The sequence below is a fragment of the Callithrix jacchus genome, chromosome 15 (genome assembly GCF_049354715.1).
Source record: "Callithrix jacchus isolate 240 chromosome 15, calJac240_pri, whole genome shotgun sequence".
NCBI classification, from domain to species: Eukaryota; Metazoa; Chordata; class Mammalia; order Primates; family Cebidae; genus Callithrix; species Callithrix jacchus.
In genome coordinates, this window is record NC_133516.1 from 20,214,824 (window position 1) to 20,359,002 (window position 144,179).

Here is a 144,179-nt window from a genome sequence, read left to right on the forward strand (position 1 = left end):
TTTTCTCTTGTTAATATATCTACTGTCAATTTATTCCAGAGACTCCGATTGTCAAACTTTTAGCAGGTGGAGGGAAAGTTCCCCTCACTGCTATAAAACTACCAATTTTGTTGTCTACTGAGGTTCAGTTGCAATCATAGCTTTAGTATAAGATATCTCTATCAGACATGTGCCTTGAACAAACATTTTGCTCAGAAAAAAAGAATCCAAGATAAAAATTTCGGAAGTAGTAAGTGTTACGAGGCTTAAAATCATTCAAGAAGCTCTATTTATTGGAAAGAGCCTATCCTGTGTAGTAAATAAGAATAAATAAAAGGTTCCTCTTCAAAGCTTTCCTCTTAGTTCATTACAAATGAATAAGTTTCTTCAAAGGTTAATTTACTTTAAAGGTTTTGCTAATAGTCTTAAAGCAGCTAGATCTCAACTCACTGCAACCTTCGCCTACTGGGTTCAAGCAATTCTCTGCCTCAGCCTCTAGAGCAGAAGGGATTACAGGCACCTACCACCATGTCCAGCTAATTTTTGCATTTTTAGTAGAGACGGGGTTTCACCGTCTTGGCCAGATGTGGCCAGACATAGAACAGGATGAGGCACACTTAGTTAGGTCTAGCTTGGTCCCAGACTTTCCACTGGGGAAGGACATATTGCAGAATAAAGAATTGGCTGGTGGCTTTTTTTTTTTGAGATAAAGTTGCACTCTGTTTCGCTGGCTGGAGTGCAGCAGAGCAATCTTGGCACACTGCAACCTCTACCTTCTGGGCTCAGGCAATCGTCCTGCTGTAGCCTCCTGAGTAGCTGGGATTAGAGGCATGTGCCACCATACCCGGCTAATTTTTGCATTTTTAGTAGAGACGGAGTTTCACCCTGTTGCCCAGGCTGGTCAAGAACTCCTGACCTCAAGTGATCCACCCATCTCGGCCTCCCAAAGTTCTGGGATTATAGACATGAACCACCACGCCCAGCTTGGCTGGTGGCTTTTAAAAGAAATCTGAAGCAGACATCATCTAGTGAAAGACAGTAATTTGAAAAATAAATATGCTGGTTTCCTTGATCTTCACTGGGGCAACTCTGAAATACGTTGTTCACTATCATTCCAGTTCCCCAGTGAGATCACATTTCAGTTGCCCACATTGGTAACTAGCAAGTTTACATATTCTATTGCCATTTTTCCTTTCCCAGGTACACTTCTCCTCTACTCATCATTCTCTCCTCATATTTCCTCCCAAATAAATGATTTCTATTTGAATCCTTCTGCTTCTGAAGAAAGCAAATTTATACAATGTGAATATAATGCTCCTCTTTTCTTTAACCTCAAACTTTACTGTACAGAAACTCACCAAACACTAGCTATTTTCATATTGATTTCCTTTTTTTTTAATTTTAAGTTCCTTGGTAAATGTGCAGGATGCGCAGGTTTGTTACACAGGTAAAAGTGTGCCATGGGTGTTTGTTATACAGATTATTTCATCACCTAGGTATTAAGCATAGTATCTACTACTTATTTTTCCTAATCCTCTCCCTCCTCCCAACCTCCACCTTTCACCCTCCAATGGGCCCCAGTGTGTATTGTTCCCCAATATGTGTTCATGTGTTCTCATTATTTAACTCCCTCCTATAAGTGAGAACATGCCATATTTGATTTTCCTGTGTCAGCTTTAGTTTTCTAAGGATAAAGATCTCCAGCAGCATCCATGTCCCTGGAAAGGATATGATCTTATTCTTTTTCACGTCTGCATAGTATACTATAGTATATATGTTCCACGTTTTCTTTATCTAGTCTATTATAGATAGACATTTAGGTTGATTCCATGTCTTTGCTACTGTGAATAGTGCTGCAATAAACATGCATGCATGTGTCTATATAATATCATGATTTATATTTCTTTGGGTACATACCTAATAATGGGATTGCTGGGTCAAATGATATTTCTGTCTTTAGGTCTTTGAAGAATCGCCACACTGTCTTCCACAATTGTTGAACTAATTTACACTTCCACCAACAGTGTATAAGTGTTCCTTTTCCTCCAGAAGCTCACCAGCATCTGTTATTTTTTGACTTTTTAAAAATAGCCATTCTGACTGGTATGAGATAGCATCTCTCTGTGGTTTTAATTTGCATTTTAATAATGATCAGTGATGTTGAGCTTCTTTTCATATCATTGTTGGCCACATGTATGTCTTCTTTTTTTTTGAGATGGAGTCTCACTCTGTCGCCCAGGCTGGAGTGCAGTGGCTCGATCTCAGCTCACTGCAACCTTCACCTCCTGGATTCAAGCAATTCTCTGCCTCAGCCTCTTGAGTAGCTGAGATTACAGGCACCCACCACCATGTTCAGCTAATTTTTGTATTTTTAGTAGAGACAGGTTTCACCATCTTGGCCAGGCTGGTCTGGAACTCCTGACCTCGTATTCACTTGCCTTGACCTCCTAAAGTGCTGAGATTACAGGCATGAGCCACCATGCTCAGCCCTTCTCCCTATTTTTAATGGGATTTTTGTTTGTTTACTTGTAAATTTGTTTAAATTCCTTATAGATACTGGATACTAGACCTTTGTCAAATGCATAGTTTGCAAAATTTTTCTCCTATTATGTAGGTTATTTATTCTGTTGATAGTTTCTTTTGCTGTGCAGAAGCTCTTTAGTTTAATTAAATCCCATTTGTCAATTTTTGCTTTTGTTACACTTGCTTTTAGTGTCTTTGTCATCAAACTTTTGCCCATGCCAATGTCCTTAATGGTATTGCCTAGGTTGTCTTCCAGGCTTTTTACATTTACGTCCTTAATCCATGTTGAGTTAATTTTTTTTTTTTTTTTTTGAGACAGAGTTTCGTTCTTGTTACCCAGGCTGGAGTGCTGTGGCCCGATCTCAGCTCACTGCAACCTCCGCCTCCCGGGTTCAAGCAATTCTCCTGCCTCAGCCTCCCGAGTAGCCGGGACTACAAGCGCATGCCACCACGCCCAGCTAATTTTTGGGTTTTTAGTAGAGACGGAGTTTCACCATGTTGGCCAGGATGGTCTCAATCTCTTGACCTCGTGATCCACCTGCCTCGGCCTCCCAAAGTGCTGGGATTACAGGCATGAGCCACCGCACCCAGCCATGTTGAGTTAATTTTTGTGCCTGGTGTAAGGAGGGGCCCAGTTTCAATTTTCTGCATATGGCTAGCCAGTTATTCCAGCACCATTTATTAAATAGGAAACTTTTCCCAATTGCTCTTTTTTTTTTCTTTTTTTGGTCAGGTTTGTCAAAGGTCAGATAGTTGTAGGTGTACAGTCTAATTTCTAGGTTCTCTATTCTGTTCCATTGGCCTATGTGTCTGTTCTTGTACCAGTACCATTCTGTTTTGATTACTGTTGCCCTGTAATACAGTTTGAAGTCGCTGAGCGTGGTGCCTACAGCTTTGCTCTCTTTGCTTAGGATTGCTGTGGCTATTTGGGCTCTTTTCTGGTTCCACATGAATTTTAAAATAGTTTTCTCTAGTACTCTGAAGAATTCAATGGTAGTTTAATGGAAATAGCATTGAATGTGTAAAATGGTTTTTCTTTTCATTCACTTACCATTTAAGATAAAGGAAGACTACATTGCTTCAAAGACATAAATAGCACAAGTAAACTTCAGAGATATATTTAACTGGCTCACTGATTACATCATTTTAATTAGGTATAATGAGGATTGAACTCTAGCACATTTTACAATTTTTAATTGATCTATTATCTATTTTATAGTTTCTATATATCATTTTTAATCCCCCTACCCAAAAATTTAAGTCAAACGTACAATAGCAAGTAGATTTAATTTTACTTCCAGAAATTGCCTAACAGCACAGAGACACTGATAATGGTTCAGAAGACCTGCCTTAGGGTTCTTAAGCTGCTCTGGCACTAAGTAGTTTACTATGTTAAGGAGAGGAATGGTAACTAGGGGACATTTTTGTTTTGTTTTGTTTGAGACTGAGTTTCTGTCACTCCGGCTGGAGTGCAATGGTGAGATCTTGGCTCACTACAACCTTTGCCTTCTGGGTTCAAGTGATTCTCCTGCCTCAGCCTCCTGAATAGCTGGAGTTTCAGCCGCACACCACCACACCCAGCTAGTTTTTGTATATTAGTAGAGACAGGGTTTCACTATGTTGGCCAGGCTGGTCTCGAACTCCTGACTTCAAGTCATCCACCTGCCTCAGCCTCCCAAAGTGCTGAGACGACAGTTGTGAGCCACTGCACCTGGCCAGGAGGAGACAGATTTTCTCATTAACTAATCCCTTGCAGAACCTTGATTCACCTCTGACAGCATGTAAGAGATGGGTTACCGGCAAGAAGGACAGTATGGCCAGTAATTAAACAAAAGAAAGATTCAAAGGAAATACATGTAGAGAAAGAAGCAGCAATATTCACTCCCCGGAATGCCTAGACAGGCTCTGAGTTGCCTTACTGATGCAAAGTTCTGTTCTTAGCACTCTGTGTCAATATAGAATCATACATTCTTGGAAACTGAGTGTACTTTGAATCCTTACCTTGATATTAAAGATTCTCCATGATCTAGTCTCAACCCATCTATACATCTTCTCACCATCCAAATTCCCACATGCCCTTCCTATTCTAGTACACGGCATCTTAGCTTGAGACCTTTAGGAAAAAAACTGAGGCAAAATTATATGCTATTGTCTTTTTGAAAGGCACAAAGAAACATAAAAGGAAAATGAAAAGTGAGGCATGGACAAAGGAAAAGCAAATACAACACGATGTATTCCTGTGCTGGCTGTGGTGTGATGTATAAACAGTCAATTGCTGAGTCCTGTAGGATAAATTTGGACTGGGTATAAGAGACCAGTGCACCTGGGAACAGTTCATGGTGGGTAGGACGTTCAAAGGATCCTCTCTTGCTTCCATCTCATCTTTTGTAACTGACTGGTCTGACTCATGAAGTCTTAACTTTCCGGCACTTTCAGGCTGTATTATTCTCCTCCCTGCTCTAGGCATCCAGCCAGGAATCTGGAATCTCCTCAAGTTTATTCTACCAATACACCATTGCAGCTGTCTCTCTTCTTTGTCAGTCAACACATTATGTGGAGCCTTTTTGTTTGTGTCAGTGGAAAAGGCAGAAATAGTTGGGCCTTTATCCTCATGACGATGGCGAGAGCTATGGGAGAACCTCTGTGGCTAGGAATCCAGGCAAACATTAGGACTAGGAATAAAGGTAGAGCTGAGCCAAATGAATACGTCCTAAGTGGCAGGGCAGCTTTCACTGCACTTTGGATATACTATAGAACCTTCCCTTGTACAGGGCCACATTCAAAATGAACAGCCTTTAAGTTACTCAGTTAGTCAAAGTAGTATTACCAGTTGCTGTAAGTATTACCTCAAAAATTCAAAGGGGTTCACACGCACTGGATCTTTTTTTTGTTGCTTAGGAGTTACAAGATGAAGCGTCACATTTATTATTTTAAAGCAAAATTTCCCAACCTTGTAGTTACTGAGATTTGGGATTGGATAATTCTTTATTGTGATGGGGTTGGCTTATGCATGGTCTGATGTTTTGTTGTTCCCCTGGCCTCTATCCTTTTGATGCCATGCCCCTTCCCTGATTTCTGACAGCTGAAAACATCTCCAGGGAGTTCCAAATGTCTCCTTGGGACAAAGTCATCCTTGCCTAAGAACCATTGGTTTAGCTGGAATGACTCAACATACCCAGGCCATTATTCTTGCATCTTTATGGGGTTTATCTCCACTTTCTGCTCTATATGTGTCTTACTGCGATATTGAGGATACTTGCTACCTCTTCGCTACGAGAAAAATCAGAATGATCTTATCCTGTAAAGTGGACCAGTGTGATATTCAACAGAATGTAAAAATGATAAACATGGTCAAGATAATCGAGAACTATATTACAAAAGAGACTAGGACCACTAACACCGTCATGTAAAGGCAAATTGTATTTGATCCTCTATCCTGAAGGGATCACTAATTTAATAATAGCATACCAAACGCCAGTAGCTGGGTTAATGTGCTTCAGTAATGATAATACCTTTGCTAATCGAAGTCGATTCTGTGGGTATCCATTGTTTATGTATCTCATGTGAGTACAGGAACTGGCTTTCTTTGTTCTAGACTATGTTCTCCATTTGATATTTTCGAGTTTATGTTTGTATAGCAAACAGCCTTGGAAGACCGATATGGTTTGGCTCTGTCTCCCCACCAAATCTCATGTCTAATTGTAGTTGGAAGTGGGACCTGGTGGGAGGTAACTGGATCATGGGGGCAGAGTTCTCATGTATGGATTAGCACCATCTCCTCAATGCTGTTCTGATAACTGTTCTTGAATCAGTGATTGTTAAGATATGGTAGTTTAAAAGCATGTAGCACCTCATCATACTCTCTCTGCCTCCTGCTCTAGCTGTGTGAAATGCCTCACTCCCCTTTGCCTTCCTCCATGATTGCAAGTTCCCCTGAGGCCTCTCCAGAAGCTGATGCCACCATGCTTCCTCTACAACCTACAGAACCAAGAGCCAATTAAAAATCTTTTCTTTATAAAATTATCCAGTCTCAGGTATTTTTCTTTTTCTTTTTTCTTTCTTTTTTGTTGCTTGTGTGTGTGTGTGTGTGTGTGTGTGTGAGATAGAGTCTCACTCTGTCACCCAGGCTGGAATGCAGTGGCATGATCTCCACTCACTGCAACCTATGCCTCTCAGGTTCATGCAATTCTCCTGCCTCAGCCACCCAAGTAGCTGTGACATGCGTGCGCCACCATGCCTGGCTAATTGCTTTTTTTTTTTCTGGTAGAGATGGGCCAGACTGGTCTTGAACTCCTGACCCCAGGTGATCCTTCTGCCTTGGCCTCCCGAAGTGCTGGGATTATAGGTGTAAGCCACTGCACCCAGCCAGGTAATTTTTTTTTTTTTATAGCAGTGTGAGAATGACCTAATACAAAGATAGAGATAACATCCCTTTTCAAAGAAAATAGTAGGTTTCTTTATAGGACAGAATAAGAAAGATAATGTCTCCCATCAAGGCAAAGTTCAAGCATACTTAATGCCTATTATAAAAAATTCATAATCCCTACGTTTGAGATCCCTATCCTGTAACAAATCCTATTTAGTGCGCAGAAGTCATTTGGCCCTTATACCAACTGTGAGTCTTGTGAATTGACGTTTGGAAAATTATACAAATATTGATGCTCTGGCCATTGCTATTTCTGTGAGTAATGAACTGTCATTTGTCTCTAACCCAAGAATCACATGTTTTCTGCTATAATCCATGAAATTGTGACGAGCCAACTTATTTGCTTATAAGTGGAATAAAGTCTCAGATCCTTCATAGTTCTTGTCATCCGTGCAGTAGCAATGATCAAAGTTATAATTTAGTTAAAGTTATAGTAGCTTCCCACTGTCTACCATGATCTTACTTTTTTTTTTTACAGAGATCGAACATATGAATTGATCAGAAAAATGCTGCGAACTTTCCTACATCTCTTAAATATTTGACAGGAGGGTCAAATCTCTTCAATTCCTTTGAAATATTTATTATTTGTTATCTTTAAAGTGAAGACATAAGTTTTAGAAGCTGCAGTTGGCACTTTAAGTTGGCTTTTATTGCAAAGGTCAAAGAAGCAATGTAAAGGTTCTGTCAGTGTCTAAGTATGTCCATCTTAGCAATGGAAATAACTGTAAGACAGTCTATAGACACAGTGGACCCACTGAGCAACCAGACTGGGTTCAAAACTCCATTTAACACCTGCCCTCCATAAGTGCCCTTTCTCCCCAGGTGTCTAAGATGACATTTCAGGTCCCCTGATAGCAGTCCTCACACCTAACAGTCTTTTAAAATCACCTAGGACAAGTTGCCTGAGCCCCCTGACAAATTCTGCAGTTATGTGGCATGAAAATTTTGACATCTTGGCTAGGTGTGGTGGCTCACACCTGTAATCCCAACACTTTGGAAGGCCGATGCAGGTCAGGAGTTTGAGACCAGCCTGGCCAACATGATGAAACCCCTCTCTACTACAAACACACACACACACACACACACACACACACACACACACACACATATTAGCTGAGTGTGGTGGTGCACACCTGTAATACCAGCTATTTGGGAGGCTGAGGGAGGAGAATTGCTTGAACCTGGGAGGTGGAGGTTGCAGCGAGCTGAGGTTGCACCACTGTACTCCAGCATGGGTGACAGAGTGAGACTGTGTCTTAAAATAAAAATGGCATTTCTACTTCATATAGTGTGAGCCATCACCAATGCCAGGATTCAAGAAATCATCACAGCAAATTCTTGAGCTGTGCTTCCCTACTTCAGATGTATTAAAACTTGACTCGGGGTATCAGCCCTGGAGGAAATGGGGAATGAGAGTCATGGATCCCAAGGACACCAACAATCATATTGCAAGTCATCTGCTCTGAGTGAGGTTATTACACTGTCTTTATGTTGGGCTGTTTTCTTCTGGCAAGTGAACAGGGCTGATTCTGCTGGCTGTGACAGCTCAAGGAATTTAGAAGTTCAAACTCCCCAAAAATATTTATTCCCAGCCTCAGGGACCCATCAGTTTACTTACTTCTTTTTTGGAGTTTTTGCAACTTTGTAATTATACATGCCTCTATAGAAATCAATTGCAACAGCCATTCGACTTTCTAATGCCCTTCCTTCTACCCACACCTCATTCTACTTAACCACAGGTGAAGTTTTTAATAATTGTGATTCATTACAGGCCAGGGATTTTGCCACTTCACTTGACAACAGAAACGAAGTGAGTCCCTGTGACTTCCAGAACATGGCTGATCTACCCCCAAAACGTCACCTTGAGGATTGGCTTTTGAGTCCCACTCCTCTCCTCATATCAATTATAGTTGCCTGGGGCTATAAAAAAACAATAGACGGCAAAAAATACAAAATGCTAACGCTTTATTGGGAGTTGTGAGCGCAGCAGGAGTAAAGAAAAAAAGATAATGACGCACAAAAGTGAACATGAATACAGGGTGATATTTTCTTTTCAGGCCACATTTTTATGGGAAGTTTAAAGTCATAAGCGTACATTTAACATTAATTACCAAACAGGTTTTTAAAATGGTTGCAACATTTAACTCACAGTAATAATGTGTGAGTTCAGGTTCCTTCAGTTTTTGAAAAGACAATTATTTTCCCATTGAATTACCTTGGCATCTTTATCAATAAAGCAATTAAATGTATATTTTAGTTTCTTTCTAGAATCTCTATTTATTCCATTGAATTATTTATTTAGGTCAATACTATAGTCTTGATTACTGCAGTTTTATAACAAGACGTGAAAACAGGTAGTTTAAGTCCACAAATTTTGTTATTTTTCAAAATTGTTTCGATCGTTCTAGTATTTGCATTTCTATATTAGATTGCAAAATAGTTTGTCAATTTCTACAAAAGTATGTATTAGAGTTTTTAATGGAATTGCATTTATTACATTTATAGATTAATTTTGAGAGAATTTTTCTTTTGAAAATATTTGTTCTTGCAATCCATGATCACAGGATGATTTTCTGCTTTGGATTGTTTTTCATTTCTATGAGCAATATTTTCTAACATTCAGACTAGAAATCTTGTCTATCTTTATTAAATTTTTGTTAAGAATTTTTTGTATTTTGATGCTAAGGCAAATGGATTTTTGAAATTTTATTTTCTAATTGTTTGGTGCCAATATGTAAAATTATAAATGATTTAAATGTATTATTTTTGGTCATTGCTTTGCAGACTCTTAGAGTTTTTATTTAGAAACTTATATCCTGTATAAAGTTTATCTTCTTTCTGATCTGCGTGCACTTTATTTTCTTTCCTTCTTACTGCACAGCTGAATATCTAGTAAAATGTTGTATAAAAATCGAGATCCGTTTTTTGTTCTCAACCTCAGAAGGAAACCACACAATAATCCACTGGTAAGCATGATGCTAATTTATGTTTTCCTTTATGGTATTGAGGAACCATCCTTCTTCAATTCCTAGTCGGTTGAGTTTGTTTGTTTTTTAAACAGTAAATTGGTATTACCTTTTTCTCAAAAGTGTTTTTTATATTTATTGAGATGCTCACTATGTTGAATTACATTGACTGATTTTTTTTTTTTTTTTTTTTTGAGACTCAGTCTCGCTCTGTCACCCAAGCTGGAGTGCAGTGGTGCAATCTCAGCTCAGTGCAACCTCCCCTTCCAGGGTTCCAGTGATTCTCCTGCCTCAGCCTCCCAAGTAGCTGGAACTACAGTGCACACCACTATGCCCGGCTAATTTTTGTATTTTTAGTAGAGACGGGGTTTCACTACGTTGCCCAGGATGGTCTCGATCTGTTGACCTCGTGATCCGCCTGCCTCAGCCTCCTAAAGTGCTGGGATTACAGGCGTGAGCCACCCTGCCTGGCCACATTGACTGATTTTTGAATATTAAGCTAACTTTGTATTCTTTTTTGTTTTGTTTTGTTTTGATTTGTTTTGCTTTATTTTATCTTTCATTCTCCAATGCCAAGTGATAATAAAACATCTTCTTTAAGTAGCAACTATTGACATGCTTTGTGAAAAATATGTTCCAGAAAACACTCTGTGAAAGATACAAATAGGTGTTGAAAAAAGAAGATGAAAACCCACATGGAGATGAGGTATACAGTTCTTATAGCATACTGGCCAGTCTCTCACAGATGTCTTTTTAGGGAGATGCCAATTCTAGGTTCACTTAGGTATTCGTTGCTCAGAGATGACTTCATTACAGCATTAACCCAAGTCCAAGATTTCATCTAAGACAAGGTATTCTTTGATCACACTTGGTATTTATCTAGTGTTTCTGCTATGTATTTCTAGGTTTTATTTGCTAATATTTTGCCGAGGGTTTTTGAATTTATCTCTGTAAGATACGTTAATCTATGTTGCCATTTTCATACAATATTTTTGTCAAGTTTTGTATTTAGCACTATGCTGAGTATATAAAATGAATTGGATCATATTTCGGCCTCCTAACTTTTGAGTCTTTCACATTTTAATCTCATAGCAATTTAACTGCCATTACTGTGTGACTTTGCTGTCATTGATTTTACTTCTACATACTTCATAAACACTACCTTATAATATATATATTTCTTGCTTTAAACAGTAAATTGCCATTTCAGGAAATAAAGAGAAATGAAGGCAATCTTTGGAAAATGTATCTTTATATTTAGATCTTTATTTTTTTCTCTAAACCTGAAATTCTACTTAACATCCTTGCCTTAAACCTCTTGAAATTCTTTTTGTATATTTTTATAGTATAGGTCTGTGGCTACAAATTTCTATTTATCTAAATACATCTTTCTTTTTATTTTTAAAGAAAAATGTAGTTAATTATTTAAAACTAATTTTATAACTATTTGTTATTGTTGTTGTTAATCATTTTGAAGTCACCATTGTTGTTGTTTTCTGGCCGACGTTGTTTCTGATTGGAAGTCTGCCACCATTTATATAGTTGTTCCCTTGTACATCATGTGGTATTTTTCTTTGGATGCCTTGAAACATTTCTCTCATCTAGTCAGCATTTTGACTAGAATTTCGTTGGAAATTTTCTTTGGCTCTTCTCTTTCTTGAGGTTTCCTGAGCTGCTTGGACATGTAGGTTGATGATGATAAATTTTGTTTCATAACAAAATTTTGGAAACTTTCAAAAATTATCCCTTAGATATTTTTCTCTTCATAATTCTCTCTCTCCTCTCCTTCTGGGTTTTCAAGTATGTGCATTTTAAACGGTATGATATACTGTTTATACCTCAGGTTTTTTTTTAAATGTGTTTTCTTTTTGTTTTTCAGATTAAATAATTTTTATTGACCTGTTTTAAAGTTCACCGAGTGCTTGTTCTGCCATTTCTAATCTACTCATAAGTTAATCCAATTTTTTTTTCCACTTCAGATACTATACTTTTGATTTTGGAGTTTCTATTTATTTTTCTATTTTCATCTTCTGACATTCTACATCTGTTCAGTGATTCTTGTATAGGTCCTATTTCTCTAGTGATGGCTCCCAGATGTTCACTGATAAAGACCACATATTTTACTTTAAGTTCTAAAAAATGTAGTAACTGCTTATAATAGCCTGTTTGTATCTTTGCTTTGTAGTTCTAACAATTGGGTAATCAGTGTTGGCGCACATCGATTACATTTTCTTGATTTTTTTCACCACATTTTCCTACCTCTTTCCATGTCTAGAAACATTTTATTAAATGCTGGACATTGTGATGATACATTGCAAGTCATCTGAATTTAAATTTTCTTTGGAAAATGTTATTGAATTTTGCTCTGGCAAGAAGTTAATTTAAAAGAATGTCTCCTCTGTCAAGGCTGGTCTGGGGGCTTTGTTAGGTTAGCTACAGAGTAGCCTTTGCATGTAAGATACACATATGAGTTATGATCTCTTTGTTATCTTACTTTAATCCAGATATGTTAATAAGGTCTTTCCATTCTAAGTGGATCTTTAATCTAACATTTTCCAGAGTCCTCTGAGCCCTGGTAGTTACCATTCTGTTAAGGAAGCAGGATCCTAGGAGAACAAGAGTATTACCCTTTTAAATTCAACTCCATTTTGAGACTAGCAAAGCATATTCCTTGCCACTTAGGATCTATATTCATGGGAAGTTTATAGAAAATGAAACAGCCTAAAGATACCTGCAAGAACAAACTCCTACAGTAACAAAGTCCAGATGTTCTAATACCCATAGCAATATATGCTTGTGAGATAATAACAGTTATGCTTTGATGTATTCACACACCACACTGTCAAAGCTAGTTCTCTTTAAGTCAGTAGAGTAATCAATTTGTCATGCTTTGTGCTCACTGGCACATAGACACAGCTTAGCTTAGTTTTTACATAGACAAGACCCCTAGATATGAAAAACTTAAAACTAAGACAGTGCATTCTTCCACTTGCTTTCTCAGGACACCCTACTCTGTAATTGAGTAGCTTTTAATACACTTACTTTTTCCACTGCACTTTGTGACTCACCTCGAATTCCCTCCTGCATGAGTTTCAAGAACCCTCTCTGGGGTCTGGATCAATACCTCTATTTCCAGTGACAATTCCATTCCCTATTCTGTAGATGCTACTTTCTGTTAACCCTCATGGAGTTTCCTGTTATGTACATACAGTGCAGGCTTTGACCAAGGAGTTGGGAACCCCTATGTGCAGCTCTATCCTCTTCAGTACCCTACTCCATAAGTTCCAACTGGGTCAGCAGTCCTGCATTCTATTCTTTGCCTCCAGAGAGACCCTTCTTGGACTCTTCTTTCTTGACAAGAGTTGGGAAATAGGCCCCAAGTACAAAGCTGGCAAGAATATGGGGGGCTAAACTTCCGGTGTTTCTCTCGTGGATTATTGTCATACTGTGTAACAATATATATTTGGACTTTGACCTTGTTTCCCGGCATACAACTAAAATCTTTAGATGTTTTCTTGTATGCTAATGACTGACTTATGGCAGGCAGCCTCTATATAGCTTGGAGGACTGTAAGGGCAAGGGCGGGGACTGATAACCAGAAAAAAACTAATACGGCATTGAAATTTTCAGTCCCACTCTACAACTTCCAGTGATGGGGGAGGGACTGAAAATTAAGTTGATCACCAATGGCCAATGATTTAGTCAATCTTGCCTACATAATGAAGCTTCCATAGGAACCCAAAAGGACTGGGTTCAGAGAGCTTTTGGATAGCTGAACATGCAGAGGTTTCTGGAGGATGGAGCTTCCAGGGAGAGCATAGCAACTTTTTACCCCTTCTCACTTGCCTTGCCCTGTGCATCTCTTCATCTATATCCTTTGTAACATAGATACCTGCAAGAACACACAGATATACACACACACACACACACACACACACACATATGTGTATGTATATGTATCCATGTATATTTTATGAACATATAAATATGTATTTTTATACACATAAATGTATATATTATATACGTATAAAAATATATATTTTATACACATATAATATATATATATATATATTTTTTTTAGACAGTGTCTCACTCTGTTGCCCAGGTTGGAGTACAGTGGCTGGATCTCAGCTCACTGCAACCTCCGCCTCCCGGGTTTGGGTTCAAGTGATTCTTCTGCCTCATCCTTCCAAGTAGCTGGGACTACAGGCACCTGCCACCGTGCCTAGCTAAATTTTTGTGTATTTTTAGTAGAGACGGGGTTTCACTATGTTGGTCAGGATGGTCTGGATCTCTTGACCTCATGATCCACCTGCCTTGGCCTCCCAAAGTGCTGGGATTACAGGTGTCAGCCACCGTGCCCAGCTCTTTGTAATATTTTTATAATAAATTAGTGTTTCCCTGAGTTCTGTGTGCTACTCTAGAATTTTTTTTTTTTTAGATGGAGTTTTGCTCTTTCATCCAGGCTGGAGGACGATAGCATAATCTCGGTTCACTTCAATCTCTGTCCCCCAGGTTCAAGTGCTTCTCCTGCCTCAGTCTCCCACCTGCCACCATGCTTGGCTAATTTTTGTAATTTTAGTAGAGATGGGGTTTCACCATTGTGGCCAGGCTGGTCTTGAACTCCTGACTTCAGGTGATCCACCTGCCTTGGCCTCCCAAAGTGCTAGGATTATAGGCATGAGTAGTCATGCCCAGCCTAGAAAATTGATCAAAACCAAAGAGGGGGTTGTGAGATCCCTGATTTATAGCTGGTCAGAAAGAAGCACAGATAGAACAACTTGGGACCTGTTGTTGGCATAGGAAGTGAAGGGCAGTCTTGGGGCCTGAGCCCTAAGCTGTGGGATCTGACACCACTTCCAGCTAGATAGTGTCAGAATTAGATTGGCATACACCCAGCTGGTGTCTGCTACAGAACTGATACTTGCGTCGTGTATACGGAAATCCCTTCGCACATGGTGGTGGATGCCTTCTGTGTTGATCATTGTTATTGTGGTGTGAAAGCTGAGGAAAAACAGTTTGTGTTTTTTCACTGCTAGAATCATGCTACCTATTGCCTATTGCTTCAGAATGCTTGTCTCATATATTTTCTCTAGCTTTTTCATCATTTCGGGAGAAGAACATGTTTAGAACTATTTATTCCTTCTTGGGCAAAAGTTCAACTTTAAATATGTTTTTAAATCTTGAATTTGAGCGGGTGCGGTGGCTCAAGCCTGTAATCCCAGCACTTTGGGAGGCCGAGGCAGGTGGATCACAAGGTCAAGAGATTGAGACCATCCTGGTCAACATGGTGAAACCCCATCTCTACTAAAAATACAAAAAATTAGCTGGGCATGGTGGCGCGTGCCTGTAATCCCAGCTACTCAGGAGGCTTTGGCGGGAGAATTGCCTGAACCCAGGAGGCAGTGGTTGCAGTAAGCCAAGATCGCACCATTGCACTCCAGCCTGGGTAACAAGAGCGAAACTCTGTCTCAAAAAAATTTTAAAAATTTAAAAGAAATCTTGAATTATTAGTTATGTAATACTTCCAATAAAAAATTAAAAAGTCACCAATGAACCACACTCTGATTGTAGGTAAACATGCTGTCATACTTGTTTTTACATATATAATTAAAACATACTCTTTTGGTTATCTATTTCTGCATAATAGAGCATTCTACAGCTTATTAGCTTTATACAATAGCATGGGTTTATTGATTCAAATTTCTGCAAATGGGGTAAGGTCAGAGAGTTCATCTTACCTCTGTCCCATGTAACTTCTCTTAAGATAGTTCAAGTGGGTTTTGTAGATCAGTTTTCAAAGTGGTTGGCAATAAGCTCCATTGGGAGCTCCATTGAGTATGTTGGCTGGGGTCTTTGTTTTCTTACACATATCCTTCCATATAGCCAGTTTCTTGCAGCATATTAGGACAGTCAGCTTTTTTTTAAGACAGAGTCTCGCTCTGTCACCCAGGCTGGAGTGCAGTGGCATGATCTCGGCTCACTGCAACCTCTGCCTCCCAGGTTTATGTGATTCTCCCGCTTCAGTCTCCCCAGTAGCTGGGATTGCAGGCATGCACCACTACGCCCAGCTAATTTTTTGTATTTTTAGTAAAGACGAGGTTTCTTTATGTTGGCCAGACTGGTCTCAAACTCCTGACCTCAGGCAATCTGCCCGCCTCAGACTCCCAAAGTGCTGGGATTGCAGGCATGAACCACCGTACTGTGTCAGCTTTTTTTTTTTTTTTTTTTTTTTAACAAGAGAACTGACTTCCTTAAGAGCTTGAAAACGGAAGTTGCCTGGCTTTCTTATGTCTACTGCATTTTATTGGTTAATTAGTTACAGGTCCAGCCTGGGTTCAACAGGAGGGAAAATCAATTCCACATTTTGATGGAGGGTTATACGGTCACATTACAGGAGGGCTGTGTGATGAGAAGCAATATTGTGGTCATTTTTAAAGCACTAATTTATGACACACATTTTCCTATGTTCTGTTTTCCTTTGCCTCATTCTCAGAGGTAGCTACTGTAATCAATGTCCATATTTCCCATTTATATTTGTATAGTTTTTTGGGGGGGGAGGAAAGGAGGAAGGCAGGAAGGGAGGGAAGGAGGAAGGGAGGGAGGAAGGAAGGGATTAAGGAAGGAAGGAATGGAGGAAGGGGGGAGGGAGGGAGGGAAGGAAAGGAAGGAAATCAAGCAACGAGAGAGACAACGCCGACCTGGATCTAGAGGTTTACAAGTTGATTTCTTTTTTTTTCTTTTTTTTGAGAGAAGGAAAGAAAACAAATAAGTAAAGGAGAGGAAGAGAAAGAGGGAGGGTGAACGGAAATATTGCTTTATTCTGAAAAAAATGGGTATTAATAATGGCCACTCAATGTTTCATTTAAACCTATGAGTAGGTGTGATGTGGTATTGACAAGAATGTATATTTTGTGTATTTGAAGTGGAGAGCTCTATAAATATTTATTAAGTTTATTTGTTCCGGGTCTGAGTTTGAGTCCTTGATATCCTTATTAATTTTCTGTCTCATTGAATCTAAGTCTCTATGTATCTGGGTGTTAGGATCGTTAGCTCTTGTTATTGCATTGATCCTTTTACCACTATATCTTTGTTGCTTTAAAATCTATTTTATCCGATACGAGAATTGCAACTCCTGCTTTTTATTTATTTATTTTTGCTCTCCGTTTGGTTGGTAAATCTTTCTCCATCTCTTTGTTTTGAGTCTTTGTGTATCCTTGCATGTGAAACAGGTCTGGATGTAACATGCCGTTGGGTTTTGGCTGTGTCTTTTGATTGGGGGATTTAGTCAATTTAAATTTAGGGTTACTGCCATTTGATGTTAACTGGCTGTTTTATCCATTCGTTGATGTAAATTCTTCTTTATGTTGGTGCTCTTTACTTTTTGGTATATTTTTAGAAAGGCTAATACTGGTTGTTTCTTTCTGTGTGTAATGCTTCTTTCAGAAGCTCTTGTAAAGCAGGCCTGGTGGTAATAAAATCTCTGAGTACTTGCTCGTTCATAAAAGATTTTATTTTTCCTTCAGTTGTGAAGCTTAGTTTGGCTGGATATGAAATTCTGGGCTGAAGGTTCTGTTCTTTGAGGATGTTGAATATTGGCCCCCACTCTCTTCTGGCTTGTAGAGTTTCTGCTGAGAGATCTGCTGTAAGTCTGATAGGCTTGCCTTTGTGGGTAACCTGACCTTTCTCTCTGGCTGCCCTTAGTATTTTCTCCTTTGTTTCAACCCTGGTGAATCTAACGATTATGTGTCTTGGGGTTGCTCTTCTTGAGGACTATCTTTGTGGTGTTCTCCGTATTACCTGGGGTTGAATATTGACCTGCTTTGCTAGTTTAGGAAAATTTTCCTGAATAATATCCTGAAGGGTATTTTCCAGCTTGGATTCATTCTCTCCATCGCATTCAGCTACACCTATCAAACGTAAATTTGGTCTTTTCACATAGTCCCACATTTCTTGGAGACTTTGCCCATTCCTTTTTATCCTTTTTTCTCTAATCTCGTCTTCTTGTTTTATTTCATTAAGTTGGACTTTGACCTCTGATATCCTTTCTTCTGCTTGAACAATTCGAGTGTTTAAACCTGTGCATACTTCTCGGAGTTCCTGTATTGTATTCTTCAGTTCCATTAATTCACTTATATTCCTCTCTAAGTTGTCTATTCTCAAAAGGATTTCATCAAACCTTTTTTCAAAGTTCCTAGTTTCTTTACGTTGGGCTACAACATGTTCTTTTAACTCACAGAAGTTTCTTATTATCCATTCCCTGAAGTGTGATTCTGTTATTGGGATGCACTCGTTCTCCATCAAGCCTTGTTCCATTGTTGATGTGGAACTGTGATCCTCTTTAGAGGGAAAGGCGTTCTGATTTTGAGTTTTCTCAGCCTTTTTACACTGGTTTATTCCCATCATTGTAATTTATCCTCCTGTCGTCTTTGAAATGACCAACTTTCAGATTAGGTCTCTTGAGTGGGCGTCCAAGTTTTTAGTTCCCAGGGCCAGAACAGCGGCATTAAGACTGATGGTGCTTTTCTGCCCAGGATTCTCCTGTCTGGCTTCCTTCTTGTGTCCATAATAGGCGACTCTGCCTTCCCGGGGCTCCAAACCTCGGTCAGAAGGGGAACCGGTCCCGTTTACTCTGCACCGAGATTTGCCGCGCCAAGGTGCCATCACAGCCGCTGCACCAGCCTCAGGAGTCGTGCTGGGGACCCGTGTAGGTCCTCCAAACCTCAGTCAGAAGGGGAACCAGTCTTGTTTATTCTGCTCCGAGAGCTGCCACGCCGAGGTGCCAGGGAAACTGCTGTGGCCACAAGAGTCGCACTGGCGACCCGTGTGACTTCTCCACTGGGGTTCTTCTGCTCCGTGAGCAACCAGAATTTGTCTGAAAGTGTGGCGTCCTCTAGTTCTCTGCACTTCCACTGAGAGCTGCAATCCTGAGATGTTAGCAATAGGCGATCTTGGATTGTTCCCATATTTGTATGGTTTTACTAGACTTCTCTGTAGCACTGAATGCTTTGCATACTTTAAGCACTTTCCACATAGAGCAAAACAAAATCTTAGGGATATCTCACTAATCTAAGATCACAAGACAAGTAGCCTGTAGAAAATGAGTTTCCTAAACTATAGGCCTCCTGGAGAAAAATTGACTGAATGGTTCATCCTTTAAATTGGGTTCCAATCTTCCAGCTTGAAAATCTTCATTTATTTATTTATTTATTTATTTTGAGATGGAGTCTTGCTGGGTCACCAGGCTGGAGTGCAGTGGCGCAATTCCTGCTCACTGCAACCTCCGCCTCCTGGGTTCAAGCGTTTCTTCCGCCTGAACCTCCCAAGTAGCTGGGACCACAGGTGCGTGCCACCACACCCAGCTAATTTTTTTGTATTTTCAGTAGAGACAAGGTTTCACCTTGTTCACCAGGATGATCTAGATTTCTTGACCTCGTGATCTGCCGCCTGCCTTGGCCTCCCAAATTGCTGGGATTACAGGTGTGAGCCATTGGCCCGGGTGTATTTATTTTTAATTTTTGCCTTGAGATGGGATCTCACTCTGTCATTCAGGCTGGAGTACAGTGGCACAATCGCAGCTCACTGTAATCTCCACCTCTCCAGGCTCAAGTGATCCTCCCTGCTCAGCCTCCAGAGTAGCTGGAACCGCAGGTACACACCAACATGTCTGGCTAACTTTTTATATTTTTGGTAGAGATGGACTCACAATGTTGCCCAGGCGGGTTTGGAACTCCTGAGTTCAAGCAATCCACCTACCTTGGCCTCCCAGAGTGCTGGGATTACAGGTGTGAGCCAGTGTGCCTGGCAGAAGATCTTTTAATTAAGATTTTCCTTCACGCAGTTGTTTTCTGCTTTGGGTTTGTTTTTGTTTCTTTGTTTTGTTTTTTTTTTGGTAAACTTTGGTTGAAAAAATACGTAATTGCAAATCACATGATCTTAATATTTATAAAGAAATTTATATGTGTTACAGCTTTATTTGTATTCATTTAAGAATTCAAAATATACTTTATGAAAAAATTTTAACTTATATAGTCTGTATGTAATTTTTGATGCACATATAAATTTGTAGAAATTACCATAATAACTCCACCATAAAAGATGTTTGGGGGAAAAAAAATGGCTGGGTGTGGTGGCAGGTGCCTGTAATCCCAGCTACTCAGGTGGCTGAGGCAAGAGGATCGCTTGAACCTGGGAGGAGGAGGTTGCAGAGAGCCAAGTCTGCACCACTGCACACCAGCCCAGGTGACAGTACATGCCTCTGTCTCAAAAAATAAAAGGCTATTTTTTGAAATCTTACCTTTTTGAAAAGTATTATTTGATCAGCATATTCCAGATACGCTTCAATTATTCTTTGCAAAATGCTTTATCCAGCAATTTACTCAATACGTATTTCATGAGCAGCTATTACATACCAACACCATTCTATGTACTGACAATTATGGTATTAACCCACATAGACAAAGTTTCAGTCTTTGTGGTAGATTGGAAAGATATAATAAATAAATATATAATATTGACAAGAATAACTGACCTGGAGAGAAAAAAAGAGTAGGCAAGATATGGAATGGCAGATTGGGTTGCTATTTTAGGTCACATCAGGGAAGGTCACCAGGAGAAGGTGAAATTTGAGCAAACACTGGAATAAAATTAGAGGAGTAAATCATGCAGTTATTGGCACAGGGGACCTTTCTAGGAAGAGGGACCAGTTAAGTGAAAGGCCCTGAAGTAAGATTTTGCATGGCTTATTCAAAGAACATCAAGATGGTCACTATGAGAGTAGGGCAGTGAGAAGGGAATTAGAGGACGCACAGGAGGTGACTTTAGCAGATGATGCTAACCACTTTAGATTGTATTCTGAGAAGGTAAGATACCACCCAAGGTTCATGTACAAAGCAATGACATGCTCTGGCATGCTTTAAGGTATAAGTCACTCTGGATCCTGTGTCAGTAAACTCCAGGGGAACAAGAGCAGAAACAAGAAACTGCAAAGGACGCTACAGGCAAAATCCAAGTAGGGATGATGAGGGTTTAGACCACAGTGATAGCAGTCAGGAAATGATATGTGAAATTTTTGTTGTATTTTAAAGCTTGAGTTGACTGAATCTGCTGAAGAAAAATGTAGGGTGTGAAAGAAAGAGAGTAAAGAATAGATGACTCTAGAGTTTTTGATGTGACAACTGGATGAGTACAGAGATGAAGTATACGAAGGAGCAATAGGTATTGAAGAAATCACGAGATCAGTTTTGGGTATTCATGAATAAGTGCTAATTAAACATTCCTATTAGTAAGAAAAAACAGTCACTTGGTGCTATGGTTTGAATGTGTCTCTCCAAAATTCAGGTATTACCAATTGATAGTATTAAGAGGTGGGGGCTGTAAGTGGCGATTAGGTCATAAGGGCTTCTTCCTGGTTAATGGGATTAAGACTCATACAATAAGCTTCATGCAACATTGTTCCTCGACAAATTCTCCAGAGTAAGAATAGTTAGGAAGTAGAAGAAGTTTGAGAACAGGAGTACTGTCTGAATCTGAAACACTGTAACATTTAAATGTTTGGAAAATGGTGGTGGAAACACTAAAGAGAATGATAAGAAATGATACAGGGCCAGGCATGGTGGCTCAGGCCTGTAATCCCAACACTTTGGGAGGCTGAGGCAGGCTGATCAACGAGGCCAAGACATAGAGATCATTCTGGCCAATATGGTGAAACCCAGTCTCTACTAAAAATACAAAGATTAGCTGGGCGTGATGGCCCGAGCCTGTAGTCCCAGCTATTCAGGAGGCTGAGGCGGAAGAATTGCTTAAACCTGGGAGGTAGAGGTTGCAGTGAGCTGAGATTGTGCCACTGTCCTCCAGCCTGGTGACAAATTGAGACTCCACCTCAAAAAAACAAACGAAAAAAAAGTGCGTGTGTGTTGGGGGGTGTTTTCACATACAGTACAGGAACTGCCAGTTATCTAGCTAGGAATTCAAACCACAGGTATTGTAACCCACATTATTATCAGAAGGCTATACTCTAAAGGAAGTTATAGTAAGACGTTTAGCTATCTTTGAAATCTTAGATTAATAATAGGAACTCTAAAGCATCATTGAATGAATGCAAGAAATTTTCCACTAGGAAAATTAAGGGTACTCAAAATAGGTGGAGGTATATGAATTGCCTGAAATATTTTAAAGAAATCCCACACTCTTGTTTGGACAAGGTATAACAGCCAAAGGAGCTTTTCAGCCTTTACTTTTTGCAATGGTTCTAAAGGCATGAGTCCAAAATAATGTCTGTGTTTGCACAAATCTTTTATAGACTATGTAGTCAGACTCCACAAAAGATAAGAAATTGGGACTTCATCATGTTTCAAAACAGTCTTTATGACTTCTTTGTATCTACCTGCTAATAAATGTGTGTGTGTGTACATATAAATATGTGAATATATGTAATATACAAAAATATATGTGACTATCTGTATTTGTACATACACTCATTATGTGTGTATAATAAATGAACATTCATGTATAATGTATGAATTTGGTTTCAGACTTACTTTCTTTGTAACCTGGTAGAAACATTTTAGGTAGAGTTGTCAGCCCATAACTATCTCCAATAATTGGCAGATAACACTATCCAATAGAAACTCAGTGTTGAGCATTCATTGACTTAGGCCAGTTTTCCACAGTGTGGTCAGTGATGTAGCATTGTCTTGGGAGATAAAAAAAAATACAAAATGTAATAAAAATAACAAACCAAATCCAAAACAATGTTTCAAACATGAAAGTAGAGTCATCTTGGTTAAATGGTGGCAATTTGCTAATAAGAGGAGGATGAGATTGATCTCTGGGTTAGCAACATGGAAGTCACTGCTAATGTTAATTAAAAGTTTGCTTTTGGAGTGGTATAGATAAAAGTATGATTAGAATAGATTCAAGAAAGAATAAGAGAGTAGGAAATGCAGACCATAAGAACAGACAAATATTCCAATGAGGGTTGCTGTGAATAGGAGCAGAAAAATATGATAATAACTGAAGGGGACTGGAGCTATGGCAAATATTTGTTAAGCTGGAGGAATTATAGCAAATTTGAGAGGATAAAATAATGGTGCTGTAGAGAGAGAAGATAATTTGGGGAGCAGTACCTTTGAGAAAATGAAGAAATAGGGTCTCATCCGAGCTGATATTCAGCAGACACGCACAACCAAAGCAATAATGACTGTTAAGATACTAACATACTTTCAGGAAGGTTTGTAAATAATTGCTCTTCTGATCCCCTTGAGTGCTCCCACCCACACCTCCTATCCTTTGGAAGTTGCTGGACCTGCCCACCATCCAGAAACTAAAGGGTAACAACTGGAACAGAAGAAAGCTCCACAAACTGCTTTGGTGCTATGTTTGTGCTTCTGTTATTCTGGTTGTTAAATGTTATATAACTCAAATATCCAGTCTCCAAATGAAGATGTCAGTCTTAGGAGAAGTAGATTGGTTGAGAGATCTGGAAAGGGTATATGTTGAAGATTCTTTTCATGCTTTTATTTTATTTTTATTTTTTTGAGACAGAGTCTTGCTGTCGCCCAGGTCAGAGTGCAGTAGAGTACAGAGTCTCACTCTGTTGCCCAGGATGGAGATCTGGGCTCACTGCTATCTCTGCCTCCTGGGTTCAAGTGATTCTCCTGCCTCAGCCTCCCAAATAGCTGGGGCTATAGGCACACACCACCATGCCCACCTAATTTTTGTAATTTTAGTAGAGACAGGGTTTCACCATGTTGGCCAGGTTGGTTTCAAATTCCTGACCTGAGGTGATCTGCCCACCTGTGCCTCCCAAAGTGCTGAGATTATAGGTGTGAACCCTTGCCCCTGGCCTCAGTGCTTTTATTTTCTCACAAATCTAAGATACTAAGAGTAAAAAGAGGCTAGGAACCTTGTAGGTATGAGAAAAGAAGGTGTGCAATCAGTGTTTTTTGCAATAGGAAATTAATTGATCAGGGCAATTTGTAGAGTTTATAGTAGATTGGCCACATTGTGTATATTAGTATGCAAGTAGAAAAGAGGAAGACAGAGACAAGGGAATTGAAGGTGCTGAGTCTGGAGTGATTATCAAAATGAGCTGTCAAATTTAAGCCAGTTAAGAAGAAAATGGGGTATAGGGTCAAGTGAGAGTCAGTACCAGGGTAGTAGGGCAAACAGATGATAGGTTCTTGTGTAATTGAAGAATTGTTGTATCTGGGGTACCCCTGGGAGTGAGTTGGAGAGATAGAAGTGGTAATTGGAGGATGTTTGAAATTGACAAAGGATGAGTTTTTGGTAAGTACAGATTCTAGTGAATGACCCTGAGAACAGTTGATGGAGATGGTGCGATGGCTTGAATGTTGTGCCTTCCAAAACTCACGCTGAAATTTAGTCACCAACATGGGAGTACGAAGAGGTGGAGACTTTAAGAGATGATTGGGTCACGAGAGCTCTGCTATTATGAATGCGTTAATCCATTGATGAATCATTAATGAGTTATCATTGGACTGGAACCATCATTAATGGGTTATCATTGGAGGCTTTACAAGAAGAAGAAGAGAGACCTGAGCTAGAACATTTAGTCTCTTTATCATGTGATGCTCTGTGCCACCTTGAGTGTCTGTAGAGAATGCTCTACCAGCAAGAAGGCTCTCACCAGATGGGCCTCCTTCCGTTGGAGGCATCCATAAGTGTAACAAATCCATTAATTTTCTTAATAAATTACCCAGTTTCAAATATTCTGGTATAAGCAATCGAAAATAGAGTAAGACAGATGGGGTGGGGTGATATGGTTTGGCTGGGCTCCCACCCATATCTCATCTTGAATTGTAGTTCCCAGAATTCCCAAGTGGGGTGGGAGAAACCTGGTGGGAGATAATTGAATCATGGGGTGGGTCTTTCCCCTGCTGTTCTCACTGATAGTGAATAAGTGTCATGAGATCTGATGGTTTTATAAAGGGGACTTTCCCCTAGACAAGCTCTTTTGCTTGCTGCCACGTTAAGATGTTACTTTTCTCCTCATTCGCCTTCTGCCATGATTGTGAGGCCTCCCCAGCCATATGGAATCCATTAGCCTCCTTCCTTTATAAATTACCTGGTCTTCAGTATGTCTTTATTAGCAGAGTGAGAACAGACTAATACAATGGGATATTAGCTCATCAGAATAAGGACGTCAAAGCTGGGCATGGCGGCTCACACCTGTAATCCCAGCATTTTGGGAGGCTGAGGCGAGTGGATCACTTGAGTTCAGGAGTTCAAGACCAGCCTGGCCAACATCGTGAAACCCCATCTCTACTAAAAATGCAAAAAATTAGCTGGGGATGGTGGTACACTCTTGTAATCCCAGTTACTCAGAAGACTGGGGCACGAGAGTTGTTTGAACCCCAGAGGCGGAGGTTGCAGTGAGCCAAGACCGTGCCACTGCACTCCAGCCTGGGTGACACAGTGAGATTCCATCTCAGGGGAAAAAATGTGTATATATATATATGGAAGTCAAGAAAAGAGAGGCCAGGTTACCAGAAGGAATTACTCAGAATGTTTATGTATACAGTGAAAACATCAAGTATTCTGTGATGACAATGAGAAAAAAAGTTCTCATCTCTAAGGAATAAGCAGTTACCCAGAGGTGTACAGATAATTGCCATAAGGAGGTGTAATAGGTGAAAGAATTTGAGGATATGAAATTTAAAGAAGTTGAAAATATTTAAGAATAGGAAAGACATAAGTTCTAGAAGAGGCAATAAGATAAAAACAAAACAGCCGTGGCACCTCCAGGTCTAGTGGGGCATAGGGTATGTAAGAAGAAACAGCCACTAATTTAGAGGGCTGCTGGAAGAGCAATGTCCCCAGGTGACAACTGAGTTCTAGTAGGAAAATAAGGGAAAGGGAATAATTACAAAGAGAGATATGGGGAATACTGTAAGTGATTATGAATTCCATAGGGCAGGGTGAGGGGGCTTGAGCAACTGGGAGAAGTTGAGAGCATGAGTAAGGCTGGGGAACTTACAGACGGTGTGAGAGTCCGGACAAAAATGCCTTGAGGTCTAGAGTAAACAGAGGTAAACACCATGGTTGGATTATTGTCTGAATGGTCTCTATTACGGGCTGAATTATGTCTCCCTATGATTCATATGTTGAAGCCCTAGCCTCCGTTGCTTCAGAGTGACTGCACTGCAGACAGGGCCTTTAAAGAAGACATTTGGGTTGGCCCTAATCTAATCTGCAAACCAAGAAGAGTGATTTCAGGAGAAACCAAACCCTCTGACACCTTGACCTTGGACTTCTAGCCTTCAGAACTGTGAAAAAACACATTTCTGTTGTTGAAGCCATTCAGTCTGTGGTATTTTGTTATGACAACCCTAGAAAATTAATACAGTCTTCCTGGTGAAGTTGAATAACAATTCTAATTACATCCTCCTTTTTGGAACTGCTCTCTTAGGTAGATTATGCTGATGAGCTGGGAAGCACTGGGTGCCAAGGAGATGGACAATTTTTTCCAGAAGTATCGTTCCATGGATCCCCTTTCCTGTTTTGCCAAGGTCTAGTGTAATTTATTCATTTGCCTATATTGTTTACTTTTAACTTACCTTTGTGATTCTTGTTAATACAATTGGATAACTATATTCATTTATATATTTATTCAACATATATTTATTGAGTGCTTATTGTATGCCAAGCACCATTCTAGAGACAGGGATAGGAGGGAGTGAAACAGATAAACCCCTGCCCTCATGGAGCTTACATTTTAGTAGCTCTAACTTGGGTTGCCTTTGTGGAATTTGATAGTTTTCAAACTGGAGTTTTTATTTCTCATGGCCAATGCCTCCCTACTCCAATCCATGTATTTTATTTTTACCAAATTCGCTGTATAAAAGTAGAAACTGTATCATGTAACTCTCCATCTAAAAAAAAGAATCAATTAACAGCTTCATATTGCCTTACAAATCAAATCTTCATTTCTCACTATGGTGTTCAAGTTGATTTGATGCTGAATTACTTGTTTGGGATCTGCCCCAAATTAGGGATCTGTATCTCTTCTGAGAAGTCTCGTGCTTTCTTTTTCATTGCAAAATGGACATTTCAGGACAACAAAAATGTAGACTCGTTATAGAAATTCGCCCTATGTTCGTTCTCCATACAACAAATACTCAAAAGATCCTGGCTATTCCCCATGTTACTTTCAGTCCTTTGCTGTAAGTTGCCTGCCCGGTAATGCTGGGTTCTAATTGTTTGCTCAGGTTGTGGACCTATACAGAACATGTGTGGAGTTGGCAAAGCAAAGCACAACTCTGTGATGGATTTCCAGGCCATCTGCTCCAGCACCTGAAAGGGGCTCCTGGTTCTTTTTCATTACTTTTTCTATTGAAAGCAGCTGATTCCCTAAACAATTGATGTAGCTATTATATATATTTTCATTTTTTTTCTAGGCCAGAAATGTGGATATTTTTAAGGAAAAGAAAGCAGTGACCTTTTAGCATATTTTACTGTAATAGAGTCTACGTGGGAAATAGAAGGTGCATTAAAAATGGTTTAACTGAAAAGAATGTAATGAAGAGACTATTTACAGAGATACTAACTGGGTTAAGAGACTGAGGGAGGCTGGGCATAGTGGCTCATGCCTGTAATCCCAGCACTTTGGGAGGCCGATATTGGTGGATCACTTGAGGCCAGGAGTTCAAGACCAGCCTGGCCAGCATGGCAAAACCGTGTATCTACCAAAAATACAAAAAATTAGTTGGGCATGGTGGTGTATGCCTGTAATCCCAGCTACTGGGGAGGCTGAGGCACAAAAATCGCTTGAACCTGGAGGCAGAAGTTGCAATGGGCCAAGATCCTGTTGCTGTACTCTTGCCTCTTGCCTGGGGAGCAGAGCAAGAGTCTGTCCAAAAAAAAAAAAAAGGAACCAAGGGGCAGCATTATACTCTAGGCTGAAGGGGAACTGGAAAGAAATCGTATTATTAGAGACCGATGAGAGCTGAAGCCATAGAAAAGAGGCTCTAGACAGGCCTTGTAGTCATAGAGGGACAGGACTATGGCCAAAAATGTGGCTTAAAAAAAAGAAAAACAGTCTGATATTTCTCTCCTCCCTTCTTTTGATTTTCTGCAAGCACTTCCCATTGGTCAATCCCAACAGGAAGACACAGGTCAAGGGGGCCTAGTGATTGGTCTGTAGGTGTCAGCATCCAAGGGCATGGCTTGGTAGAGAAGTAAAACCAACAGATTTGGGGAGGGAAACAGAAAATACTGCTATTATAAATATTCTCTATGACCACAGAAAGTTAAAAAAAATTACTAGATTGCAGGAAAATTACAACTAAAAAAATCTCCATAAACCTACCTTTCTAATATCACTTCCATCTTATTCCCATATTTAACTTACTGAGTGTTATCTCTGCCTAGCCCTGGGGTGGGTAAACTTTTTCTGTAAAACATATTTAGATTTTGAGGCTTAAGAAGCAAGGTTGAAAATATGATGTCCTATTTATATATTGATTTAAAATGTAATTATTTGAACACATAAAAAGCAGTCGTTCAAATTCAGTGGGCTGGATTGGCCTGTGGGCTATACTTTGCCACCCTCTGGCTTTGAAAGTCTTCTAAATATTTGCTAGCCTAAAATCCACCTACTTTTCAATGTCAAGTTCAAATAAAACCTTCCTGGCCAGGCGCGGTGGCTCATACCTGTAATCCCAACGCTTTGGGAGGCCAAGGCAGGTGGATCATGAGGTCGAGAGATCGAGACTACCCTGGCCAACATGGCAAAACCCCGTCTCTACTAAAAATACAAAAATTAGCTGGGTGTGGTGGCACATGCATGTAGTCCCAGCTCCTTGGGAGGCTGAGGCAGGAGAGAATCGCTTGAACCAGGGAAGCAGAAGTTGCAGCGAGGCGAGATCCAGCCAGAGTAGGACTCTGTTTCAAAAACAAAAACAAAAAACCACAAATCTCTCCTATGTGGCCTCTCATACTGGGACTCTGAGCTGTGAGTGACAGAAAATCAACTATTACAAGCTTAAGCAAAACAGGATAAGTTGAGAGTTTGCTGGTTGTAGATCCCAGAATCCAGGAGCTGCGGAAATGCCAGTGCTCTGGGGATATCCTGCTTTGCTACTGTGGTAACATCAGAACATGACCTCTTCATCTCCCTTTCTCTTCTCTTTGCTTGTCATCAGTTTGGCTTCATCATCTGCTAGAGGCGATCTTTCTTTTTCCACAGGAAATAGAATATGTATCTCTTTATGTACTAAGCCCAGGAAAGTATTTTGTTTAACCTGTCTGGGTCACCCAGCCACCTTTTGATGAACCCGTGTCGGTGGAGGAAAGGGGTAGAGTGATGTGGCAGTATTGAGGTTCACACATGGCACACGTTGGGAGAGAAGCTCACCTCTGAAGAGGGGGGAAAGAGGCAATTTCCAAAAGGAGGGTGCATTCTGTTGCCAGGAGATGAAACAGGAGAGGCTGTCTGTTTTAGAGAGATAGAAATGTCACAGTTATAGTCCAATGTGTGCAGCGCTGTAACAGAGATAAGTCTGACGCCTCTTTATCATCCCCAGTACCTAACATCACGCTTGGTAAGACACATTCATGCGATTTTGATGAATGAATGACTCAGTTCTCCCAGCTGATTGTGAACACACTCTACTCCCAACTGGCAGGGAATTTTATCAGCTGCTCTTTGTAGGTTGTATTCGGGGTTTATGGCCATCTATGATCTGTCCTCTAATTTCTGGTGCAAAAAGAGTGTATGAGACAGAGGCAGGCGTGCAGTAAACACCCTGTGTAAATCTCCATGCCAGAACCAGACCACAATGCTGACGACACCAATCACTGGAACGGTTATGTTTTGGGTGATCCGTATGGCCTCTTTGTTGAGGCCTCTAGGATACAGAGCCCCCACCTAAAGACGCGACCCTCCCTTGGGAGGGAGGCCGGGCCCGGGGGCGGGAGCACAGCGGGGCCCCAGCCTCAGGCGCGTCGCTGAGCACAAAGGAGACAACAGGGAGGCGGCAGCGGGCGCTGATCCTCGCTCGCCAGCCACTAGCGATTGCGGTTACAGACCTGCAGCGCCCCCTCCCCCGCCTGCCGGCCTTTCTGTCTCCTCTCTCCCTCCGTACTGGACGGCCCCGGTCCATTTCCGGGCTCCGGATATTTGGTATCGATTGGGGCTGGGGGCGTGGAGCAGGTGGCCGCGGCGGGGCAGCGGGGCCGTCAGCCCTGTGCGTCGGGGTTCGTCTCCCGCCGCTTTGGTCACCAGCCCCTGCCCGCCCGTCCCGCTCCGTTCTCCGGCCTGCGAGCGCTTCCCGCCGGACTTTGCGCCGCGTCGGGCGCTACTGCTGCGCTCGGAGCCCCGCTCGGCGCCGGCGTAAAAGGGGCAACCGGGACCCCGGCCCAATATGGCTGAAGTCAGCATCGACCAGTCGAAGCTGCCTGGAGTCAAGGAAGGTAAGGGCCGCGGAGGGAGGGAGGGCGCGCGGGACCCTCCCCTCTCCCCGCCAGAGGTTCTCTCAGGGCAGGGGCGTTGCCTTGTCGGCTCCCGCGGCCCTAGCGCGGCGCCCGCCTTGCGTTGGCCTTGCCTGGACGTGAGGGGAACTGAATTCAGGTTCTAGTGTGGGACCTTGGGCAAGTCACTGGCGTTTCAAGCCTGTTTTTTCTCCAGTAAGGGGGTTGGGGGAGGCCAACACCACCCCCAGCAAGTGGTTGTGCTCTTGTTCTCGTGCAGGGCACGGCCCTCAGTGAGCGCTGAAGAGCTGGGTCAGTCTGACTTAACAGTGCTTAGAAATCGAGGCCCAGCCTGGCTGGCGTGAAGGCTGGAAAGTGGGGAGGGGTTGACGTTTAGTTCCGTGTGGAGCCTTTGTTTTGAAACCTGACTCTGCCTCCTTCTCTCCCTACTTTTCCTAGGCCAGCGGCTGGCTGCCTGGCTGACTTTCCCACCTTCTTCAAAGTTTAAAAGTTTGGTCTTGTGCGCGGGCGGGAAGCCACTATAAGCATTTGCTAAAAAAAAAAAGTGAGCGAGGGAGCAGGGGACTGATGACCTTGTCATTGCTCTTTATACCCATGTCCAGGAAAATAGAGATTGATTAGTACTGACCTGGCTTTAGCTGACATCAAATAGCCTTTTGACTTCCCTTCTCTGTTCTTCACGAGCTGCTTCCGGACCTAGCTTTTGTTTTTTTTTTTTTTTTTTTTTTTTTAACTGAGATCTTAGGTGCTGGATCGCCTTATGCCTTGAGTTATCTTTGTTTATTCTTTGGTCCTAGGAAGCATAGAAGTTCCAGAGTGCTACTGCAGGCCCATAGGTTCCAAGGGCTTGCAAAGTCGGTTTTTGTCGTGGATGTCATTTGTTTCAACTAAATACTGTAGCCTGAGGTGTTTTGGAGATGTGGAATTGAAAATAATTTTTGCTTTTTCGGAACTTTTTTTTTTTTTGCCAACTTAATTGACTCAATTGTCTTGTGGGTGCTCAGGCCAGCACAGAAATCTCAAGAAAATTAGGGACTTCTTGGTTGCTTTCCCAGAGTTTCAAGCACTAGGAGATTAATGACTAGTGGGCACTGATTTCATGTAGAATTTCTAATGGGCCTAGTTCTCTGTCTTATTGTTCCAGAAGGGTGTTAAAGCTTAGGCGTGAGATCTTAGCGTTAGTATTTTTCTGCCTTTCTGTTCCTGGTATGGCTTTGATGAACACTTAGTGCTTTCACCTGTAGAAAACAGCTTTCACTCTGCTGTCAAGACTTAAGAAGCCTGAGTGATAGGAAAGGCAGATCAATACTTTGAAAGTTCTCGTCTTAGAGATTGTCTGGTTATCCTTTACCTTTGGATATGAAGGGATTTTGTGTGCGTATGTGTTGGTTTTGTCTCTAGAGAAAGAGTGATCCTTGTGCATTGTGTACTGGCACTTTGGGGGTGTGGGGTGCATGATGAGTAGAATGAGAATTGGAGTTCAAACAAAACCTGGCATGTATAGTATTGATCATATAGTGCTGTGATTTTATCCAGTCCCCATTCATGTGAATGACCTGGAAAAAACATAAAACTCTTTATATACATTTATATTACCCTTAGGTCTTCCGATTTCTTACCAAGACATGAATGACTTGTTCTAACATATTATTTCTCAAGGAGTTCCACAAACGCCTTCCATCTAAAAATGGAAATTTTTTTCCATTTCCACACTCTAGAGTCTAATACATGTAAATTAGCTTTCGTTTTGCATAATATGGTGTCTGGCGATGTCTTTTATGTAGTCTGGTAAATTGGTAAGGAAATTCGGTGTGGCTCTTTAAGTTAGAATTAAATATTTATTAACTTTGAAGGTGGTCAGGAATTGATGAGAAGATCACTGTCTGTAAACAGCTGACTTTTGTGCTTCCAAGATTATTAAAGGAAATGACTTACTATGCTCAGAATGTCCTACTAATGGTGGTGAAGTTTTTGATCTGGGAAGTATTCAAGTCTAATAAAGTGTATCTTTCTCTAATATAACTCTTAATTATGGCCCAGTTACTCCCTAACAGTGTCTTTATCCCAATTAAAGAGAAAGAAGCTGGTACCTCTGATAGGGTAAAACATGCACAAACATTGAGACTGGTAATACTGAAACTCCAGCTTTATGTGAGAAGGGTTAGTAGTAGTAATTAGTTTAATATTCTGATGCAGATTTTTGAATTGCATTAAAAAAAATCCCTGTATCTGTCTCCTCTACTTCTCTTTTTAATTTAAACCTTTGGCAGATTTATGTACAATTATAATTTATATTCAACTTGGTATCATGCGGTAGATTCCAATAGAGATTAAGAATGATAGTGCAGTGAATATGTGCCCCTTTCCACTGCTGTTTCTTTAGAAGGGGATGGGGCACCGTGTGACCTTTTGTCATCAACATTTCAGTAGAGGTCATGGGTAGCAGCTGACATTAGGGTTAAGGGGATGTTTAAAAATCTTTTTTTCTAGGTTGAAATCTAATGCTTACTTAGTTTTTAAGGAAGTCAAAAATATTCATCATTTGGACAGACCTTTTGAAAAAACACGTATCTATGGTAGTATTTATACTTTGGTAAATCTCTTAAATTGGGAGAGAAGGGGAAATGTTTGAGTTCGAATGTAGGTGAAAATAATTAAGTCAACTAAGTGTCAACACATCATTTTTTTTCTGGTGTTTGGAATATCTGCATACTTTTGTAATTGAAAACGCTGTTGCCAATATTTACAAATTATACTCTTTCTTCTGAAACATTTGAGGTTCTAGATTTGAAATAATTTCCAGCCATTTTAAACTTCAGTAGATCTATGACTGAAATGCAAAATGCAATTTGCGAATGTTAGGCAAAGGAATAGGCATGTTTCAGTAATATTCTGAAAGTTTATTTGAGTTCAGAGCTGAAAACATATTTTCTGAAAATAAACACTTTAAATCAGTTGACAAACTGACATATTTTTGGGTCAATTTTAGCTTCTTGATTGAATTTTTCTTTTTGGCACCAGCAGTCAAGATGCCCTACTTTCCTTTTGTTCTCCAAGTTCCTGTATTGCTAATTAATTTGAATTGCCCACTTACCATAATTTTGCCATTTACCCCACTCTAACCAAGGTGTTGATGGAAGCCTTTCTAAACCTTTTGGCCGTTTTATCAACTTCTTTGCAATTTCTGAAGCATTAGAGCTTTATCGCTTTGAGCTGTGAAATGCATGCTTTCAACCCCTCCTATTTTCTCCAAGTGTTAATCTTTGTTTTTCTTTCCTTACAGCAGTTCTTACAATTTCCTTTTTTATGTTCTATTCCTATATTCTTTAGGTGGAAAGTTCTGCTGTCTGAAAGTTGGTGAATTCTGTGTGTATTCGTGTGCATGTATGTGCTTAACATCAGAAATTGGTTTACCTAGGAGTGACTTGCTACTTAATGTACAGGGAGCTAGCTATTCTGGGAGCAAATTCTTTTCTTTCGTGAAAGATACAATTTAATACATTTTTAGAACTGTCTGTAAAAGGAAACATACCTAGAAAGCACTGATTTATTTTCGGTTCAGGACACTCCGGTGGCATAATGCGGTATATTAAGTTAATGGCATAAATCCATAACTTCAGGGGAAAGATATAAAGTTATTTCTGGTACAGTCAGTTAACCCAGTAGTCCAAGAGTTTTAAAGCTTATCACATGCACACTAGGCATCTAAACAGATGGCAGTGTCCATGAGAAGGTACCTATTTTTGGTGACAGGGCAAACTCGTTTTCCCTGTTTTTCAAAATTCCGTAACAGTTTTTGTTTTGGTTGTTGCTTTTTAATGAGACCCTGGCTGAATCTCTTTGAGCAAGGAGGTTTGTGTCTTAGTTATGTTGCTTTACCCTCCTCATCTGGATGAATGCCTTTTATATAGTCAGCAGCTATTCCGTAAATGTTTGCATTTGTGAATAATCGAATGAGTGAATGAATGAATGCATTAATATTCTCTGTTGGTTTAGGAATCTTATCTCTGGCATAATTATTTTGTATTCTCTTTCAGAGTATTAGCTCTTAAAAGACAGAGATAATACCTTTTAAACTGTGTATTATTTATACCAGCATTAAATTTATAAAAACTTGGAATTTTTTTCCATTTCTTTATAGGTGTGTCATTCAACATAGATATGTATTACTTAAAAAAATTAATTTGTTGCTTTCTCTTCTGGCCTTGAAGATATTCATTAAGAATAGAATTTTAGTAAAAACATTTTCTAAATGCTGTTTTGTGGTTTTGATTTTTGTTTGAGTAATAAGTTTAATTTATTTCTAAGTGCAAAGCGGTATGACTCAATTTGGGAGCAGGAAGGAATCTTAGATATACAGACTTTAAAAAATAATAATTGTTTATCTGCTGTGTGCCACATATTGTGTTGAGGGTATTTCCATAATAATAAAAAATTTCCCATGGTACATGAACATGATCTCTGCTATAGTATAGAATGCATGGAGTTGTTGGAAAAACCCTCTGAATTCATATGTAGACCAAAAATGGCTTTCACAAAAGGGAAGAAAATAGTTCATTGCCATATGTAGATGTACAATAGTTTTTTCAATGAACAAGGGAATTTTCAAATTCATGTAACTGTTACTTGTAAAATATATGGTTTTTTAAACTAACAGGTACTTAAAGGACAACTCACACATGGGAAACCATAGTTAATTGGTGTTTTAAAAAGGGATTTCAGAGTAGAAAGCATTAAAAACTACTGTTCTAGGCCAACTTCCTTATCTTCCATATGAAAATCTAAGAGTCAGGGAGGGCAAGTGAGTTGTATTAAACCACTGAGGCTGAGTAGCTAGGAATTGGCACATTGGGGCCTAGAATTAGAAAAATTTAGAACTGTAAGTAGTTCCAACTAGAGTTAAAGTTATATACTCTATATATAACTAGAGTAGTTGTAATACAGGTTATTCTTCCCTCCTTTTTTTACCTGCCTTCTCCTCTCCTCACCTTTCCTTTTCCCCCTTCCCTCTCTTCTCCTTCTCCTTCTTTATTTTAAATTGTTCTGTAGATGTGTAAGATTCATTTTTGATGTGTTTCATTTATGTGATATGCCATATGTTTAAGACAGTAGAATGAAAATAATGAATGATAAGACTTTTTCCGAGGATAGTTGTTTTAAGGGTAATGTATCATATGGATGCTGAATTAACATAGGTTTAATTAGAATTTTTTTACAGCTTTTATTTTTGATTCAATGAATGAATTACTGAGTGAACTATAGGAAGTCACACTCTTGCCTCAGTGATTTTTCTACCTTAAATATCAGGCAAAAATGCATGTCTTCTCTGATATATTCATTCTAGAGGGGATAATACTTAAAAGTGGAAACTCTACAATTAAACATATTGGGGAAATAAAGTCAAAGTCATAGGCCGTCATCTTTCCTCAGCTTTCCTTAGGGACATAACAGTTTTTACTGAGATAAATGAATTTTGCTTCAGTGACAAAAAGGATATGATATTCTACCATTCATAAAGAAAACAGTTACAGAGACCACTAAACTTAAGTAAATGCTGCTAGAAATCCCGGTTCTCCAAGTACAGGAGCATATTTAGAAATGAATCTCTCTGATCCATAGAGGAGAAAAAAGCAAACATTAAAACAACTACATTTGCTGTTTCAGAGGTAGTCACTGGAAGTGCCATTGGATTAATGTTTTTAACTGATGACTCATTTAAAATGTAAAATTAGGATAACCTAGATCTTAAATAAGACCTACAAAGGATAATTAGTTTTTATATTTAGAAAGACTGTGGGGATTACTTAGATGTTTGAATCTAGAATGTTCCAGGTGTTTGAATTTAAAAACCAGCACAGGAGTTCTCAGATAATACTTTTAAAAGGGCTGTTAAGCAGAAAACAATCGTTATTTCCTTCTGTCATCATTTCATTAAAAAAGCATACACACAGCCAGGCCTGTAATCCCAGCACTTTGGGAGGCCGAGGCGGTGGATCATGAGGTCAAGAGATTGAGACCATCCTGGTCAACATGGTGAAACCCAGTCTCTACTAAAAATACAAAAAAATTAGCTGGGCACGGTGGCGCGTGCCTGTAATCCCAGCTACTCAGGAGGCTGAGGCAGGAGAATCGCCTGAACCCAGGAGGCGGAGGTTGCGGTGAGCTGAGATCATGCCATTGCACTCCAGCCTGGGTAACGAGCAAAACTCGGAAAAAAAAAAAAAGCATACACACATACATTGAGTGTGTATGCATAGGATAGTTGTTAACCTGCATTGAGAAAACAAACAAAAAACAAAGCAGTGGAGACTTTCTAATAAACCAGACCAGGGTATTTCCAGTCTTGTTGATGTGTCAGTGGTTCTTTCCTTTTTCTTTGTCTTTTTAGTGAAGTTCAGTGAAGAATAATTTATATACAGTAAAAATTCCTTCTTTTTAATATATAGGTCTGAGTTTTGACAAATGTGTAGTTTTGTAACCACAACAGTCAAGATACACATTTCATAACCCCAAACTTCTCAACCCCCTTTTCATGCCCCCACCAGCTGCTGAATTGTTTTCTTTCCCTGTAGTTTTGCCTTTTCAAAAATAATGTATAAATAAGATAACATAGTAAGTAGTTTTTTGAGTCTCCTCAAACATACTGTTTATTCATTCACTAAATGAAGAACATTTGAGTGGTTTTCCTTTCGTGGTTGTCAGTAAAGTCACTCTAACATTTGTATATGTGTGTGTGTGAAAGTCACTCTACACATTTGTATACGTGTGTGAAAGTCACTCTAAACATTTGTATACGTGTGTGTGTGCGCGCGCGCGCGTGTGTATTTGAACATAAGTTTTTGTTTCCCTTGAATGGGTTTTCTGGGTTATATATGGCAAGTGCATTTTAAAATTGTCAAACTGTTTTCAAAATGGCTGTACCATTTTGCATTCCCACAAGCAATGTATGCAAGTTCCAGTTGCTCCTGCATCCTTGGTGGCATTTTATATTGTCAGGGCCCATTTAATTTTTTTAATTTTAACTATTTGAACAGGTGTGTAATTCTATCTTTTTGTGGCTTTAATTTGTATTTCCCTAATGGTCGTGCTAGTTTCTTATGCTGATTTGCCATTCTTATATTGTTTGTTGAAATGTCTGTTTTAAATTTTAGTTCATTTTAAAATAGACTATTATTGAATTTGGAAGTTCTTCACATATTCTGGAAACAGTTCTGATTATACATACAGTTTGCCCACATCCACAGTTTTAAAAACCTTAGTTCAATATCAGAATGATGTGGGGATCTTTACTATAAACACCTTCCCAGCTCTACTTGATATTAGCTAAAGCTCTTAGAGTTGGTTTCAAGAATATGTAGTTTTATATGCAGATTATGTACTCAGCCTTATGCAATGGCGTTCAGAAAATAGAGAATGAATATACTGTGACCACCCCAATACAAGAATCTTCTCCTAATTTCTTAAGTTTTTGCAGTGACAGTTCATTTATCTGATATAGAGTGGGCAGTAATCCTCTCTAGTAATTGAAATTTGTTGCAGGGACTTAAAAACTACTGCTACTTGTTTTTGTATAGCAAGGTAGCTCAGGATGGTTTTTACATTTTTTAATGATTCAAAAATAATAATGGTTTGTGATGTGAGAATTATATGAAATTCACATTTCAGTGTCTGTAAGTATAGTTTCATTGGAACATAGCCATACACATTTATTTACTTGTGTTTGTCTGCTTATATGCTATGGAGACAGCAGTTATAGCAGAGACCAGGTGATTTGCAAAGCTTAAATTTTTATATGACCTGGTACTATACAGATAAAAAAAAAAAAAGATTTGTTTTGGAACCATTTTCAATGAAACTTTCAAAAAACTTTCTTTATTAACCTTTTTTGGACAGCTCAGTTTTTGATATAAACACTTTATCATAACTTTAGTGATGGTTTTGGGAATTATTGTTGATTGAACTCTTAGGACAGCCTATTTAATTTTTGAATTGACTTTAAAAAGTACAGACTTAAATCATTTTTCTTTCTTTTTTTAAGAAGAAAAAAATATTACACTCCCAGTAAATTTCTGGGGATCCCAAAATCAAATGTAGGTAGAAATCTTACATAAAGCAAGAGTATGCCATATGCCAGCTCCGAGTAAGGGTCTGTGGGGCTTTTAGAAGAGAAGTTTATGAGTATCCAACAGATTCAGCCACCTTAAAATGTTTGCTCATGTTTTTTAGCTTATATTTTTGGCTCTGTTTAAAACTTATGACAGATATTTGTGTGAATGAAGTATCATTTTATCTTTTTAGAAACTTGTGTCAGAGATACCTAGGCTGATTTTATCACCGAATTTTTAGTATTGCCTGATGAGCATTTTCAGTCCTGATATAGCTCCTCAATGACCAAATACCAGGGGAGTCACCACTGGACTCTTTTGGCTTTTGTTTTTCCAGTGAGTCATAAAGGCTTAGTCATTTTCCATTAACTTTAGGAGTTTTAACTGTGTATAGTAGAACTATAAATGACTTATAAGGATATCTTTCCCTCTTCACTGCTTCCCCATTAGCAACAAATTCTGTTTTGTTTAGTGACTACAGAGGAGTCCATGATTGACTTTAAGTATTATTTTCACTAATTTTTGAGTAGCAGCTTCCCACCAAATACTTTGAAAATATTAGATTTTTTGTTTTTTATTATGAAGGTCTGTGTAAATACAGAATATTAGAGTTGACAAATACCACGAAAAACTATTTTTGTCTAAATAGGAGTCCTGACATAGAAGAAAGAGAAAGATAGGGCTCACTTAATGGTCCTTGTTCTTCCTGTCTCTACATCTTGAATTTGTCTTAATATCTGGGCCAGTAGAGCTTTGGAGAGGGCTGTTCACTCTCAATGTCTGCATTTACAGATCACTTTAGGCTTTTCCTAGAAAATATTTTCAATTCTGTCAGTGATTGCTGGATTCTAACTTGACATGTTTGTTTTCCCAGCATTCTCTGGTCAGATCTCATGATTTCAAATTGGTCTTTGATATATCCACAAATCATGTCTTCTTTTTATAGTTTCCCCATTTAAACTTCATAGAGTTAATCTTTGAAAGATCATTTTTGCCTATGTGTGTATGTTAAAGGGGACAGACTGTAGGTGGAGACAATGGCTAGAGAGTTTTACTGTGCTTCTAACTCCTGAATTCTAGGAATTTGGTTTCAGTGCCACTCAAACTCCCCAAAGTAGAATTACTACTGGGGCTTAAGGGCAGGGTCACCAAAAAATTTATAAGCCAAACCTAGATACTTTGTGAGTAAAAAGGGATGATTGTAATAATTTCAACAGAATAGGTATATACTGGTGACCACCCAACTAAAGGGGACTTTGCTGAAATACCACAGGAAGTTGGATATGATGATTGAGCAAGGTCGCTGTTACAGAACTTTCTGACTATATAAATGTAAAATTTTAATTGTTTTAAAACCCAAACACTATCTGTCTCCCATAGAGTGTCTTGAGGTTCTTAATTTATTTTCTATTTCATAATTGATTACTAAATGAAACATATAATATGCTCTATAGAATGTAGTATAAATCATCAGGGTTTTATTTATTTGCATTTAGTAGTGACAGATTTTTCTTTTTTTTTTGTGATGGAGTCTTGCTCTGTAGCCCAGGCTGGAGTACAGTGGCACAATCTCAGCTCACTGCAACCTCTGCCTGCCTAGTTCAAGCAATTCTCCTGCCTCAGCCTCCCAAGTAGCTGGAACTACAGGTACATGCTACCACACCCTAGATTTTTGTAATTTTAGTAGAGACGGGGTTTATCCATATTGGTTAGGCTGGTTCTCAAACTCCCGACCTCAATTGATCCACCCACCTTGGCCTCCCAAAGTGTTGGGATTACAGGTGTGGGCCACTTTGCCCACAGAGCTTATCAAAATTCTATTTAGATAGTTCTTTTTTGTTCCCCAATTATAGGTTCCACTATGTATTCCCCAAAAATGTGGGAAACAGATGGTGAACCTATTGATGCAACTGAAGAAAGGTAAGGAATACACACATTTATGATTCTTGCTGTTTGACAGTATGTAATAAAACCGTCATATTCATTTACATTTTAAATAGAAATGTAAAAGGCTACCTTTTTACTCTGTTCATTTCTTTTCAGTAATTGCGCTCCTCCCAGAATTATTTTGCAGTATTTGCTTTAATTTACCAATACATTAAATAATTTATGCAAATAGAAATCTAGCTTGGAGTATAAAATTCAAGTTCAACTGAGTAACTTATTTGTAAAGGGAAGTACTTTGAACCTAGATTTGTAAGATGTGGTTTTATATCTCCTCTTTACCAGTTATTAGCAGTATCTCTGAGCTCCGGTTTCCTTATCTGTTCATGGGAGATAATATTCAATGTGCTGTGGGAATTAACTGAAGAACTGGATAAGGAAACGTTTTGTAACATTCAGGGGTATACATTTCCTTTTGCTGTTACTGTTCAAGTTGGCCTGTAAGTACTTACACTTTGCTATCTTCCAGAACATTGATCCTGTGAGCCCTAACCATAACTATCTACCTGGAATTTCCTTCTTCTCTATCCAGATATAGCCTCCTCCTTTCCTGCTTTGCAACCCCTGGCCTAACTGAAGTGCTGATTCTCTGTAAAGTCTCCTACTTCTTTCCTGCTTATCTTATCAGCCCACTCTAAGTAGTTTCTTAGATGGTATTGGGTTCCATGAGAATTTTTATGTGTGCAATGTGTCTTCATGCTCTATATCAGGCTCTTATTTCTCTCAAGATGAAGCTGTTGCCGACTGATCTCAGTATTAAGGTCCTCAGGCATAGGAGATGTTCCATAATACTTGTGAAATATCTGATAATTTGTGCTCAGTGGGTAAGCTATTTGAGGTAACCAAATTAATGACACTAGAGTAAGAGCTATGATCATTTGCATGAATTCCCTGGCATAGAAGTAGGGGACAAGAAGCAAGTGTTTTACTTTTTGTTGTATGAGTTGTTCCAGCTCTCAAATTTCTATAGAATCTCAAGGCCTGAAGTCAGAGTAGTCTCTTTTGGAGGCAACAATCTTGTTTAAGGATTAATTTTAGTTATATAAGACCCTGGTAATTTTTGTACACTTTCCAGTAAAGTGATGTTACCATTTTGTTGCTCTTATTAGAGTATTCAGTTAGTTTCTTAGATGGTACTGGGTTTTATCAGAATTTTTATGTGTGCTATTTTCTCTTTTAGATTTATCTTTAGATAAAGGGGGAAGGCTCTTCCACAGTTTAAACAAGTCAAACCTAACGTTTTTTTAAAATTCTTGATATAAGGAGAGACAGTTGTGAAGAATCTGAAAGTTTTGGGTCAGAAACAATGAATCTATGGATTGCAAACTTGGCATAGTTTATATTGAAAAGAAGAGAGAAAGCATGAGCAGAAGAATCAGCTGAAGTTTTTTTGTTTTGACTGTGATATGTTTAATTTGTACTTACTTTAAAATGGTCTGTTTCAGGTTCGTATGATGTACTAGAAGTCAACACCCGTTAAAAATATGCAGTGCTACAAAAAAAACAAATGTATCTTTCAAGGGAGTTATGATATAAAATTTTCTAAACCATCTAAATAATTTTGATTCTATATAAAACAAGTGAGGCAAGTGAATCCTTTATAGTAGAAAAGGATTTGGACGGCTTGTCTTCCTGTTCACAGATGCAGGCTGCCCCAATTTTCTTTCATTTCCTCTGCAAGAGGGTATTACATGATAACCAAGCATACTGAGGGTTGTACTGAAGCCAGTTTCAGTAGCAATCATAGGGAAATCTAGGGCATTTAGAACACATTCCAGATGAACATAAAACATTTGGTGATCTTCAAGAAGCCTTCTGAAGATGGAAAGTATTGGCTTTCCCAGGCTGTACTCTGATCATCTGACCCCAGGAAAACCTTTTAGTAAATGTCACAGTCAGTCCATATTTATATTCATCGAACAAGTAGTGACTGATAACATTGTCTCCTTGTACTCTGATACTGAAGACTCTATGAAAACTGTTAGTTAAAACAGGAAAAGCTCACCTTTTTTATAAGGCACCAGATTGAACAAAAGGTTAAAATTTACTTGTTGTTAAAGATACTATACAGAGGGTTAGAAGCAGATATTTGTTATTTTGGATGCTAGAAATAGAGAAATCAACAGCAACAATGAAAGCAATATTAGGTGTAGGAGAAAGCATGGCAATTAACCTACATTTTTACATAATGTATAATACTTGTATCCAAGAGACAAATGTCTATCACTTACACCAAATTAACTGCATTTCATTCTTTCTTGTTTTTAAGTTGGATAGATTCTTAGAGGTAGTTTAGTCTGTCTCCTTACACGTCACTGCGTGAGGCTCTAATTTGGAAAGTGACTTGTCAAAGTTCCCTTAGTAAGCTGCTGACAGAGCCAAGACTTAAATTCTGACAGGTATCTGGAATTAAGAGGGCTCTTTTTACTACAATTTGCTTGTGCCTTATACACTATGATAAAGTCCTTATATTTCTGTAAATTGGGCAAGTAAATCTATATTTATTACACCTACGATGCTAGAATGTCATGGAGATTTAGCAGAAAGCTTTTACTACAGCAACTCAAAATACAGAATTAGGAAACTGTGTCTAGTTTTAGCTATGCCAGAAGGTTTTAATCTGCTTGTTAATATGTTGGTTAGATTTTGGCTGGCTATACTTGCAGTCAACAGTTTTCCTTCCTACCCTTCTTGATGGTGATAAATTTGCTGATTCTTTTATTGCAGTAAACTATAATTACATATTTTTCACATAGAATTCTACTTTACTTTCTAATCTTGGACATTCACTTGAAAAAGTTTCAAGTGGCAGAGCTTATTAAACATTTCAGACATTCTGATTTCCCCTTAACTCAGGCCCGCAATGTGTATAGGAAACATTTTCTCTCTCAGGTGGGCATACAATGTTAGAAAGAGCTTTAGAAATGCAGTAAACTATTGATTATATTGTTATTACTTGCCAGAAAACATTGCTTCAGATTCTATTTCTTTTTCTTCCAGAGACAGGGATTCGCTCTATTGTCTGGGCAGTGGTGCAGTCATAGCTCACTGCAGCCTTAAGCTCCTGGGCTCCAGTGATCCTTCTCCCTCAGCCTCCTGAGTAGCTAGAACTACTGGCCCATGCCACCATTCCTTGCTAATTAAAAAATTTTTTTTTTGTACAGCGAGGGTCTCACTGTATTGCCCAGGTTGATCTTGAACTTCTGGCCTTAAGTGATCTTCCCACCTTTGCCTGCACTGGGATCATTTCTTCAGATTCCTAAGAGCAAGTACTCACTGCATATTCCAGCATAGATTCTGTATTAGACAAGTGACTAGATCCATGTTAATCAGTGCCTTACTAGGACCTCACTAGAAGAGAAAATGACTAATTGTAGGAATTTATTAGCTTTGATGAGGCAAATATTAGGCTCTATTTATTGAGCTGCTGCTTATTGAGTAGCAGATGCTTTCTTTGGTCCTTCACATACGTTATCTAATTGAGTCCTCACAAAACATTTATCCTTATTTTACAGATGAGGAGCCTGAGGTTCAAAGAAATTAAATACTTGCCCAAATCTTTTAGCCTGTAAGTAAGCAATATTTGAGTCCTGATCTGTACTCAAAGTTCATGTTTCTTCTCATAAATCCTTCTTGAACACTTAGCAAAATCCAAAAACAGATCCAGGTTGTTGCTCTATATACTCTGTTAATTTGTATATTATTGAAATCTTAGCATCCTACTCACTGGAGTCTCGGCATGGCTGGCAGTTTAAGTTTCTGCTTTTTTATTCTCAGAGTGCTATCTGTTTTCAGCCTTTGTTGAGAATAGAGAACTACCAGTTGTTCACTTGTAACTTAAATACCAATGAGGTGAATATAAATTTCTTCCTAAAAAGAAAATTACCCCACTCTTGTGAAACTACATGTCAGCCAAAGTGGTTGACAGAATCACTGCTTAAAATCTATGTGTAACCCCTGTTATCTGTGTGGGGATTTTCTGGACGTATTTTGAAACACCAACTGGCTTCCTCAAATCTACTGTTTGGTCACCTCCTTACTCTGTATAGACTGTATTTCTAGGGGAAGAAGTACTATTTTAATGTAAGCTTTCATTATAATTAGGAAGAGATATCTCCTGATCTTCTGTGGAAGTATCTCCCTAGATTGTGTAAAACTTATTTTGTTGTAGGAATGTACCCATGATCTCAAGATATCTTTTAGACAAACACATTTCTAGATAGTGAACATGACCAGTTACTGAGCATGTGGTGACATAACAGTGGAATTGCAGAAATTTCAAGATTTACAGATTTTTTTTTTCCTACCTTTTGATTTACGTAATTCAAGATTTCTAGAATAGAGTTCTCACAAATGGTTATCAGAATGGAATTGTGAGTGTTGCAGTTTGCCTTATGGGAGCAAGATTTTAAGAGATTATTTTACCTTGTTAGTTTATCCTGTGACTCTGTAGGAACACTTTTACACTGTTGGTGGGAATGTAAATTAGTTCAACCATTGTGGGAGACAGTGTGGCGATTCCTCAAGGACCTAGAAATAGAAATTCCATTTGACCCAGCAATCCCATTACTGGGTATATTCCCAAATAATTAAATTGTTCTATTATAAAGACACATGCACATGTATGTTCATTGTGGCACTGTTTACAATAGCAAAGACCTGGAACCAACCCAGATGTCCATCATTGATAGACTGGATAAAGAAAATGTGGCACATATACGCCATGGAATACTATGCAGCCATAAAAATCAATGAGTTTGTGTCCTTCATCGGGACATGGATGAATCTGGAAACCATCATTCTCAGCAAACTGACACAAGAACAAAAAACCAAACACCATATGTTATCACTCATAGGCGGATGTTGAACAATGAGAACACGTGGACACAGGGAGGGGAGCATCACATACTGTGGTCCGTGGGTGGGGACTAGGGGAGGGACAGTAGGGGTGGGGAGGGTGGGGAGGGATAATGAGGGGAGAAATACTAGATATAGGTGATGGGGTGATGAAGGCAGCAAACCACCTTGCCATATATGTACCTATGCAACAATCCTGCATGAACTGCACATGTACCCCAGAACCTAAATTACAATTAAAAAGAAAAGAAAAGTTATTGTGGAATTTTGAATATTGCTCTTGGTCGTTTAAAATTGAGATGAATTTACTAATTCTAATAAAGAAAGTGCTAGCCAAAGTATCTATTTGCAAAGGAGAAGTTGAAAATGGAAATATCTGATTCAAAGCATAAATAGAACTTGCAGTAGCTGGTGCTTTAAGGAAGCTCTCTTGTCATATGAAGCCAATAAACCAAAATGGTTTTTCTTCCCCTGGTGTAAACTTGTACTTAAGTTGGGCTGGAAGTGATCTTTGGGTTTTAATGGGCATGACTGGGTTTATCCTGCAGAGGATTAAGGAGATGGGTGGCTTTTCTTTCTAGGCTAAGGCAAACAGAGAAGTGACTGCCAAACCATTTGAGGGCTTGTATAAGTGCCAGGAAAAGTGCCATTTAAATAGTGAAACAACAGAAGGTTGGAGTTTCTTTGGGGATACATGGAATAAAAATAAAATGAATTCTTACTATCTGGATATGCTTTGTGAAAAATTGCTTTGGAAAAAATTGTCTACCACTGCTTATGTAATGGTATTTACCCTTTTGAGGATGCCTCATGAGTATCAGGGGCCTATTTTTTTTTCATACAAGGTCTGCCTGTCTCCATGAGAATAATTGGTAAGTACCTTTTGAAAGAAATAGATTTCCTGCAGTGCTCAAGTACAGTTGACCCTTGAACAATATGGGCTTTAACTGTGTGGCTCCACTTATACATGGATTTTTTTCAATCAAATGTAGATCAGAAACACAGTGTTTGTGGGATGCAAAGCCTGTATATACTAAGGGACTTTTAATATACCTGAGTTCCACAGGGCCAACTGCAGGACATGAGTATGCACCAAGTTTGGTATCTGTGGGGGTGCTGGAACCAATCCCCCACATGTATACTCAGGAATGACTGTACTTACGATGATTATTTCTCTCATATTACAGGTGCATAAACATAAGTGATGTTAGTTTGTTTAAGATTATTTAGTTGTTGAGTGATGGAGCTAGGATTGGAATCAAAGGAAGAGTTATCTTGGCTGTATCATACCGCTTCTTTGTGCAATAAATATTCACTAAATATCTCAAAGAGCCAGTGTTCTGTGCAGCGTACTGTAGAAGCTTCTGTTTAAGAATTTTATCTTTTTCTAAGTATAATTTTAAGTCATCTCTTTAGAAATTTTATAAATCCATTAAAAATAAGCTGAACAATTTAAAAACAACATAAGTGCTTTCTTTTAACTCATCTTTATGATTTTAAGAGTAATTATTTAGTTCCTGTATACATTTTTATATTCCTGAATTGTTCTAAAGTAAAACAACCATGTAAAATTCAATTGTTTTTTAAAGAAGGTATGGGAGACAAATTTAGGAGAATGCTTCTTCTGTTGTGACTTGTTTAACTTTCAGGGCCAGTCGAAATTCATAAATATTCATATTTGTTAATCAGAATCCAGGGTACTTCAGTAAGTGTTTGGTAAAGTATTAGAGATTTGGTGGGTTTATTCAGTACTAGTTGTATTTCAAGAATTGAACTCCTCTACCTATGTTGAATACCTGGTTCACTTTCCTTTCTAAGTAGAGATTTGTTCACTTTATGTCTGTAACTCTGTCTGCACAGAAGTTGCTAGATAAATGTAGGATAACTCTTGACCTTTCACCCTACTGAGGTTAGCAGAATTATCTTCATGTTGGGTCTGAGGAAGAAGCAGCATATGAGGAATGTCAATATACAGGCACTTTGGAGATAAATCAGTGGCTGACCCAAGACCAGTAATATACTCAAGATGCTTGGTTGTCCATAATGGCAAAGCGAATTATGACGAGTGTGTTTGTGAGCACACATGCGTGTGCACACATACACATACAGAAGGTTACAATGGTTTTAAATGCTATGAGGTCTAATTCAAGTTCACTGAGTGGTCCAGTTTTCTAAATTAGTTCTGTCGTATTGTCACATTGTGATTATCATCTAGAGCAGAGCTATCAAATAGAACACCTGTGATGGTGGAAACATTCTGTCCTCAATAGTAGCCACCAGGTCCATATGGCTATGTAGCACTAGCAATGTGATTAGTGAAACTGAGGAGAGCTGAATTTGAAAAATTTAATTTATATTATATGTAACTATATGTACTAGTTACATATGATTGGTGGCTACCATATATAGTGTGAAAAAATTATTTGTCACACTAAAGGACAGAATGATGGTGGAATCAATAGAACGTGTTGATTTTGGTTCAGTTTAAGGATGTCATTTCTAATATATGTTCCATTGAGCATCAGACTATGAGATTTTGAAGATAACCTTAGTGACTGCTTGGTGGGAATAGAAAGAAAGAATCAGGAATCAATTTGATGGGGACTCAAAATAAATGACCTCCAGATTGAGCTCATTTTGAGGTTATGGGATGTTTCTTCAGAAGAAAGGAAGCTTAACTTGAGTGCTTTCTGTTAATACCTGTGTTAGCATCTTCTAAGAATAGACAAGGTCTGAGCCTTAACTTTTCTTGGGTTTCTGTTTTGTTACTCCCACCAAAAAAAGGTTTTGGATTCAAAGCACCAATCCACACAGTTGATGCCTTTAACACAGGAAGCTTGTGAGGTTGTCCGTGTTTATGAGCATTTAAAAAATCATTTATGGAGACTGAATTAGATAAACCTTATGGAAAGTTTTATCTGTGTTTGACAGTTTGACCAATGTAAGTAAAGATTGCTCTGTTTCTACCTTGCTACCTTTTCCCTACTCTTTCACTGTTCCTTTTACCCCAGATCATTTGTCCTGTCAGATGGAAATTCTGACTCAGCCATTTTCTCTTTCCCAGTAAGTTACCCAGTTACTCTGTGGTTGCTGATAATGATGTAGATGGTCTGTGATATTAAAGTAGTACTTCTGATGTGAGGACTTACATCATCTCAGCATTTTCAGAACCCACTTGCCTGCAATCTGGTGTGTCTGTGGTTAGCTGTAACATATCTGCTTGCCAAACAAGTGGTTTAGGTTACTGGAGTTTTCGCTTAACTTTGAATTTAGAGGATTAGAAAAAAAGTAACTCAGGAACATACTTTGATACATTGTGTGAGAATGAAATGTTGGGATTCAATCAGTAGTTTTACTTTTTAAAATAATTCTTTGCAATGTGTTTGTTGAATGGTGAGTGTGTTGTTGGCACACATTTAAAACTTATGCCATTACCCTTCTTGTAAAACTATTGATGATGATGTCTATTATATAATTTTGTGCTCCCTATTTTAAATTACCACATGATAACTGAATTTACTTATACATTTCATACTAATAAAACATTTCTTTGCAGTAAAGAGCTGATATAATTTCTCCATTCTCATAATGAAAACCGAACAACTTTTCATATTTCTCGTCTTTGGTGCTCAGGAAGTTTGTAGACAAACTTGGGATCATATGTGGGCTTTATGTTTGTTAATGTTTTCCATTAAAAAAAAATTTCTTTCTGTAACTTTAAGGGAGCACTATAAAATGAATCAATAAAATTGCTATTACAACCGATTTTTTTTTCCTAGTAAATATTTCTTGCTTCACTGTTTAGACGCTTACATTAGTATAAAAACATGTGTCTCTCTTTATTATGAAATATTTTGAAAAGGATTATCAGATTCTCCTTCATGGAAGATAAATTGGAAAATATAAAAGTGTTTAAAAAGGAAGATAAGCTACACTGTATTCCCATGGTGTATTATTAATGTTAGAATTTTGATGTTGATCCTTTCTAGCACCTTTTAAATTTAAGTTGAAAAGTCAAATATTTCAACTATAGTCAGGGTATACTATAGGGAGGCATAAGATCAGGTCTAGGCTCTGCATATAACATGGAGAGTACGTTTGGGACTTGACCTGTGCATTAACCCATATCATATGCTACATGGATAGGGTGTATAAAAATAACAGACTTCAGAGTGTCAGTTTCTATACTCTGGAGAATGTGAGTGCATTGAGGCTGGAACTAGGACCAGGTGATACCACTGTAGGTTGGCCGGTTTTGTCCTTTTCAAGACAACTTTACCTCTGGTTATCTGAAAATGGGCTGTGTTTTAAAATAAAATGAGTTTCCCGTGGCTAACAGGAGTCCAGATAGATGATTGCTTGGACAAGATAAGGCTCAATTTGACAACTATTACAACCCTTTCTGATATCTATAATTTAATACAGTGATAGATTAGCATCTTTTTATGACAGTGACTGAAATTTAGAAATATTTGAGGAAACTAGGAAGCCCAATCTGCCATTTAGGACCATTATTATTCTTTGATATATTAGAATTACAGATTCTTGATACTCTTGACAGTTTGGTGCTCTAACCAAAAAGGTGACTTTAGCAGATCAGATGTTTGGAAGAAGTTTGCAGATGATCCTGAGTTACACGATTTTGGTGGTTATAAAGCTTTTAGGAAAATGGCAGTATTCTATCTGTAATGTTTATTGCAGGATGATTAACCCTGAAAATGTCTGTTACTGAATTTCTCAAGGTTTTTCTCCTTTCTTCTTCTTTCTTTGGTTATCAACCTTGAGTTTTTTTTTTTTTTTATTCACTTTATACTTAATTTATTAACATTTTGTAATTCTTTGGATTATTTCACAGTTTGCAACTACAGAGGAGTTCTAAGGATATGGGGCAGTTTTCTCAAACCAAGAATTCAGCAGACTAGCTCCAGATTGTGCAAATTCCTACTGGTACCTCAGCACATACTGCTTTCTCTGCTTTACATGCCACATATATCCTAAGTACCCCATTGCATTGTTTAGCTGAACAAACACATCTGTATCAACAAACACATTTTTCTTGATTCTGAGCTCTAATCTTACAAGTGCCACTCATTTAACTAGGTGATCTTGGGCATACTGTTACAAATCTCAGAGCCATCATTTCTTTGTAAGTTGAGTGATACGTTTAATTGTGGCCCAAAGAAACCAAGAATTGGCCACCTGCCTGAGTATACCACTTTTCTGTGTATTTTAGGATTCTGTTAAACAATGTATTTTTTCATTATATGAAATCTGAAATTGGGGGTGAAGGAATTTACTTTTGTTTGAGGTGATACTGATAGACATGCAGCTCTATAGCCTTGTTTCAGATAAGCTGGTGAATATGGATGAATCAATATGCTGGATGGATGTGGATGAAAAAATCTAACATTTCTTGTTATGTCTTGTGCACTAGTCATGATTGTTGTCAGGAACCATCGTTTTCAAAAACATGTATTTGAAAATTCTATCCTGGGCACTGGGATACATGTTGGAGATAAAATAATTCGTAATATTTTTCTTGCCTTTCAGGATCTAGAATGTATGCTGGGGAAACATGAGTAAAATTTTTTAATAATATAATTAATGCTACAGTACTGTTCTGTAAACTACGTGCTATGAAAACGCTGAAAGAAAATAATAGATGAGTCTGATGAGTGTTTGTGAGTCACTTACATTGGTTTTGGTTTGTATGTCATACAGAATTGGATTAATACACGGGTGACATTTGAATGGGGGTTTTGTAGATTGATTGAATTTTTTAGATGGTAGAGGGGTTGATGGGTGCTTTGGGCAGATAGAACAGAGTTTATTCCACCACCGTTTGTGTAATAATGGTCACTAAGCTTTTTTCCCATTCGCGAGGCCCTCCCATTCTTTCTGTTTCATTCTCACAACAACCAAGAAACCAAAACAGAAACCAAAACCAATAACTGTAAGAATCTCTCAACAGGTGAAATTTTGGTAAATATTGCTTGGTCCTCATAGTCCTCTGTATAAGGTGTAAAATGAAAATCTGTCTTTCACAGAGAAATTGCAGAAATTCTGTGTGGACTTTGTGGAGAGTTCAGTACTAGGATTATTATACTAAGGATAATAACTACAAGAAGGTGAATTCGACTTAATTATACTATGGATCTCTGCTTACAAGGATCATCTATCTCCCAGACAGGTGGAGTATCATGGCATATTGGAAAGAACAGGGCATTTGGAGACTTAATTAGAAAAGTAGCCCTGCCATTGATTACTTTGACTAGTAACAGAATAAATGAAGATGGAATACTTGTGTAGGTTATTTACTTAGCATCAGCCAAACTTAGGTGCCACTCCCCTGCAACTGTCATACTGTATTTAGATTTTGTTAATTTCAATGACATGAAAATTCTCGAACACTAAAAAATAAGAGAAGAATCGAAAGTTTCAGTTACCCTTTGTTCTCTAGTAAATGAATTGCTTACACTTTATTTAAGTGTTCTTTTTGTTTTCAACCTTGAGCCTGAAAGTGAGAAATTTAGTTATCAGTGATCAGCAACTCAGAGCTATGTTTGCTTTTATGGGTCTCATAATTGGGGTTTTTGAGTGAGCATAGGAGAGTGTCTGCTGTAGAGTGTCTCTAAGCTCCCTACTTGCCTTGCTGATGGATGTGGAGATGGGGGTTGGTTTTGCTAGTGGTATTAGTGATAGTGATATTGATGCCATTTTGTTGATCTCTATATAAACATTTCTGGGATTGAGAATGTAGAGGATTTGTCATTAGGATAAGATCTATTTAGTTTCTCCGAATCCCACTTCTCTTCTACTCAGGTAATTTTATTAGAACTTTAAAGAGAATAAATCCTAACAGATTAGAGAGACATTTCTTTTGTAGGGCAGCATAAGACTTTACAAAATATGTTATTATTTCAAAGTGTCATTAATGTCTCTTAGACACATTAGCCTAAAATTCAACAATATCTTCTCTTCCCAAATGGAGGGGAACTTGATGTTGAAAAGAGGTTTAGAGAGATGAGGGCAAGTGGTAGATCCCAAAGAGAGATTTCCCTTGTAATTTCCCACAGTAGTCACTACCTAGGGTTTTTCCTGTAGGTCCCTTACAAAACACTGTTGAAGAATTGGAAGGATGGAACGGTGGGGTGAGGGTGAGAGATGAGAAGGTACTTAATGGATACAGTATATATTATTCAGGTGTTGATTATAGCAAAAGCCCAGACTTCACTACTAGACAATATATCCATATTACAGAGTTGTACTTGAACCCCTTACATTTATACAAATAAAAAAGGAACTTGTTATTTTTGTTTTTCAGTTGTAAATACACGCTGACTGTGATTGCTAGAAGTCTGTTCTTGAGAGATAGCGAGGCAAAGTAAACTAGGTCTCATTTTTATTTGCATTTTGGGGGACCTGGAAACCATTTCCAGAGTACATGTACCATCTTCACTAAAAATTATCTTTATCCTTGATTTCAAAGAACTTAATGCACATTTGTCTTATATTGATTAGTATTTAATAATACCCACCTTTTTTTCTGATACTCTAAGCAGAAATATGTGGGGCCAGAAGAGGTCGATTTGATTTCCAATTAATTTGTTTTATTTGTTGGGTAGTCTTGCTCAAGCCATTTTATTTCTGTTGAGCCTTAGTTTCTTCATAAATAAAATGGGGATGTTGGTAAAACCTTGATCCTCAGATGGTTAGGAAGAATAAATGTGAAAGTGCATTGTAGTCTACGAAGTGCTGTATAAATGTCAGTTGTGGCTGGCTGTTATTACCAAACGTTCACAAGACAAAATGTATCTCTTGAATATTTTCCTTGTTCATAGTGGATATTTTCGTGTATATAGAACAAAGGAAAGCAAGCATAATCCCTGCTTTTAAAGCAGAGTATGTAGTCCATCTGCTACTAATAGCATTTATGTAAAAGGAATAATTCACAAAATTCTACCATTCTATAAAAGGGAAAACGGACGCAAGTGAAAGAAATAGTCTCTAGTTAATGTATTATTAATCCAGGCATTTTTATGTGGGTGGAAGCTTGTAAAGGTGAATAATGGCAATTGTAATTTCAGAAAGTCTTAGGGTGTAGGCAAAAAAACAATGGAGGGGGAATGGCTTTTTTTTACTTCCTATTGAGTTTATGTAGAGTTAGTTGGGAAAGCAATGGGAATATGCACATTATTTGGATAATGTATGAAAGCAACGTGTAGCCATTCATTGAATGAGAAAATTCTGGGTTTGATTGGAATGGGGTAATTGATGTGCAGGCATTCTGCATACTCAGGTGAAAGGGGTTCTTGATAACAGGAACACTGTTCAGTTTAGATTTTAGTTAATCTTGTGCAGAGCTTTTAAACTTTTGAGCTGAATTAGTTGAGCAAAATGTCCCCCACTAAGTTTTTTTTCTCCTGGTGTTGCCAGTATAAATACAAGTTAAGGTCTTGATTCTTGGCTAAAATTTGAGACTGTGTTCATTTAGTGGAAGAGTTAACAAAATTCCTGCTTCCCTTAGGGGTATGGGTATATGTGGGGAATGTGGTGAGGGTAAAGAGGGGGTACTTCTGTTCGTCCCTGAAAGAAAGGTAAGGGGATTGTAAAGACTCTTACCCCATCACTTCCAAATCTGAATCACCTCTTTGAAGTAGGCTTTAAAAGGAATATTTTGTTTCTGAGTTAGAAAGCGAGAAACTTGCTGCAAATGAGCTTTCTAAAATATCAATCTTAAATATGTTATATGAAAAATGCTCAGTTTACTTATTTGTTGGTGAAAGCAGAGGAGAGATCTTAATCTGGTACTGTTAGTAAGAAAACTTATTTGTGTGAGACAGAGTCTCACTCTGTAGCCAGACTGCAGTGCAGTGGCGGGATCTCGGCTCACTGCAATCTCTGTTTCCTGGGTTCAGTTGATTCCCCTGCCTGCCTCAGCCTCTCAAGTAGTTGGGACTACAGGCACCTACCACCATGCCTGGCTAATTTTTTGTATTTTAGTAGAGACAGGGTTTCACCATGTTGTCCAGGATGGTCTTGATCTCCTGACCTCAGCCTCCCAAAGTGCTGAGATTACAGGTGTGAGCCACCACGCCTGGCCAAGAAAACATTTTTCAAAGACTACTTTAGGCCTCCAAATATGTTGTCATTTGGGCGGGAATTTTAAGAGACATTCAAATCAGTGATTGTCAGTTTTCTCTTTTCCTTTAAAATATTGAATTATTAAAATCTAGCCAGACTAATAGAAAAGAGAGAAGAATGAAATAGAAGCAATAAAGAATGATAAAGGGGACATCACCACTGATTCCACAGAAATACAAACTACCATCAGAGATTACTACAAACAACTCTATGCATACAAACCGGTAACCCTGGAAGAAATGGATAAATACCTGGACACTTGCACTCTCCCAAGACTAAACCAGGAAGTAGTTGAATCCTTGAATAGACCAATAACAAGGGCTGAAGTTGAGGCAGCAATTAATAGCCTACCAACTAAAAAAAGCCCAGGTCCAGACAGGTTTACAGCTGAATTCTGCTAGACTTACAAAGAGTAGCTGGTACCATTCCTTCTGAAACTATTCCAAGCAATACAAAAAGAGGGAATCCTCCTCAACTCATTTTATGAGACCAACATCATCCTAAAACCAAAACCGGGCAGAGATGCAACTAAAAAGAAAACTTCAGGCCAATATCCATGATGAAAATCGATGCAAAAATCTTCAATAAAATACTGGCAAACAGAATACAACAGCAAATTAAAAAGCTTATTCATTCTGATCAAGTAGGCTTCATCCCAGGGATGCAAAGCTGGTTCAACATACACAAGTCTGTAAATGTAATCCATCACATAAACAGAACCAGAGACAAAAAACACATGATTTTCACAATAGATGCAGAAAAGTCCTTAGACAAAATTCAACAGCCCTTTATGCTAAAAACCCTCAATAAACTAGGTATCGATGGTTTGTATCACAAAATAATAAAAGCTATTTAGGGCAGACCCACAGCCAATATCATACTGAACAGGCAAAAACTGGAAGTACAAGACAAAGATGCCCTCCCAAACCACTCCTATTCGATATAGTATTGAAAGTTCTAGCCAGAGCAATTAGGCAAGCAAAAGAAATAAAGGGTATTCAATTAGGAAAAGAGGAAGCCAAATTGCCTCTATTTGCAGATGACATGATTGTATATTTAGAAGATCCCATCATCTCTGCCCAAAATCTCCTTAAACTAATAAGCAACTTCAGCAAAGTCTCAGGACACAAAATGAATGTGTAGAAATCACAAGTGTTTCTATAAACCAATAACAGACAAACAGCCAAATCAAAAGTGAATCCCATTCACAATTGCTACAAAGAGAATAAAATACCTAGGCATACAACTAACAAAGGATGTAAAGGGCCTCTTCAAGGAGAACTACAAACCACTACTCAATGAAGTAAGAGAGGACACAAACAGATGGAAAAACATCCCATGCTTATGGTTGGGAAAAAGCAACATCATGACAATGGCCATACCGCCCAAAGCAATTTTTAGATTCAGTGCGATCCCCATCAAGCTACCAATGACCTTCTTTACAGAACTGGAAAAAAACCACTTTAAACTTCATATGGAACCAAAAGAGAGCCCGCATAACAATCCTAAGCAAAATAAATAAATAAATAAATAAATAAATAAATAAATAAATAAATAAATAAATAAAGCAAGCAAGCAAGCTGGAGGCATCACACTGCCTGACTTCAAACTATACTACAAGGCCACAGTAAACAAAACAGCATGGTACTGGTACCAAAACAGAGACATAGACCAATGACAGAACAGAGGCCTCAAAAGCAACATCACACATCTACAATCATCTGTTCTTTGACAAACTTGAGAAAAACAAGCAATGGGGAAAGGATTCCCTGTTTAATAAATGATGTTAGGAAAACTGGCTAGCCATGTGCAGAAAGCAGAAACTGGACCCATTCCTGACACCTTACACTAAAATTAACTCCAGGTGGATTAAAGATCTAAATGTGAGACCTAACACCATAAAAACCCTAGAAGAAAACCTAGGCAAAAGCATTCAGGATATAGGCATAGGCAAGGACTTCATGGCTAAAACACCAAAAGCAATGGCAACAAAAGCCAAGATAGACAAATGGGATCTAATTAATCTCCATAGCTTCTCTACTGCAAGGAAACAATCATTAGGATGAATCGGCAACCAACAGAATGGGAAAAAATTTTTTGCAATTTATCCATCTGCCAAAGGGCTAATATCCAGAATCTACAAAGAACTAAAACAGATTTATAAGAAAAAAACAAACCCATCCAAAAGTGGGCAAAGGATATGAACAGACACTTTACAAAAGAAGACATATATGAGGCCAACAAACATGAAAAAATGCTCATCATCACTGGTCATTAGAGAAATACAAATCAAAACCACATTGAGATACTATCTCATGCCAGTTAGAATGGCGATCATTAAAAAATCTGGAGATAGCAGATGCTGGAGAGGATGTGGAGAAATAGGAACACTTTTATACTGTTGGTGGGAGTGTAAATTAGTTTAACCATTGTGGAAGACAGTGTGGTGATTCCTAAAGGACCTAGAAATAGAAATACCATTTGACCCAGCAATCCCATTATTGGGTATATACCCAAAGAATTATAAATTGTTCCATAATAAAAACACATGCACATGTATGTTCATTGTGGCACTGGTTACAATAGCAAAGACCTGGAACCAACCCAAATGTCCATCATCGATAGACTAGATGAAGAAAAGGTGGCACATATACACCATGGAATACTATGCAGACATAAAATATGATGAGTTCGTATCCTTCATCAGGACATGGATGAATCTGGAAACCATCATTCTCAGCAAGCTGACACAAGAACAGAAAACCAAACACCGTATGTTATCACTCATAGGCGGGTGTTGAACAATTAAAACATGTGGATACAGGGAGGGGAGCATCACACACTGTGGTCAGTGGTGGTACGGGGCTAGGGGAGGGACAGCGGGGTTGGGGAGGGTGGGGAGGGATAATGAGGGGAGAAATACCAGATATAGGTAATGGGGGGATGAAGGCAGCAAACCACCTTGCCATGTATGTACCTCTGCAACAATCCTGCATGATTTGCACATGTATCCCAGAACCTAAAGTACAATTAAAAAAAAGAAGCCTATAAATTTTGTCTCTAGTTTTCCACTAATTGCCCAGGGGAGGGCAGACAAGGGTGTTACCTGTCGAAAGAGAACAAGTTTGTGGAAAGCTCCCACAGTCATTGGGAGGGAATAGGTGAGTGGACTCTGGAGCTAGAGGAGTAAAGTTGACAAACAGATGTACCTGGAAAAAGGTGTGTGAGGAGAAACAGTAAGGCGAAAACAAAAATGAGAGACTTGCGAAGCAAATGCAAAAGAGAAAAAGTATAAGAGGAAGAGTTTGGTTGGCTTGAGGTGGAGTATAGTAATCACCAGATTTTCTTTGGTACATTTCATGTAAGTTGTATACCAGGAATGCTTATGTGAAAAACCAATTTCTCATGATGATGCACTGGGCCTTTCCTATCACATCTCTTGGCATAATTTCCTTTGGTGCCTCTGTGCTGTGGGCACACACAACTCCAGGTTGGCCTGTGCATTTTCGTCTTTTTCCATAATTGGCCACTTTGCCAAGAATGTTTATTGCTTCTCTCCATAGGAATTTTAACTTTCCTTGAGATACATTTTGTGTTAATTACTTTAAAGTTTCTTGATACATTCTATTAAATCACTCCCACTTCTTAGTCCACCCCCAATTCATAACAAGTATAAGTGTTCCAATGTTTATGACTGCAAATAATTTTATTTAGTACAACAAATTGTCTTTAGTACAATGTTTATTACCTTATACCTGTTTTCCTGTCTGATACTGCACCTCATTGATGGCTTGGAGATGACTCATTCATCCTGAAATAGAGCTCGACACAAATTTATTGAATAAATGAGTGTTTATTAGTTGCTTACTGTGCCATTCATGTATTTAGAGGGGGCCAACAACTCAATGAAAATCATTCTTCAAGGAAATGGATGGGGGGGTATGTGTATGTATGTATTTATGTATGTCGGCCAGTCTTCCTTTCCATTTCTAAAACCTACTTGGCCTATTGTAAATTAATTCACTGTATACTAATTTGTATATACAGGCATATCTCATTTTATTGCAGTTTGCTTTATTGCACTTTGGACAAACTATGTTTTTTACAAATTGAAGGTGTGTAGCAGGTATTTTTTAGTAATAATTATTTTTAAACGTAGGTATGTACGTAGCCTTTTTAGACTGAATTCTATTGTAAATTTAATAGATTATCAATAGAATATTAATAGATTATAGTGTAAACATAACTTTTATATGTACTCGGAAACCAAAAAAATTGTGTGATTCATTTTACTGTGATATTCACTTTATTGCAGTGGTCTAGAACCAAACCTGCAATATCTCTAAGGTACGCCTGTATTTAAATTAGCATATCATTGAAACTCCTTTAATGAGAATAGGGAGAGGGTTCTAGTTTTATATAGTTTTGTTTGTTACTAAATTTGTTTAAATGATGTTTGACATATCTTATAAGTGTGTCGTGCTGTCATATTAGCAGAGTTTAATTCTGTTTATGACACTATTTTCTTTTTTTCTCCTACTGTTGTTTGACTTTATGGTCCAGATTTTTTTTTTTTTTTTTTTTTTTACTACTTTGAGTTAATGAGCACACGTTAGTCGTGTGGAAGGTGCAGAGAGTACACCCGCAAAGTCCCTGCCATGAAGAGCTTGCAGCTGGATAGGGAAGCAGCTGTGTGCTCGAATTTCAGGGCAAAGTGCATTTCTTTCTGTTAATTCTCTTCTAAGCAATGAGGCAGAGTTGCATGGTTTTTAGTGTTCAAAAGAAACTTAGCCACCATCCCTAACACTGGGAAACTGTCTGGGCAGAGGGGAAAGGGTACAGGACCATTGAGATCTGGGTGGGAACAAAGGAGAATGATGTATAATTGTGGTGGGAAGCTCATTTTAATAGCAGACTGGGAATAGTAGAAGTCATTGATAGGGTTGGCTTATGGCAAGAAGGTCACCCTGAGTTCTGGATGAGTGAAAGTGAACATGGGAGGGAAAAAGGAAATGGGAGGGTGAAAAGTGGTTCACCTTAAATGTACCCACAGGGAAAGGTGGTGAGACAAGTATATACCCTTTATATATACTTGGACTGTTGATACTGTTTACATGAAAGTAAAGGAGGTTAGAAACAGAGAAAAGTTCTATTCAGGCTCTGAGCTTGGCCTGGCTGTGAATAATACTTTCTGTAATTCTCAATCTGGTTACTGATTTACAAAGTTAACTGGATATGTGATTAGTTTCCAGGTTGTACTAGAATACTGATGCAGGGAATACAAAGGCAAATCTTGACAAAAAATTAGAGTGGATTGAAAAGAAATTATAGACTGGGCAAATAATATTTCAGTATAAATGAGATTATATATTTGGAAACTCCTAGTAAACTCTGAAGGGGTAAGTCAGTGTATTTAAGTCTCTGTGTGTATGTGTTTGTGTACTTTCTCATAATCTTTGAAAATCTTCCAGATCCTCTTCTAGATCAGGCCCTGCTCATATCTTTTGGGTAGTAATTCAGCTTCTGCAGTTTCAGGGACAAATCACAATAATAGGATATACTTCAGTCTTGCTGCTTAGATACTAAGAAATCATTATGAGGAGTCATTAAAGTAATCAGTAATTCATAAATTTCTCACACTTGTTATAATGTGTCATACCATAGCTTCATGTTCGTGGTTTAGCAATATATGCTGTTAACAAAGTGAAATAAGTGAATTTAATTATAGAACTTAAAATATAATATTTAAGACATTTAAAAAGCACAGGAAATAGAGAAACCCATGAACTTACCACTCACATCAAATAGCTGTTAATATTTTGCCTTGTCTGTCTTTTCTTTTTTCTCTTTTGAAGCAGTAGAACAGCACATGCAGCCAAGGCATTCATGCCCCTCTTCATCTCTCTGTGGAGAGAAGTACTGTTCAGAATTAAGTTTGTGTTAGTGTGATGTATTAAAAAAATTTTTTTACTATAGAATCTGTCTGCAAATAATATATTTTAATTTTTAATGTTCTGCTGACTAAAATTAAATATTTCAAAAATTACTATAGTTCTTCATATTATTCTCCACATGGAAAAATGGAATAATTTCATAATTTTTAACTTTAGTTAGCATATTAGAAACATAGAAAATAGATTTTCAGCATAGCATTCTGACCTAGTAATATAAATTGAAGTGGGTTTTAAACTTTTGTAATCTATAGAATGATATGTGTTTTACATTTTGACCTAGTACCTATCATCTCTGTATGTGTATATTTCTGTGTGTGTGTGTGTGTGTGTGTGTGTGTGTGTGTAAATACTGGAAGAGTTTCCCCAGACTAGTTTCCTGTACTGTGTGTGAGTTGCACTAGTCCCTTGGTATTGGTGGGGTGGGGTGGGGCATGGTTCCAATACCTCACATAAATACTAAAAAATCTATGGATGCTTCAGTCCCTGATAAAAAATGGGGTGGTATTTGCACGTAATTCATACACATCCTGCTGTATAGTTTACATAGTCTCTAGATTACTTATAATATCTAATGCAGTGTAAATGCTATTGTAAATAGTTGTTACTCTGTTTTCTTTAGGGAACAACGATTAAAAAAAAAGTCTGTACATATTCAGTGTTGCTACATTTTTTTTTTTCCTGAATATTTTTGATCTGTGGTTGATTGAATATGTGAATCCAGAACTCAAGGCTATGAGGGCCAACTGTCCTCTGTTATTCTCTAGACTATTTACTTTTAAAATGCTTTGCTCAGGTTTAGTAAATTGATTATTTGACCTAATAGGATGCCACCCATAATTTGAAAGTCATTAGGATTAATCTTAAAATTTGATCTAATCATAATTAATCTAAAATTAAGACTGACTTTAATATATAAGCCCACGTGTTTTTAGTACAATAAAGGTATTTTAAATGATAGGTAACTATATTAAAATAACATTCTTTATATAAGATTTGATTATATTTATTTTAGCTAAGTCATTCTGATTGTTTTTTATAAATTAAGTCCATGTATGTCTTACCCATTTAAAAATTGGATATTAATTGAAGTGTTTGAGAGAGTATATGTTGGTTAATATGGAATTATTTTCTTTCTCTTCATTTTGACCATGGTTTACCTGGAGGTAAGGAGGGCCGTCATTGTGTCAGGGAAGGGGAAAGAGCCCTTGCTGGCTTAGACATTGACCCCCAAGCCCTGGCACCAGTGAACTCTGGATAGCCTTAGAAAATCCTTCCTTTTTTCTGGCTTTCAGTTTCCTCACTTATTAAATGAGGGTGTTATCTAGCTCATCTTGAAAATACTTTTATTTTGTGAGATAAAAGGTCACGGGGACCTGGGCCTCAAGATATTAGAATTTGTTGAGAATATAACTGATGAAAAAGAACAGTGCTTTCTGTTGGAATTACTGGTTTTGCTGTTATGTTTGAACAAGGGTTAAGTGGGTTGTATTCAGTTTAATGTAGTTCTTGGGCAAGTATTATTCATTCCTTAATTATACAACCATTTCAGAATAAACTTGACATCCCCAAGATCTCCCTACCTTTTTATGGCATTATCCCTCAGTAGTGAAGGACACAAGTATGTTGAGTGTATATGTGAGCATACATAAGTACAAGAAGAATGGCAAAGGAATGTTCTTCATTCTGTTTCAGTTAAGTGTCCTAATAGGTAAATCCAAAGCTTCATTCTGTTTCAGTTAAGTGTCCTAATAGGTAAATCCAAAGCTGCAGAGAGAAATCTAACTTTTCCTAAGCCCTAGGGAATTTTTCTCGAGTCCTACTCAATTGCAGTACTCTGAGGCTTTGGGGAATTTTTTTTTTTTTTTAACAAGAATTACATGGTTGGAATAGAGTGGGAACATATCACCTAAACTACACATCCTTAAAACAGCACTTTGTGTGATGAATCCTGTATATTTTCTTTGTTTGTATGTTTAAGAAGGAGGAGTTTAAATAGCAGCTTGGGATAAACATGGACCTTCGAGACTATTTGTTCCCATTTTGCTTCTAAGAAAACAGGTCGGGAAATAACTCTTGCCTGGATCTTCAAGTTGAGGCAGATTCCTGGTTTCTTTCAGGGTTCCCATTTTCTTTTGGGTTATCGATTATTTTGGGACAGCTTAAGGTTTAGAGGGACTTAGACACCTCCTTCTAACTCAGGTGCCTGGAGACTGACCCACCAAAGAATGTTTAAGAAATTAAGAACTTTTATGTAGAAATCTGCCCCTAGCTAAGGAACTAGTGAAAGTATATTTTTCCTTAAAAGTCACCAGGGTAGAAATAAATTGCTGAGAGAGGATCTTCTGAACCACAGAGAAGCATAGGTTAGATTTCTTTTAACACCTCTGATTATGCAATACCTCAGCTCTCTCTCAGTAGCAATATGCAAAGCATGACTGATACTTCTGTTATTTCAGCAGTACTTACTCTCCTTTTATAGAAGTGGATTGGAATTTTTAGACCTCTGGAATCTGATTCGGTAAATGTTCTCACCTCAGGCCAGGGGCCAAGGCTAAACAGTATTTTATGGCAACCTGTGCTTGGCACTAAGCAGGCACTATGGATTTTTTGTGACTAAAGACTGCAGACTTAACTAGTCACTATTTTATGCATTGGGAATTATAAAGTTTGTCATCCTGAAATATTAGAATTGATTTATTTTAAGTAAAAAAAAAAATGGTTTCCTTTGTGTGTTAAAGTATTACTAATGAGCCTTCCTGCCTGTTTTTCCTCCTTCCTCTTCTGTAGTATGTCGAGATTTTGCTGTCCTGGAGGACCACACCCTGGCTCACAGCCTGCAGGAACAAGAGAGTGAGTAATACCTCTCATTTATGCTCCTTCAGTTTTCTTTTCTTTTATATTTTAACTGGAAGCTTGAGGCTGGTTTCTCAGGGGTTAGGTAGGGAGAGAGCACAGTCACTTGTCTGTCCCCTTCATAAATCCTAAAGGATTTCTTTAGGCAAATGTTGCCTGGGTGATCAGTGAATTTTGGGGTATGTGTAAGTAAGACAGACTGCCAGGAATTAGTAGACTGCTTGCATCTTCAAGAGAAAAAGAGAGGTTTGAACCTTTTTCTTTGCCTTGTGTTATAGGAGGGACACAAAGGTTATAGACTTAACTGAAGTGCATAGAATAAATCTGTTCTTGCTCCTATGATGGGGAGCTGAACAGCTTTCTCAGGCAACCATAGTATAAATGAGATCACATTGTGGATTTTTCTGAATCTTTTTTTCAGTGTAGTGATGGAAAGTAAATCTAAGCAGTGCATGTTGTATTAAAGTACATATTTGTGAATATATGATTTGTGAGTTATTAATTCACATGTCAATATGAAAATTAAAATATTGAAAAGTGAAGTTAATAGAGTGACAATATGTAGTAGTAGAGCACTAGCCCTCGCTCTAGAATATTTGTGTAGACATCCTAGTACTGCCACTTTGTTGCCATGTGACCAAAGACAAATTATTTAATCTTTTTGATCCTCTTTTTGCTTAATGGAAAAGTGGGGTAATAATTCTTTTGCTCTCTATTATACATTGTTGTTGAGACAATAAAATGAAGTGATGGATGCAAAGCTATTGTGTTACAGTAAAGCTCTTAAGATTATTGTGACATTTATTACTAACAAACCAAGGCATTGTAATTCCTGTCCTCAATCTCTTTGTTCCAGTTGAGCATCATTTGGCATCAAACGTTCAGCGGAACCGTTTGGTCCAACATGACCTCCAGGTTGCTAAGCAGCTCCAAGAGGAAGATCTGAAAGCCCAGGCTCAGCTCCAGAAGCGCTACAAAGACCTGTGAGGATGTGGGAGAGGGAGGGGTAATGTCAAGACTGGTTTTCTCTGTGGAGCTAGCAACCAGGGCAGGGAAGAAGGAGACTACTTCTGTACCTCTGATTCTTTTGCTTATGAGATTGCAAGTCTTACAGTGGATATCCAACTTTTTTTTGATTTGAAGGTTTTTCATTGTTGTTGGAACACTTGACCAGGTTTAAGACATGTGGATGATGGTGTGAGTTCTAACATTTTTAGCTGTATGACTTTGGGCCAATTATTCAACTTCTCTGAGTTTATTTTCCTTACCCATAACATGGGGGAAAATAACCTCTGTCCCCTCTGCCTCATAGTTTCTTAGGGGGAACCAGTGAGATAGTGGACATCAAAAGGCTTTATGGGTTGTGTTCGTCCCTTTACTGTGTTCTAGCTGCATTTGCTGCTCTTACTTTACCTGCTTTTCAGTACATAGCCGAATGTTCTGAGATGCTCTAAAGTGTATACTCAGTTATCTTCGTAACTTCAGTGTCTGACAAAAGTTCTCTCTCATTAGCCTCCTTTAACTGACAGATAAATGGAAATTATTATTTCTCAGCTTTCTTTTGACACAGTGACGTATTCTGTTTCAGTGTTATAAACCTCCTAGGATACATTTCTTCTTTGAGAGTGGCTCTTACATCCTAAATCTTTCAGGATAGATTTAACCACAGATACTGTGTTGAGGAGGAAAGGGTAAAGGAAAAATGGAAGGAACACCTTAATTTACTTTAGTGTCATATTCAAGTGAAAAAGGAAAGCCAGTCATTTTTGCTAACTTACAGGAAGGGTTTGTCTTCCTGTTTATTATTTGTAGAGAGGACTTTATTAATCATTTCGTTAAGCTTCTTTATTTTGTAAATAAATACTTTTATTGATTCATGCTAAATTTAGCACCAGGAGAGGAGACTAGAGATACAAATAGGACAACTTTTAAGGGCCTCAGGAAAACACCTTGGGCATTATATATCTGGAGATATATGCATGAATCACAGAGAATTGAAATGTAAGTTTCATGCCTGTTTAGAGAGAAGAGACTGGGAAAAGCTTCAGGAGACAGATGATATGTTTAATCTGAAACTTGAATGTTAATTGGAAGTATATAGTGATTTGGGGAAAACCATGGTAGCCAGAAGGAGCAGCATGCATAAGGGCAGCAGGTAAAAGGACTTAGAAACTCATGTTAGCTACAGAAAGTTCAGTATTGCTGGAGTAGAGAGTATAATTGGGGCAGAAGTAGGAAGTGAGGCCAGAAAAGTAGTCAAAAGCAGGACCAAAAGGGTCATGATAAATTATGTTAAAGAATTCAAGTTTTGTATATTTTATATTATAGGGAATAGAGAACTATTGGAGTAGTTTTAGATTTTCATTTTAGGATCTCTTCTTGGAAATAGGTGTGTAAAGGCTTAGAGCGGGCAAGATTTGAAGGCAGCTGTTGAACAGTGGTCAAATTAAGAGATGACGAGGCTTGAATGAGGACCTTGGGGTGATAGAGATAGAGGAAGGAGATGATGAGGCCTAAGTTGAAGGTAATGATAATGGAGAATAAAGAGGAAGAGAGATACTTGAGATGTTCTGAGGCTCAGTGTCACAGGTTAAGGTGAGTACCAAAGCTAGAATGTTGTAGAGTTCTAAATTCATTGTTCTTTACATTTATTAGAATTATTCACAATTATCTGTTAGAAAGGCCAGTTCTGAGGTTGATGCAGATATTTAAAATCCTGAGTTAGGTTCATAACAGTGTAATGAACTTATTCAGAACTTATCAAGAGAAACCATTCAAATATAAATCAAGAGTAGAGAGTGATATTTTGTAGGTCCTAAATGAGAGAAGAAGCAGGTATTACATTTCTGCCTGAGACTTCAAGGGTTTGGAATTGTTCCTAGATTAAATAAGTAAGCTAAAAGGGAAGTCTTTCAGTTCACTACCTGGCAATTTTGATAGCTGGACATCTTGGGAAGGATGAAATGCTGCAGTTTTTATTGAACCTGGAACCTTTTATTCAGTCTGGATACCGGGACTGCTATCCCAAGTCAGGATTTTCGCCTGTTTACTACTGATTTCTCAGTTTCGTTTTCCCAGGAGTCGGTATAATTAGCTGACTGAACCAGAGCTGGAACTTCTTGGAAATATGTTTTGAAATCATTAAACTCAGATGAAAGTTCACTTTTTTATTTTCTGTACCAGGAGATACATCTTCTGTGTCACTTGTGACTTTTAACACTTCGTTTAGTTTTGCCTTCTCTGTGGTGCTTCTGCTTTCTTCCCACTTATTACATTGAGTGTAATTATCAGTCACTTAGCTCTATATAGATTTTACATTAATTTGGGAGGTTCAGCTAGAGTCTTGAATGAGAACAGAAATATAGAGAGGCCTTTGAAAACTAAGACCAGGTTTTGTGTATGATTCTTATTATAATTAGTGAATGAAAAGAAAATATATAAGAATTGCTCTGATTAGATTTATGTTTATTTTATTTCTTTGGTTTGAGTAGGTAAGAATACTATGATATTAGACCTATAATGTGAAGTCACTAAGTGTAAACTTTTTTATAACTTATAAAATGGCGTGACAGAGAATGATTTGTGGTTATTAGTGGTAGAGGCAGGACCAGAAAACAGGCCTCAGGAGGGTGAAGTGAAATGGTGGTACAGAAGAAGCGTGGAGCTTTCGGTTGCTGGGTATGATGATCAGATTTCAGCTCTACCACATATTTTCATTGTGATCTTGGGAAAATGATTTAACTTCCCTGGGCCTTAGTTTTCTCATCAGTAAATGTGACAGTGTCAGCCTCTTTGCATCTTTATCTTGAAGATAAAGTGAGAAAAATACGTACTTCTCATAGATTGAGTATTCAACAAATTGTATGTATTATTTTTAGGAAATACATTATTTTTTATTTTCCTTATTCATGTTTTCACCTTTGCTTTTTAGTGAACAACAAGACTGTGAAATTGCTCAGGAAATTCAGGAGAAGCTGGCTATTGAGGCAGAGAGACGACGCATTCAGGAGAAGAAGGATGAGGTATAACTTAGTTACTGCCCCTCTCCCTTATGGAGAAAGAGGTGCTCAGCTTTAGAGCAAATACTTCTTGTAGTCACGGGCTCAATGAAGGATTGCCGAATGGGAAGCAGAATGCCTCTTTGGGCTGCATTTTCCTCTGTGGACCATGATTTATACCCTCTTGATTATGTAAGTGGTAAAAGTCTTGAGAGATGATAATGGATAATTTCACATATGATGTGAGTTAGTTTCCTATGACTGCTGTAACAAATTACTCCTGCAAACTTGGCTTAACACAAATTTGTTGTCCCAAGAGTTCTGGAGGCTGGACGTCTAAAATCTGAAGTGTTGGCAAGGTCATGCAACCTCTTGGGAAGGATCCTTCCTTGCCTCTTCCTAGCTCCTGACTCCTGGCAATCTTTGGCATTCCTTGACTTGTATCTGCATCACTTCAGTCTGCATCCATTGTCACATGGCCTTCTTCCCTGTCTGTATCTTTGTATCTTCTTCCTACAAGGACATCAGTCATTGGATTGAGGACCCGCACTAATCCAATATGACCTCAGCTTAACTAATTACATCTGCAAAGACTCTGTTTCCAAATAAGGTCACATTTGGAGGTTTGGGTAGAAATGAATTTGGAGAGGGGGCACTATTCAGCTTACTACAAGGTGTCTGTGCCTGGGTTGCTGGTTGTTCTTGCAACATTAGAGAGAGCAGACTTTGAGTGGAACCTGAGCAGGAGGCAGGGAGTACTTGTTGGGAGAGGCCAGGAGCAGGCATTGCTCTCATTCTTTTTCTTAAAGGTTTCACTTTCCTATGATCTGTTGGTTAAAAAACTTAATCATTTTGATTCTGTATATATATTTAAGTTGTATTGTTAAGGCTGAAAATGACTAAAATTAGCAATAGTGTTTGTTTTGTGAGAAGACTTGAATTTACCATTAGCTGTTATTTCCTTTTGTGTGTTATATTTTCAGCACTTTCTTTTTTTTTTGAAAAAAAAAAAAAAGGGTTTTGCTTCATTCCCCAGGGTGGAGTGCAGTGGTGTAAACACACTTCAGTCTCTGCCTCCCAGGCTTAAGTGATCCTCTCAGCCTCTTTAGTAGCTGGGACTTATAGGCACACACCCCCACACTTGGCTAATATTTTTAAATTATTTTTTTGTAGAGACGAGGTCTCACTATATTGCCCAGGCTGGTTTTAAACTCCTGAACTCAAGCTATCCTCGTGCCTCAGCCTCCCAAAGCACTGGAATTACTGGCACGAGCCACTATGCCTGGCTTAGTTTCATCAATTCGTATGAACAATTTACTTCGTTTTACATCGTTTCTATACTACCTGCTTTCACACTTATTATGCTGTCCTTGGTCACTGTCTTGCTTTATAATAGAGAAGAAATTGATTTATCATTTTTTATAGCTTGATGACAATATGGTTTGTTATGCAACCAGAAACACTTTTGAGGGTTATAAGAATGCTGTTAATAATTACATAAACTGAAACTGTACTGGGCAAACTGGTGCTTACGATCATCCTGTTAAATAGATATGATCAGGGTCATCAGTAAACAGCCTACATACACTGCTACTCCTGCTGAGCCACTCACTCTAGTTCTATAAGACTTCTTGTGCAATGCCAGATGAATGTGAGACACCTGGTATGAGGGTATTGAGTAGTTTCTTCAGGAACAAATCATGATCGTGTGGTAATCAGAACTGCAAATAAAAATTAAGGATTATTTTTGATACTTCCTGTAATACACAGGAGGCTCTTTCTTAGTATTCGATGTGTTGCCTCTTTATACTAAAGACTTTGCTTCTGGGATGACTCTAGGAACTAAAAGAAGTGATTATGCTTTGGAGACAGGAGAGCTTCTATTTAAGATACCAGAATAGTGAAGTTGGCTTCTTATCAATGCTACTGCTGTCCTGTGGTCTTTTTTGTTTTTATTTAGGGAAAAACAGGATAGAAAGAGAAAATGAAACACTTTATTTTAATTATGTAGACTCTAAATAGTAATCATAGTAAGTAATCTCATGGCAATACTATATAAAGTAAACAGTTTAGTGATTAACTCCATTTTTCAGATGTGGAAATTAAGTATTAGAGAAGTAACTGACTGATTCCAAGTTATAATAAAATGCTAGAGAAGTGTCTGTACCATTCAGGTCTGCGGACTGCTTCTGACTTTGATGTGCTGTGGCATGCATGAAACGTGAACTTTGGAGTTCCACTGACCTGGCTTTGAATTTTAGCTCATTAACTATTTCACTGTGTGATTTTCAGCATCTCACTTAACCATGCAGAACCTCAGGTTCCGAAATGGATTGAGTCATGGTAGCTGTATATACTCTAAAGGGCTGTTGTGAGATAAATGAGATAATGTACTTGGGGCCTCTTGTACATGTTAAGTTTATAATTGCCCTTTCCTTGATTTCTGTTATAGAGAGATATGTGCTACATAGGGCAAAATTAAATAGGCCTAAGGGTGTTTCAGTATGGTGTGATTTGAGAAGTCCTCAAGTGTTTACTTACTTGCCTTTGTAGGCCATGCACTAGCTTGCCCTCAGTAGAGTGGAAAAATTCAATGAGAAATACTAGACAAGTTTTTATAAACTTCAGACTTTTTGACTTTTCCACTTATGCCTCAGGTGAGAAGATAGCTACTGTGCCAAGGTGTTTTTTTATGATAGAAAAATGTGACCTCTCTGCTGACTAGTATGTTGTCAGTATTTAATGAAGAAAATTTGCATGAGTAAAACTTGCCATTGAAGGATATATGAAAATGCTTGTTTATTTTAGTCTGTTGGTAACAGGGTGCCTGAAAGGGAGAGGAAACTAAAACTGAGATGATAGTGCTAATTCTTCTGGCCAATTTTGGAAAAGAATTGCTTGTTACTCATGAGCTGTCTTAGTTCCTTTTTTTTTTTCCCTTCCCGCTCAATGCTCTTCTACTTCCCAAAGAGCCTACTTGGTTAATTAAGTACTCATTCAGCAGCAGGGCTGTGGAAAATCCCTTCCTGGGTTTCCACCCAGATCTCTTTCAGAGATTTTTTGGATCAGTTCTCCTGGGTAGTAGTTACCACCACGTGAATACCGAATGTAGAGCCTGAGAACCTTTTTCTTTTGGAACAGCTAGCTTTATCATGGTATAATTTTATTGTGTTTGTTAACAAAGCACAGATATAAGGAAGGTGGCATTTCCATGCAGGAGACAGATGTAGAAAAGTTAAAAAAAAATTTTTTTTTTTTGTCTTATTAGCTTTGTGAACTCTCCCCTTTTTCTTCTTTACTTTCTTGCGCTCTCTGTCTTGCTTTCCTATCTATTTATTTTTAACTCTTTTATATAGTTTTTTGAGTGTAGTAGTTGAGTCCCCTCTAGACCCTATGGAAGGTGCTTGTAGACTTTGGATATGCTGGACTGTATAATTTTGTGGCTAATAAAAGTGGGATAATCAGTTAATTTAACTTATTCTTAAACTCTAAGAGTATGTGTGTACTTATGTACATGACCAGGTGTGTGTGTGTGTGTGTGTGTGTGTTTAAACCTAGGTTTAAGATATATGTGAATGTACACCTATTTTAGGGAAAAACTTCTTTTTTTTCTTAAGTAATCATTAGCACGGCCAAACATGTCATGAAAAGTTTGTGGCACTAGTTTAACAATTTGAAGCCCTTTATCATATAAACTGCTCAGAAATAAACTTAGTAACCAATTCACATTAAAAAAAATGAATCTGGTATGAACCATGGTACTTAGCACTCTTAAGATTAGGATTTCATGTTCTGAAAGAATATTTACACATACTTTGGTAATAGAGGTTAGATCAAACAGCAATACCATTTAGCTATTAAAATTTTTTCTATGTTTTAAGCATTGTAAAAATTAATTTATATGTATATATGACTAGAAAGGGAAATGGGAGGGAGGCTTCCTGTTGAGGTCTTTCTCTCTTCTTATACTATTATACTGATGTTTTTACATACATAGAATTGGTATTTTCCTGCTTTCCAAGTTTTATCAAACAACACTTTTGGATTTATACCTGTCTTGACATTCCTACCAAGTTGGATGTTAATATGTTGCTTGCTAGTTAATAAAGAAGTTTAGCAATTAAATGGAATGATTTTTTTTTCTTTCTGACAGTCATTTGACAATCCTTTTTTTTTTTGAGGCAGGATTTTGCTCTTGTCTCCCAGGCTGGAGTGCAGGGGCGTGATCTCAGCTCACTGTAGCCTCCGCCTCCTGGGTTCAAGCAGTTCTCCTGCTTCAACTTCCCAAGTAGCTAGGATTACTGGCACCCGCCACCATGCCTGGCTAATTTTTTGTATATTTAGTAAAGACGGGGTTTCAGCATGTTGGTCAGGCTGGTCTCGAACTCCCGACCTCAGGTGATCTGCCCACCTTGGTCTCCCAAAGTGCTGGGATTACACCATACCAATGGCAACAATCACATTTTTAAATCACCTTTTGATTGTTTTTAAATTCACCGTTTGCTCATTTTAAAATGAGTACCATTGGACGATAGGGGTGAAAACTTAGAGAAGTAACCCTTAATCCCTTACATATTTATATGATCTAAATCATGTACAGGTTGAGCATCCGCAACTCCAAAATCCAGAATGTTCCAGTGAGCATTTTCTTTGAGCATGATGTCTGTGCTTCAGAAAATTTCAGATTTTGGAGCATTTCAGATTTCAGATTTTTGGATTAGGAATGCTAGCTCTACCTGTAAACCACAAAAATACCTCAAAGAACTCAACACTATGTTTCAGTCATTTGTCATCCACTTGGGAAAGATGTGTGGGAATCCTCTGGGTGCTGCTGCACCTTGTTTATATTAATGCTTCTCTTAGAGCCAAAGCAAGATAAGAACTTTAAGGATGTTTACCATATATACCAATACCCTACTGGTCATAGCATTGTTCTTTAAAGCTAAATAATCTGGCACAGGGCACATGTCTGGCCCACTGAAGGGAATCACTAAGACTATGTTTTCATTAAAATTGCCTTTCTCTAGTATTCTAGAGATCCTTAACTCATTCCTTTCTTATGGTTATAGTTTGCAATTTTCCAGAGTTGTGTAAGCTTGTGTAACAGAAGAGAGAGGTACAATGGTAAACTCCCATTTCAATTAATGTATTTACTAGGAAGTCTTCTGTGGAACTGGGTTATTTTTACATATTAGCCCAGAAGTCTATCTCATTAATTAAAATGTAACTAACAATGACCTTAAAAAGGCTTAAGAGTTCATTTAGATTTGTTTTCCCAAGTTATGTTATGTAGAATGTTAATTACCTGACTTTTTAAAAATTATAAACAAAAGCTTCTAAAATAAATTTGGAAAATTATAGGTTATGGGAAGATAACAGGTTTTTTTTCTTTCAATCAAAGTTTTAAAATTTGCTAATGTCCATCTTAAAGAGTTAGATATGCTACATGCTTTCTGTTGAAAGCTGTGTTTTTTTTGGAGAAAATTTTGACACCAGTGTTCTCAGCAACAGGCTTGGGAAGTACTGTTCTAGACTTACCATTAACAGTAAGGAAGCACCTTTAACAGTACGGAAGCTGAGGACCAAGGGGATTGTTTATATTAAAGCTGACTAAGCTGGTTAGCTACATCCAAGTACTGTGACTAATAATTGCCATCTTCAGCTTGTTTCAGGGGGTTTATATTAAAATTATCTAACAAAACTCATTGCATTATAATGTTGGAAAGCAGGGAGAACGGACTTGTACTTAACCTCAGCTATAATATAGTGTCAGTTTTCCATTGAATTTTTGTCCTTTCCTTCCTCAAGCCTAGCAGACCTTTTCTTTTTTTCTTTTCTTTTTTTTTTTTTTTTTTGAGACGGAGTTTCGCTGTTGTTACCCAGACTGGAGTGCAATGGCACGATCTCGGCTAACCGCAACCTCCGCCTTCTGGGTTCAAGCAATTCTCCTGCCTCAGCCTCCCGAGTAGCTGGGACTACAGTCACGCACTACCATGCCCAGCTAATTTTTGTATTTTTAGTAGAGACGGGGTTTCACCTCGTTGACCAGGTTGGTCTCAATCTCTTGACCTCGTGATCCACCCGCTTCGGCCTCCCAAAGTGCTGGGATTTTAGGCATGAGCCACCGCACCTGGCCAAGACCTTTTCTTTCAAAAAAGAGCTGAGAGCTTAGAAGAGCAAAAAGGGTTGGGTGCTAAGGTGTATGATATATTATGATAACTATTATTTTTTTACTTGATTAAAAGCACTTTCTTTGACTAATACATTATAAAGATGGGTCATAATTCATTTTTCTCTCCTGGTTCTTTATACGGAGAGAGTGGTGTATTACTGTGTATCCATTAGGATTAAATTCAATAGCAGGAAATTAGTTATAAGCAATGATATGAGTAGAACTCTGAATTTCTAAGACTTTGATGGAAAAACTGTCTCCTAAATCTGAAAGTTAAAATTAATCTGTTTTCTCTTACAGTTCAAGTCAGACATGGTTTTAAGAGAAACTAGGAGAGAAATAGTCACTACTAATTAATATGAACTTTGGGGGAAGCTTCAGTTGTTTATCTGTACAATGGAAAGTTTGAACTATTCAGTCTTAAAGCCAAATGTCTTTGACTCCTTACTGTATCATTTTAATAAAGCTGTGTTTCCCAGGTCCGTGGAGCATAGTTTAATAATTTCTCCTGGAAGTTGGATCTGACAGTTTTCCTTTATTATTTTTTCCCTCAGTTATAGCAAGGGAAATTTTTGTTTACTGTGAAGCAAACCACTTAGGAAAATACAGTTTTAGGTGGTTAGTAAACGTACAGCTCAGGAAAATGTTTACATTTTTTTCCACTTCTGTAGTAAATGTTATAGAAATTTGGGAAATTGTTCTGTAACAAATAATAGTTTTTTGGAGAACAGGCTATCTGTCCCGTTCCTAATCTGTCCCGTTCCTATCTCGCTTCCTGATTGATACATTACTTTGTAAAACATCAAAGCTAAAGAATCTGGCACAGGGACTGGCACCTGATAGACACAGGTTTGTTAAAATGATACAGTAAGGAGTCAAAGGCATTTGGCTTTTAAAAAGATTGAATAGTTCAAGCTTTCCATTGTACAGATAAAGAATTGAAATTCCCTCCAAATTCATATTAGTAGTGGCTATTTCCCTCCCAATGTCTCTTTAAACCACAGCTGACTTGAACTGGAAAAGAGATTCATTTTAACTTTCAGATTCGGGGATAGTTTTTCCATCAAAGTCTTAGAAATTCAAAATTCTGTTCATGAAAAATACACTTGTGTTAAGTAGGATTATGATATCTTTTACCTTTCATTCTGAGTTGCAGCATTTTGTGAGTGCCCACTTTAGTGTCTGACAGTATTGCATGGGCATTTACATAGATTATTTATTAAAAAATGTATATATGTGTCAGGTAAAAGTGTATTAATGGTACATTTTAAGTTAGTATTTGGCATAAAGTCAGATTTGTAAGGCTATTTTGATGAATGGTAAAAAACAGCTGAGGATATGGCTAAATACTGCTAATTTACCTAGATTCAGTATACAACTTGTTTCTGCATAGATAACAAAAAAAATTGATTCACTTAAATTTTCTTTTTAAACTGTATATTGCCATCTTTAGTGTATTCTTCATTTGGATTTATTTATAAAATTTGAAGAAGAATAGTAATTATTGCTTTAAAGTTACAACATTAACATGTAGTACTTCTTGTATTCCTTATTAATGGTAAGTATAAAGAAGTAGGTACCTCAAACTAACAATGATTGTTATTAACATTTATATCAGTCAGTGAGTGTTCCCATATTTATATGAGCCTTTAAGAATCTGATGATAGCGACAGACTTCTCTCCTTAAAAGTATACATGAGCATATAAGTTTATAGGCTATTTTATGGGGCTTTGATAGAAATAATCTTCAGATTTAGAACATTGTTAGTCTGCAGCTCAAAACTTTTAATAACCCGTCTTCCCCTACCTTGTAGACTCCAGACTTCTTAAGATTGTCTAAAAGGAGTTCCTGTGATCCAGCCTTGGATTGTTTTTCTAGCCTCAGCTTTTTCTGCAACACTCCATATCTTATGTTCTAATTGAACTATTGGCTGTTCCATAGAGAGGTGCCCATTAAAATGTTCATAACTTTGCTGATGTTTTCTGTTTTGACTTTGCCTATTGGAATTCTGTTCTTTGTTCAAAGCCTAACACAGTGCAAAATCTCGTACTAATTTCTTTAAGCAAAAATAATATTCCTTCTTTTGTAGTCCCATGGACATTTTAACCTTTCTGAGGCATTTAGAATTTAATTTTATTGTAGTTATGTTTTGAAAAGTTTCTATGAAATTTTTGTTTTCATAAAGGGATGATCATCTTTTTGGGAACATTGTGGAATGTTATTCATCATTCTGTCCCTCACAGTGCCTCTCATTTAATAACTGCTAAAACTTTGCCTGGGGATGAACAGGTGGGAGACAGAAGGAAGATTGTTTTCTCTTTTTCAGTTAAGACAGTGGTATTCTAATGCAAAGCTAAATCAAATTCCCCATAAAATTCTTTTCAAAAGTTTTAAAATTAAATTATAATTTATAAAGTTTTGTAGATGACTATATCCTGCCCCATCTAGACTTAGTGAATCATCATCTTGAAAAAGGGCCCACCAATATGTATTTTTAAAAATTCTGTTGTGTAACCTGCTTTAGGAAGTACTCAAGTTTGTATATCTTCATATTATGTTAGATATAATTTCAGTTAAAAAAGCCTCTCTCACTTATCTAGATTATGTGCCACTCCTGTTGAGCAATCATCTGGCATTTGAAGAGCATGAAATTAATGTCAGAAAGTCTAGAAAGCCATGGACAGAGCACGTACAAACTTGGCAGTGAGATGTCAAGCCCCCACCATAGGGAGTTTGTTCATTCTTCAGTAATGCGTATTTTCATTCTCTCTTGTCTTTGCAGGACATAGCTCGTCTTTTGCAAGAAAAGGAGTTACAGGAAGAGAAAAAGCGAAAGAAACACCTTCCAGAGTTTTCTGCAACCCATGCTTATGCAGATAGTTATTATTATGAAGATGGAGGTAACAATTCCTGCATCATGATCTATTCTATCCTTAGACTCAACCATAAAACACTCCTTTAATTTTTTCCATAAAGTGACCTTAGGGACGTGGGAATGTTTCTCTTATCCCCAGGCACTGGGTACATTTAGATATGTGACAAGATTCTATTTGAATCTAATAAATTCATGGTTTTTTGGGGGGTTGTGTTTTTGGGACAGAAGACGGATTCTTGCTCTGTCGCCCAGGCTGGAGTGTAATGGTATGATCTTGGCTCAGTGCAACCTCTGCCTCCTGGTCTCAAGCAGTTCTCCTGCCTCAGCCTCCCAAGTACCTAGAATTACAGGCATGTGCCTCCATGCCTGGCTAATTTTTGTATTTTTAGTAGAGATGAGGTTTCACCATGTTGGCCAGGCTGGTCTTGAACACCTGACCTCAAATGATCCACCTGCATCACCTTCCAAAAGTGCTGGGATTACAGGCATGAGCCGCCACTCTCAGCCTTATCTGTTTGATTGGACAACCAGAGCCACTTTTATGACTTAAAATTTGAATATGATTTTGTAAGAATTGGCATACATTCTTTTAAACTTTGGTGACTTGGAATGCCTTAGTATATTCTAACCACATAAAATGGGGTGTGGAAAATGGTGAATGAATCTCTGGACTTAACCTTTCTCAAGAAGTCTGGGCAGTACTGTTTGAAGCAGCAAATTGTATGAATAAAGAAGGTATACCATGCATCAGTTACTGGGTAACAAAGTTTTTTTCTATGCTTTCTTGTCTCTTAAACCTATGCCAATGGTTTAGCCTACTGATGACAAACAATATTAACTTTTAAGATTTACATGTTTATTTTTTCCTTTTGATCCTTTCTTTGCTATTTGACTACCATATAGAATAATTTCTGAAGGAGTAATTCCCTCAGTTTTGCTTCTCTGGTGCCTGCTTTGCAGTTATGGTGGTGGTGATGGTTTGGTGGTGGCAGCTGTGGTGATTCTTTATCTTAAAAATGTGTTGGGAAAGAGTATTTGCAAGTATTGTTCAGTCCTTCTCAAAGATTTGTCAAAGTAAAGACTTTTCCTATAATTACAAGTGTCAGTATTTAATGAAATTCAGCTTAAAGACCAATACTTAGGATAGCAAGTGAACAAAACCTAAAGGCAACTTTTAGAGAGTAAAGATTTTTAAGGTCAGTGATCCTAAATGGCCCTGCAAACCAGTTATTAGCTGCTTTTTTGTAATTCCATTATAAAAGGTAAGTATATGTTTCTCTAATGAGTAGAATGAAAGCAGTGTATATTGATGGGATTATTATAGTTTGAGTATAATTTTGCCCAGTAACATTTTTTGCTCTAAATTTACTTTAATGAGTAGAGCTCAGCTCCGTGGCCTTTTTAGTAAGCAGGATGATGCTCAGTTTATTGCTTGATGTGTTCTTCCTCCATATTGAAAACATTCGGCACTTATTTGATAGCCATTTTCTTTATGCTGGTTTTTCTGATGAAACTATATATTATGTCATTTAAAAAGAAAAATTATCACCACATTTTGCTGTACTAAAGATCAGAAAGTAAAGTGTTGCTCTTCAGCGTCAATTTAAAATCTTAGAAATGTGGTCTGGTTTTTTTCCCCCTTTTAAAAAAATGTGTTTTGGAGATACATTCACTGTAAACTTATTATTATAAACTATTCAGTCTATAAAAACATTAGAATGACAAGTAATTAAATGCATTAAAGAATTAATTTTAGCCTTCCCCTCTTAAAGCTTTATACTAACTTGAATTGAGACTCAAACCTGTTTTTTTGACCAGAGTACTGTCATCTTGATTTGTTTCTCTAGGGCAGGAGACTATGTTAAGAATTTAGTGGTTTTTCAGGAACACATAAAAGTTTTTCAGAGCCTTTTATGTTTATTTTAATTACTCTCATAAATTGGTAGGGAGTGGCATATATGCTTGTTTCTTTGAGGGGAGAGGGACTTTGAAGGTAGTATTGAGGAGCAGGAAATGGTGACTTTCTGAGCACGTGTGTGTAAATACTGGAATTTCTCTTGCCTCAGCTGTGTTCTTGGGAGATTGTATATTGTTGAAGGTGGGGTCCTCATTAATCTGCCCTTGTGTTAGACCAAGTTCAGTTCCACAGAAACCATATTACAATTGAGCTCATATTTACAAAGAAATCCTCTGTTCTTTGCACTGGTCCTTTCCCAACACATCTGGGATAATCTTTAATTATAATTCTCTGTATGTCTTCGTGTATCTACTTGATTTTTGCCTTACTTGCATAGTAATCACAGTAAATCATTACAGAAATTGTCAATTTTTCAGCTTTTATGTAACTTGAACTTTAATATGTTATCTATTAGAATGATTATTTAAAGATTTTCTACAAATTTGAAATCGTTTAAAACATTTGTCAAATTTATATTGGCTCTTAGATGATATATATTATTTATTAGTGAATCCATGTTTTTCTTTCAAAGCCTCTTATTGCAGTCATATTAGTGATTTTTTTTAAGTCATGGTGTTTGGAGTCATAAGACTGTGGTTCAAGTCCTCTCCCCTCCTTAGAACAATATTAATCTTAATAAAGTTATGTACTAAATAATTAAAATGGAGATTATAAAAGTAAATCCTTCATTTGGTTGTTGAGAAGATCAAATAATGCAATTTTGGTGAAGTGCTTATTGTTTATACATATATCAGTGTTATATGTTTATCATGTAATATTTTGTATTTCTATCTTATTTTGAAAGCCAAACATGGAAGCACACATAAAATGCATATATATGTAAAAATACATGTATGTGTGTATACATATATATGTATTATGTATTGGCATATATTATGTATACATACTGTGTATATGCCAATACATAATACATATATATATGTATTGACAGTGAGGGAATAAGTTATATTTGCCAAATAACTTGGTCTCAAGAAGCATACAAGTCTCAATCCTCAACTATACGTGATTTTAAAGCATTAAGACAGATTCCCCACCTCATCTTTTTTTGTCCCAAGATTTAAAGCTGTCACAGCAGACACATTTATTATTACAGAATAAATTTTTCCAGTCAGCTCTGTGAAAATGTAGTAACAGCTCTGTAATAATTCCTGCGACATATTTCCTAAAAGTAAAGCTACGAATATTAATTAACAATAGAAGGAATTAAAAATCATAACATCACAAATTCATGTCAGAACCCAAACCCTTTTTGTTTCTTTTGAGCTGGAAGGTGGACTTCACTTGTGAAGCACATTTTTAGTAACACTGTAAGCCATTGTTCCCTGGATATGGTCATCATTTAAGTAGCTGGTCTTTATTACATTAATTTACAGCAGTAGTCACTTGATTCTCTCCAAGTTTTTATGATAGACTTAATAGTTTGCTTAAAAGAGTGGATACTTTTTTTTATAATAAGGTAATTGTTCTGTTTCACTTTTGATTTATGTAAAATACAACGATAAAGATAAATACTTCTACAGACTGTTGAGAAAACAAATTTTGATTTAGGTTTATCTTTGGAAGCAAGCTTTGTTTTCTTCTGGAAAGCTCAAGAGGAAACAGTTTGAGGTTTTTAATGGAAACTTATGTCATCATTGGAACATTTAGCACATATTTCTTTCTTGCTCTATTTCTTTATCAGATTAATATCAAATGAAACAGTTAAAAAGAAAACATGTAAGTTTTTTATTTTCTTTACATCTCTTCAACTTATGGTAGCTCTTTCAAATGCATTCAGCAAGTGGTTGATTCCAGTGGGGAATCTTGGCTATTTTAGCAATTTTCCATGGAAGTGGAATTTTTTTGTTATTTCCAAAACATAGTAAAAAGTTCTAGAAAATGTTAAGATCAGCATATTCTTGCAAAGTGCGTATTAATTTACTGCCTTTGTCTTCATGGTATACTTATGCCTAAAAAAGACCTGAAAAAGCACTGTATCTGTGCTGTTTTTGAAGTTTCTGTTAAATTTGGGGACATATATTTAGCATATGTTGTTATTTTTTTTACAAATTTTTGTTCCATCAGGGCAACCCTTTTAAATTTTTTCTTTGTCAAGTTTCAACTAAGATTGAGAAAAGAGTTATCTAAAGATAACAGGGTCATGAACTCCAAATTCTCGTCTCCTTGATCCTCTTTTACATTGAATTGTAACAGAGGGCTGTTTTCTGAAGTGACTGAGTGTGTTTGCTCTGACCACATAAAATTGGCAAATAGAGGAATATAAAAATCTGTGGATCATTTCTCTGAACTCAGAGAAACTAGCAATACTCTGATACAGTTCTGTTGGCATTTCCAATAAGAATGTTTGAAAGCCTCTGTCTAAAATTACAAAGCTTAATGTTTTTGTTTTACGAAATTACTCTACCTCTACTTTTTACTCTATACTAGTTTCAAATTGGTTTATAAATATAGCTTAATCTCTAATAGCTATATTTTTGTTATTGGCAAATATTAAAGTGTTGTTAGCTCTGCCTAGTCATGATCAAATTCTTCTTTCACATTTGATTCACTTAATTTTAGTTTCTTACCTTTTTGGCTGTGTATCCAGAAATCTTCAGGTATGCATGGACTGTTTCAGTAATTCTCATTCCTTCTTTTCAATTTGTTAAGTCAAAAAAGCAGTTTTCTCCATTTTTAAAGTGTCTTAAACTGGGGCCCAGACTCTCCCCTGTGTAATGAGTTCATACTCTCATTAAATTAATTTGCATTTTTATTTTTCACATTCCTCTGCCTCCACTCAGACCAATCAAGGTCAAGGAGGGCCAGGGAATTGGGTTCTGGATTCTCAAGACCTTGTAGACTCCAAAGAGATGGAAAGACTGTGAAGCAGAAGAAGGAGAAACCAGAACATCCAATGGAGAACTTGGAAGAGCCAGAACAGCATTGTTCAACAGAGAGATCCCTGTCATCCTCTAGCTGGGGCGCAATGAGGGACAATCCCCAAATTAACAGTCAGCAGCATGAAAGAAAACGATCCACTCAGGAGAGGCTCCGGAGACCTCCACTTCCCATGATCAGTGGTGAAGTGTTTCTGAGCACTGAATATGATGACTGGGAGGCTAAGAGTAACCATCAGACTCGAAATTGGGAAAAACATTCTCAACACCAAGACCGACTTTCACCCAAGCCCTCACAAAAAGCAGGGCTTCAGTACAAGGAAGTTGTATATGGGAGGGACCATGGGCAAGGTGAGCACAGAAAAAGGAGACACAGGCCCAGGACTCCTCCATTCTCAGAGTGTGAGAAGCAGCTCCATCTCCATGACCCAGGTAAAAGAGGACAGTCATGATGGAAGTCCTGGTATCATGTACATACCTGCAAACCAATGAATTTAATAAGTATCTTAAGCAGCCTTTCTTTCTCTAAAGTTTGTGCTCATAACTTTGAAATGAATCCTAGAGCAATATATTATAAAATGTACACACTTAATCTCAGGTCTGTAAGAAGTAGGAAAATATTTGTAACTTTTCCCTTCTGTGAGAATGCACTGATTCCTTCAAGAGTTCTTCCAGGCCCAGATTGTATTAGAGGTAACCATTCCAGATACAGTTCTTCATTTCCCAAGACTGCATATCAAAGATTCTGATACTAAATCAAAACTCCTGAATTTCTGGTTTTACTTCAGTGAACCCAGAAGAGCTGATGAGCCTGTCTTGATAGTATTTGCCTAACCAAAAGGCCAATAGAGCTGAAAATACTATATTTTTTAGACCTCATCTTTCTCATTTGTAAAATGAGGAGTTGGATAGGCAGTCTTTTAAGAAAGTATTTTTCAAATAATATGTCTCGGTTCATTTTCATCAAAATCAGCTGTTAGCTAGAAATAGAAATTTCTGAGTTTCACATATATCTGGAGTGAGGCCTGGCAGTTTGGGCATGTTTTAGACCTGGAGGTTTGTAGATTCCTAGGAACTTTAAAATCATAACAGTAAGTTACTTTTTATGCTCTTAACTTTCTCCAGCTCTAACTCTACAGTTGGTGTTCTAAAGTGTCAGTACAGGTAAGTTCTTGGTACCTATATAGAAATGAGGTAGATATTACAGATAAACCTCAAATTTCTGGCACTCCTGAAGCTTAACTCAGAAGTCCGTCACTGACACAGCAATGGCTCTATTTTCTATAAACTACTGAGGTGATGTTTTCCATGTTTGTGGCTGTAGCACTAGAAATCGCAAAACCAAGGAGCCAGTCAAGTGCTATTTGTGGTCAGAGAACTTGTTTCTAGGTTGTAGATTCAGGTGAAGTTGGCTTTTCCTGTCATGTCATTTCTTATTAAAGGACTTGGTTAGGCAGAAAACTAAAATTTAGTTCACGAAGCCATTCTGAATAGCTGCCACAAATATTCTTGTCTTAGGTTTTGTACTTGGATTTCAACCAGAAAGATGGGTATGTAAACAATTCCAAATAAGATACACTTCATTGGGGAGTCTTTAACAAAGAGCTGTGGAAAATAGAGGAAAGTGTGATATAATCTATCTTGAGTAGGTTTATGGGGAAGTTATACCATTTTCAGGTTTAGAAAGACATTTTGAAGTTCCAAAGGTGTGGGGGAAATATGGAGGAAGAATGGTTGTACACTGACCTTTAGGGTTCTGCTTCTGTGAATCCGACTTTCAAGAGTGCCCTGAAGGCTAGTTAGGCTTTAATGGCTTTTAGCTATGCCCCAGGATATTTTAGATCGGCTTAGGAAGCATGACACTAAACACTGACTCACAGGCTCCACTACTGGAATTGCAAATGTTTTGTTGTGCTTTTTATTTTGCCAGTACAAGGGATTAAAAAACAGTGCTACCAGGCAGATATTAAAATGACAACAACACGAGCTGATTCCCATCTATCATTTTATGTTCAGCTTGCTTTTTACACTTTACCTTTCTAGCCTTTGTAGGCATTTGATTTTGTAACTCACTGGACTAGGTCAGAGGATTACATTACAATATAATTACTGGTAGTGGCATCTATTCTTGTGGTTGTAAAAGCACAGTTCTTAAAGTTGTTAGGACAGACCAAAGTTATATTTAACTTGATAATGGAGAAACTATCAGTATGACAGGGGGCTGGTTCGAAGAGTGTTTTCAGAGAGCAGCATTAATAGAATCAGCTGAAAAGGAGTGCAAAATAAAATTTTAAATTAAGTATAAGATAGGTTAACTTTCTACAGGGCAGTGAGTACCTAAACTTTCAGAGTTACTTCTCTATTAGATTATAAATTCTTAACAGCTTATCATTTTCTGCGGGTTAACTTCTAAACTCACAGGGCCATAAAATATTTGCACTGTTCTGTGAATTGTTAGTCAAATATACTGACATTCCCTAAATGTCACACTGGTTTATTACAAATATTCTTATATGATATAAAAAAGAAGCTATTATTTTACCTTATTCCAAGCTCAGAATAAAGTTATCTTGATATCAGTACTCAAACAATTTTATTCTGTAAATTTATTTAAGGTTGAAGTTTTGTGTTCATTTAGGGATATTCTTGTGTTCTCAAACCGAAGGATGATGAACAGAAAAAGACAAGGAAGTGTTAGATAAAGATATATATGGAACTTGAAAATACCACTCACTCGAGTTTTTGAAAGCTAGTTTCCAGAGTCTGTTTAGCATACTGAGATTCAGGAAGCTCATTCCTTAATTTCCTTCAGTTAATTATGTTTTTTAAAATTTTTAGACATCTTTGTTTTCTTAAATGATGGCCTTAAACTGCACTGTCTGTGAGGTTTTTATTCTATATCCTTAAAAAAATTCTTGTCCCCTTAGGTCTAGAGGACACTGCAGAGAATGGGCATCCTGACAATGCAGAAATTTAGTATTCCAAGCTGTGGGGATTTTCTACTTAATGAGATGTACACATTCCAGCAATACATCAAGGGTTTAAATAAACTGTTTCCCCTCTAAATATTTGGAACTGAGAGATATTCCTTCAGATTCTGACTCTTACTAAGTCATCATTCTCTTTTTAACTGCCAGAGGTTACAGTCTTATCACCCTGTGAAACCAATTAGACTGTTCAGTGGAATATTGTCTTTGGCAGAATTTAAAACAACGTGTCTTTAATAAAATTTAAAGTGAAATATCTTCTTGACTAATTCTGTGGTTTACCTTAGGAGGCATAAGAATGGAGAAAATTTGGTCTCTTGAAATTTGAGCACATCCCACTGTATTGTTTTACTGGTGGCAAAAGTGAAGAAGCTAGGCATGTTCCATAACCCTTAATTAGGCTTTGGGCTGCTTATTCAACTATCGTTTTTATCTGTAAGTTGGAATATGGCATATATATATATATATCAGACTCTCTTATCCACTGACATTGCCCAGTACTGAGTTCCTTACCTAATTTCATTTTTTTCTGAAATTTTCCTAGTTATGACTAAGCTATATAACTCAGAGAGCTTTATATTCTATTTACAGATGGTCCACTCTTGAGAGTATGCCATTGTTTTTTTTTGCTTTCTCAAACCACTCGGAAATCTAGATTAAGCCCAGCCCAGCATAAGACTTGGTAGCTGTAGAGATGATTTGAAGTGGTCTGTGCAATCAGGTTCTATTAGGTCTGAATCTAAGAAAGCCGGGTTTACTAGTCCGTCTTTGTAGGAAAGAGAGACGTTGAGTCTGTGGCTTCAGAAGCCACAGAAGCCAGGTTGAACATTGTGCAAAAAAAATAGGCTTCACAAAATACTTAAATTCTATCATTTGCCCAGTATTTGTTGCATTTTATTTTCCTTCCTTTTTAAAAAAATTAATAGCAAGTGAGTCAAATGTGAAACATTTTTATAAAAATTACTTTAATTTACAGTAATTTAAATGGACATAATACACTAAACCAGTGATTCCAATATTAATTGCAAGTAAGAATCAACTGGGAAGATTTAAAACAAACTTACCCAAGGACAGGTCACACCCAGGCTACTTAACTTAGAATCCCTGGGGATTGGGGCAGATCTTTTTATATGTATTCAAAGCACCCTCATGTGATTCTAGTATATAGCCCTGGTGGACAACCACTGGTATAGACAGACAGACAATCAGGAGTACATTTTCCTTCTCCTCTGACTAGTTCATTTACTGAAGTGAACTATTTCAGATGAGTAATCTTGTTCACTGTATTCAAAATTTCTATTTTGAATATAATACACTCACACTGTTGAGTAAAAGTTTAAAGTGAGAATTGCTTTATAGGAATAGATTGGAAGAGAATCTGTGGTCGTTTTGCTCTCGATATAGCTCTTATGTTTTATTGTCCCTAAAATTTAACAGTGCCATCAATCTGATCAAAGCTGTGGGGAAGATCTAAAGTAAGTGGTTTATTTACTCTCAGAGCAAAAGCCGTGGCAGGGCCACTTCTTGGCTAACAGGTGTCATCGCATGACTATCAGGCGATGCTGTTTCTGTTCCCTCTGAAGTAATAAGTATGCAGGCTGAGGTGAATGGGAAGAAGCCTCCCCTCTCCTCCATTCTTGACAGCTGAGCCTCTTTTAAACTCTGACTCTGTAATTTGCTTTTCATTAAATTCTTTCTATTTTCAGTGACTTTTTTTCTTTCACTTTGTATTTTCCAGGTCCTCACTTGCAACTTCTTACATAATTTTCTGCTGTTGCAGAAACTATGTGAGAGGGGAGTTTTTACCAGGAAGGTTTGGTTAGATATCTTTGTTTAAATGTATGCATTATCTACATTGCCACTTCCATTCCTAGGGCAAAAATATTTTAAGTGCACCCCACATTGAATTCTGGATTAGAGGTAATATTGTCATTGTTAGCTACTAAAGAAAATCTTCTTTATCTTAAATTTTGTAACTTCTCTGAAAACATCCTCAGTTTTTTATTACATTGAGGTTTTTTTTTTTTATTGAAGGAATGAAGCCAAGAGCAACAAAAGAAGCTATATCTACTCCATCACGAGTGACCCACAGGGATCAGGAATGGTATGATGCTGAAATTGCCAGAAAATTACAAGAAGAAGAACTTCTGGTGAGCACATTTTTAAGGCAAAACTTTAGCTATAGTGATGGTTTTTTTTTCTGAATGCAGTCAATCTTGAGATTATATTAATAGTCCTCTATCAATTAAGAAACCTTTTTTTATGAGTGGAAAAATCAAGACAGTTGGAATAGAGTTATCCAGTTTTGCTTACCGAGTAAGGATTAACAATGAAGTTCATAGCCCCATCTCTTCATGAGTGTTCTCCATGACCCTGTTGGGGGATTTGATAAAAAGAGCTCCTGCTCTGGCTGGTGAAAGCATACCAACTGCTTATCAACCTCAGGAACATGAATCACAATTATTTTCATAAACCAGCTTATTTTATACAATATATTAAAAATAGACAACATAGATTCCAATTAAATTCTTTGTTTTTGTATTTTCAATAATCATAGGCTACCCAGGTGGACATGAGAGCTGCTCAAGTAGCTCAAGATGAAGTAAGTTAATGAATTTAGCTGATGCTCTTTGGAAATATCCCCGTATATTTCTGTCTGCAACTCTGCAGTTAGTGATGTTGACTGTATTTTGTTTAGGAAATCGCTCGACTTCTAATGGCTGAAGAAAAGAAAGCTTATAAAAAAGCCAAGGAGCGGGAGAAATCATCTTTGGACAAAAGAAAGCAAGACCCTGAGTGGAAGGTAGAGTGTGTTTTGTTTTTTTCTAATTAGAAATAAGAAATGAAAAGGGGACTCTGCTTTTAAGTTAAGCTCTGCAAATATATTTAGGATATATGGATATATAAATTATCTGTATTGCATATGTGAATCTGATTTGTGAAGGTTGCATCACCATGAAAAATCACTGAAGTTTGAAAGTAACTATGTAAAAAGTTACTGCTAAGATTGAAAACTCCTTCTATTCCCTTTAAGACTGACTGAAATGCAAGTGCTTCTGGTCATGAACAGTCTTAGTTTTCATATACAGTACTTTGATTATAGAAGAATGTAGCATTTTCACATGCTTTCATATTTTCCACAGTGACCTTATCTTCCCATCTCTACTCTTTATTTTTACATTATCTTCCATCTCTATCATGTACTTGTTTCTCTTTGCTTTGACATAATGTGGTTTGTGGCAGACTGAAAGATACAAACTTATCACCAACAATTATTACTTATGTCACAGTGAAAGACCTATCTAGCATTAGTTTGGACTGTTACCTTTCCCCTCATTGATCAGAAATAGTAGACAAAGTAAGTGGTTACTTCAATTCATTCTGTTGTAGCAGACTTTACTCATCAGTGACAGCACACAAGGCAATACTTTGGACCTCATGGAAAGACAGTTTTTCCTGATAGTAGTGTATAATGTAGAGAGGAAGACAAAGTGTAAAGAGCTAGCAAATAGAAGGTCAAGTTAGGTGGGAACAGAGCAGACAAATAGGGACAGAATTCATACAATACAGGATTTTTAAGGAGGGAGTTTACGGTAGACCCAGAAGAACGAAACCTAGGTTGTGTATACCTGATACAGTTGGTGTTTAGCACTGGTCTCTCTTGAACAAATTCCTCCATTGGGTTTCTGATCCCACTTCATAGTCTCAGTAATGGTTGTGAGGAAAAAGAAGGTGTAGAAACCCTGCTAATAGTATTGCTGTACTCTTTCCTGTTGCTCTGTTACCCACATCTTAGTCTAAAAACGATGAATGTATTATTCTCATATGAATCGTTGGTATTTTTCTCTGTCTTTTACCTAGTTCAGTAATTCAGGATTTTTTTCTAAAATACTTTTTAGTTAACGATTTCCAAATACTTCTGTTAAATAAATTAAGCCACAAATAATTGCCCAGGAGTTACTCAGATTCTTTGCTACCTTAACTAGGAAAGTGAAGGATTACACATCAAGCAGGTCAGAGGGCAGTGGCCACATCTCTAGCAAGTACCATGACTTCTGTAATTTTTATTTTATTTTATACAGTTCCAACTCTTGGAAAAGTGGACTTGAATTTCCCTCAGTTGACTGGCTGGAAATCAGCCTAAGACAGGTGTGCGGAAATAAGTTTGAGTGTACAAACCTGGATTCCGTAGACTCTGGGCGTCCCCTAGTTCTTGTCAGCTGCTATGGAGGTATTATGTTAATAATCAGTGGCCAAGCACTAGGGAAGTATGTTTATGTGTGTTTAACCCATTTCTCTGGCTGCACAAAGGCTGTCAGATGAGTGGGCTAAACATACCTTCCATATAGGTCCAAAGTATACCTTTGTGACTATAAGTTTTATACCTCTCAGTGGCCATATAGAAAAATATTTTATATTATTCAACTAAATATAATTAATCTGAAATTACTAAGGGAGAGCTTGGCATGATAAACATACTTTCTAAACCTAATCTTTCTCTTTGTTTGATGATTCTGGATTGTGTGTGTGCATTATTTTTGTTTGTTTGTATTTTTGTCTATAGCCAAAAACAGCTAAAGCAGCACACTCAAAGTCAAAAGAGAGTGATGAACCTCACCGTTCTAAGAATGAAAGGCCAGCACGGTAAGATGATACCTGAAAACGAAAATGAGGAATTTGACTTCGGGGTGAGTAAGGAGATGACAGTTGCCTGTGAAGAGTATTTGTATTTTGGAGAAGAGATCCAAAAATCTGCATTTGTGAGGTAGTGTCAAGACCTTCATGGTTATTTTCAAACTTTATTTTCCATCTCGAGTTGCACACATCAAATCAGAAATTTTACAAAAGTTGAGGTGGATAAGGAAGGATGTAACTTTTTGTTAGGACTAATTCCTGCCTCTGCGTTCACTGAAGTTATGCTTTTAGCTTGGAGAAGGAGCGTGATCTTTTTCCTAAAGAAAATTTCATGTTTTAAGTTTTTACCGGGTTTTATAGCCACACTGATGTGTCCATGACATTTACACATGCTCAAACTCATTTCTTTCTGAATCTCAGTGTCCTTGACAAAATCTTGAATCCTTGCAGACTGTCTAAATCCCACTAGACAAATAGCTGTTGCTGTGGTGTACATACTTTCTGATTTATCCCAAACAGTCATGGGTAATAGCTATGGAGCAGCTGTTGTCTTTCTGCCTCAAGTTGTCAACATTTAAGTCTCTTTGGAAGTAACCTTTTTTAAAAAAAATTGCTTTTGGTTGCCTTAAACATGATTGGAATGTGAAGAAAAAAATGTTAAAAACAAAAAGACAAAAGTAACTAAATTTAATATTTCGAAAACTCAGAATTACTCAAATTTGAATTTTGTTTCTGATTAGTAGTATTTATAATTCTTAAAACATAACGTTTATTTCATTGAATAATTGACACTATTGGTGCCACTCATTGCCCACGCTTAAGCTCCTAGATTTGTTTTCTTTAAGTGAATGTATTTAGTTTCCTTAGAAAATAATCCTCTATTTTAAAACTGATTTGCTTTCAGAAGATAAAAACCCTTCAGCAAATTACACTGGATTTGTATTGCTCTGAGAACAATAGTGGCATATTCTGTCTAGTTACATAAAATCTGTTTCTGTTGTAGCTTTTGGTTAAGCACCTGCCAAACATTTTTTAGAACTATATAGGTTAGTACATTCCCAAAGTATCCAAGTAAAAGCAGCAGCAGCTAAATCTGTTTCTCAGTAAGTAAATATATCTGGATTATTATCCTTTTTTTAATCAAATGAATTTAAATCATCCTTAGGCTTATTCTGCAGTCTTCCAATCCTTGGCTTCTTTAGAATACTAATACTGTTGACAGCATATATAATGGAACAGTCTTGGATGGTTTCTTAAGATGGTTTATAAAGTCTGAAAACAAGTTTTCGGAATGTAATAGATACTTTAGAAATATTTGGCATATTGAAAGAGTGAATAATCAAATGATCCTGTATTAAAAATGGCAATTGTAAATGAATGAAAAGTGACTTACAGCTAGTAGAGTAGAAATTTTTGTTTTTACCTTAGTGGAGCATTTGTCTTTAAATGTCATTTAGAGGATTATATATATGACAAAATAAAGAATAAGAATTTTATGAAACCTGTGTTTTCATAGTTAAAAATTAAAGCTTATATATCTTGCCACATGTAGATACCTTGCAAAACTAATATCAGAATGCATACTTTCTGGTTAGAATCTGTGATTTTCCTCCTTCACATTTAATCATGGTGCAAAAGTTTAGCTAGCTATACAGAAAGAGTTGGTTTCAAGGATTGAAAAACATGGCGCTTCCTAGGTTAAGATGTTTATTACTAAAGTGTAGTGATAGTAGTAGTAGAGGAAAAACAAATATTCATGTAGAGCTTATAATATTTATGGTCAAAAATCTGATTTCTTTTTCTGTTACAAAATTTTCTATTCTGTGTGTTTAACTTTTGTTACTGTTTTTCAAAAATTTCCATTTTTAGATTCTTTTATTTTAGATTCATGGGGATACATGTGTAGGTTTGTTACAGAAGTATATTGTGTGGTACTGAGGTTTGGACTTGAGTTTGTCACCCAGATAGTGAAGAGAGTACCCAATGGGAAGTTTTTCAGCCCTTGCCTCATTTCCTTCTTTTGGAGTTCCCAGTGGCTGTTATTCACATATTTAAGTCCGTGTGAACCCAGGATTTAGTTCCCACTTATAAGTGAGAACATGGAATAGTTTTCTGTTTCTGTATGAATTCACGTAGAATAATGTCCTCCAGAGGCATCCAGGGTGCAGCAAAGGACATGATTTTATCCTTTTTTTATGGCTATGTAGTATTCTTTAGTGTGTATGTACCACATTTTCTTTATCTTATTTATTTATATATTTATTTTTATTTATCTATTTATTTATTTATTTGATTTTATTTTTTGAGACGGAGTTTCGTTCTTCTTACCCAGGCTGGAGTGCAATGGCGCGATCTCGGCTCACCGCAATCTCCGCCTCCTGGGTTCAGGCAATTCTCCTGCCTCAGCCTCCTGAGCAGCTGGGATTACAGGCATGCGCCACCATGCCCAGCTAATTTTTTGTATTTTTAGTAGAGACGGGGTTTCACCATGTTGACCAGGATGGTCTCAATCTCTCGACCTCGTGATCCACCCGCCTTGGCCTCCCAAAGTGCTGGGATTACAGGCGTGAGCCACTCTTTATCTTATTAACTGTTGATGGGCATTTTGGTTGATTCCATGTCTTTGCTATTGTGAGGAGTGCTGCAATGAACATACAAGTGCACGTGTCTTTTTGATAGACTGATTTATTTTCTTTGGGGTATATACCCAGTAATGGAATTGTCAGGGTGATAGTAGCTGTATTTTTAGTTCTTCGAGAAATGTCCAAACTGCTTTCCCCAGGAGTTGAACTAGTTTGGATTCCCATCAACAGTATAAAAGTGTTCCCCTTTCTCTGCATCTATGCTAACATCCATTGTTGTTTTGACTTTTTTTTTTTTGATACGTAGTTTCACTCTTGTTGCCCACGCTGGAGTGCAGAGGGGTGATCTTAACTCGCTGCAGCCTCCACTTCCTGTGTTCAAACGATTCTCCTGCCTCAGCCTCCCAAATAGCTGAGATTACAGGCACCCACCACTATGCCCAGCTAATTTTTGTATATTTAGTAGACACAGGGTTTCACCATGTGGACCAGGCTGGTCTTGAACTCCTGACCTCAGGTGATCCACCTGCCTCAGCCTCCCTAAGTGCTGGGATTACAGGCATGAGCCACCACACCTGGCCCATTGTTTGACTTTTTAATAGCCATTCTAATTGTTGTGAGGTAGTATCTCATTGTGGTTTCGATTTGCATCTCTGATAATTATGTTGAGCACTTCTCATGCTTTTTGGCTGCTTGTATGTCTTTTAAGAAGTGTCTGTTCATGTCCTTTGCTCACTTTTTAATAGGATCATTTGTCTTTTCCTTGTTTATTTGTTTAACTTCCTTATAGAGTCCAGATACTAATCCTTCATTGGATGCATAGTTTGCAAATATTTTTTTCTCATTAGTAGGTTGTCTGTTTACTCTGTTGGTAGAAATTTTTACTTAGGTCCAATTTGTGTGTTTTTAATTTTGTTATATTTGTTTTTGGGATTTTCATAAGTTATTTGCCATGGCCAATGTCAAGAAGAGTATTTCCTGAGTTTTCTTTTAAAATGTTTATAGTTTAAGGTCTTGAACTTAAGACTTTCACCACTCTTGAGTTAATTTTTGTCTGTGGTGAGAGGTATGGGTCCAGTTTCATTCTTCTGGATATGGTCAGCCAGTTTTCCCAGCACCATTTTTTGAATAAGATGTCCTTTCCTTGTTGTTTATTTTTGTCAACTTTGTCAAAGATCCCTTGGTTGTAAGTGTGCAGGTTTATTTCAAGGAGTCTCTATTCTGTTACATTGGTCTCTGTGTCAGGTTTTGTACCGGTACCATGCTTTTTTGGTTACTGTAGCCTTGTATAGTTTGAAGTCTGGTAATGTAATGCCTACAGCTTTGTTCTTCTTGCTTAGGATTGCCTTGGCTTTGTGGCTCTTTTTTGGTTCCGTGTGAATTAAATAGGTTTTTTTAAAAATCTCCAAAAAATGACGTTAGTAATTTGATAGGAATTTATCAAATCTGTGGATTGCTTTGTGTAATATGGACATTTTAATAATGCAGATTCTTCCTTCCCATAAGTATAGAGTGCTTTTCCATTTAATTATGTCATCTATGATCTCCTAGACCTGACAAACAACTTAAGCATAGGCTCAGGAAACAAAAACAAAAATCAGTAGCATTTCTATATTCCAGTAAGGTTCAAGCTGAGAATTAAATCAAGAACTCAATCCCATTTACAATAACCACACACACAAAATACCTAGGAATACTTCTAACCAAGGAAGTGAATATCTCTGTGAGAACTACAAAACACTGTTGAAAGAAGTTTTTCACTCTTTGTAAGGAAATAGAGAGTAACTTAGCAATCTGAATTCTAACTCATGTAACTGGAAAAACATGTTCCAAATTGTTTCAACTACAGGGTTTTATACTGGTAATATTATTTGTTATTTTACTTGGATATTTTTCTTAGAAAAATTAAATATTTTATAAATCTCATTTTATTCCTTGTGCATCCTTATGAATGTGAAATACATTTGTCTCCATTTATTTATCAAGTATTTATTGAGCACCCTAATAATTGGCTCTCACATAATTGGGGTACACGTCAGTCAGTAAGAATTAACTCTGTCATGTTTTCAGGAGTTTATAATCTAAACAAATAATTTTCCAAGTAACTATTTTGATTGTGTTGAGTGCTGTGAATGAGAAGTACAAGATGATAAGAACATAGGGAGACATCCTGGTTTAGGTGTCTAGGAGGGTTTCGTAAAGAAGTGAATTTTGAGGTGAATTACGAAAAGTGTTTGGCTATATTCTTAAGTTAAAGATGTAAATTATTTCATGAGAACAGTAGGAAACAGGCAATCTTAATACAATAAAACTATAAAATAAAGTGTTGGTTAGTAAGATTTTTCTAACTCTGAACTTAAATGCCCTTAAGTTTTAAACAGTTGTCTCTGGTATAACAAAATAATTTGTTAGGAATCCTGACAAAAGTAAACCAAGATTTGTTTTCTGCATAATCTGAAATTGAACAGAACTTATGAGAACACTTAAGAGAACTGAAGACATTCTAGATTGATTTGTTTATCTTTACATGGACATGCTAGAAGACTTGTGGGCATCCTGTGCTTTGTTTCATAACTTTAGTATACTTTTCCTTGATGATGAGTTGACTGTGAGGCAATAATCATTGATTGTTTTTGTTAGTCCAACTTCTGTCTTTCTGATTTTTTGACTGCCTAATGACATTAATAAAAGAATGAAGGGCAGACTGGATCATTCTAATTACCAACCCTGTTTTTTGGTCCTGAGTCACTTCTTAAGACACTAGCTTTTTGAAGCTAATTTCTTTAATCTTAAAGGTCAGATTGCTTTGTCTCAAGTTTTCTACCAAGTCTTACATTATTTTTTAAAGATAAGAATTATAAATGTCAGTATTGGAGAAAAACACCATTTAATTTCCAGTATTTTTAAACAAATGGTTTAAAAATAGAAATAAAAATACTACATTATTCACTGTGTTTACATTACTTACATGCATATAACGATATTTGAAAGTATAAGTACAGATACTTACGGAAATCTAAGATGCATATGCACACATACTTATATACATATAGTCTTGTATGCAGCTGATGCTGCTCCTGATAAGAATACATACCTATGTAATACAGCATAGTAGAGTAGTTATGAACACTGGTTTTAAAATCCAGTTGAGTTTGAGGACTGGGTCTGCCACTTAACAGCTGTGTGAACATGGACAGATCATTTATCTTATCTAACCTAATCTGACTCTGAAATATGTATATGATAGCGTATACACTTGTCCTGAAAGTTAATTGAGATAATCTGTGTAGAACCTGTAGCATAGTCCTCAGTACATATACCGGTTTACATCCCATGCTGACCTCTTCTGGCTGCTGAATACCCAGGGAAAGACTTACTGCTTAGGGACAATATAAAAAAATCTGAAAACACTTGCTCTTATTTTTACATGACAGAGCCCATTGTACCAAACCGACTATAACTTTACAAACCCCAGAATAGTTATGCCTTCTAGATTTTGCGTATTATTGTACAAAATGGCCTATATTTGATAAATCTTAATTTCATACTATGCTTTTGTGCAAACTTTGAGTATACCTTTGGGAAATAAGAAAAAGAATGAGAAGTTTTCTGCTTCAATGCCACATGTTTGCATAAATCAATACTGAGTAGTTCATAAAAAGTTTAGTAAAAATTTTATCTTTTCTTTTTTGTACATTTTTTTTTTTTGCCATAAAATGTTGCAAATGTATTGCATCGAAGTTGCAAATGTATTAAGATCTGTTTTGCCCCCTAGTGGATAAAGGAACTTTACTCATGAAATTCGCTTCCATTTCCTCCCTCCTTGTCAGTCTCCTACCTTCCTCTTTTTTCCTTGACTTCATTACTTTTCTGTTCTTTGTTCTCTTCATTTTTCTTTTACTTGGTAAAGAAAAAGAGTATTTCTTATAAATGGCAGCACTCACATCTCACTAATTTTTGTTTATCTAGCACAGTTCCTAACATGCATTAGTTTTAAGGAGATATTTGTTTTAATTGAATTATGTGCATCAAAACAAAGGAATAATAAGATAATTTATTCAAGGTCATGCAACTGTCCAAGAACTACAGTGTGAATTCTGAAGCATTTTGGATTTTCATTTTATCAGAAAATGTTTTTACCTTGCAGTCCAGTGAAAGGTGGAGTTGTAGTAAGCATTACTTAGAATGCCTCTTTAAATTCTGGCTTCCTTTTAGGCCACCACCACCTATCATGACAGATGGTGAAGATTTGGATTACACTGATTTTACAAACCAGCAGAGTTCCACGCGGCATCTCCCAAAATCAGAGTCCTCTCATAAAGGTAAGGAGAGTAAGTATGGTCAAGTTTAGGATTTTATATATATATATATATTAAGCCTCATGTTATAGTGGAAACATCAAATTCTGTGTTATGACCACTAGAGTGGAAAAATAAGTTATTCTCCCCTCAGCAGGTTGTTATAGCACTCCTCATTTATTAAAACAGTAACAAAAAGACAGAAAACAGAGCACCTGAAATTGAATGTAAGATATTCTGTGTATTTACATGTTCCTCTACAAAGAGCACAAAGCTTTCATCAGATTCATACATACACACATACATATATATAATATGTATTTTATATATTATATATATAATACGTATTTTATATGTGTGTGTGTGTATATATATATATATATATATATATTTTTTTTTTTTTTTTTGGAGACAGAGTCTTACTCTGTCTCCCAGGCTAAAGTACAGTGGCATGATCTCAACTCAGTGCAGCCTCCGCCTCCTGGGTTCAGGTGATCCTTTCATCTCAGCCTCCCAAGTAGCTGGGATGTGCCACCATGCTCGGCTAATTTCTGTATTTTTTGTAGAGATGGTGTTTTACCATGTCATCCCAGGATGGTCTAGAACTTCTGGACTCAAGTAATCCTTCCGCCTTGGGTTTCCAAAGTGTGCTGGGATTACAGGCATGAGCCACTGCACCCGGCTCTTTGATCAGGTTCTTAAAGGGTGATTGTGACCTCCATTTAGATCTGTAGGGCTGCATTTTCTCTAGTGGCTCTTGTTTCCTATCTGCATATGACTCAATTAGATTTAAAATATGCATGCATACCTCCCACATAACTTTTATGCAAAAGAAAAATGGGACAAAGCAAATAAAAAAATATAGATATCTAAATTGGACGAAACATTTAAAATGTGTCACCAGAAAGGGGTCCCAATCCAGACTCCAAGAGAGGCTTCTTGGATCTCCTGTAAGAAAAAATTCTAGGGGAATCCCTAAAGTGAAAGCAAGTTTAGTAAGAAAGTAGAGGAATAAAGAATGGTTGCTCCATAGGCAGAGCAGCAGTGTGGGCTACTGGTTGCCCATTTTTATGGTTATCTGATTATATGCTGAAAAGGGGTGTATTATTCATGAGTTTTCTGGGAAAGCGGTGGGCAAATCCTGAAACTGAGGGTTCCTCCCCATTTTAGACCATGTAGGGTAACTTCTGGATGTTCCCATGGCATCAGTATTCTGTCATGGCCCTGTTGGGAGTGTCTTTTTAGCATGCTGCTGATGCATTATAGTTAGCATATAATGAGCAGTGAGGACAGAGTTTGTCACCATCTTGGTTTTGGCCAGCTTCTTTTATCAGCAAGCCTATTTTATCAGCAAGGGCTTTTTGACTTGTGTCTTGTGTCATCTCATCGTGTGACTGAGAATGCCTAACCTTCTAGAATGCAGTCCAGTAGGTCTCAGCCCTGTTTTATCCAGCCCCTGTTCAAGATGGAGTTGCTCTAGTTCAAACACCTCAGACAGAAGGAACAGTTGAGTTGTATTTGCTCTTGCAAGGATCTGCATTCACTTAGGTACAATTTTATGAGTTGTAAAATGAAATGGTTAAAAGGTAGCTTCTTATGTTAATTTCCCCATCTGCAAAATGGAGGCAGTCTAAATAGAAAGTGTCAGAGTTGGCCGGCGGTGGCTCAAGCCTGTAATACCAGGCTTGGATGGTCAAGAGATCGAGACCATCCTGGTCAACATGTTGGCCTACTAAAAATACAAAAAATTAGCTGAGCATGGTGGCGCATGCCTGTAATCCCAGCTACTCAGGAGGCTGAGGCAGGAGAATTGCCTGAACCCAGGAGGCGGAGGTTGCGGTGAGCTGAGATCGCGCCATTGCACTCCAGCCTGGGTAACAAGAGCGAAACTCCGTCTCAAAAAAAAAAAGAAAGTGTCAGAGTTGTCAGGATCATTAAAGGTTAAATATGTAAAAGAAGTTTGCAGAGTGCAGTTACTTTGCAACTATATTAGATCTTATTGATGCTGTTTATTTGTTATGATTTTTTAAGACTTAGGTAGTATTGTTACTCATTTCCAAGTCTAATAACAATGTCCTGAAATTTCTTTGAATTACATTTTCTGCTGTCATTTAAAAATACCATTGCACAGATGACACTCTAGACTACTTAAATGAGCATCTCTGGATGGAGGTTGTTAAGCACTTGCATTTTTAAGAAAGCTTCCCTCCCCCCATTCTGACTTTGATTCAATACTGAGAAAAGGATAAAAGGCATTAGTTTAAAAAGGAGGATAGTTGGACATTATAAACATCTTCATCAAAACATCCCACCTCAGTTTTCATCAATTGGTGGCATTTTCACTGTTCCTGATTTAAGGAAGTAGCTCGTATTTTTCTTTCTCAAACTATATATGCATCACCTTTTGGTGGGCGGGGGGGGGGTACCTTTGTACTGTCCTTGACGTACATTTGATGCATAATATTAAAATAACACATTGATTCTGTATATATGTCAGGATCAAGAAACAAGTACTACTAGAAATTTATAGAAATAAAGTTATTTTGCTGGGGCAGGGAGAAAAAGCTGTCTGAGTTTCGAAAGTTTTTCCTTAATTGTGTTTCCTTTTTTCTCCCCCCCCCAGGTTTTCATTACAAGCATTAAAAACCTAAGAATCTGCCTTGAAAATGGACTCACTTTAGCAAATATTACTGGGTGATACAGAATGAATTCTACACATATTTTTTTCATCTGTGTTTGCATTCCTGGGATTTATCCTCAAGCATATATTTCTGACCATAAATAATTTAAATTCATTTCAAATGTTTTGGTTATCCGTGATCACTTGGGCAGTATGAGAAAATGTAGCTTCTGAATATTGGCCACCTCTATGCTGCATATACTTCCTGGGATATAGTATCTAAGATCTCTGTAAGCTACCATTTTGTTAGGTATAGAAGTTTGGTATCTAGGGAGTAGGCCTTATTTAGCAATTCAAATTTTATGGAGATGAATGATCAAAGTAAAAACAATGGGTGCAACGCAGAATAAAAGAATATAAGAAATAGCTATTTGTTGCATTAGTGTATGATATTTTGCAGGGTATGATATTTTGCAGGACAGAGCTTTTGCCTTTTATACTCTTTTGAAAAAGAAAATCACAACCATAAAGTATTTTTAAAAAAGAAACACTCAGAGCAATTGAAGTATGTTATTCTGACTAGATGGACTGTAGAGGTTTTGCATATCTGCCTCAGCCCTCCTGGGGAAATTGGCCTAGATAGCATTCTTTAACACTCTGCTTTTGCCTCAGTAGCAAGGCTGTCTGAAGCCCCTGGGCAGTGGACCGTTTATTAATATTTATTGAAAAAATTTAGTTCACTGAAATTTTATCTTAGATATATTAATAACTATCTCTTCTTTTGTTTTTCATTTACTTATAGAACCAAGGAAATGGAATTGAAACATGATTCCATAAGTAATGATGCCATCCATCTCTCTGGCTGTAGACTAAGGTTTTTCTCTTGCTTAAAGTCATTGCAGTATTTGTTGACAACCTCTCAATAATGTTTTGTTTATTTGCCAATAATTAGATTAATTCAACATGAAGTTGAATTTGATAACATGGTTATTTATTCAAGTATTTGGGTATTTCGTTTTTTTTTTAAGATGGAGTTTCGCCTTTGCGAGGCCGAGGCGGGTGGATCACGAGGTCAACAGATCGAGACCATCTTGGTCAACATTGTGAAACCCCGTCTCTACTAAAATTACAAAAAATTAGCTGGGCACGGTGGTGCGTACCTGTAATCCCAGCTGCTCGGGAGGCTGAGGCAGGAGAATTGCCTGAACCCAGGAGGCGGAGATTGCGCCGAGCCGAAATCGCGCCATTGCACTCCAGCCTGGGTAACAAGAGCGAAACTCCGTCTCAAAAAAAAAAAAAAAAAAGATGGGAGTTTCGCCCTGTCACCCAGGCTGGAGTGCAGTGGTGCAATCTCTGCTCACTGCAACCTACGCCTCCTGGGCTGGAGCAATTCCCCTGCCCCAGCCTGCAGAGTAGCTGGAATTACAGGCATGTGCCACCATGCCTAGCTAATTTTTGTATTTTTAGTAGACATGGGGTTTCACCATGTTGGCCAGGCTTGCCTGCAACTCCTGATCTCAAGTGATCTGCTCGCCTCAGCCTCCCAAAGTGCTGGGATTACACAGTGGTGCCGGCCAACCAAGTATTTGGTTTTAAACATTTGTATTTCTTTGTGCAAGGGATTGTATTCCTTTGTATAATCATTATTATTACAAGATCTTTAAGCCCCTCTTCAAGAAATTTAGTTTTTGTGTAGCTGCTAACTTTACTGCAATATTTATTTTCCTATACTACTTAAATAACAAATGGCAATCAAGCTTTCCTGTTCTCCCTCTCTTTCTCTCCCTACTCCATATATATATATATATATATATGTGTGTGTGTGTGTGTGTGTGTGTGTGTGTGTGTGTGTATATATCCCTTCAGCTTGACTTGCTGTATCTTTTATTTTATGAATCTGAAATTCTTGGCATTTCAATAGGGCGTTTGTTTAGGAAGGAAATATATAGATCACTAGAGAAAATGTTAATATTTTTCCCACTGGGAACTGCCTTCTGTTTGCCTTACCTTTTCAGATAGCTTTTAAAGTTGGGCAATATTCAGGAAGCTGTTTAGAAGAGTTTCTCAGAGTGAATTTGGGTATCTCATTTTGAGAAAGATTCTTAATTTAATAAAGTTTATGTATTGTAGGAATTTAAATAAAATCATCTGAGTTAAGTTTTGGGTAAATGTTAATCGGAAAGATAATATGCATCCCTAGGTGATGTCATTTTGGAGAAATGGAGGAAAAGGAAAATAACAGGACTTCTTATAGCTATGATAAAATGCATAAAGAAAAACCTCCATTTAAATACAGAAGGGAAGACAAAATGGTAGGTCCTGGCCTTAAGTCAAATTCTGGATAGTGGTTTCAACATCCAAAGCTTAGGCCTTGTTTACTTATAGTAATGCTATATTTTTCTTTATCTGCCCTGTGATTTTGCTTCATGTCCTTCAAAGTTTTTTATGGTAATTCTAAAGGAAAAAACAGTGTATTTTTATTTGATAACTAGGCAAAATCATTTGCCATTTTTTATTTCATAAATATTTATTTTTCTATCTCTTAATATCAGTTTTATTTAAAAAATTATGTGTTTCTCTTGCCTCTCACATAGTTCATCCAGTCATATTTATTATTGTCAAATGTTAACTGGAGATAATTAAAAAAAAAAATGTCACCACTTAACACTTAACCAGAATGTTAGTGTTTTAGCTGTCTTAGTAAGTGACCAAAGGTGGTATTTCCCTTGTGATAGCTAATTCAACATCTTTATTGAAAATTTGTTACTTTTTTTCAAGGTTTCTAAAAGATTACAATTCTAAAATATTTTATGTTTATTTTATTTTTGTGTAAAGCAAACACTTTTTAAAGAATATCAGAGTAAATATTACCCTATGAATAAGGAGATAGAAATGAAATTCAGCCAGTTAAATCCTCATATTCTTTCTCATGCAAGTAATGTAATAATGTTTGAGACTATAGAAGCAACTCAACTGTATTTTAATGAACTGCCAGACACTCTTCACTGTGTTCTCTGCTTTTTACTTTGTCATTTTTATATAAATGTGGAAGCATTTTTTGTTGTTGTTGCTGCTGGAACGAACACATGCAGCTTAATTTTTAGGCCCATAATGTAGTAATGATTTAATGTTGTGATGTAAACTAATAATTCTGTCCTTGGAAGAAATTTCTGTTTCTGTATCTTTGTTCTTTGGAGGCCAGGCCTCGTTAACACCAGTATTGTTGAATAAACAAAATATGTTATCGAGCCTTATCATAAGGCTGCTTGACATAGACACCCACTCTCCTCTACCTTTTATAAATCATTGTTTGGAAGTGAAGTTAGATAAGAGTCAGATTAAATGTTTTGACTTGAAAAATATTTGACTCTTGCGTTCAAACCACTGTTAGACATAAGTAGTTTATTAGACCTAAGTATTTTATTTTGGAATTGGACAGTCATTTCCATGTATTTAAAGGAACATTGTGATTTTCAGAAAGTGGCTTTGCGTACTATAACTATTTCTCAAGTTACTCTACAACCACCAGGAGCATACCAATAAATTACAAAAAACAGAAAATGAAAAATAACTCTAGGTGTTTTCAATGATAGAGAAATAGCTAAGTTAGAAAAGAAAGATGAATAGATGCTCCTAGGAGGAAAACCTTTGTAGAATGCAGTGACCACTTGGATCTAGGTCATACTCCAAAATGTGTGATCTTGGTCTTTATGTTTACTGAACTCACTCTAGAAAATTCTGGACCCAATTCATTACCCCTTCCTTTTGTTCTCTAATGTGGCCTGAAGCTCAACTAGATGATGAGTACATTCATTGCTGATTGTTGCTCATGTCTTTCCCTCAAAGTCAAAACTTTTCAATATAAAAATAATTAGCTTTTAACTGATTATTAATTTTCTTTAATACTGTCAAATCTTGTCTATATTTTGTGTTGTGCCAAATTTGAAGTACCTACTATAATATGGTGCATTCAGTTTACCACGTAAGTGGTTAACGTTTTAAGTCTTGAATTTTGTTTGTTTGTTTTTTTGAAATGGAGTCTTGCTCTGTTGCCAGGCTGGAGTGCAGTGGCGCCATCTGGGCTCACTGCACACCCCGCCTCCCAGGTACAAGGTATTCTCCTGCCTCAGCTCCCCGAGTAGCTGGGACTAAAGGTGCACGCCACCCAGCCCACCGTTTTTTTTTTTTTTTTTTTTTTGTATTTTTAATAGAGATGAGGTTTCACCTTGTAAGCCAGGATGGCCTCTATCTTTTGACCTTGTAATCCACCTGCCTCGGCCTCCCAAAGTGCTAGGATTACAGGTGTGAGCCACTGTGCCTGGCTAAGTCCTGGATTTTTAATGTCTTGCCTTTGTATAAAAATCACTTTGGGGAATACCAAGATGATTTATTATTTAGTGATTATTTTCTTGAAAGATAACTATGATGATAAGGAGTGAAATCTCTGTGTAAACAGCTTTCTGAAGAACTGAGACTAGAATAGAACTTGCAGCCAAAGGCTTTTTTCCCTTTTGGGAAGACAGTATTTGTGTAGAGAGTATTAAGGTAGATTACATTGTACATAGAGTGCCATATTGTGATAAAAGTTTTTCTTAGAAACAATCATAACAAAATCAAAACCTCATCTTTCAGCAAAAAGGAACAATGATTTTTAAATTACTTTGTCTGTTACTTACTGCTTATAGAGAAGTGACTATATAAAATGGCCCCATTTTCTCATTTCTGGTGGTGCCTGTGAGTCTTAAAGCCATATCTGCTTATCTTACGGTTGATAGAATACTTTTTTCTTCTTAGCCCATGATAGGTATATGGGCAGGTAGAAGGAAACTGGAGACTGTCCTGTTAATGCTGCATGGGGCACAATGTCATTCAAATTCTTGGTGGAAGAATCTCCTTTATCCATGGTGAGAGGTAAGAGTATTAAAGAAAAGAGACAGAGGCTATTGGTGGTCCTGGTGTTTAACAACTATCATTAAAAATGCTGAAACTTAATTCTAGAGAAGTCAAGAAAGAAAAGGTAAACTGAGAAAAATCTGAGTACTACAGAGTCACTTTTACAATGAGACCTGCACTTTATGCCAGTACTGTATGTTACTTCCTTTATGTGACTGACTGTCAACTTTCCATTGAAGTATAACATTCACAGGTGATCCCCAAGCATCCTTGTCGTCACAAGCTTTGGACCTTCTCTGCTACTGACTCGTGGCTGACCTGTAACACAGTAAATACATAGTTTTATTTCATGTTGTTTGTCAACCTCTGAATAAGCAGTAGCATGACCAAAAAGACTGGTAGAGAAAGTGTGAGAATTTCCTGATCAAATCCTTTATACCAGTTGACCACTTCTTGAGTAATTGAGAGTTTACTGTCTTCTATGGTGACTATATAGAAGATATTTCCAAAGGTTCTGGTGTGCAGGGAAGACATTTAGATGATTTGTAAGAATTTCACCAACACCCTTGGGTATTGAAATGTTTAACCATTGACAGAAAAAAAAAGGAGAAAACCAAACAAAACAGAGACATTTACTTGAAATGGGAGATTTGCTAATGTGAAGAGTGTTTTTATTTTACTTTTAAGAGAGAAGCAGGAAAACTTTTGCCATGGTAAGAAAGACACCAGAAGGGTGGTTCTGTTTAATGCCACAAGCTAATACAATCTTGTAAGTAATCATGTTGAGTTGTAGAACTATATGGCCCTAAAAACCATTCTCTTTCATATATGTATGTATACTATATATATATATATATATATGAACACTGCCTAGCAATGTTTTAATAGATTTAAGATGCATTTGTACATTCTTAGCAAACTAGAAAATGCTTTTTTTTCCTTTTCGAGTAACTTCATAGCATAGGGGACCAGCGCTGTGCAGGTTTCAGCATTTCAGATAAGGGCAGAATTAATTGTGTGACTTAATGCCCTGTTATTCATTGGTGAGGTTCATATATAAGTGATAGAGAAAGTGACAGATGGGTGTGAGTGACATTTCCTTCATGAAAGGTCAAGGAGTAAGAACATGTAAGGGAAGACAGCTAAGAGACTATACTATGACATATCGTATAATTGGGATACATTTTTGTTAACCCTGGATTTCAGGCTATAATTGCTAAAATAATTTCTAGCTGTTAAATTTGATGAGAAGGCTTTTGACATCAGAATTTTTATACTTTTGGTTGAATTGGCCTTGGAAATCCCAATCGTTTCTAATTTCAGCTCTTGCTGTACACTGCAAGCCAAATGCTCTTTCTCAGAAAGAGCTATGTTTTTTACTTTCCTCTTACAGGCAACCCAATATTTATTTCATAAATTGTTACAAATAATGAGAGGATACACTTGGAAGATAGCATATAAAAATGATGGTCCAAAATGAGAATTCTCCATAATGGGGTTTTCCCTAAGATGAATCCATTGCAGCACATACTTTGAAAAGGTGCTGAATTCAGAAGTACAAGAGTTTTCTCATACAAATGAAGCTGCTCAGGAAATCTGAGGTGATGCTATCATTTGTCTCATAATTTGGAAAAATGGTCTTTTGAGAGAGAGACTACACATTGCCTGGGCGCTTTCAGATTCTTTAGTAAGTGCCCCTTTGATATTTGGAATGTACATATTTTTATAAAATAAAAGGATTGTTATCCCAAATGCTCATGGATTTATAACCAAGCCCCAGAAGAATAAGCAGCTTTGAGATAGCTATTTCATGGAATTAAACAGAACCTTGATGGAATATAGTTGCCTATGTGAGGACAGAAAACAAAGAGGCTGCCTCAAACCACATCTAGAGATTAAGTGAAATTGTGAGGGACACTTTGTGGATGCCTTAAAGGTGACCAGTGGTGGGTTCTAATGGGAATATATACATCCATCTGGACTAGGCCAATGGAAGCAGTCTCTTTCAGTTCACCTTCATACAGCACAAGTTGTTCCTGCTCATGACCTCACTGAGGAAAATGAGAAACGTGGTGCTGGTGACTTTCATGTGTCTTGGGAGATTGATGTGTTCAGTGTCATTAAGTCACTCCCAAAACACAAACCTCCTTTTTAAAATGCCAATTGTACATCTACATTAATTCATCTATGCAAGCTTGTGTTTTCATGGTTTGTTTTTTACACCATATTTCTCATTGGGTTCTTTAAACATCAGGTTTAATATTGATATTATGAATAATTTTTAAACCAAAGTATTCTATAAGTCTGTGTGCTTTGTTTTCCTGGATGGTTTGACCAAGGTAAACACCAGTCTTGTCCTTCTCTCTTAATAAAGTCATCCATTTCTTAAGTCAGTGGTCTCTGTCTCATGTTTCTGTTTTGTTTCTTTACAGCATTCTAGGACGGGAAGTTATGAGAGTATTATTATTTTTACAGAATGACCCCAATAGTTCTGTTTAATAACAGTAAAATTTTCTCTTACTCCAGTTTCATACACTTTCTATAAATATATATGACATGATAATGAAGCCTGCTGTATTGAAATTCTCAATAAATACTGCCAAGTATGGATCAGTTGGAGAAGTATCTTTGTTTTGTGTGTAGTGTATGATGGTTTGATATATTTGGGAGAAAAAATAGGTAAATGGATGTTCACACAATAATCCTAATGATTAACGACTCCATGCACAACTCGCCTGCACTATATCTAACACCTTGTAGACACTAAGTGTGTTTTGAGAAAATGGGTAACTGATTTATTCAATGTTTTACCTTTGTAGGGCTTATTTTTTATTTTAGTTGTTTTGATAGAATAGCCATGATATGGGAAATGATTCTGGAAATATATATCAGGTATTTTAAAAATATTTTCAATGACTACTAAATTAATTTTTAAAGATGTTACTGTTTAGCCACCCTATAGCAGATTCTCTAGACCTCAGGTTCCTCTATGGTAAATAGAGCAGGGAATCTCAATGGTTTCTGTAGTCTCTGCTAGATCCTGAGTAGTGCCAGTGGTGCGCAGGGGATACTGATTTATTTAGTTGAAGAAGATTGGTATGTTAATTTCAACCTTCGTCTCTAATTACTAAAGTTACTAATGGAAAAAGTTGATGCATCTAGAAGCCAATTAAAAAAATTAAATATGTAAGTAAAATAGCTCCCTTTAATCTGTGGTAAGAGGTACTCAAGGAGATAGGGTGATTTATGTGGACTATCACTGAGTCTGTCAGGCTATGGCCATGTGAAGAAGTAACATACTAGAAAGTCCCTTAAAACAGCTAAGAGACAGCTATCCACCTCGTACACCTTAGAAATATGGGGGAACCTTTAAGAGGATTTTGGACTACTGCAAATCCTAGCGTCACAGTTTCAAGACAATTTTGTCCTCATTTCAAGGGCAGGAAGACCAATTCCCTGCCTCCATTGTGTTTGTGTATCATGCTAAAATGAACGAACACAAACTAAAGACTGCTGAAAAATTAGTGTACTAAAGAAATCTACAGGAATAAGGAGATGTGGCTGCTAGTCCAGGTTTTGCCATAAGCTTGTTTCAGGGACTTGGGACATCATTTATCCTGCTCTGTACCTCAGTTCACTTGCCTGAAGTACTCCTTTGAGTGTAACATTTGAGGAGTCCTGCTGTCAAGGGCTGCTAATTTCTTTTAAGATGTTGCCAGGAAGAGAGCAGCTTTATGCACTACTGGGTGCCTGCAGAATCAAAGACTTTATAGGCATTCCATCATGAAAGGCCTCAAGGGTGATCTTTTGTTCTTTACTGCATGATTTACAGCTACTTGTATCTCCACATCCAGTAGATTGTCATTGACTTGTGTGTGTGTGTTTGCAAAAAATACATATATTACAAATTTTACTGAAAGGATATGTAATACACAGCTTACAAATAATATGTAATCTCTCTTCTGTATAGTGAACTTATAGAATGTTCGCATTGATTTATTCAAACTCATGTATCTTTAGTTAACCTATGGTTGCAATTAACAAATGAGCAATTCTGAAATGAATATTGAATGACATTTTCACTTATATTGACAAGATGAGAGTATAACAATAGAATTGGATGTCCGAAGTTGACTCTGGTTAACAATATCAGTTCTTTGCTGAATTTAAAACTTTTTAAACACTAAAAGAATGTTCCTCAGTATTTTGTGCTATTCACAATGTAACAGCTACAGACATTTTAAAGTTTTATCCTACAGTATTAATTGTGTTAACATTTTCCCCCATCTTTTTAAGACCAGTTATTAAGCACATCCATCTTTTTAAAGTAGACAGTCAACAAAACAATAATTCAAGCTCTGATTTAAGTTTTTTCAATATCCATGATACAAATACTCTATCCATGGCCTATTTCACATATCAGTGATGTCATATCAATGTGGCATCACCAAATATAGAATCAATAAATAGCACACCATTATGTAGTATTTTCCTTACAGAAATAAAATAGATATAACCTCAAAAGTATAGATAATGGTAAAATAAATAGTAATATTTATAATCTTTGTTTTTAATATGATTTACTTAATTGTAACTTGTTTAATTTTTAATAATGGATGTGGTTAGTAACTGGCTTGCCAAACTTGAAGAATTTTAAGTTCTGAGATACATGTGTAGAATGTGCAGATTTGTTACATAGGTATACAGGTGACATGGTGGTTTGCTGCACCCATGAATGCGTTGTCTACATTATGTATTTCTCCTAATGCTATCCCTCCCCTAGCTCCTGACCCCCGACAGGTCTTGGTATGTGATGTTCCCCTTCCTTTGTCTATGTGTTCTAATTGTTCAGATGCCACTTGTGAGTGAGAACATGTGGTGTTTGGTTTTTGGTTCTTCTGTTAGTTTTCGGAGAATGACTGTTTCTAGCTTCATGTTGCTGCAAAGGACATGAACTTACCCTTTTTTATGACTGCATAGTATTCCATGTTGTTTATATGCCACATAATTATCCAGTGTGTCATTGATGGGCATTTGGGTTGGTTCCAAGTCTTTGCTATTTTGAACAGTGCTGCAATAAACATATGGTTACATGTGTCTTTATAGTAGAATGATTTCTAATCCTTTGGGTATATACCCAGTAATGGGATTGCTGGGTCAAATGGTATATCTGGTTCTAGACCCTTGAGGAATCGCCATACTGCCTTCCACAGTGGTTGAACTAATTTACACTCCCACCAGCGGTGTAAAAGTATGCTTATTTCTCCACATCCTTTCTAGCATCGGTTTTCTGACGTTTTAATGATTACCATTCTGACTGGCTTGAGATGGTATCTCATTGTGGTTTTGATTTGCATTTCTCATGACCAGTGATGATGAGCTTTTTTCATATGTTTGTTGGCCTCATAAATGTCTTCTTTTGAGAAGCATCTGTTCACATCCTTTGCCTACTTTTTGATGGAGTATTTTATTTTTCTTGTAAATTTGTTTAAGTTCTTTGTAGATTCTGGATATTAGCCCTTTGTCAGGTGGATAGATAGGTTGCAAAATTTAACTCCCATTCTGTAGATTATCTGTTAACTGTGATGATAGTTTCTTTTGCTGTGTAGAAGTAATTTAGTTTAATTAGGTCCCATTTGTCAGTTTTGGCTTTTTTGTATGTGTTTTTCTAACCAATGTCCATCCCGATATTTTATTCCCCAGCTTGAATTTTCAGCCTCTTTCCTCAGATGGTCTTTGAATGTTCTTGTAAATTAACTCCACTAGTATTTCTTGCTTACTGTACTCCCAGGACACACCTTTCTTACAAATTCCTCAGCCTGGTGATGCAAAGTTGGTATTTGTCTTGTAGATCATAGTATGTCCTTAATTACGCCTGCCACTTTAAATTATTTTGTACCATTACCTGATCTTTGCCATCACTAGCAGTGCTCTTCGTGCCTAACTAATCTTTCTGAAACCTTCTCTGCTGACCTCTCAAGCTCTCCTTCCCTCAAATCCTTGTCCAGGCTTCCGGGGCTCTCAGACACAGACAGGTATATCTGCCATTGACTATAAGCATTTATGTCTACATGAAAATGGCTTTTTTGGCTTGGAGAGGACAGTACCAGTTGGCGTATTTGAATTTTTTTTCCCTTTATATTCTTCGGTGTCAAGTCTAAGAACTCTCTACCTAGCCCTACATCCTGAAGATTTTTCTCCATTTTGGAGCGGATTTTGTATAAAGCGAGGTTTAGGATAAGGTTTATGTTTTTTACATGGATGTTTAATTGCTCCAGAACCATTTTCTTGTTATCTTTTAAAAATAAACTCTCCCATTTTTAGTTTGATTTTGTTGTGTTTAGAGAAGACGCTGCATGATTCCAGTTTCATTAAATTTGTTGAAGTTTGGGGCGTGGTGCAGTGGCTTATGCCTGTAAGCCCAGCACTTTGGGAGGCTGAGGCAGGTGGATCATGAGGTCAGGATATCGAGACCATCCTGGCAAATACGGTGAAACCCGTCTCTACTAAAAATACAAAAATTAGCCAGGTATGGTGGCGGGTGCCTGTAGTCAGCTACTCAGGAGGCTGAGGCAGGAGAATCGCTTTAACTTGTGAGGCACAGGCTATAGTGAGATTGCACCACTGCACTCTAGCATGGTCCACAGAGCTAGACTCTATCTCAAAAAAAAAAAAAAAAAATTGAAGTTTGTTTCATGGCCTTGGGATATTGCCTATTTTAGTATATGTTCCATGAGCACTAAAAAGATCATGTGTTGTGTTGCTGTGGGTGGAGTATTCTACGTACTTATTCTTCTTGACTTATGGTGGAGTTACGTCTGCGTAAACTCATTAAGTTGAAAATGCCTTTCAACTTAATCTTTATTTATTTTTTTAAATAGAAGTGGAGTTTCACCGTGCTGGCAAGGCTGGTCTTGAACTCCTGACCTCGTGATCTGCCTGCCTCAGCCTCCCAGAGTGCTGGGATTACAGATCTGAGCCACTGCATCCGGCCTCAACTTAATAATTTCAACTTATGATGGGTTTATCCAGATGTATCCCCATCCTCATTTTTGTAATCATACTTATCTAGATGCAGCATCATTTTCATACAGTCAGGGGCCATCTTTATGCTTATTAGATCTTGTTGGTCAGTGATATTGTTATTCTATATCCTCACTGATTTCTATCTAGTTGTTCTATCAGTTTTCAAGAGAGTGGTGTTGAAGTTTCTACTTCTGGATTTGTCTGCTTTTTAAAATTTCAGTTCTATCAATTTTTGCTTTACATATTTTGCAGCTGTCATTTGATACTCTGTGTGTGTGTGTGTGTGTGTGTGTGTGTGTGTGTGTGTGTGTAGTGGGGTTCTCCAGAGGGACAGAACTAATAGGATATAGAAATATGAAAGAGTTTATTAGGGAGAATTGACTCTCATGATTACAAGGTGGAGTTGCACGATAGGCCATCTGCAAGCCGGGGAAGATAGAAGATGATAGTGGCTCTGTCCAAGTCCGAAATCCTCAAAACCAGGGAAACTGCAGCTTTCAGTCTGTGGCCAAAGCCTGAGAGCCCATGGTAAGCTACTGGTAGAAGTCACAGAGTCCAAAGGCCAAAGAACCTGAAGTATGATGTCCAAGGGCTGGACAAGTGGAAGGAAGCATCCAGCATGGGGGAAGAAGGCAGCCAGAAGAGTCAGCAGGCAAAGCTTATCCCACCTTCCTCTATCTGCTTTGTTCTAGGTGCACTGGTAGCTGATTGGATGGTACCCACCCATATTGAGAGTGGGTCTTACTCTCCCAGTCCACCAACACATATGTCAGTCTCCTCTGATAACACCTTCACAGACACACCCAGAAATAATACTTTACCAGCCATTTAGGCATCCTTTAAATTGACACCTAATAGTAATCATCACAGATACATACATGACATACATAAGTGTCATGTCTTAGTGGAGTGACTGATCTGTTTTACCATGGACAGGTCCTGGATCTTGGCCTGTCAGCAATCGAGCCACACAGCAGGAGGTAAGCTGCAGTTGAATGAACATCACTGCTGGATATCTGCCTCCTGTCGGATCAGCAGCAACATTAGATTCTCAGGAACACAAACCTTACTGTGAACCACGCAAGCAAAAGATCTAGGTTGCTGGCTCCTTACGAGAATCTAATGCCTGATGATTTGAGATGGAACAGTTGCATCCCAAACCATCTCCATCCAACCCTCCTATCCTTGTCCATGGGAAAATTGTCTTCTAAAAAATCAGTCCCTGATGCTAAAAAATTGAAGACCACTGATTTTGAAAACTTTATGTCCATCTTAGTCCTAATACACATGAGAGAACAAGAAAACCCAGGAATACCATGTTCCTTAGGTTCCAGAGTTCTTTGCCTTATTTATTTATTCAGCATCCTGTGTTGTTGTATAATATGTTTAGGTGTTTTAGTTGTATTTAGTGGGAGGAATAAGAAAAAGTATGTCTTGTTTCCTAGAAATGGAAGTCTCCCATATTTACATATTTTAATCTCATTTTAATTAGGTTTTGAGATTTATTTCACTAGGAATTTATTTTGATGTGATTAGTTTTATTTTCTGTTTATTTCCACCTATGCTATTAACCAACTCACTGTTTTACAGATTTGAAATCCACTGTTATTATAGTTCTAATTCTGTACTTTTTGTTTAAAAAATTATATTTGTCTAGTAGCACATTTCAGATTACTAAATACTATCCAATGAGACATGCTCCTTTCTATTACTCTTTCAAAAAAATGGCTATTTCCTATTTATTACCTCAGGTAATAAATTTATTAAAGCAATTTTGGCAATTTCTTTTCCTTTTTATCTTTTACTATGTACTGCATTTATTTATTTTGCTGGTATATTTTTTATTAAAATCTGCATAATATAAAATATAAAATTTTACTATTTTAAGTGTATGATCCAGTGATAATTTTATTCACAGTGTTGGCCATTACTATTACTATTTCCAAAACTTTTCAGTTGCCCAAAATATAAACTCTGTACTCTCTGTTCTTTCCCTTCCCCAATTTCTATCAATCTAACCTTTCTGTCTCTATGAATTCGTCTGTTTTAGATATTTCGTAACGGTGGAATCAAACTACTTCTTGCATATCTGGCTTATTGTACTTAGCATACTGTTTTCAAGGTTCACTCATGTAGCATTTATCAGCAGTTCATTTTTATGACTGAATAATAAAGTATATATGACATTTTGTGAATGCAGTTATCTATTGATAGACACTAGATTGTTTCCACCTTTTGGCTATTGTGAGTAAATGCTTAAATGAACATTATAGTACCAGTATTTGAGTCTCTATTTTCAGTTCTTCTGGTTTTATATGCTGGAATTGCTGGATCATGTGGTAACTCTCTGTTTAACTTTTGGAAGAACCGCTAAACTGTTTTCTATAATAAGTACACCATTTTACATTCCCATCAGCAATTTCTCCACATTCTCATCAACACTTGATCTTTTCTCTTTTTTTCCCTAATAATCATTCTAATTGTGTGTGAAATGAGGCTCCAACTTCATTATTTGGTATCTGGAAACCTACTGTATGTCTTAGCACTATATGTTGAACAGATTTTCTTTCCCTTACTGAATAAACTTGGCACCTTTGAGGAAAATCAATTGGCCGTAAGTTTGTGGGTTTACTTCTGGACCTTAGTTCTGTTCCATTGGTCTGTATGTTTAGCCTTATGCCAGTACTACACTATTTTGATTACTGGAGCTTTGTAGTAAGTTTTGAAATTAGAGATTGTGTGTTTGTGTGTGTGTATTATTTTGGCTGTGAGGGTTCCAATTCCAAATGAATTTTAAGATTAGCCTTTTCATTTCTACAAAAATACTGTAGCAATTTTGATAAGGATTGCATTGAATCCACAGGTCTTTTGGGTAACAATGTCATCTTAACCATATTGAGTTCTTCAATCCGTGATCATGGAATGTCTTTCCATTGATTTATGTTAATTTTAATTTATTTTAAATGATATTTTATAGTTTATTGTGTATAGTCTTTCACACCTGTAGTTAACTTTATTCTTAATATTCCTTGTATTTTAGAAGCTATTGTAAATGAAATTGCTTTCTTAATTTTCATTTTTGATTATTACTGGTGTATAGAAACAACTGATTTTTATTTATTGATCTTATAACTTGCATCTTTGCTTAACTCTAGTATCTGTCTTGTGGATTCGTTGGGATTTTCAATATATAGGATTATGTCATAGGCAAAAAGAGATAGTTTTACTTCTTTCTTTCAAATTGAGATACCTTTGTAGTAGTCTGTTTTGCATTACTAGGAAGAATTACCTCAGGCTGGGTACTTTCTAAAGAAAGCCTGAGTTATTTGGCTCATGGCTCTGCAAACTGTACATGAAGCATGATACCAATATCTGCTGCTGTTGAGGACATCAGAAAGCTTACAGTAATTGTGGAAGGCAAAGGGATAGCAGATGTGTTATGGTAAGAGAGGGAGCAAGAAAGAGGGAGGAGGCCCCAGACTCTTCTTAGCAACCAGATCTTTTATGAAATCATTACTCTGGGGAGAACACCATTTATGAGGGGTCTGCTCCCATGACCCAAACACCTTCCACTAGGTTCCACCTCCAACATTAGAGATCAAATTTCAACATGAGACTTGGAGTTGAAATCTAAATATCCAAACTATAAAATTCTGCCCATGGCTCCCCAAAACCCATGTCCTCCTCACATTGCAAAATAAAATCATTCCTTCCCAATAGTCCCCAAAAGTTAACTCATTCTGCCATCAACTCAAAAGTCAAAAGTCTCATCTGAGATTCAAGGCAAGTTCCTTCCGCTTATGAGTCTGTAATATCAAAAACGAGTTATTTACTTCCAAGATGCAATGGTGGTACAGGCATTGAGTAAACAGTCTCATTCTGAAAGAGATTGGCCAAAAGAAAAGGGCAACAGACTCAGCCAGCAAGTCCAAAACCCAGCAGGGAAGAGGTTAAACCTAAAAGCTCCAAAATAAGTCTTGACTTCATGTCTCAAATCCTGGGTACACTAGTTCAAGGGGTAGGTCCCCAAGGCTTTAGACAGCTCTCTGGGTTTGCTGGGTGCAGCTTATGTGGCTGCAGTCATGAATTGGAGTTTAATACCTGCAGCTTTTCAAGTTAAAGGTACACACTGCTAGTTACTCTACCATTCTGGGGTCTGGAGGGCAGTGGACCCCTACCCACAGCGCCACTAGGCAGTGTCCAAGTGAAGACTCCATGGAGTCTCCAGCTTGACATTTCCCCTTGGCAGTGTCCTAGTAGAGGTTTCCTATGGAGCCTCTGCCCCTGTGGTAGGCTTCTGCCTGGGCACCTAAGCTTTCTGATACATCCTCTGAGATCTAGGTGGAAGCTGCCAAACCTCCACTCTTGCATTCTGCACACCTACAGACTTAACACTATGTGGATGCTTCCAAGACTTAAGGCTTGCACCTTTCAGAATGGCGTCTTGAGCTGTACTTGGGGCCCTTTGAGCTTTGGATGTAGCTAGAACCACCAGAATTCAGGGAACATCTCCCCAAAGTAGCACAGAGTAACAGGACCCTGGGCCTGGCCCCTGAAACTATTCTTTGCTTCTAGACCTCTAGGCCTGTGATGTGAAGGGCCACCTCAGATATTTCTGAAATACCTTGAGACCTTTTTAAAAATGTTCTTAGCTATTAGGACATGGTTCCCATTTATTCATGCTAATATCTCTAGCAATGGTTGCTTGTTCAAATTCCTTATCTGCAAATGTGCTTTCCTTCTCTACCACATGGCCAGGTTGTAGATTACCCAAATTGTTATGCTCTACTTCTTTTTAAATTGTAAGTGCCAGCTTTAGTTTTTTCTATACTCCCATATCTGATCATTGGCCATGAGAAGCTGACACACCAAATCTTTCATGCTTTACTGGCTAGAAATTTCTTCCCCCAGGTACCCTAAGTCATACTCAAGTTCAGCCTTCCTCAAAGTCATAGGACATAGACAAATGTAGCCATGTTCATTGCTAGGACATAACAAGAGTAATCTTTGCTCTAGTTGCAAGTAAGTTCCTCTTCCTCATCTAAGACTTCATCAGCCCAGCATTCACTCTCCGTATTTCTGTCAGCATTATGGTCACAATCATTTAAACAGACTCTAAGGTACCAAATTTGTCTTCCCATAGTCTTCTGAGCCCTCCAAACTATTCTAACCTGTGCCTACCACCCAATTTTAAAGCTGCTTCCATATTTTCAGGTGTTGTTATCACAGTGCCTCACTCCTTGGTACCAATTTTCTGCATTAGTGTAAGTTTTGTATTGCTATAAGGGAATAGTTGATACTGGGTAATTTATAAAGAAAATAGGTTTATTTGGACCATGGTTCTGTAGGCTGTATAGGAAATACAGTACCGGCATCTGATCCTGGTGAAGGCCTCAGGAAGCTTATAATCATGATGAAAAGTAAAGGAGAAGCAGATACATCATATGGCAAGAAAGGGAGCAAGACATGGGGAAGTCCCCTCACTCTTTTTAACAACCAGATCTCGTGAATATATTAGGAGAACACCAAGCCTTTCATGAAGGATCCGCCTCCGTGACATAGACACCTCCCACCAGCCCCACCTCCAACACTGGAGGTATGTTTCAACATGAGATTTGAAGGATACAAGTATCTAAACTATATCAGCCTTTGTATCTTTTTTACATCTACTTGTTCTGGCTAGAATTTGTGTGCAATATTGAATAACAGCAGTGAAACTGGGCATCTTTGAGAGGGCAATGCTTACCTCTTAGAATGAGTTAAGAATTGGTACCTCCTATTTTGTGGAGGCATTTGGGAAGGATTATTTTCAATTCTTATTTATTTATTTATAGAATTGATCAGCAAATCCATCTGGTCCTATGCTTCTTTTTTCTCCCCCCCTCTGGGAGTGTTTTAATTACTGAATCAATTTATTATGACAGGTCTGTTGCGATTATGCATTTCTTCTTGAGTTGTTTTAGGTAATTTGTGTTTCTAGGAATTGGTTCTTTTCATCTACATTATTTAACTTATGAGTATGTAATTATTCAAATTATTATAATCCTTTTTTGGTAAGTTGTATGATAATCCTTTTCATTTTTGTAACATTGGTACTAATTTCTAATTTTATTTCTAATTTTAGTTATTTGCTGCTTCCCTTTTTGTCAGTCTTAATATAATTTCATTTATCTTTTCAAATAAACAACTTTTGGTTTTGTTGACTTCATTGTTTTTCTGTTCTCTATTTCATTTATCTCTACTCTGATCTTTATTCTTTCCCCCTTTCTTCTAGTTTTTTCCTGTTTCTTCAAAGTAGAAAGCTGAGGATGATGTTCTCCAGATTCATCCATGTCCCTACAAACGACACGAACTCATCATTTCTGATTGCTGCATAATATTCCATGGTGTATATGTGCCACATTTTTCCAATCCAGTCTATTATCAATGGGCATTTGGGTTGATTCCAGGTCTTTGCTATTGTAAACAGTGCTGCAATGAACATTCGTGTACATGTGTCCTTATAGTAGAACGATTTATAGTCTTTTGGATATATACCCAGTAATGGGATTGCTGGGTCAAATGGAATTTCTATTTCTAAGGCCTTGAGGAATCGCCACACTGTCTTCCACAATGGTTGAACTAATTTACACTCCCACCAACAGTGTAAAAGTGTTCCTTTTTCTCCACATCCTCTCCAGCATCTGTTGTCTCCAGATTTTTATTTCATGAAGTTAATTCAGAGGGCAGTGAGAAGGAAATACTGTTTATCCTGGGAATAAAAATACTGGGAATAAAAGAACAGTGGGGCCAGGCATGGAAGTCTCAGGGCAGACCTGGGAAAGCTCAATTGTCAGGGAATGACTCAATCCCCCGGGAAGGCTTTCTGCAAACAAGGATTTGGAGAGAGTGATACATAAGATCCCTCATTCTAGTCTCAGAATTCCCCAACAGCAGTGCCAGGCCGTGGTGGGAGATCACATCCACTGATTCGTGTGGGGAATGGGAATGTGATCTCAGACTGTACTGTGATGACCACTTAGGTACTTGCTATCAGGCCCCAGTCACGTTCCAGTTGGTAATGGGAGGGTGAGGGCGATCATGGAGGCATGTAGAGATTCTGCCTGCCTGAGGAACCCTTTGTTTTGGCCCAGGAGATACTGGGCATTTGGGGGCAAACATCACCTATGTTGCGATTCCGTCAGAAGTTAAGACGTGGCTGCAAGCACCTGTGACCGGAAGTTTAGGGTCATGAAATGAGTCATGATATACACAATGCTTATACCTGGGCCCAGGTTTCTTCCGAAAAACTTACACGTCAGTCATCAGCCTTCTAGGGTCCAGTTTTCTTACCATTTGGACCATACAGTGCACATATGTAGTTGCATCTTGCAGACCCAGTATCTTTTCATTTGTGTCTCCTATGTCATTGGGTTCTGGTGGGGTTGGCATCAGAGAAGGATGTGGCTTGTCGACATAGCTTGATTGAATATTCGGCACGGGTTTTAAAGATTCATCTTCACAAACCCAGGGAATAAAGTGCATCAGGTTGTGCTCACCATTTACATACACGATGGTGCCTGGGTCAGAGAAAAATTCCATGTCAGGGTGTCCTATCCTTAACTTCACACAGTAGTAGGTGCCAGCATCCTCTGGCAACACGTCACTGATGCGAATGGAATAGTCAGTTTGATCGACTGTTGTGTTTTCCACTGGAGTTACTCTGGGGAAGTGGTTTACCTTTTGACTTTTTTCCTTACTCCATTGGTTTAGAGATGTGTTAATTTTCACACAATTTTAATTTTTCCATATTCATTACATTGACTTTTGATTTCATTAAATTGTGATCAAAGAAGATACTTTGTATGGTTCTGATTTTATTAATTTATTAAGAGTTATTTTACCCAACATGGTCTATTCTGGACAGTGTTTTATATGAATTCAAGAAGAATGTGTGTTCTGCTGTTGATGGGTGGAGTATTTTATGTATGTTAGGTTTAATGGATTTATAGTGTTATTATAGTCCTCTACTTCTTTAGTGCTAATCTGTTTAGATGTTCTCATGAATACAAGTGGTGTATTGGAGCCTCCAACTATTATTGTAAAACTTTTTTTATTCAATTCTGTCAGTGTTTGCTTTATATATTTTGAAGCTATGTTCTTTGGTACATAGATGTTTATAATTTTTGTAATTTCTTGATGAATTTACTTTATATCAATGTATAATGTCTTTATTTATTTTTTGCAATTGTTTTTGACATAAAGTCAATTTTGCCTCATACTAGTATAGCTACCCCAGGTCTCTTTTGATTACCATTTCCTTCCTTTTACTTTACTATTTGTGCCTCTAGATTTAAAGTGGGTTTCCTGTAGACAGAATATAATTGGATAATTTTTTAAAACTACATTCTGTCAACCACTGCCTTTTCATTAATGAGTTTTAATCCATTTACAATTGTAAGTTTTGTTAAAGAAGGACTTCTGCCTGTTTGATATCTGTCTTCTGTATGGACAGTTCCTTTTTTTGTGTTCCTCAAATCTTCTATTATTTTTTTCTTTTGTGTTTAGTTGACATTTTTTTTTTTTTTTTTTTTTTTTTGAGACGGAGTTTCGCTTTTGTTACCCAGGCTGGAGTGCAATGGCACGATCTCGGCTCACCGCAACCTCCGCTTCCTGGGTTGAGGCAATTCTCCTGCCTCAGCCTCCTGAGTAGCTGGGATTACAGGCACGCGCCACCATGCCCAGCTAATTTTTTGTATCTTTAGTAGAGACGGGGTTTCACCATGTTGACCAGGATGGTCTCGATCTTTTGACCTCGTGATCCACCCGCCTCGGCCTCCCAAAGTGCTGGGATTACAGGCTTGAGCCACCGCGCCCGGCCTAGTTGACATTTTTAAGTGAATTGTTTTGCTTTCTTTCTCAGTTTCTTTTATTTTTTTAAATACTGTCTTGCTGACTGCAATTGGGGATTATATTTATCATAATAAATTTATAACAGTCTAGTTTGAATTAACATCAGTTTCAATAGCATACAAAGCCTTTGTTCTCTTTATGTTGCTGTTGTGACAGATGATATCTTTATACACTTTATGCCCAGTAGCATAGATCTAGAATTATTTTTATGTTTTTATTTTTTAAATAATATAGTACCCCTGGTACTCGTCCATGGCCCATTTTGAATTGGGCCACACAGCAAGAGGTGAATGTACGAGTAAGCATTACCACCTGAGCTCTAGCTCCTATCAGATCAGTGGTGCCATTAGATTCTTATGAGTGTGAACTGTATTATGAACTGGGCATGCAAGGAGTTTAGGTTGTAGGCTCCTTATAAGAATCCAACTAATGCGTGATGATCTGGGCTGGAGCAGTTTCATCCCCAAATCATCTGCACCCCTGGTTCATGGAAAAATTGCCTTCCACAAAAACAGTCCCTGGCGCCAAAATGGTTTGGGAATGCTGCTTTAGGACACAAAAAGTAGAGTTATAAATTAAGAATACTATAGTGCTGGCTTTTACATTCACTCATGTAGTTACATTTATCAGAGCCCTTTGTCTCTTCACATAGTTTTCAGTTACAAGTGTCTTTTCATTTCAATCTGAAGGTCTATGTTAGTATTCCTTTCAAGACATGTCTAGTGGTAACAGACTCCCTTGGTTTTTGTTTACCTTGGAATGGCTTAATTTCTCCTTCATTTTTGCCTGATACAGAAATTTTGGTTGTCAGTCTTTTTCATTTAGCACTCTAAATATGTCATTCCACATGCTTTTGGTTACCATAGTTTCTGATGGGGGAATTGGCTATTAATTCTGAGACTCTCTTGTACAAGAGGAGTTGCTTCATCTTGCTACTTTCAAGATTTTTTGTTTTTTGAGAGTTTGATTATAATGTGCCTCAATGTGGGTCTCTGAGTTTGCCTTAGTTGGGATTTGTTAAGCTTCTTGGATGTGTAGATTCATATCTTTCATCATATTTAAGACAATTGTTTCAAAGACTTTGTCTAGTAAGTCCAATGGGATAGCATCTATTGATTTGTTCCTTTAAGTAGGCTATACTTTTCTGTTTCTTTATACATCTTGTGATTTTTGTTGTTGTTGAAAACTGGACATTTGAATATGATAATCCTGGAAATCAGATGCTCACCCTTTGTTGGGGTTTGCATTTTCTTTCTATTGTTGAGGGTTGTAGTAGTCCATTGTCTAGTGACTTTCCCAAACTATGTTTGCAGAGACTATATTGCTTGTCATATGTAGTTCTTTAGTGTGTGTGATTTTTTTATCTTGTGTTTAACAGAGATTTTCTTGAGCATCAGATGTGGGGCCAGTGTTAGGGGGCAAAGAAGTACCTCTTTCAGGTTTTGCAGATTGGCTCTTTTCTAGGACCCTCCACTTCTTGAACACTTGGCCCAATTTTCACTGAGACAAGAGTTTCACCCAAGGTAGAACTTAAGATCTTTTGAGGTCTTTTATGTGCATGCTCTTACCCTTGGCATATATGTGGCTTTCTAAATGCCCCCATAAATATGGGCACTTTTGATTGCTAAGAAACTCTCTTCCCAGGTTTCTCTCTTAAGCCTTGGTCTGTCTGTTGTATATCTTAACTTTAATCTCTTGCCATAGATGTCAGTGGTTGCTTATGCACTTTGCAATGTTTCAAATAATGCCCACTATTTATCTGGCCTTGGTAATTTTCCAGTTAGGCAAACTAAGATAAGAACCTTGCATGACTCGTTCAGATCACCCTGTCAGGTTAGAACGGACCTGAATGATAATTTGCATATAAGGTCTTCTATGCTTCCGCTGATATTAGGGACCAGGATCCCACACTGGGAATGTAGGCTACTTTAAGAGCATTGCTGAGGCAGGAGAGGCTGGGGAATGAGCAAGCAAAATGCCAGAAAGCTTTTTAACCATGTATAAATTAGCTTTTCCTTTATTTCATGTTCACTAGGTTGCTGTAAGCCTTTGATTGTTTTCCAGAGTTCTGAAGATGTTGGTTCTGAAAGTTTCTGCTTGTGTTTTGATTTGTGTGTGTGTGTGTGTGGTTGGGATTCGTGGGGGCCCAGGGTTTGAGACTGCCTACTTGGCCCTTTTGCTAATTCCTTAAGGAAATTGACTTATTTTATAGAATAATGTTAGGAAATTTATCTTAATACTTTTAATGAAATAATTGTTACTAATACATAATGGAGTACTGTTTAGCTGTCAAAAGAAATGAAAATCTCAGCCATAAAGTGAGCTACAGGATATATTTTTAAATGAAGAAAAAAGGTGGAGAAAACATGAAAGTTTCTCATCATGTATCTGGAAAAGGGAGGTTGAGAGATTATGCCATTATGTGTGCATGTTTGCTTTTATGAAGGAAAATGGAATAACAAAATTTTTGAGTTTGCTATAGGAAGGGAGGAAATATGTGTGTGTAGGAGAATCAGAATCTAGATATAATGCAATATTCATTGTTTTCATATTTGATGTAAGAATTGGGTATTTATTTCAAATATGAAACAATTTTACAAATACAAAAGAAACTTTAAAAGTTAATATAAAATGAAAGAAGTGAACTTAATTGTATCCAACTGGTTAACACTCATACAGAAATGAACTGTTTCAAATAATCTTATGTAACTCTCTCTCCCTCTCTCTCTCTCTGTCTCTCAATGGACAGATATACATATAAAAACAAAATTCAACCATCTTTGTCCATTGAAAAGGCCTAGCTAGAAACAATGGGTATACACACACAACAGCAAGGTCAGAAATGCAGAAAGGAATTAGTATAAATAAAAAGTATACATTGGTAAATATAAATGAATATTGACTACGTAAACAATATGGGTTAAAATGTAAATAAAATTAAAATACATGAAAATGAAATATAAATTATAAAAAAAATGTTCTAAGGCAGTATTTTTCAAATGTTTTCATATATTAATCATTTTGGATCTTGTTAAATTGCAAATTCTGATTTATTGGTCTGGGGTGGGGATGGGGATTTTGCATTTTTAAAATTTCTTTTAAAATTTCAATAGTTTTGGGGGTACAGGTGGTTGTTGGTTACGTGGATAAGTTCTTAGGTGGTGAATTCTGAGATTTTGGTGCATCTGTCACGCAAGTAGTGTACAATTTACTTAATATGTAGTCTTTTTAAAATCCTTTTAAAAAATGTTAAGTTTTTATTTTTAGTTCTGGGGTACATGTGCAGGATATGCAGGTTTGTAACGTAGGTAAATGTGTGCCAAAGTGGTTTGTTGCACCTATCAACCCATCACCTAGGTATTAAGTCCAGCATACATTAGCTATTTTCCATTTTTAATAAATTCTCAGGTTATTTTTATTCTTTCTGTCTAAGAAAACATTGTGGCTAGCATGATACAGTTTCTTCATTATCTTGGAAGAAGTTAAATACCATTAGACTTCATATGTCAGGTGTGATTGATGTAATCATTATTACAGCTATAAAAAGAGGAGTAAAAGAATGTAAAAGTACCGTGAAGCAGATTCACTCTGCACTCATCACCGTATCTGAGTCTGGTGAGACAGAACACATTCATACCCAAGTTTCATGAAGTGGTTTATTACTTACCGATAGGCAGCAAAGGACAAAAGTAGCATAGGATTCTTCATAAGCCAGTCCCCCAGAGATCAGGAAAACTGCTTTGGACTGATGGAGTCTTATCTGTTTGTCTAACTTGCAGTTCCCCTGAGGGAACCTGAAAAGAAGCCCACACTGAGTTTTATACCCTGGGGCATTGTGTTTCACTGTGATTTAGTGCCAAAGCACTGAAAGACAGCCTGTTTCTCTGGGAAGACTGAAACAGAGCCCAGGCTCTTCTGGCCAGGCGCCCCATATCTCAGGATGCTGCATTTCCACCACATTCTACAGTTATTTTGACAACTACAAGGAAGAAAAAGGAGAGAACTGGATTGGCCCAAGCCCATCTGGACAACCGTCCTGCACTCTCAAGTTAATAGTGAAGGAAATGAAATAATAAAATATAATTGGTGAGAAAAGAGCTTAGGAAAAATGGAAGAAATAGTAGTTAAATGGTTGAATATTTCAGTTGTTATGTTAAATGTTTGTGAACTAAATGTTCCAACTGAAAGACAAGATTGTAAGGCTGATAAAACTATATGCAGCTTTATGAGAAATACTTAAAATATATGACATAGAATGAAAATAAAGAACAACAAAAAAAGATGGTCATGGAAACTAATGAAAAGAAAGCCATGATAAATATCAGAAAAGGTAATCTTTAATAGAGTATTATGACCAGGAGCAGTTGCTCATGCCTGTAATCCCATCACTTTGGGAGGCCGAGGCTGGCAGATCACTTGAGGTCAGGAGTTTGAGACCAGCCTGGCCAACATGGTGAAACACTGTCCTTATAAAAATGCAAAAAAAGTTAGCCAGGCATGGTGGTGCATGCTTGTAATCCCAGCTACTTGGGAGGCTGAGGCAGGAGAATCACTTAAACCCAGGAGGCAGAGGTTGCAGTGAGCTGAGATCACGCCGTTGCACTCTATCCTGGGCAACAGGACTGAAGCGCCATCTCAAAAAAAAAATTTAAAGAATATTACTAGAGAAAAATAGGAGCATTTTGTAAAAGTAAAAACTTCACCTCACCTGGAATATTTGAAAAACTGGACAAATGAACTTTTGTAACAGTCAAAGCTGTCTAAATTGGGGTGTTCAGGATATTATCTCCCATACTGTGCTCCAACCATTCTAAGCTCACTTCCTCCAGACACACAGGCTGTTTTATAATTCTATGAGTAGATACAAACAAAATCTTTTTAATATGAGAATTTCCTCAAGGTAGATTGGGGCTACACTGGAGATGTGATTTCTCACCAAATATAACCTCTTGTCCCTGTTGCCTGCTGTAGTGTGTGACACAGTAAGAGCTCAAAAATCAATGGATAACTCTGGATGGAAAGAAAAGAGGACTCCTAAGGCTTCTCCAACTTTGACATTCTTGGAATTCCCATTTACTGAGCAGAGCCTTACTCCAAAACTGTTGAATAAATTAATGAGTATCAGGAAGGGGCAAGGGACAAAATAAGGATCAGAGGAGATCATCTAAAAATAGCTGATGTTTTTAACCTATCAGTTATTTATAGGTTATGTTTGCAGACATGTTTGGTTTCAAAGATTTGCAACGAAGGTCTCTCTTTCTTTTTTTTTTTCTCCCTGTAGTTTTTGCTAAGGAAGGTGTTGGGGAAAAGGAACAGCCTTACCAGGGCCGTGAGTATCAAATGGCATATCTACATGTTCCCTTTCCTCTTCTCCCCCATTACTGGGGATCACTCATCTTGAATTCCCAGAATCTTTTTCACTAAGCATTCAGTAGTCCACCTCCAATTTCTACCTATTATCATCCTATTACCCTCTAATTGGCCCTCTTTGAGAAGCTAAACTACACACATAGCTGTAAGGAACACAAAAAGCCCACACCTGTCCTGGAGGAAGAAGCATCCTGCACTCCGACAAAGTTTGAAAATGCAGTTACTCCCTGTATTACGTCATTCCCACATTGTTGTAAAGAAATACCCGGGACTGGGTAATTTATAAAGAACAGAGCTTTAGTCTGGTGGCAGTGGCTCACAACTGTAATCCCAGCACTTTGTGAGGCTGAGGCAGGCGGATCATCTGAGTTCAGACTTTGAGACCAGCCTAGCCAGCCTAGTCCATTTCTACTAAAAATACAAAAAAATTAGCCAGGCATGGTGGTGCCTGCCTGTAATCCCAACTACTCCTGAGACTGAGGCAGGAGAATCACTTGATCCTGGGAGACGAAGGTTGCAGTGAATTGAGATCACACCACTGCACTCCAGCCTGGGTGATAGAGCGAGACTCCCTCTCAAAAACAACAACAAAAATCAGAGGTTTAATTGGCTCATGGTTGTTTGGGCTGTGCAGGAAGCATAGGGACAACTGATTCTGGGGAGGCCTTAGGAAGTTTATAAGCTTGGAGGAAGGTGAAGGGGAGGCAGAAACATCACGTGGTGAAAGCAGGAGCAAGAGAGTAAGAGGGGAGGTTTCACACACTTTCAAACGACCAGGCCTGGGGAGAATCACTCACTGCTGTGAGGACAGTATCAAGGGTATGGCACTAAACCATTCATGAGAAATCCATCCCCGTGATCCAGTCACCTCCCACCAGGCCCCACCTCCAACACTGGGGATTACGATTCAATGTGGGATTTGATTGGGAATGCCGATGCAAAGCATGTTACTTCCCTAGTCACACCCTTGTATTTTGCTCCCATAGGCCATGTCTGGCCTCTTGGCAGGCTCTCATGGTGGTCCAGTTGATGCCCCTCAATAGGCCTGAATCAAGGTGTAGGCACTTCCTACCCTCTCCCCACTCTGAGGAGAGATGGTGGTCTTTGGCACTTAACACATCAGTGATTCTCCAAAATTGATCCAAAAAATTAATAAAATCTTTCTCAGATCTTTGTTTTCCCAGTGATTTTTAGACCCTCAATCTACATGAGAATTTCAGGTGTCATTTAACCATTTTTTACCATCTACATTGAAATTTCTGCCTGATACTATGACTTTAGAATGTGCTATCTGTAGTATATTGTAAAGTAGAAATACAATGCAAGATATATATATGTATTTACAGTTTTCCAGTAACCATATTTTAAAAGGTAGAAAATTATGAGTTGAGAAAAATTTAATACATCTAAAATATTATTTTAGCATGTAATCAATACACTATTAATTACATATTTTACATTTGTTTTTTTCCACTGTAGCTCTTCAAATATGGTGTATATTCATAGGCCTTTCAATTTGAACTAGGTACTTTTCTTTTTTCTTTTTTTTTTTTTTTTTTTTGAGACAGAGTTTCTCATCACCCAGGCTGGGTTGCCTTGGTGCCATCTTGGCTCACTGCAACCTCTGCCTCCCAGGATCAAGCGGTTCTCCTGCCTCAACCTCCCGAGTAGCTGGGACTACAAGAAGCCCACCACCACACCTGACTAATTTTTGTATTTTTAGTAGAGAAGGGGTTTCACCATGTTGGCCAGGCTGGTCTTGAACTCCTGACCTCAGGCAATCCGCCCACCTTGGCCTCCCAAAGTGCTGGGATTACAGGCGTGAGCCACATCACCATGACTGAACTAGATACTTTTCAAGTGCTCAGGAGTCACGGGCTACTACTGGACTACCACATTGGACAGTCCACTTGTAATCTATGTCAGCTCAAAAGGAAATAAGGAGAGCAACATTTTAACATATTAACTAGTGTTATGCAATTATGGATGCGAAAGCTTTTTTTTTTTTTTTTTTTTTGAGATGGAGTTTCACTCTTGTCCAGGCTGGAGTACAATGGTGAGATCTCAGCTCACTGCAATCTCTACCTCCAAGATTCAAGTAATTCTTCTGCCTCAGTCTCCCAAGTAGCTGGGATTACAGGCACAGCCACCACACCCGGCTGATTTTTTTATTTTATTTTTAGTAGAGATGGGATTTCACCATGCTGGCCAGGCTGGTCAGGAACTCCTGACCTCAGATGATCCGCCGGTCTCGGCCTCCCAAACTGATGGCATTTTATAAACTTGCCAATGTTTGATAATTATGAAGTGGTGTCTCACCTTCTCCAGACTGACATGTTGTACTCTCATTTTGCCAGCAGAGGGCACCCGGAGATGGCAAGACGGCATTAACCTGGAGGCACCCTGAGACTGAGAGAATCTACCGGATTGGCAGAATGTAAAAACCAAGACACTAGTTCAGTAAGAAAAATATCACACCTTTACAAAAGCAGTACTTTATCAATGAGTGTGCATATCTCATTGTGTTTCAAAGATACTAGTAGTAGATGCTAATTGCAGAAAATCTGAGAATACTGACAAGTAGAATTTAAAAGTTTGAAGAAAATAGAAAAGAAAGTGTATTATTGCAAAAATTAGCCAGTCGTGGTGGTGCGCGCCTGCAGTCCCAGCTACTTGGCAGGCTGAGGCGGGAGGATCACTTGAGCCTGGGAGGTCGAGGCTGCAGTGAACTGTGATCGCCTCACTTCACTCCAGCCTGGGTTGCAGAGCCAGATTCTGCCTCCAAAAAGGAAAAATAATAGAAAGTGCATATTGACAATAAAATTTCCGATAGAGGAGCCAGAGACATATAGTTATACACTATAGTATGCATATACTATACTAAGACATATAGTATATGACTATATGTCTCTGGCTCCTCTATCAGAAATGTTATTGTCATTCCTGATGGAATGTGTTTTATATATATGCACACACACACACTATATATATATATATATACATATATATATATATTATATACTCTCTACATATAAAACACAGACCTAAATGTGCATATATGAGAAATTTGTCTAATATACACCTATATATGCGTATATAAGAAACTGGCCTTTTATAGACACATCTCATTGTGTTTCAAAGGTACTGTTTTCTTGTTTCACAAATGGAAGGTTTTTGGCAACCCTGCATCAAGCAAGTCTCAGCACCATTTTCCTAACAGCATGTGCTCACTTCAAGTCTGTGTGTCACATTTTAGTAACTCTTGCAATACTTCGGACTTCTTCATCATGGTCATACCTGTTATGGTGATCTGCAATCAGTGATCCTTAATGTTACCGTTGTAATTGTTTTGGGGCATCATAAACTGTGCTCATATAAGATGGTTAATTTAATAGATAAATGTTGTGTGTGTTCTGACGGCTTTGCCAATAGCTGCTCCCCTATCTCTCTCCCTCACCTCAGGCGTCAGTATTCCCTGAGATACAACAATATTGAAATGGGGCCATTTAATAGCCCTGCAATACCCTCCAAGTGTCCAAGTGAAAGGTAGAGTTGTGCATCTCACACTTTCAATCTAATGCTAGAAGTGATTAGGAATGAGGAGGAAGAAATGTCAAAAGCTGAGATAGGCTGAAAGCTAATCTACTTGCACCAAACAGCCAAGTTGTAAATGCAAAGGAAAAGTGTTTGAAGGAAGTTAAAAGTGCTACTCCGGGGAATACATGAGTGATAAAGTGAAAGAGCCTTATTGCTTATATAGAGAAAGGATTAGTTCTTCGGATAGAAGATTAAACCAGCCACAACATCTCCTTCAGCCAAGTCTGATCTAGATGAAGGCCCTAAGACTCTTCAGTTCTGTGAACTATGAGAAAGGTGAGAAAGCTGCAGAAGGAAAGTTTGAAGCCAGCAGAGGTTGGTTCAGGAAGTTGAAGGAAATAAGCCACCTCCATAACAGTGGTGCAAGATGAAGGAGCTAGTGCTGATGTAGAAGCTGTACACATTTCCCAGAAGATCTAGCCAAGATAATTAATGAAGGTGGCTATATCAAACAACAGATTTTCAATGTGAATGAATCAGCCTTGTATTGGAAGAAGATGCCCTCCAGAACTTTCAAAGCTGGAGTGATGTTGATGCCTGGCTTACAGCTTCAAAGGACAGGCTGACTTTCTTGCTAAAAACTAACACAGCTGGTGACTTTCAGTTGAAGTCAGTGCTCACCCTTCCAAAAATCCTAGAATCCTTAAGATTTATGCTTAATCTACTCTGCCTGTGCTCTATAAATGGAACAATGAAGCCTGGAACAGCACATCTGTTTACAGCATGGTTTGCTGAATATTTTAAGCCCACCGTTGAGACCAACTGCTCAGAAAAACAAAAAATTAAAAATATTATTGCTCATTGTTGATTCACCTAGTAGCTATAAAGCTTTGATAGAGATGTACAAGGCTATTGATGTCTTTATGCCTACGGATACAACATCCATTCTGCAGCCCACAGACCAAGGAATAATTTGAACTTTCAAGTCTGATTATTTAAAAAATATACATTGTGAAGCTATAACTGCCATAGATTGTCATTCCTCTGTTGGATCTGGGCAAGTAAATTGAAAACTTCTGGAAGGCATTCACCATTTCTGATGCCATTAAAAACATGATTCATGGGAGGTGGTTTAAATATCAACATTAACAGGAATTCGGAAGAAGTTGATTCTAACTCTCATGGATGACTTGGAGGGGTTCAAGACCTCTGTGGAGAAAATAAATGAAAATATGGTAGAAATAGCAAGATACCTATAATTGGAGATGGTGCCTGCATTTGTGACTGAATTGCTACAATCTGATGATCAAATGTGAATGGGTAAGAAGTTGCTTCTTCTGGATGAGCAAGGAAAGTGGTTTCTTCAGATGGAATCTACTCTTGGTGAAGATGCTACAAACATTGTTAAAATGAAAACGAAATATTTGGCTGGGCGCGGTGGCTCAAGCCTGTCATCCCAGCACTTTGGGAGGCCGAGGCAGATGGATCACGAGGTCAACAGATCGAGACCATCCTGGTCAACATTGCGAAACACCGTCTCTACTAAAATTACAAAAAATTAGTTGGGCACGGTGGTGCGTGCCTGTAATCCCAGCTGCTTGGGAGGCTGAGGCAGGAGAATTGCTTGAACCCAGGAGGCGGAGATTGCGGTGAGCCGAGATCGCACCATTGCATTCCAGCCTGGGTAACAAGAGTGAAACTCCATCTCAAAAAAAAAAGAAAGAAAACAAAATATTTAAAACATTGTATAAACTTAGCAGGTAAAGCAACAGTGTGGTTTGAGAGCACTAACTTCAATTTTTAAAGTTATGTTGTGGGTAAGACTCTATCAAATAGCATCACATGCTACAGATAAATCTTTCATGAAAATAAGTCAGTTGATGCAGCAAATCTCAGTGTTGTCTAATTTTAAGAAGTTGCCACAACTACCCCAGACTTTAGCAACCATCACCCTGATCTGTCAGCAGCCATCAACATCAAGACTAGATCATCCACCAGCAAAACGTTTGCAATGTGCTGAAGGATCTTTAGCAGTTTTTGCAATAAAATATTTTAAAATTAAGATATGTATATTATAGTTATAAACACAACTTTTATGTGCACTGGGAAACCAGAATATTTGTGATATTTGTTTTGTTGCAGTGGTCTGGAACTCAGTCTGTAATCTCTCAGTGGTATGTCTGTGCATCATATTAGAACATATATAGGTCATATATAATATAAAAGATGAAGGAAAAGAGAATGCAGGTGCACATAGATGTGCTAATAGAAAGCAAATGGAATTTCTACTTTTGATTTGTTTTTTTTTTTTTCCTCCATGTAGTAGAAGGGAATTTCCTGTGTTGAGAACGAGGAGGCAAGTTGGAAGTTTGAGGAAAGTGAAATACGACGACAAGTTACGTTCTACAATAGAATAGTGAGATTTAGAAGCTTGTAGCGAACAGTGACAGTTTAGAGGAATGGCTGAGGTAAATGATAGAGGGGAATGACTAGGAGTTGCTGAGCACTGTAGAGTGAGAGAGCAGCTATAACTGGATTGTGCTCATTTACTGTGGCATCGTTCTTCATGGCTGCTTGGTTTCAGCAGCCACATCAGCAACCCATATGTAGCAGCAGATGATGTGAATGGTCCAGAGTGACACATGGTTGGAGTTTAGATGGGCATGTGTAACAGGGAGGTCTAGAGTCAGAGGAGAGAAAGAGGTTAAGGTGAGATTATGAGATTCGGGGGAGGCCAAGGGGCAGGAAGTAACATTCTTGGAGAGTAGGGAACAGTTTTCCATGAGATCACAGCAAGATCAGAGTTCAGGGGTCATGAAATAAGGAAGTTAGTGTAAAGGATGAAATGTCATAGTCAGAAAGAAGATATTTTAGATATGGTATAGGTCTTGAGCCCATATAGTAAATAACTGAAATGGAGTGCAAAGAGAGGCAACTATGGTCGAAGGCTCAAAGACACATAATCCTGGGTTTTTGGAGGTAACGTTTTTATAGGCAGTGAGTCCCGGAACATGAAAAGAGGAATCATGGTGGAGGCTTGTGTTAACATCAAAGAAAACGGATCTGGGAAGGGCAACAATTTCATGATACTGATCTCTAAGTTAATCCTCGGATAATCAGGAATTTGTGTAAATTTATAGGCATAGGACTTAGCAATGAAACAAATGCTACTAGGGCAAAATGAGAATCCTTTCAAGATAATACATTTTAAATGCTTTCAATCCATGCACCATGTGGCTTAAGAGCCTCAGACAGATTTGGGTTTGGAATTACATCTTTGACTTGCCAGCTGTGTGGCCTGGGCAAATTATGTATGGACTCTGAAACTTAGCTTCTCTATCTTTTTTTTTTTTTTGAAACAGAGTTTCGCTCTTGTTATTCTCTCTAAAGATAGAGAAGCCCGGCCCGCTTCTCTATCTTTAAAGAGAGAATAATAATATAACCTACTTCAAAATTTTACAGTGCCCTTTTCAAGGAAAATAGTCAATAGATTATAGCTGGCCAGGCGTGGTGGCTCATGCCTGTAATCCCAGCACTTTGGGAGGCTGAGACAGGTGGATCACAAAGTCAGGAGTTCAAGACCAGCCTGGCCAACATGGTGAAACTCCATGTCTACTAAATTTATAAAAATTAGCCAGGCATGGTGGCAGGCACCTATAATCTCATCTGCTCAGGAGGCTGAGGCAAGAGAATTGCTTGAACCTGGGAGACTGAGGTTGCAGTGAGCCAAATAATACTACTGCACTCCAGCCTGAGTGAGAGAGTGAGACTCTGCCTCTAAATAAAAAAGTAAAATAAAATAAAATAGTAAATGATAGTTGCATAGTCAAAGGTAGGGAAAAAAAACCCAGGTATGTTTATTGATAAAAGCTGGAGCATATTCAAACTGCTCTGAATTTATCATATATAGTAGTCTCACATGTGGGCAAAGTAAGACTGGGAAAGCAACTGGGAGATACTCAAGATTATATGGTAAAATTATCAGATTTCCAGCTCTTAGCGGGAATCTACAGCACCGTCTTTTTTCTTTTTGTTAGACTTCCTGGTAGAACTCCTTGATGTGGACATTTCTTACTTCCCAGTGTAAGGAACTCAACATTGCTCAAGAAAATCACTCCAGTTTTTAGGGGCTGGGGAGAGGGGAGCAACTGTAAGACTTAGATTTTTTCTTTATGCTGCGTTAAGTCTATTTGACCTTGTTTCCAATCATTTTGACCTTCTCGTGCCTCTGGCAGTTCTGTTTTCTCTTCTACATGACAGCTCTTAAGCCATCTGAAAACAGTGACTATTGCTCCTGAAATTTTACTGCTCTGACATACTGAGGAGTCTTGGGGTCGTCAGTATCTTTTTATGAAACAGCCCAGGGCCTTCGCACTTCTGATGGCCTCCTCTTGCCTATTTTAGTCTGTCTTTGTCCCTGTTGAAATCTCACCTCCAGGCATGATCTGCATGCCACAAAACTGAGTTCAAGTTCTTGCTTCCTAAATGTGAATGCCGTTCATGCTGTCACAGCTCACATGGATCTTCTATTAATCTTCAGTGTATTTTCTCATACACCATTTTCATGAACTTCACCAGAAGTAAAGGTGAGCTTTACAATAAGAGGCAGAGCTTACTCTTTTTCAAGCTTTCATTTTGTTAGATTTGCTTCTTGTCCATGCTTGATAATTCTTTTTTTGGAATACGAATTTTGGCAAACTGAATTTATGTGCAGATTTGATGAACACTGGATAAGTCTTGGGTGACTGGCAGGGGCTTCATTTACAGTCCTGATAAATGTCTTCTCAGTCAAAGCCGCTGAGCCTTGTCTCTTCCTGGTACATGTGGGAAGATGGGAAGAAGGAGGGCTACATGCAGTCTCTGGCAACATGCCTCTTTATTACTGGAGATGAGATAAAAACACAGGACTTGTAAACTCTAGTGCTTGTTATACTGGTCCATGACAGCATTTTCTCATCAGAATCAAAAGTTTTATTTGTTTTCAGGAAGGATTATTTTTGGTTTTCAAATTATGCCTTTTATTCTATTTGAATTTAAGTTTTTTTTTTTAGTTTGTAAGACAAATGTGGTAGTGAGAGTTTTAGAAATCTGTTCACTAGGAAAAATAACATTTATCAATCTGTTGATCCACCAAATGAAAAAAAAAATATCATGAAATACTGAATGTTTGGAGATTGTTGGTATCTAACTTATTGAGATGTATTAAATAATTTGGATAAACTATAAATGTTTTACTTCTTCCAAATACTTATTTCTACTTAAGAAATAGTTGATATAAAAACAAGCAAGGGGGAAAGGATTCCCTATTCAATAAATGGTCCTGGGATAACTGGCTAGCCATATGCAGAGGATTGAAACAGGACCCCTTCTTTAATGCTATATACAAAAATTAACTCAAGATGTATTAAAGACTTAAATATAAAAAATATAAAAATCAAACTATAAAAACCCTGGAAGACAGCCTCGGCAATACCATCAAGACATAGGAACAGGCAAAGATTTCATGACAAAGATGCCAAAAGCAATTCCAATGAAACAAAAATTGACAATTAGGATTGAATTAAAGAGTTTCAGTACAGCAAAGGAAACTATAAACAGAGTGAGAAGACAGCATACAGAATGGTATAATATCCAGCATCTATAAGGAACTTACATTTATATGGAAAAAAATACCCATTATAAAGCAGGCAAAGAACATGAAGTTCTTCTCAAAAGTCACTTCTCAAAAGACAACATATATGCGGCTCATAATCATATGAAAAAACCCTCAAAATCACTGAGCATTAGAGAAATGCAAATCAAAACCACAGTGAGATACCATGTCACACTAGCCAGAATGACTACTATGAAAAATTTAAAAAAACAGATGCTGGTGAGGTTGGGGAGAAAAAGGAATGCTTATACACTGTTGATGGAAGTGCAAATGAGTTGAAACATTGTGAGAGACAGTGTGACAATTCCTCAAAGACCTAAAAACAGAAATACCATTTGACCCAAGAATTCCGTTACTGGGTATATACCCAAAGGAATATACCATTTGTACTGTTATAAAGACATATGCACACATATGTTCATTGCAGCACTATTTACAATAGCAAAGAAATGGAATCAACTTAAATGCCCATCAATGATAGACTGGATAAAGAAAATGTGGTAGATACATACCACATTTATGGAATAGTATGCAGCCATAAAAAAGAATGAGATAATATCATTTACAGGATTCTGAATGGAGCTGGAGGCCATGATGCTTAGCAAAGTAACACAGGAACAGAAAACCAAATATTGCATGTGTGAGCAATATGAGAGCCATGATGAGAACACATGGGCACATAGAGGGGAAAAATATACACTGAGCCTTTCAGAGGGTGGAGGGTAGTAGGAGCGACTGGATAAGGACAAATAACTAATGGGTACTAGGCTTAATACCTGGGTGATGAAATAATCTATGCAACAAACACCCATGACACAAATTTATCTACATAACTAACCTACACATGTTCCCCTGAACTTAATATAAAAGTTAAAAATAATAGTTGATAAATTAGAGCTCATTGGTGTGTTTGGACTAAACAGCATTACCAAGACAGCAGTTGCAATGCTCACAGCTCCTCCATGAGGGAGGGAAGGCTGCAAATTTGCACTATCCAGAGAAGGAAGCTATTGAGTGGCAGGGCCAATGTGGCACAGTGGGTTTGATTTTCAACCAGCACACGTGATTGCCTCTTGAGGTTTTAGACCAGGTTATTGAAATATAGCTAGCACAGTCGTGAAGTAGAAGGGTACATTAAATAGAAAGTGGGGTAGTAGGTAAAGCATCTCTGTAACCCTGCATAAGTCAGATCAATTCTCTTGGCCTTAGTTTACTCAACTGTTAGACTCTATTTAGTGAAGCCCACTTCCAGCTATAAAAATCAAGTTTTTTGCCATGTCAATGGAATGCAACAGGTAAGAACAAAGGAATAGCAACTATGTAAAAAAAAAAAAAAATTGGCAACGTGCTCTCTCTTTCTCTCCTGTATGTGTGGATGTGTGTTGCTGGGCATCCCCTAATGGAAATATGAGGTAGCTCTAGGGACAAACAAATCACAGGAAAGAGAAAATACATGAGAGGAAGGGTCATATACGGACATAGAAATTGTTTGCTTTTATTATGGTATTGGTGTGAAAATGACCAGCCCATTAATCAGATAGGATCAGGTGGCAGAAAGAAAGCATGGGTTATCTTGGTAAATGCCTGATCTTTCTTCTCTTCCTGTATCCTCTTCGACTCTATTTTGATGGACATATTCAGCACTTTTTGATCTATAGCAATTAAAAGGGAGCTTCTGCTGATGGAAGTTTGTCAGGCCTTTGAATCTGACACCAGGACCAGAGGGAGAGCTGCATCTGCCGTGGGAGTCTGGGCTGTCAGGAGATGATAGGGGCTTGCCCTTCCAAGGGGAGATCGCCTTTGGCAGGAGTAAGTGCTTTCACTCAGAGGCAGCCCTGCTAGTGAGATGAGAGCAGTGTGCACTAAGGTAGCAGATTCAAAGGAGTGAGCTGGCAAACAGAATCACATCACATCTGCCTGGGAAAGTGATCAAAAGCAACAGGACCCAGGCAGCTGGCAAAAGGTGACCCCTGGACACTCGGCTCTTTAAAAAACACAGCTGATCCTAAAGATTGAGAGAAAGTGAATGAATGTGCTCACTGTAAATCTCTGCCAACTTAAATCATACATCTTTCCTTCCTTCCCTTTTTCTCTTTCTTCACTTTTTAAAAATCCATCCTATCTAGTTTACTACTGACATGGTTTGGCTGTGTACCCACCCCAATGCATCTTGAATTGTAATTCCCACAATTCCCACATGTTGTGGGAGGAACCTGGTGGGAGGTGACTGAGTCATCGGGCGGGTCTTTCCCCCGCGGTTCTCATGATAGTGAGTAAGTCTCACGAGATCTGATGGGAGTTTCCCTTCAGAAGCTTTCTTCTCTCGTCCGTTGCCATGTTAGACCTGCTTTTCAGTTTCCTCCATGATTGTGAGGCCTCCTCAGCCACGTGGAACTGTAAGTCCAATAAACCAGTTTATTTGGCAAATTGCCCAGTCTCGGGTATGTGTTTATCAGCAGCGTGAAAACAGACTAATATAACTATTTAAAATTATGAAGAAATAATGTTTTGTGCAAGGTGTGTACTTTTGGAGTTTGGGTGTTCTGATTGAACCCCGTTGATTTCTTGGGAACACTCTGCCCCTGCTAATCTGAATGCTTCTGTAAGCAGTAGACTACACTTGATTGTCTTTTGCCTCCCATCAGTTGAGAGCCAGATGTTTAAATGAAATGCAAAACTGCTTCATTTCAAATTCAAAACCAGTGAATTTTGCTAAAGGCCATGCCTGAAGAGGCAAAAAAAGTAGGGTATATATTTCTATATATGAGAAGGAATATTTTAATCACCCAATTTATGGTTCTTTGGCCACAATCTTTGTTTTCTCTTTCATTTAGCCTGCAACTTTATGAAGGGAAGAAGTCACTTTCTCTTGAAGGTAATTTAGTTTTCCATTTCCTTTATAATTAGATGGTAACTACTTCAGATGTATTCTCAGCAGGAAAACATTGAACATTTTTAAATAAATACATTTACTAAATGTTTGCTAAAAACATATCTAATGTCCTAGAAAACCAATTCACAGTTCCATTGCAGATCATCGAGGAAACTGAGGCCCCAAATGGTCATAGGATCTGCCTCATGTCATCCAGTTTATTAATGGCAGAGACAGTTCTTGAATTACTTATCCTTGACTGCCACCCTTGTACTCTTTTTAACCTGCTGTGCCACCTCCCTCTGCAAGTAAGAATCTATTACCCAGTGAGACTCTATCAATGGTTATTACATTCTTGTTATTCAGAGTGTGCTCTGGGAACTAGCATCATGGACAACCCCTGGCAGCATGTTAAAATGCTGAATCTGAGACCCCTACCTCAGACTCATGGAATCCAAATCTGCATTTTTAATTCAATTCCCAGAAGATTCATGTGCAGACTGAACTGTCTGATGAACCTAAGAACCTGAGTTCTCAGGTGAAACATTTTAATTGATAAATATATTTCATTAGGTTTTACAGGATTGTAAACCTAATATTGTGCATGCTTTTATTTTAACTGATAAGGCTGTTACTTATTCTTTAATTTAGCTTGTTAAATGACAAAAGTTTAGCACCATCCATTTACTTATTTAAGTGCAAAACTAAGAAGGATCTCTAACATTATGCTGACTATTGGATACAGTAAGACCTTTTGGGGCTGACATTCAAGGCCTTTCTTAATTTGGTGTATAAAAGGGGGCTGTGATGGGGTAAACAGATTTTTAAATGTGAAATGGGCAGTTGTTAAACGGGGCTCTCCTTTTTCTCTGAGAAATGCACAATGCATTACAGACTCAATCTTAAAACATTCTTTGCATAAGAATGTTTTATGCAAACATAAATTGAAGGTAGGAAATTTTCTTGTTCTCTTCCTTGTAAGTGAGTTATCATACCAGTGGTAGGGACAGGTCTGCCATCACAAACTTAAACTATTTAATTCCTACTTTGGAGTGGAGGAGAGAGCTTGCCTTTGCACACGTAATTTTGATTCATCTCTTATTTTCCCCTCCTCTCCATCTGTGTAGTCTCTGCCTTGTCCTCTTGTGTCTCACTGTTCCAGAAATGTATTACAGAGCCTTGTTTTTCCAAATCATTCTCTGTAATGCCAATAGAAATGCCTTTAAAAAACAAAAACAAAAAATCTGAGAATCTGTTTAAAACTTCCAATGTCTTCTATTCTTATAAGATTAAATAGAAATTTCTTAATAGACCTACATCTTAATGCCCACCATGATTTGGCTCTCACGCAATTTACTCATGCAGTGTGTTACCCTTGCTTGTGCTCTGGATAAGAAAATAACATTCCTGCATTATAAAAAAGATTAATGGAAAAAATGGAAGAAATTTGAATTTATTCTGTGACTTTGATCTATGTATCACAGAAGTATTGCATCAATGTTAAGTAATTTTACCAATTTTATTAATTGTAATGTTTATGTAAAAGAACATCCTTCAGCCGGGTGCAGTGGCTCAAGCCTGTAATCCCAGCACTTTGGGAGGCCGAGGCGGGTGGATCACGAGGTCAACAAATCGAGACCATCCTGGTCAACATGGTGAAACCCCGTCTCTACTAAAAATTACAAAAAATTAGCCGGGCACGGTGGCGCGTGCCTGTAATCCCAGCTACTCAGGAGGCTGAGGCAGGAGAATTGCCTGACCCCAGGGGGCGGAGGTTGTGGTGAGCCGAGATGTTGCCATTGCACTCCAGCCTGGGTAACAAGAGTGAAACTCCGTCTCAAAAAAAAAAAAAAAAAAATCCTTCATTTTAGAGAATTACATTCAAGTGTTTATAATTCTGTTGCAGCTTTCTCTTTAGAAAGTATTATACATATATATTCACATACACGTGTATACATACATATGTAGAGAGAAGGAGTGATATGAGAGGGAAAGAGAGAGCATGCATGGGATTGCTGAACATATGCAGTAAAATGTTAACATTCAGGAATTTAAGACTTAGTATTTCTTTGTGCTGTTACTGCTACTATTCTGGGTCTAAAATTTCAAAATAAAAAGTGGATAGTATTTCATGGAGTATATGTGCCACAACAATGAGAACACATGGACACAGGGAGGGGAACATCACACACTGGGGCCTGTCAGGGGGTGGGGGTATTAGGGGAGGGATAGCAGGGCATGGGGAGATTGGGGAGGGCTGACATTAGGAGAAATACGTAATGTACATGAAGGGGAGATGGATGCAGCAAACTACCATGGCATGGGTATACCTATGTAACAAACCTACACGTTCTGCACATGCACCCAGAACTCAAAGTATAAACAACAACAACAAAAAGTGGAAAAGAAAATAAATTTTTATCAGCCTGTCATATGGATCATCCTGCTGCCGTTACATTTCTGTTATAAGATAGTAATCCTCGAAATACCTTCATGACTTATTTTTTAGTGGAATAAATCTTATGAAACAATAGGGTTTTACTTTTTCCTCTTCCATCATCAGCTTTGGGAGAAAGACTCTATGCTTTATAAAATCAACAATACTTTTTTTCTTATTTTCCCTAGTTAAAAATAACAAACACTGAATCTAAATTAGAAACTTTGTAATTCCACTGCAAAAGAGAACTCATTTGTGTTTTTCTCAAGCAAGCACACACACACACACACACCCTGCTACCTGGGAATCTGGATGAAATGTAACAGAGCTTGAAATAAAGTAAGAGCAATCTCCAGAAACACTGAGAAAGTGAAAACTAGAGTCTACATGTCTCAACTGCCATGAGACAACTGAAAACTATTGACCCAATTTTCCAAATACGTCCTAGAGAGGGGAAGTGACTTGCTCAAAATTTTATCTTTGTGAACCCAGTATGAGCACTTATGCCATTTTTCAATAGAACCTGAAGAAAATATTGACAAATAACAATGAGGGATTCCTGCATTACCAGATAGTAAAACTTACTATGATGCTGCTATGATGAAAACAACAGTAGCAACTGGAGAGAGGAGACAGTGGAGATCAGACATGGTAACTTTGAGAGACCTGTTAGACCTCCAAGTGGAGATTTGAGGTGGGCAAATCAACACATTACTCTGAGATTTAGGAAAGAGGTTCCATATGGAGATTTGGAAGCATCAGTGTAGGTATGGCACTGAAACCCACAAAACTGGACCAGATCACTAGAGAGTGATGTCTCTTGAGAAAATAAGAGGTCTATGGATGCATCTTGGAGGCAGTCTGCAGTTCAGAACTTGGGAATATAAGGAGGAACCAGAATCCAGACTGAGAATGAGTGACCCATTGTAAAGGAAGAAAACCAGGAGAAGACAGTGTCCTGGCAGCCATAGGAACAGGAGAGAAGGCAGAGAATCTGAACATAGTTGTTGGTAGGAGGGTTGTTGTGAAAGTTCCCTATGATTACCTAACTTACCAATGAAAAGGAAGATTATGGAGGAAGAGTGATGGTGGAGAAAGACAAGGTAGAAAATAGCTACTGAAACATTGATCTAAAACAAGGTGAAACAAATGAACCTGGAAACAGTTGAATATATGTGTGTGTATGTTTATGACATAATTTGTTAAATACATAATATTCTATATATTAGTTACATGTTTTATATATCATAGAAAATAATACAAAAATACACATCAGATTTTCCTAGAGAAAGTGGAGAAGGGAGAAAACTAGTTTTACTTTATTTATTTATTTATTTATTTATTTATTTATTTATTTATTTTTGAGATGGAGTTTCGCTCTTGTTACCCAGGCTGGAGTGCAATGGCACGATCTCGGCTCACTGCAACCTCCACCTCCTGGGTTCAGGCAATTCTCCTGCCTCAGTCTCCTGAGTAGCTGGGATTACAGGCACACGCCACCATGCCCAGCTAATTTTTTTTATATTTTTAGTAGAGACGGGGTTTCACCATGTTGACCAGGATGGTCTCGATCTGTTGACCTCGTGATCCACCCGCCTCGGCCTCCCAAAGTGCTGGGATTACAGGCTTGAGCCACCGCACCTGGCCTAGTTTTACTTTATAAACAACTGTATTTCTTTTAGAATTGTTATAACATATTTTACTTTTGAGTAAAAGTAAGAAAAAATAGCTGGTTTTGCAGACCTTTGTTAGGGAAGTAATAAATCTGATGCAAACTTAACAGTAACCTTTGTGAGATTGACTACAGGATGGCTCGGCAGATTCCCAGGTCCTTGGAAGACATTTGGGTCTTATCCAGTGAAGGCCCTCTGTACTGTAAGGGATGGTTTGTACTATCTTAGTCAACTTGTGCTGCTGTAGCCAACTACCATGCATGGACTGAGTAGCTTTTAACAACAGAAATTGATTTCTCACAGTTCTGGAGGCTAGAATGCCAAGGTCAAGGTGCCAGCACTGTAGAGTTCTGGCGAGGACCCTCCTCCCACTGTAGACTATTGACTTCTCATTGTAGGCTCACATGGCAGAAAGAGGGTAAGAGGGTTCCTTCTGTAAGGGCACTAATCCTACTTAAGAGGACTCCACCCTCATGACCTAATTATTCTTAAAGTTCCCACCTCTAAATATATCACTTTGGAACTAGGATTTTAACATATGAATTTTGAGGGACACAAGCATTCAGCCCTCTGTGTATGCCTTGAGGCATTTCTTCTTTGGATGTCTCACTGTGGGAATAATAGGGTTTTGGGGTAGCTATAAGATTTTGTTGTTCTTGTTTGTTTTTGTAGTAAAAACCTCTAACATCAGGTACCTGACACTGAGATAAATATTCAGACATATGGTGTTTTTTTACATAAAGTCAACATTTCCCAAGAAGCTGGCCAAATTCCCCTAGAAACTTTCTCCATTTCATTATTATTAACTTCTCAAGCCTAGGAGTTGGTATATAGAGGGCTTTTTCCCTGTCCTAGAGAAGTACTAGCACACGTTTCTAGAGGTCTCAGAATTAAGGGTCTCTGAATGTGGCCAGAACACAGTCTGTAATTGCAGGTTTATGCCTAATTCTTGATAGCCTTAACCCCACCCAGAGTTGATCTGTGAATCTTTGTGCCAACTTTGAGATCTTCACAGTCATCTATAAACTCAATAGGAATATTGCTAATGACTGCTGGGTTTTATTCTAAGCTGAGGCCATGTGACAGATTCTACTTACTCCAGAAAAGCTAAAGAAATCTTTAGGATCTCTATCTTGGATTTCAGTGCTTCCAGGGGCAGTTAGGGCTATACTCTCCCTGGAATTTTTTTCCATGAGAAGATGAAGTAAAAGATTTCTGGGGGCAATCAGCTCTAGGGGGCAGCCTGGGCACCGTCTCTGAACCTGGAAGTAGCTCAGGTGCTGATTCTGCCTCCAGGGTGCACACACCCTCACATGATGGAGGAGGAAACTCGTGAGGTTTCTGGACAACCTGGGCTTCAGAGAAGGACCTAGGGTTAATCACTGAGTGTTCCTATACCTACTGTGAGCTACAGAAACAATTCCGGGCTCCATCAGAATTCACAAATGATTTGGAATTTCTTAACTTTGGAGCGCCTGATATATTGCTAAGCAGCTGAACAGATTCTGGGGACATTGTGGATACCATAGCAAATTCTATAGCCCTAAATCTTTTTATTATTATTGTTTTTTTGAGACAGAGTCTGGCTCTCTTACCCTCGCTGGAGTGCAGTGGTGCGATCTCAGCTGACTACAACCTCCTCCTGGGTTCAAATGATTCTCCTGCCTCAGCCTCCAAGTAACTGGGATTATAGACACCTGCCACCACGCCCAGCTATTTTATTTGTGTGTTATTAGTAGGGATGGGGTTTTACCATGTTGGCCAAGCTGATCTTGAACTCCTGACCTCAAGTGATCTGCCAGCTTCAGCCTCCCAAAGTGCTGGCATAACAGGTTTTAACTGCTGCACCTGGCCTGGTCCCTAAGTCCTCTTTTTTTTTTTTTTTTTTTTTTGAGACGGTGTCTGTCACCCAGAATGAAGTAGCAATGGCATGATCTCGGCTCAGGGCAACCTCCACCTCCCAAGTTCAAGCAGTTCTCCTGCCTCAGCCTCCCAAGTAGCTGGGATTACAGGCACATGCCACCATGCCTGGCTAATTTTTGTATTTTTAGTAGAGATGGGGTTTCACCATGTTGACCAGGATGGTCTCGATCTCTTGACTTCATGATCTGTCCGCCTCAGCCTCCTTAAGTCCTGGGATTACAGGTGTAAGCCATTGCACCTGGCCCCTAAATCATCTTAATGCCAGGAATCATCTTAGGGTTTGGGGCTTCAAGTGAAGGGAAATGCTCACAATTAAAGACACACTGAAATTTTCTTAAAGAAAAAGAGGCTCCTTCTATCAGCCACTGGACCTTTTGGGGAAATCATCAATCCTGGAGATCCTATCTCCAAGAATAGTGTCTGTGTCCCTTCCTTCCACTGTAGTAGGAAGAAAGAGTTAAATCTAACCCTCTGAGGTCAGAAAAAACAGTTGGAATTGTGTGGATGAGATTCTGAAAAGTTAGATTTCTGAAGCTAGAGACTAGCAAGATTAGATCTGTTCTAGAAGCCATTAGGAAGACCTAGGGTGAGGGTCCGAGGCCTTCTAGACTCTGTGGGAAGAGCATGAGAAAATCCCATTTCCAGGAATGAAATTAGTCCTGGAATGCTATTACAATTCCATTGCTGGCCTTGCTCTCATTAAGGAACGGCTTTTGCTTCTGGGCATGGCTGACTGTCTCTGGCAAATTTTCACAGGTTTTGGTCTATTTGAAAGAACAGCCCTAATACTTAGAAGATCTGTGGGTGTTTAGGTAAATTATTTATGGCCTGAAATCTCGTGCATTCACTCTCCAAAGGAGTAATGAAATATGGATGAGGCCTGGGTTCTACCTCAATGCATAAACCATGCTTGGTCCTCTTACAGAATGGCCCTCTCTGTGTGGAGTCTTTTGGCAACCTCTGTGGTTTTTAAACTTTTATGGCCCAAAATTTGCTCAAGTCGAAGCAGGTTTCCATGTAATTTCATTTTAGTAGTAACGTTCTTGTGGAGTGGTTGTTTGATTCTCTTCTCTCATTGGGGCACTTCTGTGCTGAGTTTTAGCAGAGGAACACTGGCTGTTATGACTATTTAAAATTTGAAAATAATACAGAGAGAAAATATTATTTTCATTTTGCTGAAGAAGAAATTTACAATATGATAAATTACCCAGTGTGACCCAGCAGACAGTTGAGTCTGTTTACTAATGCAAATTTGACCTTGAGATTTTTTTTTCTGTTACCCCAGAGGTTCTGAATCTTAAACATACATCACAGTTACCTGGAGGCATTTGTAAAATATCAATATCTGGGTACCTCCTCAAAATTAATGACTCAGTAGGTCTCAGAAATTTGCTTTACTAACAAGTATCCAATTGATGCTGAACACTATGTATAAAATGTGTTTCCCCTAAATTCATTTATTGAGTCCTAATGTTCATGTTTTTGGGAGGTGACTAGATTATAAGGGTGAATCTCTCACAAATGTGATTGTGACTTTATAATAAAGGGGTCCAACAGAGTTCCCTTCCTCTTTCCTCTATGTGAAGATATGGTGAGAAGCTGGCTATGAACCAGGAAGTAGACCCTCACTAGACACCGAATTTGCCAGCTCCTTAATTTTGAACTTCTCATCCTTG

The 144,179-nt window shown here is 37.8% G+C and overlaps 1 protein-coding gene and 1 long non-coding RNA gene across 5 annotated transcripts in view; both read left to right on the forward strand.

The window, feature by feature from the left end:
* The first annotated feature begins 30,013 nt into the window (after nt 1-30,013).
* On the forward strand, nt 30,014-105,509 carry CCDC50 (coiled-coil domain containing 50). 4 transcript variants are annotated; one of them, XM_078350511.1, is made up of 13 exons: nt 30,014-30,330; nt 40,307-40,373; nt 63,140-63,202; nt 64,062-64,188; nt 67,137-67,227; nt 76,159-76,276; nt 81,010-81,537; nt 86,127-86,242; nt 86,650-86,694; nt 86,791-86,895; nt 88,657-88,736; nt 95,525-95,631; nt 98,231-105,509. In XM_078350511.1, exons 2-13 carry the CDS (start codon nt 40,343-40,345, stop codon nt 98,248-98,250), a joined length of 1,431 nt encoding a protein of 476 aa, XP_078206637.1. In that variant the 5' UTR covers nt 30,014-30,330; nt 40,307-40,342; the 3' UTR covers nt 98,251-105,509. The 4 variants fall into 4 exon arrangements, with proteins under 4 accessions (XP_078206637.1, XP_078206638.1, XP_035130709.1 ...); XM_078350512.1 differs by lacking the exon at nt 81,010-81,537; XM_035274818.3 differs by lacking the exon at nt 40,307-40,373.
* Nucleotides 105,510-135,927: 30,418 nt separating this feature from the next.
* LOC103788196 (uncharacterized) overlaps nt 135,928-144,179 on the forward strand; it is a 14,333-nt gene continuing 6,081 nt past the window's right edge. The window contains exons 1-2 of the long non-coding RNA XR_614049.5: nt 135,928-135,994; nt 136,433-136,473. This is a non-coding gene — a long non-coding RNA (uncharacterized LOC103788196). The remainder of the gene's footprint in view (nt 135,995-136,432; nt 136,474-144,179) is intronic.

What these genes read in the sequence shown, in the direction of transcription:
- CCDC50 (XM_035274818.3), top strand. Translation starts at nt 30,282, where the DNA reads ATGGCTGAAGTCAGCATCGACCAGTCGAAGCTGCCTGGAGTCAAGGAA. An exon ending in GCTGCCTGGAGTCAAGGAAG is followed by an intron (nt 30,331 to 63,139) that starts GTAAGGGCCGCG and finishes CCTCTTCTGTAG; the next exon opens with TATGTCGAGATTTTGCTGTC. An exon ending in CTCAAGTAGCTCAAGATGAA is followed by an intron (nt 86,695 to 86,790) that starts GTAAGTTAATGA and finishes TATTTTGTTTAG; the next exon opens with GAAATCGCTCGACTTCTAAT.